The 132,967-nt window shown below is 38.9% G+C and overlaps 2 protein-coding genes and 1 non-coding gene across 26 annotated transcripts in view; 2 read left to right on the top strand and 1 right to left on the bottom strand.

The window, feature by feature from the left end:
- Positions 1-47, top strand: part of LOC148802429 (small nucleolar RNA R71) — a 107-nt gene extending 60 nt beyond the window's left edge. The window contains exon 1 of the small nucleolar RNA XR_016083264.1: positions 1-47. This exon is cut by the window's left edge and continues 60 nt beyond it. This is a non-coding gene — a small nucleolar RNA (small nucleolar RNA R71).
- The window catches only part of LOC104606077 (uncharacterized), a 2,329-nt gene extending 1,746 nt beyond the window's left edge, over positions 1-583 (bottom strand). Inside the window, exons 1-2 of the mRNA XM_088897906.1 lie at positions 230-583; positions 1-155 (exon numbers count right to left, since the gene is read on the bottom strand). The exon at positions 1-155 is cut by the window's left edge and continues 593 nt beyond it. Coding sequence (XP_088754032.1) covers positions 1-155; positions 230-583 — 509 coding nt within the window. The remainder of the gene's footprint in view (positions 156-229) is intronic.
- An 11,775-nt stretch (positions 584-12,358) lies between these two features.
- On the top strand, positions 12,359-128,146 carry LAF3 (Amidohydrolase family). 24 transcript variants are annotated; one of them, XM_088899178.1, is made up of 16 exons: positions 12,377-12,665; positions 12,798-12,885; positions 13,007-13,152; positions 14,762-14,863; positions 24,759-24,831; positions 38,733-38,839; positions 38,929-39,052; positions 73,829-74,023; positions 74,127-74,224; positions 84,125-84,232; positions 87,714-87,809; positions 87,893-87,991; positions 88,796-88,870; positions 96,800-96,931; positions 98,689-98,764; positions 99,866-100,131. In XM_088899178.1, the coding sequence occupies exons 2-16, from the start codon at positions 12,807-12,809 to the stop codon at positions 100,120-100,122; spliced, it is 1,767 nt and encodes a 588-aa protein (XP_088755304.1). In that variant the 5' UTR covers positions 12,377-12,665; positions 12,798-12,806; the 3' UTR covers positions 100,123-100,131. The 24 variants fall into 24 exon arrangements, 21 of the variants coding, with proteins under 21 accessions (XP_088755317.1, XP_088755307.1, XP_088755309.1 ...); XM_088899177.1 differs by having other exon boundaries at positions 12,377-12,677; XM_088899184.1 differs by having other exon boundaries at positions 12,378-12,752; positions 12,856-12,885.
- The last annotated feature ends 4,821 nt before the right edge of the window (positions 128,147-132,967 follow it).

Below are 132,967 nucleotides of genomic sequence, written 5' to 3'. Positions count from 1 at the left end.
GACTCCCCGTTGTATTGCTTTACACTACAAATTTCTTTTCTAATGTTGGCCGCCCTTGAAGCTGGAAAGTACTTCTCCAAAAATAACCTCTTCATCCTGTTCCATGTGGTAATGCTCCCGAAGGGTAGATAATAGAGCCAATCCTTAGTTGAATCCTTCAAAGAAAACAGAAAGGCTCTTAATTTAATTTGTTTTTAGTCACCCCCGTGGGTTTCATACTCGTGCATACTACATGAAGCTCCTTTAGATGCTTGTGAGGATCCTCACCTGCAAGACCATGAAATGTGGGCAAGAGTTGTATCAGTCCAGATTTTAATTCAAAAGTAGCATCAGCATCTAAAGCAGGAAATGTTATGCAGAAGGGTTGTTGATTCAAATCAGGGGCGGCAAGCTCTTTCAGAGTTCGATTTTCTTTCATAATTTCCTCCTCTCTCAAATCAAAACCGCTCACAGATAGGGAATCAAAAGCTAGATCGTTCTCTTCATAATGACTCCAAGGTTCCCTCCTTAACCTACGCAAAGTTCCCTCTATTTTTGGATCGTACTGCAAATCACCTTGCTTAGAAAATCGAGTTACCGGCATAAATCAAGGAAACCCTAATAACCCATGAACGACATACGATAAAAAAATCTAGAATGATGAAAATAAATAAATAAATAAAACAAAAAATATTCTACGCTAAAACACAAAACTATCAAAGTGATCTATATATTTTCGTTTTCAAAAGTTTCAAGAACAAAAACAATGATCACAATAAGCACAAAAACCGATTAGAAAAACTCCCTGGCAACGGCGCCAAAATTTGGCATGTTGTCATAGGCACCCAAAAATAAAACCTATACTCCTAAAACAAATGCAGTAGTGCGAGTAAAGATCGTTCCCACAGAGAGTATCTAACCTAGTTTATGTGTTGTGTGAACAAAGATAGAGGGGGGTGTATGTAACAAACCAGAATTAAAAAGAAAGAAAATCAGAATTAAAAAGAACGAAAATCAAATGAGAAACAATGCAACTCAGCATACTGAAATTAATCAAAAGAATGGTCTAAGTCAACATCCACCATCAAAATTTCACTACTACTCATCGATGCAAAGATAAATCAATTCAGACTTTGAATATTTATCGTATGAATTATTTTCCTGCATCTCCCTAATCTCAGTTAATCGGAAAACAAACGATCCTCTTAACCCTTACTACTGAACAATCCCTAAACAAGCGTTAAAGATTAAATCCAATAGTAGCCTTAAGCATTAGAGATCGATGAAGCTAAACAACACAAGCACAAGCGGTTGCATTTAATTCAGTCGAGTGTTCTTCCTAAGATCTAACAATTTTTGACGTAGCAAATCATTAAACCCTATTTTGCTTCGCAGATTAAAGGGATCAAACAATTACGGATTTGATATGTAACCTAACAGTAGATTGCAATAAATAATAAACTAGTAGGCCTCCTAGCAATCTGACGAAACAATCATAAACATGAACATGAACATAGAAGAACATTCGATATTCAAAACATAAATCAAACAATAAAAATCAAATTAGATCTCACAGTTTTGTTGATTCTGAGGCTTTTGTTTCCTTCAACCAAGTATTAGAATTTAGCCACACATGGTCATGGTGAAAACTCAAGAAAAATCAAAGAAGAGAGAAGAGAAGAGAAGAGAGGTGCGGCAGCCCTAGGTCTGATTTTCTTCCTTCTTGTTTTTCCACTTCTTTTATTTCTCTCTACTCCCCCCAAGAGAAGCATACAAAATCTCCTAAAATTTCTCTCAAGATAACAATCTCCAAGTTGACTTATCAAGAAAAATATCAAAGATAAGATAAAAGAATGTTCTAATGTAAGTGGGAGAGTGATGATTTCACATATGAAAACTTGTAGGCTAAGGAATGTTTTCAGTACGTCAGCAATGCGGTTGCAGCTATTTTGGGCCCGATTGCGACCTCGATGCTGTCAGTATCTATCAAAACTCAAAACATGAAAGTTGTAGAACGTTTCCTCATCATTCTAACACATCTTGAATCATCTCAATCGGAGTTCGGATTAAAGAGTTATGCTCAAATTACTTCGTGGTGCCGAAATTGTCCAGAATTACCCAATTAGCCTTGTTTTTAACTTAACGCCTCAATTTGTGCCATAAATCAAAATATAAGAATAATGAGTGCATATGGGCATCAAATAAGTATAAAAAACTAAATATTAAGGGAGAACAATATGATATTTTTCATTCTCATCACCCGTCAAAGGCACTTTTTGCCCATGAATCTCTAGGCTTTCCTCCTTACCATCCCCCATATTTCACAATTTGAGGAGACATTTTGACCTTTTAATACATTCTCAACTATTCTCGTGGCTTTGACATCACATCATATCCTTTGCTTTGCTAATATATTTTGGTTCTTCTGAACTCTTTTGTTCAAATCATTGCCTCGTTTTCCAAAAATCTCTTTGAGTGTTTTTCTCTCATCTTGGTGTTCCCAAAGGCTTCTTAAGCAATTAACTTGATTAAAGATTTTCAATTAAAATAATTGAATCCCAAGTTCATTGATGATATTCAAGTCAATATGCTTTATTCTTTTTTTTATTATTTTTTGGTTCGTTAAATGCATTATTAATAAGACTTTTGAATGTGTGGTGTTTGTGTCAACTTTACATACCACTATCTGCTTCCGTTAAAACCAACCGAAGTTGTTGAAAAATCATTTTTACCTCTATTGTCGAGCAAACATTATAGATATGGACCGGCCCATATCCGATCCATATCCAATCTATATCTAACTCAGTAATAGTATTTATTAATTCATTAGTTAATAATATTTTAATTAATTTAATTTATTTGTTTAATGATAATTCATTAATTACGATATTTGTTAATTAGCAATGCCTATTACTTAATAGTATTTAATATTGATTAGCAGTATTTATTATTATTTAATAATCATTATTTATTGTTAATTAGTAGTATTTAACATTATTTTAATTAGTAGTATTTATTAATAGCAATATTTTATTAATAACAATATTTTATTAAATAGTGTATTTTATTAGATATTGTATTTTATTAAATATAGTATTCATAAGTATTATAATTAATAAACACCATAGTTAACAATATTTTAACAATGAAAATAAGATATTTATTAAATAAAATTACAATATTTATAAAATAAAAATCCTATAATTAATTAGTAACAATATTAACAGTAATTAATAAATATTGTTAATTAAATACTATTAATTAATAATATATCGATTACTACATACTATTAATTAATAAACATTCTTAATTAATTAACAATAATTAATGAATTACTAATTAATTATATCAAAATACCGTTAATTAAATACTATTAATAAAATAAATATATGATATTTATTAAATAAATATTCGTTTTGAACCCAACATGATAAAACAATATTAAAATAATTAAATAAATACTCTAATTAATTAATTAATAGTATTTTAATTACGAGTATTAAACAGTATTTACTAGTATTTATTAATTAGGTGCCTTGCCCTGTTTAAGTACACGTAGTTTTTCAACAAAGTGCTTCAAATTACTTTCTTTTTACCTCAAGCGAGCTCAAGGGTTGACTCTTCTTTTAGTATATGTTGATGATATCCTTATCACAGGAGATGATGTGGATGACATTAACAACTTGAAACTTCTTCTCAGTAACTCCTTCAAAATGAAAGATCTTGGGCCAGTCACCTATTTTCTAGGGCTTGAAATTTAACGATGTCATCAAGGTTATTTTATCAACCAATAGAAATATGCCTTTGATTTGATGACTCTTGCTCGCTTGACTGATTTTAAACAAGTGGATACACCTCTGGAGCTTAATAGTAAGCTAAGTTAGGATGAGGGTAAATTTCTCCCTGATGCTACTTTATATCAACAACTTGTAGGTAGTCTTATTTACCTAACTATGACTAGACCAAACATTTCCTATGCAGTCCATCTTGTGAATCAGTTTGTATCCGCTCCACGTCAGCCCCACTTCTCTATAGGTCTCCAGATTATTCGTTATGTCAATGGCACTCTATCACATGGATTATTTTTCTCATCTTCTTCCTCCACTCAGCTTTGAGCTTATGCAGATTCTGATTGGGCAAGATGTTCTGACACTTGTCTCTCAACTACATGCTGTTGTATATTCCTTGGTGATTCTCTGATTTCTTGGAAATGTAAGAAATAACAAACTATTTTCAAGTCATCTACTAAAGTAGAGTATAGAGTCATGCCCTCAGTATCTAGTGAAATAGTCTGACTTAAGGCTCTACTTCATGGCATGGACATTGATCACTCATCTGCTATTCCTCAATTTGTTGATAACATGAGTGCAATCAAGATTGCATCTAATCTTGTATTTGATGACCGCACTAAACATATTAAGGTGGATTGCCACTTTATTCGACCTTCTGCACGCGGGTCATATCTCTCTCCCACATGTTTCATTGGGCCTACAGTTTGCAAATCTCTTCACCAAAGCTATGCCCAAAGCCCGACATAATTTTCTTGTAGACAAACTAGTGCTTATACCCCAACATCAATTTAAGGGGGAGTGTAGAGAAGATAAAGAGTAGTTTTGTAATTTTATTGTATCTTTATTCTTCTTTCTTGTACTTTAATAGGTGTGTACATTAGTGTATAGCTCTTTTATTTTCTCTGTAAAGACAATCTTGTCCATTCATATCAGTTTAATAAAAATACTCTATTTTTTGGTTGGTTTGATACGATTGATTAACCCTAATAGATCTGAATTAAAGCTTGATTTGGGTGTTTATTTATAAAGAAACGGACGAGGACATGTTTGAAATTGCCCAATCAGAGAACCTAGGCTTCAAGACAATTATTTCAAGAAACTAGGCAAAGATTTTCAAAAAAAGAGGTATTCAATCAACTTTTCCATTTTTGTGAAAGATTTTCCTCAATTTGGGGTTGATTTTCATGGGTTTTGTGTGTCCAATGGAAGCTTGAGGTGTGTTTGTCGTTGTAGTCTCATAATTGGGGCTATCAGTGGCATAAAAGGTAAATTTAACTTAACCATAAATGACATTTTGTTTTTTCTTGACTTTAAGTAAAGATATCTTTGGGTTTTGGGGCTTTTTAAGTCTACTTGGCTTAATTTCATTAGTCCAGGAATTTTGGCAAGTCAAGTAAGGGGTTGATATTAGCCCACACCCTCTTGAGGTCTCAAGTTGGGACAACAGATGTCACGATATGGCACATCAAAATAGAATCTTCCTAGTTTAACGGTCAAACGGGTGTGCTAGGCTATGAAATTTAACGTACAAGTCTTTCGGGACTTTGAACAAGGTGGTAGAGTATGAACGATCAAATGAAGGTCAAATGGTTTAGATCTATCGCTGATAAGCTTTGATCAATGAGATTTGTCGAAACAGAATCTTGGCTTGATGGAAGGTTAAGCGAGGGAAATTTTGTACGAAATTTGGTGGGTGAACGTTTTTCTAATAGGTAAGATGGAATTCTAATTCTATCTCCATGAAAGCATGTGTTGTTTTGACTATTCAAGCATACAAGAGAGGTAAAAAGATAAAAAGCAACGAACAAGGGGAGAATGTAGCCACATGTTTAAATTTACAAGAAATCCTATTCGTTTCTAGGTGGCCACATTTAGGGATCTAAGAGAATCTAACTTATTTTAATGCTTGTTAAAGTAAACTAAAGATGAAAGGGAAAAAAAAAGCAAATTAAGAAACTAAAGAAATAAACTAAACAACTACAAATTACAACTACTCAAAGAAAAGGCTAAGCACATGCATTTATATAGAAGAAGATAAGCCATTTTTTTTAAGAGGACACCAAATGAAATGAGGAGGGAAAAAAAAAACAAAAAAGAAAGGAAAAAAACATCGAGATCTGCCATTCGGAAAGTGTACTTTTTTCGGGGTACTGAAGGTTAGGTACGATGAAGGCCAAATGCATTGTGATGGAGGCTGTGATGTGATGATGGATGCAATAACAAATGCGATGGAGGGTATGATTGGGGATGATGAGTGCAATAATTGGTGTGATTTTGGATTATAATGGAGGTTTGAGGTGCGATTTCAGGCTATGAATAAGATAAACAAAGGTACAATTTTGATAACTGAGGTGCAATAAGGCTAAACAAAGGTGCAGTTTACAAATTAAGTGAGGTGCGATGAGGCTAAACAAAGGTGCAATTTTACAAATTAAGTGAGGTGCGATGGGATAAACAAAAGTGTGATTTTACAAAGTAAGGTGTGATGGAGTAGAAACAAGGTGTGATTTTAAACCACACTGGAAAGGTTTAACTGTGCTAATCATCGCTAAAATACATTTTTTAACCTATGTTGGTAAGTCCAACTATGCTAGGCCTCACTAAGATGTGATTTCAACCTAGCAATTTTTAAACTTTTTAAGGCATCATAGCACATGCCAACGTAAGGTGCGAAATTGAGCCTAAACAACTCCTTGTAAAAGGTCCTAACTACATCCCCAGTGGAGTCTCCAGCTGTGGGCTCCGAGAAGCTCATGGTTGTCTTAAACAAAAGGTTTCGTCATCCATTTCTTAGAGGAAAAGGACCCTTGTTTTTAGTTTTGAAAAATGAATTTAACTTTAAAATAGTGACTCAATTTCCATGGGGATTAGAGGTGGATTCGAGCCGAGCTTAGCCAACTCGAGCTCGTCTCGCCAAGGTTGTACAAGGTTTGAGCTTGAGCTCGAGTTAGAGCTCGATTTGAGTTAGAACATTGAGCTCGGTTCGAGTTAGAACATTGAGCTCGAACTCGACTCGATTAAAAAAACTCATAAGCTCGAGCTCAATTTGAGAAAAAAAAGTTTTATAAAAATAAAAAATATTTTTTATTTGATATTTAAAAAATTAAGAATTATAATATTTTTATTATATATTATCTAATCCCATCCTGTCCTCGTAGGGAATGATGATCTTTGAATTTGCCCCGCCCCGCATAGGTCATTACTACTTGTATACTTAGAATATTTTTATTTGTTAAACTTACCTAAAAATATCTTATATTATGCAATATAATATATAAAATTATAATATTAATATAATATATTAACAATAATATATACATTATGTTATATAAATATAGGGTGGATAAATACCATCCCCGCCCATCCCGGATCGGTCAAATTGTCATTTCTAGTATTTTGTCATCAATTGAATTGTTAGATTTTTTATTTTCTAAATTTTAAAAATTAAAATAATAAGACTATAAGAATTAACAGGAACCAAATTTGGCATTTAAAACCTTCACAATTGTGCATACAATAGTTGACATGTAGCAGTGTGGTTGGAAATGCACCCTGCATACACAAAAACTAAAGGAGGAGATCCAGACCGTTAATTCGGTAATTTTCCCTTTGCCGTTAATGACATTTAACTTGTTTCGGGGAAGTATCTATAAATTTTGATAGTTTAGGACCTTTTCTTTCTGACAGTTTAGGACCTTAGATTATGTTTGGTTTGATGGAAAAAGTAGGGAAAGAAAGGGAAAAACGGGAAAACCTATATAAGATTTATAAAGATTTTCCTAATTTTCTCTTTCTTTTCCTACCTTTTCCTTTAACTAGTGGAATGGCCCGTGCGATGCACGGGGTATTTGATATTGATGGTGATATTTGACTATGCTTTTATATATTGAGTATAGATTTATAATTTATGTTATTTTCTTCAATTTTTATGATTTTGTATTTTGTTTATAAATTTTCTATGTATTTCTTTGCTTTTTATAATTTATATTATTTTCTTCATTTTATGTGTTTTTTCGTAATTATTTTGCAATAACATATATGTAATGAGAAAAATAGAAAGTTTAGGGTAAAGTTGGAAAGTAAAATTAGAGTGTTTTGACCAAATCGATTGCACCATTCTCATTTTTCAGTATGATATATAAGTTTCTATGATTTTCTACATTTTTTTGTAAATTTTGAATGTATTTCTTTGTTTTTTGTAATTTATATTGTTTTCTTCATTTTATGTTTTTCATAATTATTTTGTAGTGACAATATATATAATGGAAAAAATAGAAAGTTGAGGGTAAAGTTGTAAAGTAAAATCAGGGTGTTTTGACCAAACCAATTGCAACATTCTCATTTTTTAGTATATAAGATATATACATGGTAAAGAAATTTTTATGATTTTCTCTATTTTTTGTAAATTTTTTTGTGTATTTCACATTCTCATTTTTTAGCATGGTATAGAAATTTTTATGATTTTCTATTTTTTTGTAAATGCTTTTGTGCATTTCTTTGTTTCTTTTTTGTATATATTGTTTTCTTTATTTTGAGGAGAAAGGTGCATAGGATAAAGAGACACCATTTCTATTTCCTCCTTCCTATTGTGAAGTAAGGGGAATGGATAAGATATACACTATAAAGAGATGTGTTTAAAGGAGAGAACTAGGGTTTTAGAATTTATTTCTTCGCTTCATGTGTGAATGATAATATTTGGCCTTTCGCCTCATGTCATTATGCTCGTCAATAGTGGGGCTGTTATTTGCATTTCTAACGGCTACCGTTTGGATATAGGTTGATCTTGATTTGTTTAAATTCGGATTTGAATTGAACATCTGTCCGATTTTTGTAGAAGAGTCTGGATCTCTTTCCAACAAAACGCATTCCAAACCCCTACGACCCTACCAAGTACAAAACCCCTACAGTATTACGTTGGTAGGGTGTTAGATTATTGGACTGGCCTAATGATCATCGAGAAAAAAACACCCTAAAACGAATCAATATAATGAATCTGAAAGCATTTCATGATCCAATACAACTCATTATTTTAACGGAGACAATCAAAATAGAGGGGAAATGGGAAAAAATACCTGAAAAAAAATAGGGAGAAAACCAAAAAGGCTTCATTTAATCATCTAAATTGATTGTTCGATGATGAAAATATAGAGGTCGAAAAAATCCATTCCTCCCTTCAATTTGAATTCGTGGGTTTTGGGCAAACCATCTGATACTTGACACATGTTGGCTCTAATCAATGAAGAGGTTCGTCAGGTAGGCCTGACGGGAGAAGGCCTGTCAATGATACTCGAAAATCCGAGGCCCAATTTGACATCCAATCTGATTATCTTGGATTCAAATCACGTATTTATGTAATTGGATTAGATTCGGATGTTACAATCTACATCCAATTAATAATCAAATCGGATTTGGATTTGACCCAATATGATTTGATTAAAATTTGAATATGATTATATTATAATATTTATTAAATTTAATATATAAATTCTATATAATTAGATTAAAATTTATAAAAATATATTTTTAATATTATATTATATATAATAAATTTAGTATGTGATATTTATATTAATTTACTATATATAAAAGTTGAAAAATAAATATTTTTTAATTTTACTAGTATTTTAGAGAATTTAAAGTGGAGTCGGATTAAATCCAAATCCGATATTAGTTTGTTAGGAGTAAAATTTGAATACGAGTCTTTAAATCCAATCGAATTTTGAATCACATTTAAATGTTGTTTCTTAATATTCGGACTGGATGTGGATTTTGCTACATCCAATCAGAATCCGATCCAATTGCAGCCCTATTGGGGGAAGATCAAATAAGGCCTAAGGGGAGAGAGAGGAGTAGGTTCCATAGTGGTTTTGTTATTATTTGATTAGTTAAAAGTGTGAACCGTTAACTAAATAAAATTGGAAAAATAAAAAATTATTATTATTTTATTTGTTTTATCCAATTACAAGTGTTATCCGTTAATTAAATAAAATTAGAAAACTAAAAAGGGTAAAAATGGAAAGCGAAAATCAGGCTTTTTCATGAAACATTGTCACCATCCTCATTTTTATAAATGGTACAGACAACATTCTCATTTTTTAGTATGGTATAGAAATTTTTATGATTTTCTATATTTTTGTAATTTTTTTGCGTATTTCTTTGTTTTTTTTTGTAATTTATATTGTTTTCTTCATTTTGAGGAAAAAGGTGTGTAGGATAAGAGAGATGCCATTTCTACTTCCTCCTTCCTACTGTAAAGTAGGGGGAGTGGATAAGATATACATTATGTAGAGAAGGGTTTAAATGAGGCAATTGGGGTTTTAGGATTTATGTTTTCGCTTCATGTGTGAATGATGACATTTGGCCTTTTGTCTCCTGCCGTTCTGCTCATCAATGGTGGGGCCATTATTTGCATATCTAATGCTTATCATTAGGATATAGGTTAATCCTGATTCATTTATATTCAGATTCGAATCGAACATCCATTCGATTTATATAGAAGGATCCAGATCTCCTGCCAACAAAATGCATTCCAAACCCCTATGGCCCTACCAAGTACAACCCCTATGATATTACATTGGTAGGGTGTTAGATTACCGGATTGGTTCGTTGATCATCGAGAAAAAACACCTAAAATGAATTGATATAGTAAATGTTTGGCATCGATGTTGTAGTTGTAGCACTGATGTGTGGCTTAGAGCACCGTTTTTTTAGAAAACAAAGCCTTTTTTTCGTTTAGAATCGTTGCTGCCATGTAGGATGTTTCCTCGAGCAACAACAACTTTTTTTGTTTGGTACCAGTGCTCAAGGAAACGTTTTATGCACTTCTACCCATTATCCACTACCACATCACTGCCCTGTTGGCAGCAACAAGCTGCAGCTCTAGGAAATGCCAAATTTGGCATTGCTCCAAGCCATGCCTTCTCGATTTCCAAGGCATGGTTTGGAGTACCGTTTTTCCTACATGGCGCTAATATGGCACCGTTTTCTGGAGCAACAACAACGGTTCCAAATAGACGCATAATGAACCTAAGAGCATTTCTTGATCCAATACAATTTATTACGTTAAGAAAGACAATTGAAAAAAAAAATAGGGAGAAAAAGAAAGCTTCACTTAATTATTTGTTTGTTCCCTGATGAAAATAGAGGGGTTGAAAAAATCTATTATTCCCTTCAATTTAAATTTGTGGGTTGGGCAAACCATCCAATACTTGACACGTGTTGGTTCTAATCAATGAAGAGGTTCATTAATTAAGTAGGTGCTTCGGGAGAAGATCAGATAAGGCAAGGAATAGGTTCCACAGTAGTCTTATTGTTATTTTATTTGTTTTATCCAATTACAAGTGTTAACTGTTAATTAAATAAAATTGAAAAATACAAAACATAACAAAGGGTAAAAATGGAAAGTGAAAATCAAGCTTTTAAAATAAAAAAATGATAAAGGGTAAAAATGGAAAATGAAAATTAGGCTTTTTAACAAAACATTGTCACCATCCTCATTTTTATAAATGATGAGATATAGAGATTATCCAATTAAAAGTGTTAATTGTTAATTAAATAAATTGAAAAAATAAAGAATATAATAAATGGTAAAAATGAAAAGTAAAATATTAGTCTTTTTGACGGAACATTGTCACCATCCTTATTTTTATAAATGGTATATATATATATATATATATATATTAAGAGGGAGTAAGATTGGAAATATGAAATCAGAGAATGAGTAAAATTGAAAATATAAAATCAGCATTTTAAGAGAGGATAGAATTAGAAATATGAAATCAGAGAGGGGTAGAATTGAAAATGTAAAATCAGGGTATTGGACGATGAACGCTCATCCATTTCTGTTTTTATGAATGGGTGAGATAATAATCAAATACAACCATAGGTAGTAAAGTGACCCACCCTAACGACGGGGTGATTGGTATATGGCTGATGGCTCTGGACACCATTGTCACTTATCATGAGAATGAGAAAATACTCAATATTCTACTCTGGTCCTTGTGGAGTAATTTTACCCGATGATGTCATAATACACGACAGAGATGTTCTGTGGGACGTTGTAGGGGGCAGTTTTGTGGGGGGCTGATTTGAACTCTCAATTAGCACAAAGCAAATGGGCCCCATACTGAACAGTTGTAGGTTTGTAGCAGGCTAGCGAGTTAGCGACGATGAATCTTCTCATCCTCCTTTTCAGCTTCAACTGCTCTTGTTCTTGCAGTAGTTCTGCTTCTTGTTTTGGACACAAAATGTAAGTAGAACTGCAATATTGTTGGGAAGAAACTAAGTTTATCCACAAACTATTTCTCTCCCAAAATAAAAAAACTTGTAGATATTCAACTAGCACAATTCTAAGCAAGATATCAACAAAAACAATCACAAGCCAAACAAAGAGAGACACATGATATTTAACGTGGAAAACCCCTCCAATGTGGGTAAAAACCACGGGGCCAAAGAGACCCAACCAAAAATCTCTACTAATAATTTAAGGTAACAATTACAGCAACTCAAACACCACAATATTTCACAAACTTAGAGCAAATACAGATTCTCAAATATATACACGAGAATACCAAAAGTTGTAAAAAGAACAGTAGAAAAACTCACAAACGCGGCTACTGTTCAGGACACAACATGGAGACCTCCACCGTTTAGATCGTAGGTCTGTGAGTTTCGAATAAGCCCACCAAATTTCAATCAAATCGGACCAAAAATAACCCTCGACCAGAATAATTGATGAAGATTGTCGCGAGATTTTTCTTTTCGCGACCAACTACGAATTGCTTCTGTTTGATCTCAAATAAATGGCGATTCAGATTTCCGATCAAAGATCCGACCGTTCAGAATGAGGAAAAATGAAACCTTCACTTATTATCCAAATTTCAGCTCGATCGGAGGGTGAATACAAAAGTTCCGGCCGTTTGATGAACTCTTCACACTGAGAAATTGCACATTCGATCTCTCTGTTTCTCTGCGCGCAAAAAGGTCTAACCTAGTTTTTTTTGTTTTTCTTTTTGAAAACAAAAACAGTGGGCGACGATGAATCTTCTCATCCTCCTTTCAGCTTCAACTTCTTTTGTTCTTGCAGTAGTTCTGCTTCCTGTTTTGGATACAAGATGTAAGTAGAACTGCAATATCACTTATTAACCATCTCCACTGCCACCTGAATCTTCTGTTACTTCTAAAGCTGCTAACGCTTCTGAAACGACCCATTTCTGCTTCTTGGAATTCTTGTGAAGGGTGGACTTTGAAATCATCTATAGTGGCGGATTTGGTTGTCACGAATGCGGTCATCTACACCAGTGATTCCTCTCTCCCATATGCCGAAGCCATGGCTGTTCGAAATGGAAGGATTCTCCGCGTCGGGAATTATTCATCTGTTCAGGTCAGCTTTAATTTCACTTTCACCATCATCGTGATTATAATGGTTATTTTGAATGATGGGTCCTTTTTTGGGTTCCAAATGCATTATGTTTCACGATTTAACTGCGAGTAGTTGAATGCTGGGTCCTTTTTTGTAGTTTGTCAAGGACTGTAAAGATTTTGTTGAATGTCTTATTACTTCTATGTTACTGTAGTCTGTAGTTCTTAATTTCTTATTGCATTTTTAGTTATCCCAAGTTCTGTTTGTTTTGCTTTCAGAAATCTTTTTAACATGGATGTTATTTACACTGATGCCTTCTGAAGTTTCTAATGACTTGTGAGATGTTTTTTTTTTTTTTTTCTGTAATTTCATTAAAGGGGAGAGAATTGAGATATGGATGATTTTCTGTAATTTCATTAAAGAGGAGAGAAATGAGGTGTTTTTTTTTTTTTTTTTTTCTGAAGTTTCTAATGAATCAGAGACTTATTAGTGTCTCCGGAAGAATGAGTATCAAATCAAAAAGGTGACCTCAGGTTGTCAATATGATCCATGGGTACTGAGTGCAACTGTAAAATATCACCCTCATGGTTGCGGAAAGCTCCTTGTACTCTGGAGAGCCCTGGATTCCTCAAAAAGCAACTATCAAAGTTATAACTTGACCACTCAAGGGGAAGGGGGCAGGGCAGGGTCGCTGTATAGAACCATAGGGTCTTAATGATGAGATCACTATCAACCATACCTTCACCACATTCTCAAGCAAGATATAACTAAACTTCTCTTTGGGTGAACCAAATGTGGCACCCTGATAACAACAAAGTCTATCACAGTTTCCGGAATTTTCTCTATACATGAGAGGATTCTAGAATTCCTCTCTTCCAACACCATTCATAACATTGTCACTATCAGGCATCTCCACATAATCCTCCCAGTAATGCTTTTCTTTCAAAAAAATTATAAAAAACTAATCTTGTCATCTTAGCTTCGGAGACAATCTAACTCCAAACAAGGCTATGAAATTGTCTAAAAGATCAATAGATGAGGTAAGGACGCTCTACTAGCTAGGCAAAGATAGCACTTAAGAGATGAAAGGGACCAAAGATCTAAGGTAGGTATACGGTGTTTTGGTTGCATATAAAATGAAGGAACATAAATGATTTCCATGGAAGTTTCCATTTATGGTGTGTGTTTGTACATAAAAGGCCATGGAATATAGACAGTTACCAAAAAAAAAGAGTAATAGTTGCTGATAAAAAAAGAGTTTTAATGCTGTTTTTGTTTTGGGCTCATTTGTAATCTTGTTTTTGTTTTGATGCTGCATCTCACACCTCTGTTTGGGAAGCCTCTATTGTGTATTCTCTATTGATCTTTAATAAAATTTGTATTGTTCATAAAAAATGCCCCTAATCTTCCATCAGACATTTCCTGCAAATTCTAAAACTACATCAGTCATTTTAGTTGTAAGAAAATAACATTCCTTCTGATCTTCTTTAATAGCTCCATTTATGAAAAGAGAGTTTAAGATTCTTAATTATTTATCTTTTATCCTCATGTGACTTTCACACCGAGATGTAATTTTATAATTTGCAGATCTTAACAAAGGTTTTCTTGTGACCTATTCATGTGAATTCAGGATTTAATAGGCCATGGGACTGAAGAGTTGAATCTTCGGGGGAAGGTTGTGGTTCCAGGATTTATTGATTCTCACCTACACCTTATTTGGGGAGGTTTGCAGGTATGAAGGCACCCAATCTCTATGTTGATCATGTTTCAAATATAATTGTCATGCACAGATTTGCCTTATTTTTCCTTTTTCACTTTTCTTGTACAGATTTGCCTTTTCTGACATTCTTTTGTATAACTTGCACTTCTACCAGCAGTTTCTGAAAAAATATAACAAGGATTTTTGATTGGAATCTGGCGAAAGATTGATTAAATATGTCATTAGATACCTATATATGACCTTTGTGAAACCTTAGGAGCATCTTTTTGGCATTAAAGCACTTCTACCAGCAATATTTCATGATGATCCAGTAAAAACACTTGGAGAGAGAACTTACAGTTTCCCCTAAAATTTTGTGTCAGCAGATTGTGAGAAGGATAACAGATGAAGTGGCTTAACTGAAAAGCTTATTGTTTTGTCTTTTAGGCTATGTTTGGTTTGAAGGAAAAAATAGGGAAAGGAAAGGAAAGGAAAGGTAGGGAAACCTTTACAAATCTTGTATAAGTTTTTCTGCATTTCCCTTCCTTTCCCTACTCTTTCCTTCAAACCAAACATAGTGTTAGTGAACAAGTTTTTAAGGTGGTTGCGTTCTCTGTAGAGAGGACTCACACTTTCCCCCAAAATTTTGGTTTTGGGTCAGCAGATTGTGGGAAGGATAACAGCTGAAGTGGCTGAACTGCAAAGCTTATTGCTTTGTCTTTTAGTGAGTAAGTTTTCAAGGAGGTTGTGGGCTCCTTGGTGGCTGAAGTTGAAGTTGGATAGATTATTATACCATTAAAAGTTTTATTCTGTAATTATTTTATTGACCAAAATACAAAGCAAAAAGTCATTCAGGTCAGCAATTTCAGCTGTTATCAAACATCCCCTAAGGGAGACTAAATGATAATTATAGAAATTCCTTTATATAACTATGATCTAACAGATACATAATATACACCATAATAGTATAGGGTATCTCTTGTTCCTTTCATAGCCCCCATCAAATTAAATTGGCAAGGCCAACTGGCCGACATCAATTTGTCAACCAGGAATGCATACCTTCCATTCCATGTATCATTGCTTTGATGAAAATGCATGCAAGTTGTAGATTAGAGGGCACATGGGGAAGGGTGATGAGTCGGGCAAGGCATTGGTTACAAATGAGGTGACAATCTACTTCAATGTGCTTTGTATGCATGGAATACTGGATTGAATGCAACGTGGATAGTATTTGTCTTGTTTGCATAAAGAGGCGTAGGCCATAGCTAGATAATACTGCAGAAAACAATATAACATGATATTTTGCTTCTTCTGCAGATTTAAATACAACAAGTTGCTTTTTACACTTCCAAGAGATGAAAAATATCTCATCAGGCTTTGTTTGTTTGCAATGCAAATCTGAACCTGGGTCAGTTTTGCATCTGTCTGTTTGTAATTATGATTTGCACCCTGAACCTGGGTAAAAGCAGTGCGATGAAACATTAAAACAGTGACACTGAGTTCCAGCACATCCATTTCCCATGAATACGCTCACTACCCCTTCCTATATCCCAATGCAAAAAGACCTCATAACAGTATACCATGCTGCGACTCCCTAGCGTAGTCCCTTCATACAGTTTGAACCCAGCGATTATCTTGCAGCGTGGCGCGATGCTCTGATCTCACATCACAGGATCACCATGGTCATGTGATGTGATTCATTTCTTTCCCATCACAAGCTTGTCACTCGGCCTTACACCTGCACGTTAACCTTATATCCTATGCCACATAGCCTTACCCACCACTTAAGGCATTTTTCAGAGTAACTTCTCCTGTTATGCATATGGTCAAGCTTCTAGAAGGGAAGTAGCTACACTCGTGTTCAAATGTGGGCTTTGGGAGAAGAGGGATCTTCAGTGCTGGCATAACCACATGGACATGTGGAGAAACCCCAATCCACCTACCACTTTTAGATCCAACAAACTCATGACTGCCTTCCCAAAGTGGGAAAGTTTCCCTCCTTTACTGAGGCAGCTCTATAAATAAGGGATCTCCGAGGATCCCCATACAACATTCTTTCCTAAATCCTTGTTTAAGATCTACTATTCTGAAACCTCAACCTCTTCTCACCCTTGTTCTTGGCCTCACAAAGAATGCTGCCATCGCCATCTACCATCTTTCATGCAGACATGACACCCCCGGTTGGGTTTAGTGAAACCTAGTTTTGGGTGATTGAAGAAAAGTTTATTTTTTGATCAGTGGTGATTGAAGACAAGTTCCTTGCTTGAAATAGCAAATGTAGCCTAGTAAAACCTTAATTTGATTTTAGAATAATAAAAAAAACTTAATTTGATTTTCATTTGCATCCGTTCACTCAATGGAGGAGAAGCCAAATATCCCACAGATTTCTGATTTGGACATGGGGGCCCTGTGGAGACTTTGCTAAGGGCAGTGACCATTGTGAAGTTGGATGGAACCAATTATTTATCTTTGTCTCAATCAATTAAAATACATGTATGTTGTAGAGGGAAATGTGGGTACATTACCGAGAGCAAGAAGAAATCGGTGGAGGATGATTATGCCCATGAAAGGTGGATGCAGGAAAATTACATAGTAGTGGGCTGGTTAGTGAACTCTATGCAATTACATATTAGTCAGCACTACTTGTGAAAGGAAATTGCAAAATAAGTGTGGGATAGTGTCACGGAGACCTATTCCCAAAAGCTTAATGTTGCCTGGGCCTATAAATTGAAGAATGATGTGGATAATCTAAGACAGGGGGAGAAACCCTTAGCCGTTTACTTCTCCATGCTGAAATCTCTTTGGTAGGAGATTGATTTGATGGAGGTTGTTGTTTGGGGTTGTACAAAGGATGTAGAAACACATAGGAAGTTGGTGGAGAGAAACTAGGTCTTTGAGTTCCTCACCAGACTCAACCTGGAGCATGATATTGTGAGGCAGAATGTTTTAGGTAAGTATGAGGTGATTTTGTCTTAAGCTTATTCTATGGTGTGTAGTGAGGATAATAGAAGACATGTTTAGTCTATAGAGTCACAGGTTGATCACCATGCTAATGTCAGGATGAAGCTGAAGGTCAACACTGGGAAGAAAGATGTTATCTGTGAGTACTGCAAGAAGCCTAAACACATTAAAGACACCTGTTGGAAGCTGCACCCAAAGCTCATTCCTGCTAGACTCAAGAAAGAAAACAGTGGAAAAAGGTTTGAGAATGGAAAAGGTTGAAATGCAAATGTAGCCACCTCCTCATAGAGTGAATAGGGGCAGAATGGTGAGAAGTTAGTGAGAGAGAAAGTTGCAGCTGCTAAGGCTGAGAATGAGAAGTATGGCCGAATAATCAGTCACTTGGAGTATACTGCTACAACACCTACTTCGTCAGAGGCTATTCCTTCCTCGACATATGCACACTTAGGTATTTGTGCCACTGCAAATCATGCTTCTATCTTAGGTACTCATAAAATCCCTTGGATAATTGATTATGGTGCCTCTGACCACATGACTAGTGTTTCACACTTGTTCACCTCTTACTAACTCTTTTTTGGCCGAGACAAAATATCCCTTTCTAATGGCTCTCTTGCCCATATCATAAGAAAGGGAGACATCAAGACATCACATGCCCTGATCTTATCATCTGTTCTTCACGTGCCTAAACTTAATACCAATTTTCTTTTAGATAGTAATTTAACTAAATCCTTGAATTGCAGTGTGACCTTTTGTTCTTCATATTGTGTTTTTTAGGACATGGAATCTCAGAAGGTGATTGGGAGTGGCCATGAGGCAATGGGGTATATCTGTTAGATATGCTTGAGTAGAGCCAAGTACAACCTCAGAGAACTACTTTTGTTTCAAAGTCTATTAGTTGTGTCATGTTATGCTAGTATTGTTTGGGTCATTTATCATTTTTTTCATTGAGTCAATTGTTTCCAGAATTATTTAAAGGAATATGATTGTCAAGTCTACATTGTGAGTCTTGTGAGTTCTCAAAGCATTGTAAGAACACTTATCGTGCAAGCAATAAAAGATCAACTATTCCTTTTAATATTGTTCAATTTAATGTGTGGGGGCCTTACCATTTACCTTGTATGGGTGGCTATAAATATTTCATCATGTTTTTTGATGATTTTTCATGATATATTTGGATCTACCTTATGCGCTCTCGTGTTGAAGTGCCTAAACTTGTGCAATAATTCCATAAATATATCCTCACTCAGTTTGATACCCGCATCAAAATATTTTGATCAGACAATGCTAAGGAATATTTTGAGAAGGACATTACCTTCCATCTTGAAAAGTTTGGGGTTGTTCATCAGAGTTCTTGTGTCTGTACTCCACAACAAAATGGAGTAGCAGAGAAGAAAAATAGATATATTGTGGAAGTTGCAAGTATTCTTTTTGCTATCCTTGTTCCTGTGAAATTTTGGGGTAATGCAGTTTTAATAGCCACTTATCTTATTAACCCTATGCCTTCTCGAGTCTTAGGGTTAAAGTCTCCTTTTGGTGTCTTCTTTCTTAGTGTTGAGGTCTTCTCCATTCCTCAGCATGCATGCCTTTGGTTGCACTTGCTATGTCCACATTCTCAGTTCCAAGAGACATAAGTTTGAACCCAAGGCTTGGAAGTGTATCTTCCTTGGTCATGCCTCCACACAAAATGGGTACTGCTGTTTTGATCCCATTAGTGGCTCCCGATTTGTTTCCATGGATGTCACCTTTGTAGAGTCAAATCCCTTTTATAGTCATCCTTTTGAGGGGGAGAGCCCTCCTGAGCTGTTTTCTTCGTCCCTTCCTTTGCCAGCTCCGGTTGAATCTTGTGTTGAGCCTTCTATAGTTACTCCCATTCCCGTGGAGGGTTCCTCTCCTTCTACATCTCCTATTCCTATTCCACCTCCTCCTCCTGCTAGTCATCTTGTTTTTATCACTTGTCCAATTCTCTAGAGGTGGTACCAGCGACAAAGACTAAAGCAGACACAAGTTGTTCTCACATCTCTAGTTGAGTTTCAGGAACTCCCAATCACTGAAGAGAGGACAGGTTTGATATCTTTATGACCAACACCCCCATTTCTAGACCTTGACCTTCCCATTGCTGTGAGAAAAGGTAAGCAGAAATGTACAACTCATTGTATTTCCAAACATCTTTCTTATAGCCTGATGTCCCTATCCTACTATTCCTTTCTAGACTCCATTTCTTCTCAACCCATCGTAAAGTCATTGATCGAATCCCTAGCCAAATCAGAATGGAGAGATGCTATGAGGGTTCAAATAAAAGCACTTTATAAAAATAATACCTGGGACATTGTTGATTTGCCATATGGAAGGAACCTTTTGCGTGTAAATGGGTTTATATTATCAAGTATCATGCTGATGGGTCGATTGAGAGATATTAGGCACGTCTTGTTGCTAAGGGATATACCTAGATGTATGGGATAAATTACACTGAGACTTTTTCTCCAGTTTCTAAAATGACTTTATCACTTTTATGTTAAGAATGCATTCTTGAATGGTGATCTCACTAAAGAAGTATATATGTCTCCCCCCTTGGTATGTATGGTAAGGAGATGCAAGGCAAGGTGTGCAAATTGAAGGAGTCACTTTATTGTTTGAAGCAATCTCCATGTGCTTGGTTTGACAGATTTAGGGCTGCTCTTATTCAGTTCATAGTTTTCAAGGTGCCAAGGCGAGGCTAGGCGACTGGGGGGCGCCTAGTCACCTAGTCGCCTAGGCGATGGATTTTTTTTTTGTTAAAAAATAGATCATAGGGTAGTTCCCTAGGTACCATAACCATATTTCTTTAATAATTATTCATGGTTTTCATAAGAAAAGTATAGAAAATCAACATATTCATGAGGAGAAAAGGAAGAAGGAAAATAAAATTCAAAAAATATAGGGGCTGAACCCTTATTTTTGTTATAGGAAAAGAAGAAAATAAAAAGTATTGGTAGAAGAAGAAGAAGAAGAAGAAGAAGAAGAAGAAGTGGTAGAAGAACATATGGAAGAGGAAAATGTGCTGATTAGATAAAATTTTTAGTTCTTCCTTACTTATTGGTTCAGGTTTTTAAGTCTTTGAGGGTTCAATACAGCATTTAGCAATGTTTGTGTTGATTAAACCCTAATAAATAAGAAAATAATAAAAAGAAATTAGTATATAAACACATAAAATGATTATTTTAGTTTAATAATGTCTATTTTATAATTATAATCTCAAAAAAGAATGAACAAAAAAGTATTTTATAGTAGGAAGTAGAACAATGTTAGGCGATTGGGCGAGGTGAGCCTCAAAGGGCGCCTTGTCACCTAGGCGTCGCCTTGACAACTATGGTTCAGTTTAAATACACTTAGACTCAATCGGATCATACCCTCTTTGTTATGAGGAGAAATACTTTGGTCACATTTCTTATTATTTATGTTAATGATATTGTTGTTACTAGTAGTGATACACAAGAAATCAATGATCTCAAGAAGTTCCTTAACTTTGAATTTTTGGATCTTCTTATTGAGATTGGGAAACTTGGTGCTAAACCTGCCTCCATCTCTATTGTTGTGAATCCTAAACTCTCAGCTGGTGACAGGGAGTGTTTTAGAGATTGTTGGGGAAGCTGCTTCTTTATATTTGTATGACTTGTCTGGACATTTCATATGCTGTTAGTGTAATAAATGCATGCTCCCAGAGATACACATATGGCTGTGGCAGAAAGGGTACTATGCCTTCCCTTCATTGCATCAAAAGAGTGGTTTGCAGATTTCCTAACCAAGGGAGTTCTAAAGTTAAAGCTTCAACATTATGTAAGCAAGCTAGGCATGATTGACATCTATGCATGCTCAACTTGAAGGGGGATGTAGTGAGAATGGGCTTAATGGGCCTTAATGGTTTTATTTCTTTTAAAGTTATGTTTAAGTTTATGTTCTTTTAGTTATGGGCCTCTTTTTGTTTATTTTATTAGTTCTTTAAGTGTTGGCCTCCCTATTAAGGGCATCTAAGGAATTGTACTGAGTTTTATTTTAGAAATAAAAGACATCTTGAGGGGACTAGAGAAGGGATCAAAACATCTTCTCCTCTCTTGCTTCCTCTTCTTCTTCCACAAGCTTTTGCTAAAACCTTCCGTTCTTCTTTCTTTCTTTTTCTTTTTCTATATTTTTTGATTCACTACAGGTGTGTTTCACAATTCATAGACTGTACCCAATCGGTTACCTTCTACTCTAGCAATGGTGCTTGTATGATGGCCAATTTGGCAGCCCATAGGAACACCTTAGCAAGTTCAATGACTCTCTAGGTCCATTCGCGCTAGATGGGGACCTCAAGTTACGCGAGTTCTCCAAATCGCTTACTAGGCTGACTTACTCTTGGTTCATTAATTTGATAGCAAGTAGCATTGACACCTAGGAGAGTAGGAGGAGCTAGCAGAGAAGTTTGTCACCAAGTGGTTCACCTTGGAACGACGAGTGACGATGGTCGATCTAAGGAATACTGTGCAGAGATTTGAAGAAGAATTTCTTGATTATGTATTGCAATTTTGAAGGGCTACCTATGCCTACATGATGAGCATGTAACAGAGAGACTTGGTTGAGCAGTGCATCAAAGGGTGCAACCATAGTATTGCATGACTATTGAAAACCATGAGCTCCCCAGAACAAATGTCATGAATACTCAAGGATTATCTTTTGACGGAACCCAAGAAAGTCATTAAATATGGATTCAATTTCCTCATCCATTAACCCCCTAAGAAAGCCAAAGTCCTAATTCAGAGCCAAAGGGGTTCCCAAAGGTTAGAGAAAGTTTGAAAGAATCTTTTTCTTATACAAAGAGATAGAGAAAAGCAAAGGGAAAAGGTCCTTTAGAGGGATATCTCCAACCCAAATACCCTTCCAAAACCAGACAAAGTTTCTAGAACAAATGTCATACCCGACATACTTGAGAAATTGAGAAAGAACATTGTGGATGGTTTTCCAAGGTGTTCCCAAAGTAGCCCGCCTTGATATACCAACATCCCACCCGTTCTCTTAACTGCCATGAATACTTCCCACCACTTTCAGCTTGATATTATAAATGCTTTTCTTCATGGTGACTTCCAAGAAGAAGCATATATAGATCAATCTCCTGGATATGTTTCTCAAGGGGAGGTAGGGAAGGTATGTAAACTAAGGAAGTCTATTTATTGGTTGAAGCAATCACCATGAGTTTGGTTTGGTTGATTGAGCAGCATGGTGCAATATTATGGTCTACATCAATTTGGTGTTGACAACTCAGCTTTCAGTAGAGACACGTCTTTTGAGAAGATCATTTTGGCTGTTTATGTTGATGATATAGTTATTATAGAGTGACACAAAGGGAATTGGTGAGTTAAAACAATTTCTACAACACTTTCAAGCCAAAGATTTATGGTCTTTAAAGTATTTCTTGGGAATCGAAGTAGCAAGATCCAAATGGGAATTTCTATGTCACAGTGAAAATATTTTCTTGACTTGTTGGGTGAAACAGGGTTGTTAGGAGCCAAGCCAGTTGAGACTGTCATGGTCCTAATGTGAAGATGGATGATAGTCAAAGGGAGCCATTGACTGACCCTGGAAGACACAAGTGACTGGTGGAAAAACTAATCTATCTCACCATTACCTGATTTGACATTTCTTTCAATGTTGGAGTGTTAAGTCAGTTTATGAAGAACCCTGGGATTATTCACTTGGATGGTGCTATTAGGGTGTTGAGGTATCTCAAAGGTGCTCTAGGCCATGGGCTGTTATCTAAGAAAGGGGGAGAGTTGGTGTTGGAAGGATATTTAGGTGTAGATTGGGCAGGATCCGCATTGGATAGGAGATCTACCATAGGTAATTGCACTTTCCTAGGTAGGAATTTGATCACTTTGAAAAGTAAAAATCAAAGTGTGGTTGCCAGAAGTAGTGCTGAGGTTGAGTACAAGGCAATGGCTCTCTTCCAGGAGATTGGAGTGCCTATGTATAAGCCCATAAAGTTATTCTGTGACAATCAAGTTGCTACACGTATTGATTCCAACCCATTTTTCATGGAAGGACTAAACAGAGAGGTTGATTTCCATTTTGTAAGAGAGTGATGCACGTGGTGAGGCTATTATCCCATATGTTAGGTCAGAGGATTAGTTAGCCAATCTCTTCACCAAAATTCTTAAGCTGCTCAAGGATGGTACATTTGTAACAAGCTGGAACTTTATGATATTTATATTTATTTTCCAGCTTGAGGGGAGTGTTAGAATTATATGTGATGGAACAGTAATGTCTTTATTTTACTTGATCAGGGGAAGAGTTGTAATTTTACCAGTTCTTATATAATAACACAAGTTGGGTGGAACATAGAGGTATTATCTTTTGATGGAACCCAATTCTTTCTTCTCTTCTTCTTCTTCTTCTTCTTCTTCTCATTATTTCTGATCTCTTTTATTTTTCCTTTTGTATTTAGATTGGTTTCAGGTTGTTCTCAAGAAAGATAGACGTTGGCAAGGGACCTAGTTATCAGCTTCAGTTGGATCAAGAGATCAGCTAGTGTGTTCCCTGATGCAATGACAAAAGAGGTGGTTGGGAGAGGATATTTGTAACACAAATTGTATGACATAAGGGTTACGAAGGAAATTAAGAATAGGTGATGATGGTCAGCCTAATTTGGGGGATGCAATAGCATCTCTGTATATAGTAGCCATTCTTTTCTAATCTATGAAGTATCTATTAACAATAAAAAAAACTTAATTATAATGTTTTATTCCCTTGTCTTCATTACATATATTCAGTCACCAGTTAGACAGGATTTAATTAGAATATTAGAGATCTGCCTTTCTTTGTTAATTTATTCTACATTTTCTTTGATTTTATTTCTCATCCTGCATAATTTTTATTCTACTATTATTTGCACCTATTTCCTTTTTCTTTTGAAAAAGAGATGTGCACTGATTGGGTATAGGTTTGACTTTAATATCAGATGGCTCAAGTAGATCTCCATGGTGTGAATAAGAAAGATGAATTTATAAAAAAAATCAAAGAAGCTGTGAGAGGTAAGTTACTAAATTTCTATGATTTATTTGTCATTACTCCATGGACAACAATAAGAAGATAAATGTATTCCTGTGTGTGATGTTTTCTAGAAGAAAGTGTTTATACCTTTAAGTAGATCTTAAAAATAAAGAAAAAGGAAGTAAAAGGTTATCCGTATGGAAATTAGATAGTAGATCTTTGTTACAATTCTTGACATTCGACATCCTTAATTAAGTTTTGCTTATCTCTTGTATGTTCCTAAACATTAAATATTATCTTAGTACTTTATACCAAGTCCATGTTCATATTTTTTTTCCTATCTATTTTAGAAATTAGAATATAAGCTTGATCCAAGTCACTTTTCATTATTGTTCTATATGTGTTATTCTATATACATGGAAAAACAATCATGCTCTACTTTGCTCCATTAGAGCTGAGTAGATTGAAAATTGTAGTTGTTGTAATAGCTAATATTATAGCTACATGGGTGTTATTTTTGATTTACATTACCCTACCCAAAGCGACTTCAACCTGAACCTGACCTGATTAAATAAAGAGGAAATATTGAACCCATCCTGATCCATTCCATCTATAGTACACCTATACTCAACAAAACTATATGCATAGATATTTCAATGCCGCAATGCCAATTGGGTCAGTTTCAGCATTGGCCCACCCAACCTAATCCCTACCTGAAACCCAATCAAGATGACCTGACCCTAACCTGACAGGGTTGGGTTAGTGCGGATTTGCCATTTAATCCAACCCATTGACATCCCTATGTATGGCCCAATTATGAGGTCTGGTTTGTCTCCTACAATCCAGATTATCATGTATGATAGGACTCTTAAAGTTCAAGATGATCTCTCCTCTGCCTCAATTAAACCTTCCCAGAGGTCACTGATCATTTTGAGCATCCCTAGTATCCAGAGATTAAACAACAATTTAAAGTATGTATCATTATTGGTTTTTGGGATCCTGTAAAGATATTCCCATTGGATGCTAGGCACAATTTTGTAATTAGAATGTTCCACTCCATCTGCACTACTCATGTGCCCCTGCCTCAAAGGGTTTTAGACAAGTATTCCCAATGATTTTTAAGTCTTCTTTGGCCGCAGTCTCCACAGTCACCCATTCTTCCTAATTTTCCTGGAATACCATGGTTTCCTCCCATCTCTCGTTACACTCTGTTATGTACTTATGATTACTGCTTCTAATGGGAAGGCCATCATCATCCATCCATGATAACTCTAACAACCTGATGTGTTGTGCATGGACAATAAGTCTTTCTTCCTCTCCACTGTATTGGCTCCTGTCTCCTTTCTAGTAGCAGTTCCTGGAAAGAGCTTGAGAATGGAGACTGCCCCCATGATCATCTGCCCTCTAGAATGCATACAATCTGTTTTATGTTGGGGGCAAAAAAACTGTCAGCATAACGAATATTCTTGTTATTCTCTTTCCTTTCTATTTCAAATCTCTTCATCTCGCAGTTTGCCCTTTCTTCTATGGCTTGCTCATGTTTGTGTAACTTGAATAAATCAGAACTTCTGCTGTGTGATCTGAGAAGAGAACACAGGTTCAAAGAAGAGAGAGAGAGAGAGAAGAGAAAAGAAAGAAGGGTTCGGTGGTTGATGTCTACCGCCCGATACTCTTTATTATTTATAGCCTTTGATTCCTTACAAGAATAGGAGAGAAACACATAAAGTCTTAGTCCTAGTAAAACAAAACATAATATGGATAAACATAATAAGGCCAGCCGGCCCAATCTTAAAAGAAAATAAAAATAATTAGGAAATAAAAATAATTAGGTGTGGGAATGGAGCCATACACACTAGAGCCTGAGTGTGGGTATGGAACCCCACACTCGTGACTTAGTAATTATTTCTTCACTCCCCCTCAAGTTGGGAGTAGATATTTGTCATGCCCAACTTGTGTAAATCTGTCTCTAATTTGATTTTTGTGACTACTTTGGTGAAGAGATCAGCTAACTGCATGTCTAAGGCAATATAAGGAAGGCATACTTCTTAAGATGCAACTCGCTCTCGGATAAAATGTCTATCAACCTCGATAAGTTTAGTCCTGTCATGTTGTATTGGGTTGTGAGCAATATTAGTTGCAGCTTGATTATCACAATACAACATCAGAGGCTTCTCATAATCAATCTCCAACTCATTAAGCAAGGATTTCAACCATTACACTTCTGTAACACCATTGGCCATGAATCTGTATTTTGCTTCTGCATTGGAGCAAGCAACAACATTCTATTTCTTGCTTCTCCAGGAAACAATATTTCCCCCCACAAATGCACAATATCCAGAGTTGGACCTCCTGTCATCAACACATCCAGCCCAATCCGCATCTGTATACACTTCTAGTTTCATATGACCATTATTCTTGAAGATTATACCTCTCCTTGGACATCTCTTTAAGTAGGCAAGAATCCTTTCTATTGCAAGCAGGTGGGTGGTCCTAGGAGAATGCATGTATTGACTGACAACACTAACAACACAAGAAATATCTGGCCGAGTTAGGCAGAGGTAAAGAAGTTTCCCAACCAGCCTTTGGTACATAGCCCTGTCCTTAAGGAGTTCTCCACTTTCTGCACTTATCTTATGGTTAGACTTGTTAGCGTAGGGGTATTTCTGTCTTTATACCTAGATTAATGTTGCTGATCTATAATGTTGTGTTGGAATCAGTGCTCCTCACTTAAATAAGGGCACATATGTTATTTCAATTATTTTTAATAATATAAGTACTGTCTAGCCGACTGGGAGAAGGTTATGTTGAGACTTCCAGTTCGAACCAGATTTTCTCCCTTCTCTCTTTCTCTCTTTCTTCCACCTTTCAACTTCTTTCTACATAACCAATCTCAGACAGATAGAATTCCAAGGCAGGCCGAATCATAACATGGTATCAGAGCACCTTGAATCTGCCTAGATTTCTGTCTGCCTAGATATCTATTCTCTGCGCACCCTATCTAGGGTTTCTCTCTTTTTTTTTTTTTTTTTTTTTTTTTTTTTTTTTTTCTGCATTCGACTGGAGATAAAGGAAAGGGCTGAAAAGGAGTGATCGCCCTCTTCCCTTGGAGGTTTTCATGCCTCCAGTCAGGTCGTGTGTGGTCGGTTGCTGTGGTTTCTAAGATCGCCCTCCCCTAATCGATGAAGAATAGAGGGCCGATCTGTGTGGTGCAGTGGCTGTCTTGTGTAGGACTGATTTCCTGCTCGTGGGGTTGTTACTTCAGTGATAAGGTAAGAGATTTTAGTGCATGATATCTGTTATGGATCAAATAGGAAGTGTGTTTCAGACCATATGCTAGGGTTTCAGACAGTAGTGTTCTAGGGTTTATGCTGGTTTTTGTGTATTTCGAAGGAAGAGTTATGATCATATAGTGGTGATATTTCAGGTAGTCATAGGAGTAGGGTTTGTGGTGTAAAGAGCACACTTTTCAGCAACAACAAGTGCTGAAATCAGTGTGACAGGTGTGATCTAGTTGTGTGCAGTGTGCAGAATTCAATGGTAATAGAATTCAGCAAGTGTGCAGAATCGGTGATAACAGAATGAGAGATAACAATGATTGTAAACCTAATGTGATGGTGCCTACAGACTACTTGAATGTTCAGATGACCTCCATTAAACTAAATGGAGAGAATTATGTGCCTTGGGCTAAATCCGTCGAAGTCTTTCTGAAGGCAAAGAAGAAGGTAAAACACATAAGAGAGGAGAAACCCCCCACTGACTCTCACGAGTATGAAGACTGGGAGCAAGAGGATGCTCAGATCATCACATGGTTGTGGAATAGTATGGAACCCATGATTAGTGTAAACTTCATGTTTCTGGACACTGCCAAAGATGTGTGGGACCATGCGAAGAAATTGTATTCGGGTCAGGACAATACAACTAGAGTGTATCAGCTGTATCAAGAGTACTTTAACCTGCAACAGGGCAATCAAAGTCTTGAGGAGTACTATGCCAACATGAGAAACATACGTAATAAGTTGAATGTCTATCACCCTCTCACTTCTGATGTCAAGATTCAGCAACAACAGAGAGAACAACTTGATGTGACTAGATTTTTGGTGGGACTGAAGTCTGAATATGAACCAGTACGGGCTCAGATATTAGGAGGATCAGCTCTCCCCTCCTTAGAAGAGGTATTTGCTCGACTCCGGAGGATTTTTATCGAATCTATTGAGAACTCTAATATCTCAGGTAGATCTGCCTTTGCTGTATCGAGAGGCCATGGTGCTAGAGGTGGAGCTAGGGGAGCTTAGTCTGGCCGTGGTGGTGGTAGTGGTTCTGTGTATGGCCGAAGTGGCAATGGTGGGCCTACTTATAATCGTGGTGGTGGTCGTACTGGGGGTAGAGATTCAGGGGGAGCCTGTGGTAGAGGACGTGGCTCAAGCCCGAGGAAGTGCACTCATTGTGGTATGGATGGACATACCATTAACTATTGTTATGATCTACATGGTCCACCCTCAACTTGGGCCAATCATGCCGTGACCAGTGACTCAAATTCCAGCTTTAGACAGGAGAATCATTCATCTGATCAGATACCTCCTACATCCACAGATGGTCCCGTGATGGAGATGGTGAGTGTTCCCCGTGATGAATATGAGAGGTTTATCCAATCACAGCAGAACACGGTGACTTTCGCTCACTCAGATATGGCTTGTCTGACATCCACACCCAATCCCTGGATCATTGACTATGGAGCCTCCGATCACATAACTAGAATTCCAGGTGTGTTTTCTTCCTTATCTTATTGCTTAACATCACAATCTGTCACCTTTGCTAATGGTTCCACATCCTCAATTTGTGGTGTTGGTAATGTTGATCTAGACCCTGTATCCCTCTCCTTAGTTTTGTATGTTCCTAAATTGCCTTTTAATCTTATGTCTGTTAGCGAGCTGACCAAATCACTTAACTGCTCCATTACCTTTTTTCCTTCTCTGTGTGTTTTTCAGGATCTCAAGACGGGGATGAAGATTGGTGGAGGGTATGAAGCTGGTGGACTGTATTATCTTGACGGTGGTGGTGGTAGAACTTCAATAGCTCTTCAGTCATCCCTTTCTCCTCTCCAGTGGCACTGCCGATTTGGTCATCCGTCGCTTAAAGTCTTGAAATCTTTGGTCCCGTCTTTGAGTCAGCTTTCTGTTTTGGATTGTGAATCGTGTCAGTTTGGGAAACACCATCGTGTTCCCTTTAGTTCCAGGGTTGATAACCGTGTGTTGAGTCCTTTTTCTTTAATTCATTCAGATGTTTGGGGTCCTTATAAAGTGATGTCATATAATGGATACAAATATTTTGTCATTTTTGTAGATGATTTTTCAAGGATGACGTGGCTCTATCTAATTTAAGAATGAAGTGAATTGTTTACCATTTTTCAGAAATTTTATGCTGAGATTCGTAACCAATTTGGTACCCACATCAAAGTTTTCCGTTCTGATAATGGCCGCGAATATTTATCCTCATCATTTTAGGAATACCTGGACCAACACGGCATTATACATCAGACCTCATGTACCTACACCCCACAGCAAAACGGGGTGGCTGAGAGAAAGAATCGCCATCTGTTGGAAACAACAAGATCCCTCATGCATCACATGCATGTTCCCAAACCCTTTTGGAGTGATGCAGTGCTTATCTCTTGCTTTTTGATTAATCGGATGCCCACGTTCATCCTTGATGGCCATTCTCCATTTCAGGTCTTGTTTCCCTCTGTCTCCGTTTCCTCTTACGCCGAGGGTATTTGGGTGTGTCTGCTTCGTCCATAATCTGGGTCTCGGGAATGACAAGTTTGATGCCCGTTCTCTCCGTTTCCTCTAATCCGGTGTTTCATGAAAGAACCAAGCACATTGAAGTTGACTACCACTTTGTGAGGGAGAAGGTGTTGAATGGAGAGCTAGACACTACACATGTTAATACCGGAAACTAGTGGGCTGACTTATTTACAAAAGGCTTGAGTTGGGGAAGAGTGGACTACATATGTAACAAGCTGGGAGTATATGATATATAATCACCAGCTTGAGGGGGAGTGTTAGCGTAGGGGTATTTCTGTCTTTATACCTAGATTAATGTTGCTGATCTGTAATGTTGTGTTGGAATCAGTGCTCCTCACTTAAATAAGGGCACATATGTCATTTTAATTATTTTTAATAATATAAGTACTGTCTGGCCGACTGGGAGAAGGTTATGTTGAGACTTCCAGTTCGAACCAGATTTTCTCCCTTCTCTCTTTCTCTCTTTCTTCCACCTTTCTACTTCTTTCTGAAAGAATGGTAGGATCCATCGTATGGACGCCATAAAGGTTGCGGAATGGGTGGGCGAATTTCAAAAATTTTCCTACCTTCTTCCAACTAGGAATTATATTCCCTAAATTTAGAATACAATATTCAAGGATCCTACTTGAACCATAATCAAACCAGATCTGAACCAAAAGACAAAGGAGGAATTATACCTGATCCAGAGAAATAGTATCTCCCAAAGTTGGTGTTCATGCCCAAAGAGGACACCAAGATCCGCTCCTGCTGAAGATGACATGGCAATGCGTGGAACGGAACCAACAGAGTGCGTCCTACACACTGAATCCTTCACAAGAATCCTCTGGAAACACTGAGCACCGAATCTTTTCAGTTTCTTCTGCAAAACTGATATCAAGAACTTATTTCTTGATTTCTTTTCTTCAAAGGTTGAATCTTTTCAGAGAATGGCGGCTGGAGGAGAACTCCTGAGATGAAGATGGCGAAGATTGCTTCTCTTCTCTCTGGAGTGTATGAGATCCTATCTCAATTCGCAGTAAGTTTTCTTGCTCAAAATCCTAGGTTCGAATTCTGTTTATCCTCATAGTATTTATCCTCTTTCTTCTTGATTAAGAAATCTCCTAATCTCATTAGGAGTTATCCCAATCCAAATCAGTATTTGGATAGGGGATGATCTTAATCCTATCTTTAGATTAGGTTAGCTTACTCCTGATCTTATCAGGAGATTACCATATTCAAATCTGATTCGAATTTGGTCTCCTGGAGTGGATTAGGTTAAAGGCTCAATCCTTTTGCTAACCTTAATCTCAGATCCGCCCCTTAAGTGGGTGATCATATCAGCCTAGTCTGAAATGGGCTTTTGGCCCATTAAATAATCAGTGCTCAATTGGTTTCCAATCTACTGCCCAATTGGGCTTCTTTGTATGGCGTGGGACCCAAGCATTGATCTACGCACCAGCCACATGGGTTCGACCCAACCTTTATTGCAAGGCCTAGCCGAATTCACTGAGAAGCCCAGTGAACCCCTGAGCCCATCGCATGGACCCTATGGGCCCAACACTTACACTAAGTGGTCCCTGGGCCAAGCCATCTTATAAAAACCCAGGGACTGTGGGCAGGTGCAAGATTAGCCCATCAGGTATTGTCCTAAATGGCCTTACACTTAACCTCTCAGCCCATAATGATCAAGCACTGCCTGACAAGAGAGGACCTCTCCTTCGGCTGCAAGGAACAGTGCTGCACTCTCTACTCACATGGATCCCGGGAATTAAAACCATTTGCAAACATTTTGAAACCATACTTAAATATATATCATATATATAAATTTTGCAAAAACAAAATTCCAACGATTGAAATCAACTGCCGTCAGTTTGGTTTTCATCAGAGAGAGTGCATTCCTGATCATTACCTTTGTCCGACAAAGGGGCTGATCTTGTCACTATGATCACCCACTCAGATGAATTCTCAGATTGCCCCAACATGCCCAGGTTTTGACCCCCGCTAAGGATCTCACTGATTGGCATATCAAAGACAGCCCAATCTGACACCTAGTGAAGTATCATAATCAAGTCTAGGGGTCAGGTGTAACTGTCCAGTTTTGCCCATCTATCTATAAGGTCCAGGGCAATACTGGAAATCTGGTCCGGTTCAAGGATTCGAGTAATCCCATACTGCACGTGCCTTGGGTCTTACCCTGGTGGCCGAGACAGGCCATCCCAACACTTGGCGGCACACCAGTATTAGCCTTGGCAGGATAAATCTCCCCAGACTTATTCAATGGCTGTGAACATTTAAAACTAACACGAGTTTCATTAAGTGTCTAGTTTTAGGGTCTTACACAAAATCATACCATACAACATGAATCAAACATGCACTTTATTTATTTACACTAAATGTCAAAAGTACATCAAATCAGATTGAAGCTAAGGTTATACAAAACTGTCTAACACTTTCTACATAACCACTCTCAAACAGATAGAATTCCAAGGCAGGCCGAATCATAACAAGACTCAATAGGAGTATCAGCAGGTTTCACTCATAACTTTCCAGTTTCTTCCAATAAGTCCAGAACATACTTCCTTTGAGAGATGAAAGTGCCATGCTTAGATCGAGTTACCTCAATTCCTAGGAAGTAGTGTAATTTCCCTAGGTCTTTCACTTCAAATTCCTTGTGAAGATGCTGTTTAAGGGTTTCAATTTCACTAGTGTCATTCCTTGTTATCACAATGTCATCTACATTGACTGCAAGTAGAGTCAGGGAATGACATGTTTTCTTAAAGAAGAGAGTGTGATCTGATTGAGCTTGTATGTATCCGAATTTGTCCAAAGCCAGTCTAAATCTATCAAACCAAGCCCTTGGAGATTGTTTCAGTCCGTACAAGGCCTTCTTCAAAGGGAAAACTTTCTTTCCTTCTTCTGTACTATAAAAGCCAGGGGGCAACTCCATGTAAACTTTCTCTTGCAAGTCTCCATTGAGGAAGGCATTCTTAACATCCAGCTGAAATAGTGGCCAGGAGTAGTTTGCAGCAATGGATAGAAGAATTATGATAGTGTTCATTTTTGCAACAGGTGGAACGGTTTCTGTATAGTCTATGCCATAAGTTTGCGTGAATCCCTTTGCAACCAATCTGGCCTTATACCTCTCTACGGTACCATAAACATTATATTTCACAGTAAACACCCATTTGCATCCAATAGGTTTCTTCCCTTCAGGTTGGTCAACTAGTTCCCATGTATTGTTCTTGACAAGAGCATCCATCTCTACTTGCATTGCTTCCTTCCATTCAGGTATCAAAAGGGCTTGTTGCACTTTTCTGGGTATAGGAATAGCAAAAATAGATGCCAAGTAAGACCTGTAGGATTCTGAGAGACAATTATGGGAAAGGAACTTGGAGATGCAATGGGTAGTGGATGAGGTGCAATGGCGCTTCCCTTTATGAATAGCAATTGAAAGATCAAGGTCATCTGATGGTGGAGGTTGAGCATCTATAATAGTGGGATCAACAGTGGGAGCAGTAGTAGTGTCTGGATCTGGGGCGGTAGTATATGTTGGAACTTGCCTGGATTGCTGTTGAGTACGAGTGTCAACCTGCCTCCACCACTTTCTGTGATACACTCTTAAATCTCTGCATTTTTGACAACCTTCTTCACAACTCCCTCCCTCAGTAACTGGGACAGGTAAATGAACTTTTGGGGCTGAAACTGAAATCCCTTCCTCACTATTCTCCCCCTGAGAAAGCCCTATGATAGTAGGGCATATCCTCAAAAAAAGTGACATTCATGGACACAAAGCGTTTCCCTGAAACCGGCTCATAATAACAATATCCCTTTTGATTTTGTGCATACCCAAGGAAAATACACTTAGTAGCTTTGGGATCAAACTTGGAGCGATGAGATCCAAGGATTTCAACAAAACAAGTACACCCAAAAGTTTTGAGGGGAATAGTGAAAAGATCCTTATCTGGATATAAAAGGCTGAATGGGGTTTGCATGTTTAGAACCCGTGAAGGAACCCTATTAATAAGGTATACGGCTGTACGGATTGCATCCCCCTAGAGGCGTATGGGAACATTAGAGTTGAGCATGATGCTTCTCGCTACCTCTAAGATATGCCTTTTTTTTTTCTCTCAGCAACCTCGTTTTGTTGAGGTGTATGAGGACATGTGCTTTGATGAATGACCCCATGATCAAGGAGATAGGATGCCAAGGGTTTTGCAAAGTATTCCCTGGCATTATCAGATCTAAGAGTTTTGATCTTGGTTTCAAACTGAGCTAGAACCATTTGATGGAAGGCCTAGGTTAGGGAAGGGACCTCATCTCGAGAGTGCATAAGGTAGACCCATGAAAAGTGGGTATAATCATCAGCAAATAATAAGAAATATCTGTACCCCCCCCCCACCATGGTGGGAGTATGATATGGCCCCCAATCATCAGTATGCACAATTTCAAAAGGAAGGTTGCTTCTTTTGTTACTTAAAGGATAGGATGATCTACTGTGTTTTGCAAGCTCACAACTTTTACATTTTAACATAGACACTTCTACTGGCTCAAACGAGTTTAGAAAAAGACTCTTCAAAGACCCAAAAGATAAATGACCTAAACGGTTGTGCTAAAGCATAATCTTACTAAAAGACTGAGAAACAAACAATTTCTCTACTTCACTCTGCTCCCCCTATGAATGTTCAAGCAGGTAGACTCCATTCATCTCACGGCCAGTCCCAATCACCTTCTTTGTATCCAGATCCTGAAAAACACACCGATCAGGGAAAAAGGTTTCCGGACAGTTTTGATTTTTAGTAATACTACTAATTGAAAGTAAGTTAGCACAAAGCTTGGGAACATGCAAAATTGAGGATAGGGTGATTGTATCTGACAATCTGATGTCTCCCTTGCCAGAAATTGGTACAAGAGAGCCTTCAGCAATGGAAACTGTCTCTCCCAGAGGATAGACAATAGGTGCTAAATAAAATAGATAAGCTGGTCATATGGTCTGAAGACCTGAATCTATTACCCAGAAAGGTCTAGTATTTACCTGGGACAGAAGCATGACATGCAGTAGCTCTTCTACCTGTATGAGCAAGGGCTGAAGTAGGATGAGCTGGTGTGGTAGCTGAAGACTGAGATGCAGATCTAGAAATACTAGCTTCTTTTTCTAATGGTGTCAATGTAGCTCGGACAGCTGCCAAGGCATCCAAGGATGTGGTCCTTGTGCTGGAAGAGTATGTACTGTCAGTAGTAGTTGCTGTATTAGTACTTCCCTTCTTGTTTTAAGTCTAGCTGGCATTAGGTGATGATGTAACTTCCAAAGGTGTCCCTAGTGTGTTTAGGCTTCTTGCAATGATCACAAAAAATATTTCTTTTGTCTTCCTTCTTAACTTCCTTTTCCTTTTCTCCTCCAACCTTGAATTTTGTTGCTGCCAAAGCCGCTTCTGTGTGCTGGAAGGATAGCCTTACCTTCCTCCTACTCTCTTCACTGTGGACTAATGAGTATGCCTGAGATAGGGTCACACTCTCCCTAGTGAGAAGTTGCTGTCTTGTAATATCAAAATCTGAGTTTGGGCCGGCTAAGAACTCAAAAACCCTGTTTGTTTCAATCAGTTTTCTATATGTTGCTGGATCTTTCTGGCTTTCCCATTCAATAGTTTCTAAGTGATCATTTTCATGCCAAAGGGATTTTAGAGTAGCAAAATATACTGAGCTTGGCCTCTCTCCTTGCTTGAGGTTTTTCACCTCACATTTTAGTTCATAAGCTCTAGCAACATTGAGGGGTTGGGAATATGTCTCCTTCATGCTGTGCCAAATCTCCTTGGCTGTTTTTGCCTAGAGATAGTTTTGGCTGATGTGGGGCTGTATAGAGTTGCATAGCCAGGTCATCACCAAGTAGTTCTCTTGAACCCATCTTGGGTGAGATATATCCTCCTTGGCTGGTTCTTTTGTGTCTCTGGTTACATACCCTAATTTTCCTTTGCCCCCAATGGCCATCATTGCCGATTGGGCCCATTCCAAGTAATTTGTTCCATCAAATCTAACAGTGGTAATCTGGAACGTATTTTTAGTCATATTACCAGTCTCAAAAACTCCCCCTTTGAGTTTTTACCTCACTTCCAGCCTTTTCCATACTAAGTAGATCTCAAAGTTCCAAGAAAAAGACTAATTTTTTTCAAGAAAAAAAAAAACAGAGAGCAATCTGATCTCAGCAAGAATAAGTACTAGGACTTAGTTTCAGTTGATAGTTTCTCCTTAAAACTATAACTTGACAGTCCAGAAGCTGATTTCGGCGAAGAACAAGAGCCAGATATGTATCTTTTAACAGTCCACAATTTGACCTCAGCCAAGAGTGCAAACAGTCGATTCTTTGAAACAAAAAATGTAATCTCAGTCAAGGATTAATTCCTTGATAGATAATCCTGGACTGTACTCAGTCCAATATTCACAGTTAAAGATCAAGATCAGATCTTTTTTTTTAGCCGATCCCTCCAAGAAAGGTTCACAGTCAAGAAAATCAAAAAGTTGTTTGTAGGGTTAAGAACAAACCCTAGAAAAAATCAGATTTTCTCAGCCGTACCTTCTGAATAAGTTCAACTTATTTCTTACTACTGCTGTTTCAAGAAAGGATGAGATCTTACCCAGAAAAAACTCTGATCGCCTTCTTTAACTTTGATAAAAATCCAATCTTGAATCCTCTAACCTTCTCTGATTCTTCCTGATTACCAAGAATCACTCTCCAATCTTCAGACAGCTACTAAAAATCTCTGGTAACCTCCAAGAATCAGGCAAAAAACAGCTCCTTTCTATTCTTCCAGCCTTAGATGATTCTCATGTGGTAGCTGGGTTAGTCTTCACATGAGAAACCCTAGAATCTGGCTCTGATACCAACTTGAATAAATCAGAACTGCTGCTGTGTGATCTGAGAAGAGAACACAGGTTCGAAGAAGAGAGAGAGAGAGAGAGAGAGAGAGAGAGAGAGAGGGGGTTCAGTGGTTGATGTCTGCCGCCCCATACTCTATTATTAATAGCCTTTGATTCCTTACAAGAATAGGAGAGAAACACATAAAGTCCTAGTCCTAGTAAAATAAAACATAATATGGATGAACATAATAAGGCCAGCTGGCCCAATCTTAAAAGAAAATAAAAAATAACTAGGAAATAAAAATAATTAGGTGTGGGTATGGAGCCACACACACTAGAGCCTGAGTGTGGGTATGGAACCCCACACTCGTGACTTAGTAATTATTTCTTCAGTGTATAATGCTCCATCCAAAAATCCCTTAAACCAGATCACCATGTGCCTGGTCAGTAGTAGCATTCTCCCAACTTCTCTGATCTTCAGAACCCATCTTCCATTGTTACCCACTTCCTCCATGTTTAAGGTTTTTCACTTAATGTGGAGCACCCTTCTCCCCTTCGACGCCTTCACGAACTCTTCCATCTTCTTGACCGGGAATATTTCCAAGGTTCTTCAACTGATGTGGAAGGAAGATAACTAGAGAATGTTTATCATTCTATAATGAATATTCTTGTTATTCTCCTTCCTTTCTATTTCAAACCTCTTCCTCTTGTAGTTTGCCCTTTCTTCTATGGCTTGCTCATGTTTGTGTATAATGCTCCATCCAAAAATCCTTTAAACCAGATCACCATGTGCCTGGTCAGTAGTAGCATTCTCCCAACTTCTCTGATCTTCAGAACCCATCTTCCATTATTACTCACTTCCTCCATGTTCAAGGTTTTTAGCTTAATGTGGAGCACCCTTCTTCCCTTCGACGCCTTCACGAACTCTTCCATCTTCTTGACTGGGATAATTTCCAAGGTTCTTCAACTGATGTGGAAGGAAGATAACTAGAAAATGTTTATCATTCTATAAGGATCTTTATCTGCTTTGGAAAGTGCACAAACTTGTGATGTCCCTCACAGAAGACCCTATTGGTATGGATTTCCTCTCTCTCTCATTGGGGGGGGGGGGTTGAAGCCTTGACTCCTTTCTGATGTCTATACAATAATTTTCATATATGAGCTTTCTCATTGTTGATGAAAAAAGGAAACAAGGTTCATGAAAAATAATAAATAAGAATTAATAAGTTAAAATTGATGCTTTCTGCATTTTCTTTTCACAAAATCTTCTCACCCATTTTGATATAAACATGCTTGTAAATATACTCTGTCAGATAATCATCAAGGTAGCTGGATATTAGGTGGTGGATGGAACAATGATTTATGGGGAGGAGAGTTGCCAGTGGCATCTTGGATTGATGATGTTGCACCTAATAATCCTGTGAGAAGTAACATTATTGGTACAAGCTACCTGTGGAACTTTATTTTTCCTATTACAGTGCAATGAATTTATGATATTTTCATATGTAGGTTTGGTTATCAAGGATGGATGGTCACATGGGTTTGGTCAACTCAGTGGCACTGAAGATAGCTGGGATTACTAACAGCACAGAAGATCCTGTGGGTGGAACTGTCCTGAAAACTCCTAGTGGAGGTAAGGCTAGAGATTATATTAACAGACCTTATGTATGAGAGAAGTATATGTGTGCTGTTTTTTTACTTTTATTGAAATAGAAGGTGAAGTATTTCATTAGTATCTCCTATCAAAAAAAAGTATTTCATTACTATCCAGAATGAAAAGGATAACCCCTGTACAATGAGATTCCTTACCAGGGAAAACCAGAAAGATCCAATTATAACAAGCCCAAAGCCAACAAAAACCTATAATATCCTTATGAAAAGAAAATCTTGATAAAAAAAGAACTTGTGCGTCTGTTTTTGAATAGAGAGTGATTTGCTAACCAAGAAAACACCATTCCCAAAATGAATGTGTGCTTGTTTCTACTGCTTAGGTTTTGATTAATGTTTCAAGAAGCATCAAAACTATCATCTATCCTCTAGTTGTGTTTACATTCAACAGTCTATACTTCTATCAATTTTCCTTGATGTCACATGACACTTCTAATTTGTTAATGGCATCCTATGTTGATGTCAGTAAAACATGTTACCGGGTGCCACAAAAGAATACTAAACCAAAATGAAGCTTCTAGTGATTGCATTTAGAAGGAGCGTCATAGTCATCCAATGTAATTTTGCTTTATCTCGTGTACTGGCTTTTCTCTTCTTGGCTTCTTCTTTCAGTTTCTTTTTTTATCAATAATGAACATGTTATTACTGATAAAAAATAATGAAGATTTTATTGGTGATAAAAAATGGAAGGAGTTACAAATAAGGGCTTTTTGCATAAAAATTAACAAAGTTACGACTATTGACAAAATCAGAGACGTTTGGAAAAAAATTTCAAAAACAGTGAACCGTACAAAAAGCTTGTTATTTTTGACCAAATTGCCCCTTATTAAAATCCCACCCATTAGGCATTAGGCCAAACTTTACTTTCATTTTTTCATTCTTTCGTCTATTTCTCTTTCTCTGTATCTCCCTCTTCACTTTGTTAGGGCATCCATTTATTTCTCTATCATTTTTTTTTGTATTTTTCTTGTATGTTGAAATAAAGTTGGAGGCTTCTATCTTTGCAAAAAACATGGCTCGAGCTCTTTACAATGGGGAGAGAGGATTTGTGTAGCCGACCACAAATATTTGGAATTGTGTCTTGCTTGAGTCTGAAGTTGGTTTATTTCGAAGAAAAAAATGAGCTTGATTTCTTCCAGATTTGTCAATTATTTAAGAATAAAATCTCTTACAAGAATGCCCAATACACTTCCTAGAGAGTAAAAAACCTTAAGAGTTCATCATTGTCTCACAACTTTGCGTTTTGGCGTAGCCATGGAAACTATTAAAACGGTGAAGGATGTTTCGCCTCATGAGTTCGTGAAGGTGTATGCTGCTCATCTCAAACAACCGGGAAAGATGATTGCAACTATAACTGATGACTCAAAATCAAAAATATTATTTTATTGCATACATAATAGATGATTGCAACTATAATTGATGACTCAAAATGCAAGTAATCATTCGGCCTGTGTACTATTGGATGGTTTCTAAATCTGTGAAACACCATCTAGTATCCACTATACTGGATGATCTATGCACTTGTGAGAATCATACAAAACCTTGTGGTTTATTGGGTTGTAGGTGCATTTGATGGTATAACTACAACTAGATCATCTAGGGGATAGATGTTTGCAACTATAAATAATGTTCCAAAATTGCGAGCAATCATCCGGTCTGTAGTACACAATCCAGAATTCTCCATACCAAATGGTCTCCATGTGCATCTATGAGAATCATATAGAACCATGTGGTTTATTTGGTTTTAAAGGAATTTGAATGTTTTAGGTTACTTGAGTAATTGATGATTATAACTATATTTGATGAGCAACCATCTGTCCTGTGTAATGTCAGATGGTTTCTATATTTGTAAAACACCATCCAGTCTCCACTATACCGGATGGTCTGTACACTTGTAAGAATACATATAAAACCTTGTGGTTTGTTGGGTTTTATATGAATTTGAGAATGTAAATACTATTTTGCCACCTGAGAGAGATATTTACAATTGCATTTGATGATTCAAAACTGCAAGCAACCATCTAATCTTTGTAATACGGATGGTTGCCAAGGCTGTAAAACACCATCCGATCTATTTGTTGTCGAATGATGCCTAAATCTGTTGAACACCATCCGGTCTATTATATACTGGATGGTCTGGGCACCTATGAGAATCATAGACAACTTTGTGTTCTATTGGGTTTTAGATGCATTTGAGGGTGTAAAAACTACGAGATCACCTGGTTGATCAATGTTTGCTACTATTTGATAATTGAACATTTTAAACGGATGATCCGGGCTTCCCTGTTGACTTCCTTGTCTCAGATGCAGCGACTTGATACGTTCTGTTTATTTATTTATTCATTAATTTATTAGTAATAACAAAACCATCAATATGATAAAAATCTTTTATCATTTGATTTAATACTACTACAAGTATTTGTTGGATTTTCTTTGAGAAAAATTTAGGCCTACAGATGTAGTCTTGGCTGAAATTGGACCACTTTTGGATAAAAGAATTGATTCTTTATTTTTCTTTTGATTTTGAGGAATAGTAGTGAAGATGTTTGGCAAACCCGATTCAACCCACTCTCTCCAAATTGTTCCCTACCCTGATGTCCCTCTTGTAATTTAGTTCCATGGCAGAGGTTTCATCCTCTTCAGCACTACAACCCTGTCGTTCCATTACTGATGTGCTCACGTGGCCTTTGGTTCAATGACTTGGGGAAAGTGTAGCAGTGGAATTGGTTGCTGGCTTGGTGAAGTCTAGCAATAGAGTTGGGTGATTTAGTGGTATTTATCGTCTTAAATGCATCTAAAAACCAATATGCAAACATGTTTTATATGATTCTCAAGTATGTACTAATCATTCGATATTTAATAGACCTAATGGTTTTTAACAAATTGTCACACCATCCGATACAAGAAAAGATCAGATGGTTTCTTCAACTTTCAAATTACCAACAAAAGTGTTAAACATCTATCACTGGTGATCTAGTGGTATTTGTAGCCTCAAATTCATATGAAACCATTATGTTGGATTGAAGTCTCTTTATGTATGAGTGTTCGGCTGATAAGAGTTCTTATTAGCCTATTACTTAAGTTTAAGTTATCTTGTACTGGGCCTGTGTTAATGGGTCTAAGCCTGTTTAATATTTTAAGTTGTTTGGGTGTCTCATCACTAATCAGGGGCATTCCAGTAATTCCTTGTATCATTGTATTACATTCTAATATAAATAACAATATTGTCGACTGAGCTATTCAGTTCGACATTCACAGTATTTCAGAGGTCTTCTTCTCTTCTCCACTACTTCAGATACAACTCCTAAGCTCACATGGTATCAGAGCATTAGCTTCTCCCTGGTTTCAGCCGGCGCACTCTCTCTTCTCTTTCTGTCTTTTCATCTTCTTTCTTCTTTTCTGGGTTGCTGCAGTGAAAACCTAGGGTTTCCCTTGGTTGTAGGGCTCAAGGGAAGTAAGACCCAGAAGCATATGTCCTACTAGGTTATTTCCAGCAAATAATAGCTATTTGGCTACTAAGAGAGGTCTGTATAGGACAGACCTAGTTGAGGACTGATTTCAACAGTCCTAGCACTAGCCGAAAGGGGGAGAGCTTCTTCTACAGTTGCAGCTTTGAAGCTCCAGCAAGACTTGCACAACATAGTGGTAAAGAGCCCTAATTTCAGGTTGGTTATCAGCCCAGAACCTCTCACTTGCTGCTGTACCCGAACTGCTTCAGCTCAAGTGAAGTCTACCTAGCGAGCTACCAACACCTGATTGTCCAGCACTGTGAACACTTTGGCCAGCTCTAAACAGAGCCATCTACTCTAAGACTGAAGTCAGGATGTCCTCACTATCCAGAGAAGTTTCCTCTAGAGATAACAGACCTGCTGCAAGGTTCTCAAACCTGGAAAACCCTAATCTGCACAGCTTGTAGATTACAAGTGTGCTGCTGGATGAATATAACTTCAGAGAGTGGTCCGTCTCAGCAAGACTTTTCATTACTTCCCGTGATCTCACAGGCTATTTAGATGGGGCCAAGAAGGAACCTGAAGTCGGCAGTCCTGAGCATGCCGTGTGGCACAAGGAAAATGCCACAGTCATGTCTTGGTTGCTGGCCTCCATGACTCCTCGGGTTGCCAGAACTGTTCATCATTTCCCTACAGCTGCTAAGGTTTGAGAAAAGGTATCTAAGACCTACGGCCAGAAGAAGAACAATGCTAGAATCTATAGATTGAACCAAGACATTGCAGCTCTAAGGCAAGGAGATATGACGGTTGCAACATACTTTGCAACTCTGGAAGGCCTTTGGGAAGAGCTTGATCATCACTTGATATTGGATTGGGAAAATGCCAGGGACAAGGAGAGACATGATAAGCAAATTGAAGAGAGCAGAGCCTTCAAGTTTCTGGCTGGCCTAGACCCAGTGTATGAGGGTATAAGGTCACAAATTCTAGGGAGAGATGAATTACTAGAGCTACACCATGTCTATTACCTGGTGAGAAATGAAGAAGTCAGGAGAAGGGAGATGCAAGTTGATTCTCAGACACAATCAACTGAACTATCTGGAGAACATTCAGCCCTAGTCTCCACTAAGGGAAACAGATATCCAGACAAGAAGTCCCTCAAGTGCACCCATTGTGGTGGTGAGAAACATACAAAAGAAAAATGTTGGGTCCTATATCCTCATCTGAAGCCAGGTGCATTGAGAAAGGACAAGAGACAACATAAGGGTCATACGGCAAGTGGGAATCTTGCCACCAACAACAGTGGTGACAACTCACAAAGTACTGCAACAGTGTCTTCTTCCTCCATAGGGCAGGTTGCTGACTCCTTTGGAGCTGGTACTTTGGGCTTCACGGCTAGTGAGGTAGAGGTTCTCAGTCGGGCATTAGCCCTTCTGAAAAACAATTCTTTTGCTTCCACCTCTTTTGCCAGATCATGTACAGTCTCTGCCTTTAGTGCAACTAGCTCCATTGATTCCACTTCTTGGGTGATTGATTCCGAAGCAACTGACCATATGATACATATGTCCTCCTTATTCTCTTCATATCATTTGTTGTCTGGCCAGGATAAGATGAGAGTGGCTGATGGGTCTTTCTCCACCATCTCTGGAAAGGGGATGGTTGGCCTAAGCAAGGACCTCTCTCTTAAATCAGTCCTACATGTTCCTAGTCTTACCTCTAATCTTTTGTCTGTTTCAAAACTTACAAAAAATTTGAAGTGCAGTATAACTTTTTTCCCTACTCATTGTGTCTTCTAGGACAGATTGACGAGGAGAACGATTGGGAGTTGTCATGAGTATGGAGGCCTCTACTATTTTGATGCAGACATCGGCTCAGCCCTATAAGCTTCTGCTGCTACTAGTCCGAAAAGTGTGGAGTCAATAGCTAGGCTACACCTGTGGCATGCTAGGCTAGGTCATGTGTCTTTCTCTTCATTAGCAATGTTGTTTCCCGAATTGTTTAAGGGCATTCCAAGTCAGAGTTTAATTTGTGATGTGTGTCAAATGTCAAAACAATGTAGAACAGTGTATCCAACTTCCAGTAATGAAATTGAGCTCCTTTTGATTTGGTTCATTCTGATGTTTGGGGACTTTCACCCATTGTTTCCATTGATGGCTTCCATTACTTTATCAGTTTTATTGACCATTATTCTCAGAGCACATGGATTTATTTGTTAAAAGGACGAGATGAAGTACCACGGATAACTATGGCTTTTTGCAAGATGATTGAAACACAATTTGATAAGAAGATTAAGCAATTTCGGTCAGACAATGTTGCTGAATTCTTTGAAAAATCCCTGAACTCATTCATGGAAGATGCTGGCATATTACACCAATCATCCTGTGCTAATACCTCTCAGCAAAATGGAGTTGCTGAGCGCAAGAACAAACATCTATTGGAGACAACTCGAGCCCTACTATTCCAGCACAAAGTGCCCAAGCAATACTGGTCTCAAGCTGTACTCACTGCATCATACCTGATAATTCGGATGCCATCTAAGGTATTGGGTATGAAGACCCCTTTCTCTGTTTTGTGTCCCACTCTTCCAGAATTTCCTCTTCTTCCATAGGTTTTTGGCTGTATATGTTTCATACATGTGAAGGATCCAAAGAAAACCAAGCTAGATCCCAAGGCTACAAAGGGAATATTTTTGGGGTACTCTCCTACACAAAAGGGGTACAAGTGTTATGATCCTGTCTCCAAGAAAAAGTATGTCACCAGAGATGTAGTATTTTTTATGTCTCAACCCTATTTAAAGTCTTCTCAGAATCTTCTTTAGGGGGAGACTAGTGGATTGGAAGAGGATTCTCATTCTCCCTCATTTTTTGTTCCCCTATCTGACTAAGGTCTTCCATCATCTTCCACTACTCCTAGCTGTGACATTCTGGGTCAACCTAGTAAGGCTCCAAATGTGCCAGTTACTCCTGATGCAACAGCTGCTTCTGAAGATTTCAATAGGCAACAGAAGGAGATACTTACCTACAACAGAAGGAAAAAGGGCACTAAACCTCATGACTGCAACCAGTTGGACTCAGATCAATCTGTCTCTGCAATTCAAGGTAATTCTAACTCACATACTTCGGATTTGGATCTTCCTATTGCTCTTTGTAAGCCTGTCCGTTCTTGTACCACCCGGCATCCAATAGCTGATTTTGTTTCTTACTCACAATTATCAACATAGCCTATCACTCCTTGATAGAGAGAGATACCAAAAATTGGTAGGAAAGCTGATATACTTATCCCTTACTCGGCCAGATATTGCCTATGCAGTGCATGTTGTTAGTCAATTCATGCACTCACCAAAGATCCCTCACATGAGAGGGATCTATTCAGAAAAAATAGTAAACTTGAAATTGAAGCCTACACTGATGCAGATTGGGCTGGGTCTGTTGGAGATAGAAAATCAACCTCGGGTTATTGTACATTTGTGGGAGGAAACCTGGTCACATGGCGCAGTAAGAAGCAGAATGTAGTGGCTAGATCAAGTGCAGAAGCAGAATATCGAGCTATGGCCCACGGGGTTGCTGAACTCTTATGGCTCAGAACTCTTCTTAATGAGCTTGGCATTAAGACTGAAGGTCCTCTCAGGCTGTATTGTGACAATAAAGCTGCCATCAACATTGCCAACAATCCCGTGTAGCATGACAGGACAAAACATATTGAGATTGATCGATACTTTGTTAGAGAGAGAATTGTCTCGGGAGAACTCTGTGTGCCTTATACTCCATCTGAGATGCAAATTGCAGATATATTGACTAAAGGGCTGGCAGCAGCAAAGTTCAGGGACATACTTGGCAAGCTAAACATGATTGATAACCATGCTTAGCTTGAGGGGGAGTGTTGGATTGAAGTCTCTTTATGTATGAGTGTTCGACTGATAAGAGTTCTTATTAGCCTATACTTAAGTTTAAGTTATCCTGTACTGGGCCTGTGTTAATGGGCCCAAGCCTGCTTAATGTTTTAAGTTGTCTGGGTGTCCCATCACTAATCAAGGGAATTCCTGTAATTCCTTGTATCATTGTACTACATTCTAATATTAATAACAGTATTGTCGACTGAGCTATTCAGTTCAACATTCACAGTATTTCAGAGGTCTTCTTCTCTTCTCCACTACTTCGAATACAGTTCCTAAGCTCACACAATAAACCACATGTTTCTATATGATTATCAAGTATATACAGACCATTCGGTATTTACTTGACCGGGTGGTTTCTTGTACTTCCATATTAGTTAAAGTTGTTAACATTTATCATTCAAATGATATTGTGGCCTTTAGAGAATCAAGGACATCTAACATATAAGCATTTTTATTAACAATCCTAAAATACACAAAACCGATACCATTAGCCAATTTCTTGATGCTACCTCCATTCTGTACTTCAATTACAATCAACTTGGAGTATGCAACTGTCACATATTTTCCTCCTCTCTTTTTCAACTTGTCATAGCCTTCATTGTTGTTGCCTTCTTATTTATGTCCAACACCATAATTCTGAATAAACACACAAAACTGGTTCATGAAAATCCCTAAAGACAGAAGACAATAATATATTGCCTCTAAATCAAAGGAAAAAAATCAGATTTTAAGAAAAATAAAATATTGAGAACCTAGACCAATCAAACATGAGAGGATAATAAAAATAAAATCAGAAAAAAGAAAACAAATCAAGAATGAGATTGGAGATTCATATAAATATAGATGCCTTTAATAGATTTGACGATGTAAATTTTAGGAAATGTAGAGTGGTAGCCAAGAGAGCAATCGTCTAGGGTTTTGCAGCAGCTCTTCACTCTCTTCTTTTTCTTTGAAGGCCTCTACTGTTCTTCATTTTCTGAGAAAAGGAACAGTCACAAGATGAGAAGAAAAAGAGACTAATTATTTGGTATTAGGGGTACATCATTTAATTAAGGGCATTTTTGTCCAGAAAAAAACAAAACCTTGTCCCGCTCACTCTTTTTGCAATTTTTTTTTTTTTTTTTTTTACAAAAGATAACTATTCTTGCCAAATGATCAAACTTGACCATTTATTTTGCAAAAATCCCAATAAATAAATGGCCCACTAAAAAGAAAAAGATACAAGTCTAATGCAACATAAGCTCCTCTAAACAGTAAACAAATAGGAGAATAAAGATTTCTCATTAGTAATCTATGGAAGAATATATAAGAGGACAAAATAACTCTCTACAGCAATCAGCAATGAAGAAGAATTGAATAACTTTAAACATCAAAATTTGTTGCAGAAAACCAGTGTTAGAAATAATATTTTATGTTTTTCTCTTTAGTTTATGGTCGGCAGGGGCACTTTTGTAATTTTTCTGTTATTACTTAAGTTGGGGTCACTAATGTAATTTAACAATCTTTTATGATCCTAATAGAAGTGGGCAGCAGTTGGGTTAGAATTACGACTCGATAATGACTGCTCTTAGCCCTTTCTTCTCAACTCTTCTCTATTCTTTCTTCTTGTTCTCTGTTCTCTAGCATATAGATTGATTACAGCATACCTTTCCTTTCACTTTAATGCTGTTTAAGGCTGTACAAAACCAAATAAGATGAAAGTGCATGTGAACAGTGTTTAGGAGCTTTGCTAGTATCCTGAACTCCCTAAACTACCCTTTTCCAATTGGCAGTAATAATAACACTAAAATCTGCCAAATTTTTTCCTATATGGCACTTAAATTGAAACCACTCATTGAAAAGACAACTGACCTCATTTTTCTCATAAAAGAAGTTCCACCTACCCCACTAACTACTAGACTAAAACTTTAATAGAAATTACTAGACTCATGGGGGACTTAGAAGGTAGTGTCATGTGGTCAAACTTTGACTTGGACCATTGAGTGTCTATTGACAGTCCACAGAATTCAGCAATTGAGAGTCTCCCTGATGAAGGCCATTTCTTTATATGAAAAGTCTGAGATTTTAAGGGTTCCTCTTTTTGGTAGTACATAAAAAAATAAAATTTTATTAATAAAGAAATGGTAAAATATAGTATCTTCATAGGGTTATTTTGTTTTTTTTCCGTATCCTTTTAGTTCTGTTTTATCTTTGTTTCATATTATAGTTTCAGGGGTATTACTGTAATTTTTCATCTCAGTATGAATATAACATATAGGGGTGGTAGTTGGCTCTTTCTCGAGTGAGACTGTTTGCCCTATTCTCTTCGTCTCCCTCTGTTGGAAGGGTTAGGATCCACCATATAGATGGTCAAATCATGCTAGATGGCTGGGCGAAATTTAAAAAATTTTCCAATCCTTTTGGGAATCAAATTCCCTATGTTTTGAAAAACTGCATTTTTTAGGATTGGTCTTGCATTGAACTAGATCAGATTTGAAACCAAACAAAGAGGGAGATTTATACCTGACAGATCCCAAAGTGGAAGTTCACGCCCAAATCAGTCCTAAAACCAGTCTCCACTGAAGATGACACAGTGTAAAGGTGAAGTTGATTCAACAACATAGTTTTCAGTAAAACTGTAACCCAACTGCTTGGATTGAACTGGGGAAGGTGAGCCTGAAATTCCTCTAAATTTTTCTTGCAAAAATAAGAAGAAAACTGATCTCTATTAGTCCTTAAAAGCCTAGGTCAGGATAGGGTTTCTTGGAAGACAAAAGAGAAGAAGAGAGAACAAGAGAGAGTGATCTTCTAGTTTGATTCACCCTCTTCTTCTTTTATCTCCTTATGGAGTACTCTCCTAATCAAATTGGGAGATTATCCAAATTTAATTTGGATCTGGACTCTAATAAGAGATAAGCCTTATCCTCTTAAGAGGATGGGTGTTCCATACCCATTTCTAAACCTAGATTTGACCTAGAGCATGTGACAACTTAATCTTATTAATAATGGGTATTAGGCCCATTTCCTTCAAAGGCTCACAACTCAAGATGTTGCATGGCCAACTTAGGCCTGATTTGTATGGCATGGGACCCCACAATGACCTTACATAAGTTCACATGGGTTCGGCCCAGCCTTTGCAAAAAGGCTTGGCCGGATTCATTGCTAAACGTAGTGAACCCCTGAGCACATCACTATTGGCTCAATATGGGCCCAACATTTACACTTAAATATCCTTGGATTCAGCCATCCTATGAAGATTCATGGATAATCGACTTAAGTAAGATAAAGCCCATCAAGTAATCAACCCTATAATGGTTTCATACACTTAACCTCTTGGCCCATAATGATCACAACACTACCCGACAAGAAATGACCTCTCCCCTGGCTGCAAGGTACAGTGTCACACTTTCTGCTCGGATGGATCCCGGGAATTAAAACCTTTTGTAATCATTTTTCATAAAACATTAATATATATTTTTATATATATATATATCATATAAATATGTTTTACAAAACCAAATCTCAAACACAGTTGAAATCCACTGCTGATAGTTTAGGTTTCCATCAGAGAGTGTAAGCCCTATCATTCATTTTGTCTGACAAAGGGGCCAATCCTATTAGTATGATCACCCACTCAAGTGAATTCTCAGACTACCCCAACATACCCAGGTTTTGACCTTAATGGATCTTATTGATTGGCATATCAAAGATAGCCCAATCCGACACTTAGTGCAATCATGGTTTAAAGTATCGACACGATAAGTCCCATATTGGGCATATCGTATCGTATCTTTTGAAAACGATACGCTCCGAAACGCCTGTTTCCAGGTGTTTCGGAACCCCAACTTTTTTAATAAAAAGACAGTAGCTTCCCAAAAAACCAGAATTTGAAAAAAAACTAAAAAAAAGAGTTTCGGGTGTTTCTAAGTACCGATACGATACTGTCGATACACAAATAAAAGATAAACAATAACATAAACAAATAAAACATCCTATGGGTCATTCGGCCCATTCTCTCTACACTCCCCCTCAAGCTGAGCATAAATGTCAATCATGCCATGCTTGTCAGTTTCATGTTGAAGTTTGGCCTTGGAGATTCCCTTGGTAAGAATGTCAACTAATTGTTCTTCAGATGTAATGAATGGTAGACAAACTTCTCCAAAAGCCACTATTTCTTTGATAAAATGCTTGTCAACTTCAATATGTTTAGTCTTATCATGTTGCACCGGATTGTGAGCAATGTTGATGGCGGCCTGGTTATCACAATATAGTATTAATGGCTTATCATACTCAACACCTAGTTCCTCCATCAAGGATTGAAGCCAAAGTAACTCAGAAACTCCATGATCCATGGGTCTGTACTTGGCATCAGCTGAAGATTTGGCAACAATTGATTTGTTCTTGCTTCTCCAAGAAACAATATTACCTGCCACCATGCTACAGTATCCAGAGGTTGACCTCCTATCATCAATGTTTCCTACCCAGTCAGCGTCTGTGTAAGCCTCCAGTTTCATGTGACCATGCTTAGCAAAAAGAATTCCCTTCCCAGGTGTACTCTTCAAATAACATAAAGTTCGTTCTGCTGCTACCATATGAGTGTTTCCGGAAGCATGCATGAACTGCCTAATGCAACTGACAACATATGCAATGTCAGGTCGAGTCATGCAAAGATATAACAGTTTCCCCAGTAACCTTTGAAACACTCCCTTATCCTTCAACAGTTCTCCATTAGAGGCAGGAAGTTTGTGACTCGTATCAATAGGAGTAGCCACAGGTCTTGCACCCATCCTACATGTTTCAGTAAGCAAGTCTAACACATTTTCGTTGAGAGATAAAAATTCCATCATTAGACCGAGCCACTTCTATGCCAAGGAAATGCCTCAACTCACCCAAATCTTTGATCTCAAACTCTGTATGGAGGAAAGATTTAGAATCATCAATCCCTGTCACATCAGTACTAGTCACTATTATATTATCAACATAGACTATAAGATATACCACCAATGAACCTCTCCCCTTCACAGAGAGGGTATGATCAGACTGAGTCTGTATGTAACCAAAGTTAACAAGGGCAGCCCTAAACCTTCCAAACCATGCCCTAGGTGGTTGTTTGAGTCCATAGAGAGGCTTTTCAACTTACACACTTTTCCCTCCTAATCTGTGCCATACATCCCTGGTGGGAGAGACATATAAACTTCCTCATGTAATTCTCCATTATAGATTGCATTTTTCACATCTAACTGATAAAGTGGCCAATCTAAATGAGCAGCCAAAGATAGTAGAACCCGCACAAATGTCATTTTTGCAATAGGATCAGAGGCCTCCAGATAGTCAATCCCACAAGTTTGTGTATAGCCTTTTGCAACCAGCCGAGATTTGTACGTCTCAATGGATCCATCAACATGGTATTTAATGGTGTAAACCCACTTACAGTCCACTGGCTCCTTCCCTTCAGGCAAATCAACCACTTCCCATGTGTCATTCTTAAGCAGAGCATCTATTTTAGTTCTCATAGCATTCCTCAATTCTGGAAAAGTAAGAGCTTCTGATACAGACCTGGGTATAGGGTTAGAAGCAACAGAAGAAAGAAAGGCATAATATGAAGGAGAAAGCAGACCATAGGCAAGATGTTTGGAAATGCAATGTGTAGTACACTTGCTTTTACCTTTCCTAATAGCAATAGGGACATCAAAATCTGGGAAGGGTGGCTGGAAAGCGATAGTATCAGTACATATTGTCTCTTCAGTAACTGGAAGTGTGGGAGGCTCATGTGATGTTGAGGAAACAATCTGCTCACTTCTGGTCCTTTGTCGCTGGTACCACATGGGATTAAAGAGGGGATGGGGAAGAAATGGAGGAGGAATAGGAATAATGGAAGGAACATGAGATGATTGTTCCTCCATTGACTCATAAAGATTAGAAGGAGACTCAACAAGGACAGGAAGGGGGAGTGCAAACAACTGTGACAAATGCTTCCCCTGTGAACAATGCTTCCCTAGAGAAAAATCATAAAAATGAGTGGATTCATCAAAGGTAACATTTATTGAAACATAACGAGTTTTGGTGTTGGGATCAAAAGAGCAATAACCCTTTTGTGTAGAGGCATAACCAAGGAATATGCACTTATGGGCCTTTAGTTCAAATTTATGTCTCTAGGCACTCAGACTGTGTACATAACAAGTACAACCAAAGACACGAAGGGGAATAGGAAAAAAGGTCTTTACCCAGATGAAGGAGGATAAGAGGAGACTTAAAACCCAACACTATGGATGGCATACGTTTAATTAGATAGGTTGCAGTGAGAACAATATCCCCCCAAAATCTTGTAGGAACATGTGAGTCAAACAGGATACTTCTTGTAACTTCAACTATGTGATAGTTTTTCCTCTTAACAACTCCATTTTGTTTTGGAGTATGAACACACTGGTGAATAACCCCAAAATCAGTGAGATAAGAGGTTAGGTTTTTATCAAAGTATTATTTTGCATTGTCAGATCTGAATATTTTTATTCTAGTATCAAATTGGGTAAGAAAAAATTCATGGAACTGCCTCACAAGTTTGGGGACTTCATCTCAGGATCTCATAAAAAATAACCATCTATATCTTGAGAAATCGTCAATGAATATGATAAAATATCTATAGCCTCCCATAGAGGGTAAGTGGTATGGCCCCACACATCAGAGTGCACAATGTGGAATGGAGAAGATGATCTTTTCTTAATCAAAGGTAACTGTTTCTACAATGTTTTGACAACTCACAGGACTCACAATGAAGACTGGACAAGTTAATTCCCTTAAACAGTTCTGGGAATAGATGACTCAAAGCAGAAAAAGATAAATGGTCCAAACGAAAATGACATGACATGACATGACTAACGGTATCTGAAGAGATAGATCCAAAAACAATTTTCCCAGGTTGTCCTTGGCTTTGTCCTGGAGTATCCTACAGATATATTCCATTCGCCTCATGGCCACTCCCAATCACTTTCTGAGACTTGAGGTCCTAAAAAACACAATAAGAAGGAAAAAATGTTACATTGTAGTTCAAAGATTTTGTTAGTCTAATCACAGACAATAAATTAGTATTCAGTTTAGGGACATGAAGAACAGATGGAAGTGAAAAGGGGTCTGTAGCCTTGATGGTTCCCTTTCCAGAGATAGGAGCAAGAGAGCCATCAGCTAGGGTAATCTTATCACGGCTAGGAAGCAAATCAAAAGAAATAAATAACGTGAAAAGATAGTCATATGATCAGATACACCAGAGTCAATAGTCCAAGGGATCCTACGAAAACTTGAGGTAGTTGCATGATTGGCAGTTGCATGTATACCTGAATGTGCAAATGCTGAAGTAGTTGAATTTCCTTGATGGTTGGAGGAAGTTGCAAACTATTTCCCTTAAATAGTTCAGGGAATAAATGACTCAATGCAGAAAAAGAAAGATGACCCAAACGAAAATGACATAACATAACTCGACTGATAGACTTTGTAGATATAGACCCAAAAGCAGATTTTCCAGGTTGTTCAGGTCACTATCTCGGAGTATCAAGCAGGTATATTCCATTCGCCTCATGGCCACTCCCAATCACCTTGCGAGACTCCCGATCCTGAAAAACACAGTAGGAAGGGAAGAAGGTTACACAATAGTTTAATGACTTAGTTTGACTACTTACAGATAACAAGCTTGTATTTAGTCTAGGTACATGAAGAGCAAAAGGTAGGAACAAGGAATCAGTAGCCTTGATGGTTCCCTTGCCGGAGATAGAGGCAAGATAACCATCGGCTAGGGTGATTTTGTCACGTCCAGGAAGTAAACCATATGAAACAAACAAGGTAGAAAGGTTGGTCATATGATCAGAAGCCCTTGAATCAATAATCCGAGGGATCTTATGATTATCTGAAATGGTTGCATGATTGGCAGAAGCCCGTATACCTGAATGAGCAAATGCATAAGAGGTTGAATTTTCTGAAGGGTTGGAAGAAGTAGTCACACCCTCTAGGTGACTGATCATTCTCCCAAACTTCTCATATTCTGCTTTCATGGCTGCTAACTGCGCACAAACTGTCATCTCTTCAGTATGGTACTTGTCACTATCTGGACCAGCAGCCGCATTAGCACTCCCTGCCCTTTTATTATCATGCTTCTTTTGAAACCGAAGAGATAGAAGCTCAGGATGTAATTTCAGCACTTGTCTTTAGTGTGTTTTGGCCTTTTACAGTACTCACAGACAACCTCTTTCTTCCCTGAGCCACTAGGAGTCTTTGCAACCCCTTTGGGTTTCACTCCCATATTAGCAAAGTGATCATTTAGACCAGCCCCTTGAACTTGGACAATCCTTCTGCTCACTTCACTACTTACCAAGGCATATGCTTGTGATAGTGAGACACTATCCTTGGAGAAAATATTCTGTTTTGTAATATCATACTCTGGGTTTAGTTCGGTTAAGAACTCAAACACCCTGTTTCTCTCAACCAGTTTTCAATCTCTGAAGAGTTCATCTCTTTAACCACTTCAAAAAGATTCAGCCAACTTCAAAAAAGGACACCGAATGAAGATGGAACAAGGACTATGTTAAGCCTACCTCAATGCAACGGAACCACAAATCCGAGTCACACCCAAAAGTTGTGAGAAACAGAAACAGAAGCTGCACCTTGTAGATTACACGATACACCAACCAACTTGGTTCGGTCTTCAAGAAAGAAAATCAGAAAAACTCCTTTTCTAAACAGAAATTCTAGGTACTGTCCAATCAGCATCCAAAGGAAGCAAAAAAAACTTCAGAGACTTTTTCACAAACACAAGGTGGGCAGTAGAGGAGACCACACTATCGAAAGATTAATACAGCCCAGAAAATAGTCCGTACAGGTGCCCTAAACAGTCCAAAAGAAAAGGCCATCCAGCAGTACTGATTCCAGAGATATTTCAGCCACTTGAAAGCCCAAACAATATGAAAACAACCCAAAAATTTCTGGGCTAAAGCAGTCTAAAAGAACAGCCGAATAGCAGTACTGATTTCAGAGAAATTTTGGATACTTTAATAGTCCAAAAAAATTTAAAGAAAACAACCCAGAAATTATTGGGCACCACTCTCAATCTCTGATTTAAGCTCTAAATCAGGAACCAACCTGTTTTCTCCGATTCTTCCTGGTCACCAGACAACTCTCCAAGAGATTTGAATCTTGGGGCACCTTCTTCAATCTCTAATGACCTCCAAGAACCAGGCAACTCAAGTTGAAGCTTCCAGCCCTAGAACAACTCTCATGTAGTCGGCTGGACAACACCTACATGAGAGCCCAAGCCAAGTTTAGGCCTGCTTTAATACCAAGAAGAAAAACAGTCCTTGAGAATAGAGGACTGTTTAGAACAGATGCAAAAATCAAAAGAAAATAGCAGAAATCCTTCTTCTAAGGAAGAGAAGATGAAGAAGAAGATGGCGGCAATAAGGGTTCAGAGGAAGAGAGTTTCGAACCTTAATCTCTCCTCTTACCCTCTAACACTATTTTATTAAGTTAAACTTTAATAATTTACAAAGAGGCCCTTAGTTGGGTAAGAATATAAAAGAACATAACATAGAAAGCATAGGCCCAGAATAAGGCCCATTACTGTAAAGAGCATAAAAAATAAGAAAGGATAAATAGCATATGGTTCATTCGGCCCATCTTCTCTACAGGTTTTAAGTCTCCTCTTAGCCTCATTCATTTGGGTAAGGACCTTTTTCCTATTCCCCTTCGTGTCTGTGGTTGTACTTGTTATGTACACATTCCGAGTGCCTAGAGACATAAATTTGAACCAAAGGCCCATAAGTGCATATTCCTTGGTTATGCCTCCACACAGAAGAGTTATTGCTACTTTGGTCCTAACACCGGAACTCGTTATGTTTCAATGGATATTAACTTTGATGAATCCACTCCTTTCTATGATTCTTCTCTAGGGAAGCATTGTTAACAAGGGGAGCATTTGTCAAGTTGTTTGCACTCCCCCTTCCTGTCCTTGTTGAATCTCCTTCTATTCTTTATGAATCACTGGAGGAACAATCGTCTCATGTTCCTTCCATTATTCCTATTCTTCCTCCATTACCTCCCCATCCCCTCTTTAATCCTAAGTGGTAGCAGCGACAAAGGATTAGAAGTGAGCAGATTGTTTCCTCTACTTCACATGAGCCTCCCGCACTTCCAGTTACTGAAGAGACAACATGTACTGATACTATCGCTTTCCAACCACCCTTCCCAGATTTTGATGTCCCTATTGCTATTAGGAAAGGTAAACGGAAGTATACTGCACAATGCATTTCCAAACATTTTGCTTATGGTCTCTGCTTTCTCCTTCATATTATGCTTTTCATTTCTTTTTTTTTTTTGTTGCTTCTAACCCTATACCAAGTCTGTATCAAAAGCTCTTACTTTTCTAGAATGGAGGGATGCTATGAGAACTAAAATAGATGCTCTACTTAAGAATGACACATGGGAAGTGGTTGATTTGCCTGAAGGGAAGGAGCCAGTGGACTGTAAGTGGGTTTACACCGTTAGATACCATGTTGATGGCTCCATTGTGAGGTACAAATCTCGGCTGGTTGCAAAAGGCTATACACAAACTTATGGGATTGATTATCTGGAGACCTCTGGTCTTGTTGCAAAAATGACATCTGTGCGGGTTCTACTATCTTTGGCTACTCATTCAGATTGGCCACTTTGGTTAGATGTGAAAAAATGCAATTTTTAATGGAGAATTACATGAGGAAGTTTATATGTCTCTCCATCAGGGGTGTATGGCATAGATATGGAGGGAAAAGTGTGCAAGTTGAAGAAGTCTCTCTATGGACTCAAACAACCACCTAGGGCATCGTTTGAAAGGTTTAGGGCTGCTCTTGTTAACTTTGGTTACATACAGACTCAGTCTGATCATACCCTCTCTGCGAAGAGGAGAGGTTCATTGTGGTATATCTTATAGTCTATGTTGATGATATAGTAATGACTAGTACTGATGTGATAGGGATTGATGATTTTAAATCTTTCCTGCATACAAAGTTTGAGATCAAAGATTTGGGTGAGTTGTGGCATTTTCTTGGCATAGAAGTGGCTCGGTCTAAGGATGGAATTTTTATCTCTCAACGAAAGTATGTGTTAGACTTGCTTACTGAAACATGCAGGATGGGTGCAAGATATGGAGGGAAAAGTGTGCAAGTTGAAGAAGTCTCTCTATGGACTCAAACAACCACCTAGGGCATCGTTTGAAAGGTTTAGGGCTGCTCTTGTTAACTTTGGTTACATACAGACTCAGTCTGATCATACCCTCTCTGCGAAGAGGAGAGGTTCATTGTGGTATATCTTATAGTCTATGTTGATGATATAGTAATGACTAGTACTGATGTGATAGGGATTGATGATTTTAAATCTTTCCTGCATACAAAGTTTGAGATCAAAGATTTGGGTGAGTTGTGGCATTTTCTTGGCATAGAAGTGGCTCGGTCTAAGGATGGAATTTTTATCTCTCAACGAAAGTATGTGTTAGACTTGCTTACTGAAACATGCAGGATGGGTGCAAGACCTGTGGCTACTCTTATTGATACGAGTCACAAACTTTCTGCCTCTAACAGAGAACTGTTGAAGGATAAGGGAGTGTTTGAATGGTTACTGAGAAAACTTCTATATCTTTGCTTGTCTCGGCCTGACATTGCATATGCTATCGGTTGCATTAGGCAGTTCATGCATGCTCCCAGGGACACTCATATGACAGCAATAGAACGAATTTTATGTTATTTGAAGAGTACACCTGGGAAGGGAATTCTTTTTGCTAAGCATGGTCATATGAAACTGGAGTTTTACACAGACGCTGACTGGGCAGGAAACATTGATGATAAGAGGTCAACCTCTGGATACTATAGCATGGTGGCAGGTAATATTGTTTCTTAGAGAAACAAGAAACAATCAGTTGTTGCCAGATCTTTAGCTGAAGCCAAGTACAGAGCCATGGCTCAGTGAGTTTCTGAGTTATTTTGACTTCGATCCTTGATGGGGGAACTAGGTTTTGAGTATGATAAGCCATTAATACTTTATTGTGATAATTAGGCTGCCAACAACATTGCTCACAATCTGGTGCAACATGATATGACTAAACATATTGAAGTTGACAGGCATTTTATCAAAGAAAGAGTGGCTTCTGGAGAAGTTTGTCTATCATTCATTACATCTGAAGAACAGTTAGTTGACATTATTACCAAGGGAATCTCCAAGGTCAAACTTCAACATGAAATTGGCAAGCATGACATTATTGACATATATGCTCAGCTTGAGGAGGAGTGTAGAGAGAATGGACCGAATGACGCATAGGGTGTTTTATTTATTTTTGTTTGTGTTTCTTTTGTTAATGGCCTTTTAACTAATGGGCCTTTTATGCTTCTTTATGTTATGCATAATTAAGTTGATGTCGCAATTAAGGGCCTCTCTGTAAATACCAATACTTTGTAAATTATGTTTTAATGAAAAGGATTAGGGAAGGGAGAAACATTTGATTGACAATTCTCCCGAAACCCTATTTCTGCCACCTTCTTCTTCTCTCTTCTTTTCTCTTCATTGCCGATATCTAATACTTTTTCACAACTTTTAAATCAGTCCTCTCATTTCTTTGGACTGTTTTTCTTTTGAGACGGATGGAGTCTACCTATTTGATCATCCACTGGGGAAGGATATTGAAGTCAAGAAGTTATTTGTTTCTCAGTCAGTGAGTCAGATTATGCTTTGGCATTGTTGAAGATTAATTAGTTTTATGATGTTTTTCTGAGTAGATGTTTTATGCTAGTTGTTAGATAGGAGGTGGGGACCACAATAGTTATGTGAGTCCAAATTTTATTATGTTTTTTCAGTGTTATATATGGTGTGTTATGTTTTGCCGCCCTATAAGGGCATAGTTGACTTTGTACTGTTCTATTATTTTAGTATAAATAATAAGTGAAGGGAGCGGCCAGATTTTTGCTCTCTTTTCTTTTCAACTTCTCTTATTTTCTTTTTCTCCTCTCTTCAAGAAACTACTTTCTTTCATATTTTTTTTTTTAATTCAACAGATTCCTACTTGGTATCAGAGCATCGGCTAGGGTTTCTTGAAGCATTCTCATGCAGCCCTAGATCAGTCGACTGCATGAAGTAGTAAAGGGCTGATCAATCTGCTGTAGATTGCCCAGTTCCTGGAATTTTTGGTGGGATCTAGACATCAGGAAGGTGATCTACTGTTCGACATCAAAATCAGGAAGAACTGGAGTACGAGGAAGAGTCCCAGAAAAGTTGGACTCTTTGTTTTTGATCTGATCTTGGGCGCCCAGGTATTGTTAGTTTTCTTTTGATTTTCTGAAGAGGGCGGTTTTATTGGACAGTTTTTTTATGCCCTTAGCTTCAATCAGTTTTGATGTACTTTTGATATTTAATGTAAATAAATGAAGTAAATGTTTGATTCATGTTGTGTGGTATAATTCTTTGTAAGACCCTAAAATTGGACACTTAATGAGACTTGTGTTGGTTTTAAATGTTCACAGCCGTTGGATAAGTCTGGGGAGATTTATCTTGCCAAGGCTGACACTGGTGTGCTGCCAACTGTTGGGGTGGCTTTGTCTCAGCCGCCAGGGTGAGACCCAAAGCACATGTAGTGTAGGATTAATTGAACCCTTGAACCGAACCAAATTTCTAGTATTGCCCTGGACCTTGGAGATTGATGGGCAAAATTGGAAAGTTACACCTGGCCCCTAGACCCGATTGTGGTACTACACTCGGTGTCAGATTGTGCTGCCTTTGATATGCCAATCAATGAGATCCTTAGCGGGGGTCAAAACCTGGGTATGTTGGGACAGTCTGAGAATTCATTTGAGTGGGTGATCATAGTGACGAGATTAGCCCCTTTGTCGGACAAAGGTAATGATCGGGGATGCACTCTCTCTGATGGAAACCAAACTACCGGCAGTTGATTTCAATCGTTGGAATTTTGTTTTGCAAAATTTATATATATGATATATATTTAAGTATGGTTTCAAAATGTTTGCAAACGGTTTTAATTCCTGGGATCCATGTAAGTAGAGAGTGCAACACTATTCCTTGCAGCCGAGGGAGAGGTCATCTCTTGTCGGGCAGTGCTTGATCATTATGGGCTGAGAGGTTAAGTGTAAGGCCATTTGGGATGATACCTGATGGGCTAATCTTGCACCTGCCCACAGTCCTTGGGTTTTTACATGATGGCTTGGCCTAGGGACCAGTTAGTGTAAGTGTTGGGCCCATATGGTCCATGTGATGGGCTCAAGGGGTTCACTGGGTTCTCCAGTGAATTCGGCCAGGCTTTGTAACAAAGGCTGGGCCGAACCCATGTGGCTGGTGTGTAGATCAATGCTTGGGTCCCACGCCATACAAAGAAGGCCAACTGGGCAGCAGTTTGGAAGAATTTTGAGCACATAACTTTATTGGGCCTATAGCCCATTTCGAACTGGGCTGATTTGATCAGTCATTATTAAGGGGCGGATCTGAGATTAGGATGAGCCCAAAAGTTTATCTAATCTGCATATAGGATTAAGAAGAGTCCTAATCCTAATACAGATTTGGATAAGGGCAACTCCTGATATGATCAGGAAACCCTTTCTTAATTATTAAGCAACTGGAGGAAACCCTAATCGATTTACAAGAATTCGAACCCTAGGGAGATAACACACCCTACAGTTTTGTGAGATAGGATCTCAAAAACCCTAGAGAAAAGAAAAGTAGTTTGCCATCTATTTCTCTAGCTCCCTCCTGTTGCAGCCGCCACCACTTGTCACAGTTCGTTTTCTCTGTCAGAGAAAGATCAAGAAAAATTCTTGATATTAGTCTTTTTGAAAGGCTGATTCAGTTTGGTGCTCATTGTCATTCAAAGGATTCTTGTGAAGGATTCAGTGTAGGACGCACCCTGCTGGTTTTGTTCCACAATTGCTGTGTCATCTTCAACAGGAGCAGATCTTGGTTCCTTCTTTGGGCGTGAACACCAACTTTGGGAGATATTACTTCTTTGGATCAGATATAATTACTCCCTTCCCTTTTGGTTCATATCTGGTTCGCTTCTGGTTCAAGTAGTATCCTTGAATCTTGATTCTAAAATTAGGGAATGCGATTCCCAGTTGAAAGGTAGGTAGAAAATTTTTGAAATTCGCCCACCCATTCTGCAATTGTTTTGGCGTCCATATGATGGATTCTACCATCCCTTTCAGTGGTATCAGAGCCAGGTTCGAATCTTGAACTAAGAATTCAGATCTGAACCTGCGCAATTCGGTAGAAGCTGTTCTATCCGGGTGTTGCGCAGTTTGCTGTTTTATTTCAAGAAACTGTTTCTTGTTGAGGGCGATTGATCTGAAATTAATTTTATTTAAATTTGAAATTTATTTAGAATGGTTCTTGTTTTGTTTCTTGTTTTAATGGACTGTTCGTACATGGAGATCGAAGTGCAGAGTTGGCGCATATTGTTTGCACATTCCTTTTGTAATTTCTATTCATTTCGGTCTGTAAAATAATTAATTTTTTATTTTATTTTTCTAGACTGAATGTATAGGATTCAATCAAGGATGTTATTAATTAATAGACGGCGGTGCTGGAGATTTGCAGATGGAGGGATTGCACATTCCTTTTGTAATTTCTATTCAATTCGGTTTGCACATTCCTTTTGTAATTTCTATTTTATTTTATTTTCTTGGTTGAAGAAGACGGCGGCGCTGGAGATTTGCAGATGGAGGGATTGCATTCTGCGTTTTGTAGTTTAAGAAACTGCAACCCTTGTGACTAACCTCTGTTTTGCAGGTGGTGCGAACAATCCATATCTGATTTATGATTGTCTAAAAATCAGAAATATTAATTTCAGATCTTTCCTTAATTAATTCTTGAATTGAAAATCAGTTTCGGACCATCTCGTACCAGATTGGACCAAATCTGTTTGGACCGAATCTAGGGTTCGAAAGGGGACTGTTTTCGGTCAAGTTTTCTCATACTATCAGGCCCAAATCTGATGTTCAATTGCAGGGATTAATTTGGCCCAACCCGTGGTGTCCCATAAGTCATTGGATGACCCCTTTTTGCTTGGTGGGCCCCACAACCCTGAAAAGGGAAGCGTGCGGAAACCCTAGCCAATTTAGGCCCATCCCAAATCTAACTTTATGAAAGTCAGTGTGAGCCACTTTGGTTTGACTTAAATTAGAACTAGGGAGATCCATATGATGGACTCTCTAAAGGCCTTCCATCATTAGCACGATGATGGGTCCTTCAGTAATGAGGAAACGCACCATAAAATTGGGCTATCCATTTGCTGTTGGGTCTGTCAGAGTGTTTCATAAGACGATAGGGGCGTCATAGACCGATGTGGGAGGGGCTTCACCAGAAAATGGGAACTCTCTCACGGTACCTTTGCGTAACTTGAATATGATGGGTGAGCACTCATTGGACAGAAAGGTTTACCTGAAAACGACTCTGAACCTTGTCTGACAGAGGCCAAAGGGAAACTCCTATGATGAGTGGATGTGATCTGTCGTAGAAAGGTGGTGGGGTTATGCAGCTGAAACAGTTGGCGCCATGCACCCTATGTGATTTCCCACATTTTCAGAGACTTCTCGCCGTCTCCGTCACTAAGATAGGAGGGAAATCTTAGAGATGAACAAATGGAAATGGAACATAGATTAAAAGCCATATCTATGTAGGTAACATGAATCAAACTAAAGGTTGTGGACTAACGTTTTGCTGTTTTACCAGAAAATGACAAATGGACAATTTGCTAAGTTGCTTGATGACCACAAGCTTAAAGGACCCAATTATGCCAACTGGTACAGAAACCTTATGCTAGTCCTGGCTTCAGAAAAACTGGATAAGGTGGCTAAAAATCCTGCTCCGGATCGTTTGGGGGACCGGGCTTATGAGGCCCAAAGGGGAGAATACCAGGAGTGGGAGGATAAAATCTCCCTGGCCCGCTGCTATATCATAGCCTCTTTGGACAATCCGATACAGAGGCAGTTCGATCAGATCGAATTCGCCAAAGACATTGGATAGTCTGAAGACTATATACGAAGAGTAGAATCGTTCTATTCGACAAAAGGTCCTGAAACAGTTCATGACCGCGCAGATGACTAAGGGGCAGCAAGTGCATGACCATTGTCTTCGGATGATGGGCAACATAAACGAGCTGGAGGCCCTTGGTTCCGGGCTAGATCTGGTCACACAGATCGATGCTATTCTCAACTTTCTGCCTCCATCCTCAAACCCGGTCATTATGAATTATAATATGAATAAGCTGAATGTCAACGTCCAAGAGCTCAACAATATGTTGCAAAGAGCTGAGGAATTAATAAGGAAGGATGAGCCGTTAGCCATGGTTGTTAAAGCTGGCAAATCTGGCAAGAAGAGGAAGGCAAAGAGAAAGCCTCAAAAGAAAACCACCAAGTCTAAGAAGCAAAAGAAAGACAAGGCATCCAATGCCTGTCACTTTTGCAAGCAGGTCGGCCACTGGAAGAGGTATTGTCCCGCCTACCTGGAATCTAAGAAAGGTACTTTCGAAACTTGTGTCATGGAAACTAATTTATTAGTAACTTCTGTGTCCTGGTGTGTTGACTCCGGGGCTTCAACTCACGCGTGTAATTCATTGCAGGGGTTCAAAGTAAGCAGAAGGCTGAGTGAAGGAGATGTGATACTTTACTTGGGGACTTCTGCAAGTGTTGCAGCTACGGCGATAGGAACCGTAGAATTGAATTTTAGAGAAGGGATTCTTGTACTGAAAGATTGTCTTTATGTACAAAATCTAAGAAGAAATTTGATTTCTGTTTCTAAATTGTGTGTGAATGGATATACTGTCTCTTTTAGTAATATGATTACTATCAAAAGGAACAACAAATTCATCGCATGCGGGGAACTGGAGAACGGTCTTTATGTTTTACATCCTTCTCTAGAAACTAATTTAATCGAAACTACGTCGGTCGAAATCCCCAAGAAAAGGACTCGTGACATGGATAGTCCCACGTGCCTGTGGCATTACCGACTTGGCCACATCGGTATTGACCGAATCACAAGATTGGTAAAGGATGGTCCTTTGGGACATCTCAGGCCTATGCTTTTGTCTCTAGAGAGGAGAGTAGGAGGAATGTAATGCTGAGACAGCCTGGGATTGACCAGTCGGTTATAATTGGTACTACAAAACCTAAGCCGAATGGAGACAGGGGAGTAGTGAGACTAGAAGGGAAGATAAGAAGGACTTGGTGTGTGATTATTGCAAGAAGTCTAAGCACACCAGGGACACTTGTTGGAAGCTTCATCCAAATCTTATGCCTGTTCGAATAAGAAACAAGAAGGGAAATTCAAATGTAGCCACTACAGGAGACTCTTCAGCCCCTCTTTCCCAAACTGATTGGGAATCCATTGCAGTAGCAGCAGTGAGAACAGAATTGGAGAGGTTTGGACAGCATATGAGTAAGAAAGATTCACCCAGCTCTAGCCTTCTAGATGGACAACATAATGAAGGAGCCAACTACACCACTTCCTTTGCACATACAGGTAATTCATATGCAACTGCGAATCTTGCATCCACTTCAGGTAAGGAGGGACCTCCATGGATTATAGACTCAGAAGCATTTGAGCATATGACTAATGCCCCTACCATTTTCAGTTCCTATCAGTTTTGCTTTGGTAGAGACGGAGTCTCTACAGTAGATGGTTCACATATGCCCATTGCTGGGAAGGGGACTGTTAGAGTGACTAAAGATGTAACTCTGTCTTCTGTTTTACATGCCCCTGGACTTCATACCAACTTACTGTCTGTTAGTTCTTTGACAAAAAAATTGAATTGTTCTATGACCTTTCTTCCTGATAATTGTGTTTTGCAGGATCTGGAGTCAAAGAAGATGATTGGGAGTGGTCGTGAGGTGAATGAAGTCTACCTTCTGGATGGGATTCCGAGACATCAGGGCCATCATGTTAGCAGCAGCAGTAGTAGTGGGTCAGAGTCAGTGAACCAGATTATGCTTTGGCACAATCGCTTGGGACATCTTTCTTTTAGTTATTTGAAATGTCTTTTCCCAAAGTTGTTTGAGTCTGTTCAATTATCTACTTTGGAGTGTGAGAGTTGTCAGTTAGGAAAGAATTGTAGACAATATTTTAAACGAAGTAATAAAAGAGGTACTTTTGCTTTTAATATTGTTCACACTGATGTATGGGGGCCATATCAAATCGCTTCCATTGGAGGATTCTGTTACTTTCTCTTGTTCTCACACAATTTGGAATGAGAACTAAGGCTTTTAGATAAGATAATGCCAGAGACTACTTTGAGAAGGACCTAACCACGTATCTCTTAGAACATGGTGTAGTTCATCAAAGCAGTTGTGCATATACACCGCAACAGAATGGAGTTGCTGAGCGGAAAAACAGACGCATTGTGGACGTGGCAAGGAGTCTTATGGTGTGTACTTCAGTTCCTGTGCAGTTCTGGGGAGATGCAGTTCTTACAGCCGTACATGTGATTAACCGTGTTCCTTCATGGACTTTGGTTGTGTTTCTTTTGTTCACATTCTTGGCCCTCATCGCAAGGAATTGGATCCTAAGGACAAGAAATGTGTTTATCTTGGGTATGCTCAGAACCAAAAGGGGTATTGCTGTTATTACCTAGTGTCGAGGAGCAGATTTGTCACTATGTATGTTACCTTTTGTGAATCCACATTCTTCTTCTCGAGTGGTTCTCCTTAGGGGGAGAGTTTTGGGGAGGGGAACTCACAATTTGTTCCTTTTCCTGTTTCTGTGGTGCCTCCATCAGTTCAGCCAACATCTACATCAGTTCATCCACCACCTGCACCATCAGTTCAGCCAGCACCTGCACCTCCAGTTTCATTACCTAAGCCTCTACAGGCAGCCTCACAGCAATATCAGCGCTGGCAGATGATGGTTGACTCCACACATCCACGACCCACACCACTCTCTGTCAGTCCTTTTGAAACTCTAGATTTGGCAGATACAATTCCAGGTATTCCTCTTCAGCCTGAGCCTGTTATGTTTTCTGATGATAATGTTTCTGTCCCTAACACCATTGCTACAACTGATCCCACTGACCTTGATCTTCCCATTGCACTTCGTAAGGGGAAGAGAAAGTGTACACCCTCTGCATTTCACACCATCTTTCCTACAGTGCCTTATCACCCTCCTACTGTGTTTTTCTTTCTTTCCACGATTTTGTGTCTATACCCAGGAATGTTACTGAGGCTCTCTCCAAACCTGAGTTGAAAACAACCATGCAAGATGAGATGGATGCTTTGGTAAAAAACCAAACTTGGGAAATAGTTGATCTCCCCCCAGACAAGGAGACAGTCGAATGTCGATGGGTCTTCACAGTGAAGTATAAGGCCGATGGCAAGATAGAGAGGTACAAGGCAAGGTTGGTAGCAAAAGGGTATACTCAAACTTATGGTGTTAATTATCTGGAAACCTTTGCACCGGTAGCTAAGATGAGTTCTGTCTGTATCCTTTTATCTTTAGCAGCCATCTATTCATGGCCCTTGTTCCAATTTGATGTCAAAAATGGTTTCCTCAATGGTGACTTATAGGAGAAGGTATATATGGACATTCCAACATGATTTTTTGAAAATGTTGGTAAAGGAAAGGTGTGCAGACTTAGAAAATCTCTGTATGGACTGAAACAGTCACCTAGGGCTTGGTTTGACAAGTTCAGAGGGGTACTCATCCGTTTTGGATGCACACAGACATATTCGGATCACACCCTCTTTGTGAAGAGGAGAGATGCTTTGGTGTCAATTCTGATTGTGTATGTGGATGATATAGTGGTGACAGGAAATGATATGGAGGAGATTGATGATCTCAAAAAATCATTGCATGAAGAATTTGAGATCAAATATCTTGGTGAGCTCAAATACTTCTTAGGGATTGAAGTTGTAAGATCCAAGCATGGGATCTTCATTTCACAAAGAAAGTATGTACTTGACCTACTGCGAGAGACTGGGAAGCTGGGGACCAAACCAGTAGACACTCGTATTGATCCAAATCACAAAATTAATGGTGTGGATGGTGAATTGGTAAAGGATGTGGGGAGATATCAAAGAATGGTGGGCTGACTGCTGTATTTGTGTATGACACGATCAGATATTTCATATGCTGTCAGTGTTGTGAGTCAGTACATGCATGCACCTCGGGTTCAGCTCTGGGAAGCTTTTGAGAGAATACTTGCATATCTGAAAAAGCACCCTGGCAGAGGCATTCTTTTCTCAAATTATGAGAATCTGAAACTAGAATTCTATACAGATGCAGATTGGGCAAGATGCTTAGATGACAGGAGGTCTACATCACGAGTGTGTACCTTTGTAGGTGGAAACTTGATCTCCTGGAAGAGTAAGAAGCAAGCGGTTGTGGCAAGGCCATGTTTAGAAGTTGAGTATAGATCCATGGCTCATGGTGTCTCAGAACTTCTTTGGGTTAGATCTCATTTTAGTGAGATTGGGGTGAAAGAAGAGGAACCTATGATGTTATACTGTGATAATCAGGCTGCAATCAATATTGCCCACAATCCAATTCAGCATGATAGGACAAAACACATTGAAGTTGATAGACACTTAATAATAGAAAGGGTAACAACCGGAGAAGTTTGTTTGCCTTGTCTCTTCTGAGTTGTAGCTGGCTGATGTTCTCACTAAAGGGGTGGCAAGGAACAAGCTTGAGCATGATCTACGCAAGTTGAGAATGTGTGACATTTACTCCCAACTTGAGGGGGAGTGTTGAAGACTAATTAGTTTTATAATGTTTTTCTGTGTAGATGTTTTATGTTAGTTGTTAGATAGGAGGTGGGGACCACAGTTGTTATGCGAGTCCAAATTTTTTTATGGTTTTTGAGTGTTATATATTCTGTTTTATGTTTTGCCGCCCTATAAGGGCATTGTTGTCTTTGTACTATTCTATTATTTTAGTATAAATAATAAGTGAAGGGGGCAACCAGATTATTGCTCTCTTTTCTTTTCAACTTCTCTTCTTCTCTTCTCCTTTTCTCTTCCTTTTCTCTTCAAGAAACTACATTCTTTCATATATATGTATTTTTTAATTCTGCAGATTCCTACTTGCATAATAGGTTGGGTCATTTGTCTTTGTTAGTGGTGTTAGTGAAGGGGTATTTCGGTCTTTGTACTTGTTGAGAATGTTGATGTGTACTGTTATGTTAGTTTGAGTGCCTCTTACTTAAATAAGGGCACTTAAGTCTTTTCCAATAAGTTAATAATATAATAACAGGTCTGGCCGAATCTAGGGATAACTTTTTCTCTAATTCGAACCAGACCTTCTCTCTTTTCTTTCTTCTTCTTTCCTCTCCTACTTCTTGCTATCTACTTTACTTTACAGTCAACGAACAAGACAAAATTCTAGGGCAAGTCGAACTTCAATAGTCTTTTGGGTCTTTGAAGAGTCTTTTTCCTAATTTGTTTGAGTTAGTTCAAGTGTCAACTTTGAGGTGTTAGAGTTGTGAATTTGCAATGCATTGTAGATCAATTTATTCTTTGAGCAATAAAAGAAGCAATGTTCATTTTGAGTTGTGGATATAGATGTTTGGGGACCATATCATACTACTATTGAGGGGGGGGGTACAAATACTTCTTGTTGTTTGTTGATGATTGTACTTGTTTCTCGTGGATTTACCTTATTCTCTCTCGAGATGAGGTCCCTACTCTGACTCGGGCCTTCCATCAGATGGTGTTGCCCCAATTTGTAGTTAGGACCAAAATCCTCAGATCTGATAATGCCAATGAGTATTTTGCAAAACCCTTGGCTTCATATCTCCTTGATTTTGGGGTCATCCATCAGAGCACTTATTCTCATACACCTCAGCAAAATGGGATTGCTGAGAGAAAAAATCAACATATCTTGGAGGTAGTTAGAAGCATCATGCTGAATTATTATGTTTCCATACGGTTTTGGGGTATGCCATCCGTATAGATGCATATCTCATTAACAGAATTCATTCACAGGTTTTAGAGATGAGAACACCATTTAACCTCTTATCTCCAAACAAGGATTTGTTTACTATCTCTTAAAACCTTTGGATGTACTTGTTTTGTTCAAATTCTTTGTCCTCATCGCTCCAAATTTGATCCCAAATCTGCTAAGTGTATCTTCCTTGGGTATGCACAAAATCAAAAGGGGTACTGCTGTTATGACCCTGTTTCTAGTAGACGGTTTGTTTCTATGGATGTGCCATTTTTTGAGGATGTACCCTACTATCATAAGCTTGCTTCTCAGGGGGAGAGTGGTGAGTTGGGTAATTCAGCCCCATAAGTTCCATTACCTATTCTAGTCACTGAAGGGGAGAGTGGTGAAGAGGGTTTTCAAAAGTGAAGGGAATTGAGGGTGTTTCATATACGATGGAGGCGGGTCGATTTTAGTTCTCAACAGTCTAGGCTGGGCTCGGTTCAGCTCTAGTTTACAGGTACTACCTCCACTACTGAGCCCACTATTGAAGATGATATACCTAGCACTGCTGAGCCTCAACCCCTACCATCAGATGACCTTGACCTCCCATTTGCAGTTCGTAAGGGCAAGCATCGTTGTACTTAATTCACTACTCTCCCAGATTCTCTCTTATGATGGACTTTCACATCCCTATAGTGAAGGGATGGGAGATTCATCATATGGATGGCTGAACCCTACGAGAAGGTTGGGCGAAATTTCAAAAATTTCTCTCTCCCACCCAGGAATTGTATTCCCTGATTTAAAAAACCGTATTTTCAAGGTTCGTTCTTGAATCCAAACCGGACCAGATCTGAAACCAATAGGAAGTGAGGGATATACCTAATACGAAGTAGTAGTAACTCCCAACGTAGGTGTTCACGCCCAAAGGAAAGACCAAAACCCACTTCCACTAAAGATGATACAATGTGTAGTGATGCAGGATCAACAGGATGGTTTTCAGCAAGAACCTGAATTCTTTAGCAAGAATCGAGCAAGGGCTGGTTTACACTCCTTTTGATTGTTTCTTTTGCCAAGAAACAATGTCAAGAACTCTTCTTGATCAGATCCACAAGTAGAGATTGAACTGGGTAGGGCAGCAATAACTGGGAATAATTCTACAGATTGCTGTTGTGTTTGAGAGTGTGTTTTAACTGAAGAATTCGCCCTCTATTTATAGCCCTTTTTGGATCAGCCTTCTAATCTAATTAGGAGAAGTTTCCTAATCCGAATATGATATTTGGATCTGGACTCTTAAATGGATAAGACTTATCTTATCCTTCAGCTAATCCTAATCAGTTTAAAACTGAATTCGCCCCTTTTTTAATTAACTAACTTAAGCCCAGTTTGAATTGGGCCTTAGGCCCATTAAGGTTATGTGCTCACTTACTCTTTAACCTACTGCCTAGTTGGCTCTCTTTGTATGGCGTGGGACCCTACCATTGATCTACACATCAGCCACATGGGTTCGGCCCAGCCTTTATTACAAGGCCTAGCCGAATTCACTGTAGGAGACAGTGAACCCATGAGTCCATCACCATGGGCTCTTAATGGGCCCAACATTTACACTAAATGGTTCTTGGATCCAGCCACCTTATGAAAACCCAAGAACTGTGGGTAGATGCAAGATTAGCCCATCAGGTATTATCCTCAATGGTCTTACACTTAACCTCTCAGCCCTTAATGGTCAAACATTGCTCGACAAGAGAGGACCTCTCCCTCGGCTGCAAGGTACAATGCTGCACTCTCTACTCACATGGATCCTGGGAATTAAAACCTTTTGCAAAAATTTTGAAACCATAATATATATATATATATATATATATGTAAATATATTTTGCAAAAACAAATTTCAACATTTGAAATCAACTGCCAGTAGTTTAGGTTTCCATCAGAGAGAGTGCATTCCCCGATCATTCACTTTGTCCGACAAAGGGGCTGATTCTGTCACTATGATCACCCACTCAGGTGAATTCTTGGATTGTCCCAACATACCCAGGTTTTGACCCCATCTAAGGATCTCACTGATTGGCATATCAAAGACAGCCCAATCCGACACCTAGTGTAGTACCATAATCTAGTCTAGGGGTCAGGTGTAACATTCCAATTTTGCCCATTTATCTCCAAGGTCCAGGGCAATACTGGAATTTGGTCTGGTTCAAGGTTTCAAGAAAACCCACACAGCATGTACCTTAGGTCTCACCCTGGCAGTTGAGACAAGCCACTCCAACCAACTTGGCGGCACATCAGTGTCAGCCTTGGTAGGATAAATCTCCCCAGATCTATCCAATGGTTGTGAAGATTCTAAACTAACACGAGTCTCATTAAGTGTCCAGTTTAAGGGTATTACACAGAAACACACCACAATGACATGAATCAATTTGCTTATGAGAGTAGATTTCAATTTTTCTCCTTGTTTCATAGTTATCACCTTATTTCTTAACTTATAGGCTTTGACTCATTTTGCTTATGAGAGTAGATTTCAGTTACTGCATCCCAAATCTCCTTAGCAGTATTAGCCCATAGGAAATTTTTTGAAATATGAGGTAACATAGAATTACACAGCTAGGACATTACCATGTAATTCTCCTACACCCATCGGGAAGAGTCTGGATCAGGTTTCTTCTCCTCCCCAGTGAGATACCCTAATTTTCCACAGACACCAATAGCCATCTTAGCTGATTGTGCCCACTCCAAATAATTTGTACCACCAAGTTTTTCTGTAGTAATGATCCCAGACCCAAAAATATCACTACTACCTCCAACACCTAGTCCCACAGTACCGGTAGATTTCATCTCGGTATTCCAACTCTCCATTTTACTTCAAACAGTTTCAATAGTATGAAAAAATAGATTGGAGACCTTGAAAAAATAATTTAATATTACACATACAGAAACCAACCCTTCTGGAAGAAGAAAACCCTAGTTGGAGTGAAATCTCTCTCCTCCCCACGCCTCCCAACTGAGGGAGAGTAAATCGATCACTCCGGGAGGCTCAGAAAATTCTAGAAACCAAACCGCCCTCTTCAGAAAATTAAAAGAAAACTAACAATTCCTGGGCACCCAAGATTAGATAAAAAACAAAGAGTCCAACTCTTCAAGAAACCTTAGCCGATGCTCTGATACCAAGTAAAAGAGAAGAAGAGAAGTTAAAAAGAAAAGAGAGCAATTATCTGGCCGCCCCTTTCACTTATTATTTATTCTAAAAATAATAGAACAATACAAAGACAACTATGCCCTTATAGGGTGGCAAAACATAAAACAGCATATATAACACTCAAAAACATAATAAAATTTGGACTCACATAACTACTGTTGTCCCCACCTCCTATCTAACAACTAACATAAACCATCTAATCAGAAAAACATCATAAAACTGATTAATCTTCAACAGTACCAATTGGTGGATCAATCTTAATCTGTAGACAGTGTGACTGCACCCAACATCCATATATGACCCCACCTGCAGATTCCAAAGCAGATTGCTACCTGATTGTATTTTGTAATCTGAAGATTCAGAAACAAGACAAAGAATTCCACGCAAGTTGAATCATATTAGGAGGTTTTCCTTTATTTATTTAATTAAATACAGGCCTGATAACAAGAAAGAAAAAGGAGTACAACAGCTAGGGTGATGATAAGTCACCACAAACTAAAACTTCAAACTCAAAACGCCTGTGAATAAGAAAAACTAACAAAAAAGTTGAACTATCAACTTGATTCCAAACGGAGAAGTGCCCAAAATCCATGGCCAAGATCCTCATCTCTTGAAACTCCTTCAAACTCTGGAAGAATGGTATCTCAATTCATTATCGTTTTTGCACACCTGAGTGATTTGATCTCTTCTTGAAAATTCTTTTGGTTCTTTCCTTCCACACCTCCCAATAGATAATAAAAGGGACACAGTTCCAAACTATCTTTGCCTTGATGATTTCCTCTCATAGTTTGCCATTGATAAAAAATGTCTCCTGAAGATCTCAGTTCCACCCAGCTAGCATTAAGTAGGCCAAAGAAGAAGCCCGATAAAAATTTCGTGTGGGGACAACCAACAAACAAATGAAGGACATTCTCTTCTGCAGCCTCACATAAATTGCATCTTCTGGCTAAGTGAATACCCTACTCTGAAGGATATTTTCTTGGTTTCTTCTTCCAGCCTTTTTCTGGTTTCTTATTATGTATGTTTGTATAATATTGATCTTTAATACATATTTTCTTGGTTCCATTTTGTTCTAATTTAAATCCCTGAAAGCACAAAATATCCTACTGTCCTAGGAACTTAAGAGAATGAAGTTTTGTTCTGGATAAGTGATGCATAATCCAGAATAGCTCATTGGCATATATCACCCATATTTGTCCATATCTCTGGTACTTTTTAATAAAATTTCAGTTTCAGATATATTTGCTTTCATGTTAATGGTTCTATTAAGAAATGTGAATAAAGCTTTTTGATCATCACTTTATTTTGCAGAGCCCACAGGGTTGCTAGTTGACTCTGCAATGAGCATTGTGAAATCCTTGATTCCTGAGGTCTCTGTAGATGAGAGGAGAGATGCTTTACTAAGAGCAAGCAAATTTGCATTGATGAAGGGAGTGACAACAGTTGTTGATTTTGGGAGATATTTGCCTGGTGTATCACCAGAACTTGTTTGGGAAGATTTTTCAGGTTTTCTTAGTTACAAAATATCTCTAGTAATTCATTTTGTAATATACATGGGATTTGTCTTTTACTTCTTTACTGATCAGGATTCCCTTCTAACAAATGACAGATGTTCACAGATGGGCTGATTCTAGTGGGAAAATGCTGATTAGAGTTTGCTTATTCTTCCCAGTGGAGACATGGTCACGTTTAGTTGTAAGATGTTTTGTAAGATATCACATTGTAATATTATCAATTTTTTACTTATGTCATTGTCTTGTATTTTAACTACAATGGCTATTGTAGAGATGTAGACAAGAACACTTAGTTGCTTCTCCATTTTTATTTAGTACTGTTTCTGTTGCTGTTTTGTGTTTTTTTTTTCTTGTCACAGTCAACAGGAGTATTTTTGTCATTGTACCATTTTTTTGTCAAGTCATATAAAAGCCAATGAGGGGACCGGCAGAAAGGATTCGATTCTGCTCTCTCTTTCTCTCATCTTCTCTTCTCCTCTTCTTCTTCTTCTTCTTCTTCTTCTTCTTCTTCTTCTTCTTCTTCTTTTCTTCTCTTCTTTTCTTCTCTTGAACATATTTCAAACTAAACCTAGGACTGCTACAGCTGTATTTCAAGCTGGTATCAGAGAAGGTTTAGGTTTAGTTTTTTGGTCTCATGTATGCTTATCCCAGCCAGCTACATGAGACTCTATTAGGGCTGGAGTTTCAAACCATTTTTTCCTGATTCTTGGAGGTCAGTGGAGTTTGGTGCACTGTTATTGCACTTCTCTGCTTTCTGCTTTGCCCAGTGATCCGGAAGAATCAGAGATACTTGTTTGGTTGAGGTTTAGGGGTTAAACCTCAAGTTGAAGGTGGCCCTCAGTATTTTCTGGGTAGTTTTTTGACCTGTTTAGAGATCGAATGCTAGTGGAGAGTATTCAGAGGCCTCTGGAAGTTGTGGCTGGAACTTCTCTTGTGTTCTCTTCTGTTTCCTAGGGTTTCTCCTTGCTGGAATAACCAGTTTTGTTCTGCAGCCGATTGGTTACAGTTTGACTGCTGATTTTTTAAAGGGGAAATCATTTCTTTTATCAGAAAAGGGTTGGGACGAGTGATACCTTGTTCAGTTCAGCATGGAGAATATTGGAAATGAGTTTAAATCAATCGGGGAAGGACTTGTAGGGGCTGGTAGTGTGACAGACAGCGATTCCTTCCAGATTACAACCACTAAGTTTGATGGAGCAAACTATCTTGAGTGGGCTCAATCTGCAATGATGCCCATTGGAGGAAGGGGTAAGTTAGGCTATGTAAATGGTGACACTAAGATGCCAGCCAAGGAAGACCCTTCCTATGCAAAGTGGGTTGAAGAAACTTAGTCATGACTTGGCTTTGCAACTCAATGTAGCCTCATATCAGCAGAAATTATTGTAGAGATAGTTGTTAGTTGTTAGTGTGTATGTGGTCCCACTAATATTTTTTATATATTTATTGCATGGTAGTTATGGTTGTTAGGCCAGATATATTGCTTAATATTTATTTCTGTTTCAGCAAGGGTATTTATGTAACCCCACTACAGTTAAGATACAATATATAAATACTAATCTGGTGGGGCGGCAGAATCAATTGAACCACACCCTTTTTTTCTCTCTTCCTTCTCTTCTTCTCTTCTCTCTTTTCTTCTTTTTGTGACCTTCCTTTCTTTTTTTTTTTCTACTGAATCTATACCAGAAAACAAGTAGTTTCTGGTCTAATTTATCCAAGTTGGTATCAGAGCCAAACTAGGACAGATTAGGGTTCTCATGTGAGCCTAATCTTGTCGGTTGCATGAGAATTTTCTAAGACCGGAAGTTCTGCATCATTGCCTGATTCTTGAGTTGCTGCCCAAGGGATTGCATGACCTTTGGAGAGTGCCCGGTGACCAGGAAGGATCAGAGAAATCAGGTAAGTCCAAGTTTAGGGTTTAAACTGGGATTAAAGGTGGCGGTCAATTTCTTTTGAGAAAAGAACTTCTCTTTATTAAGACCAACCTTAAATAAGAGCAGTTTAAACCACTCTGGAAGCAGTGGTTAACAGAGTTCAGTCTCCCTTGCTAGTTTATTTAGGGTTTTTGACAGATCTCTATTTTTCTTGTTCTATTCTCTAGGGTTTCTCAAAACCCCATGATCAGTTCTTGCTCCCAGACTTGTTCTTTGACTATGGTTGACTCCTGGACAATTATAGTAACCTGTAAATGGTTTTTGGGTGGCTGATTTCAAATAAAAGGAGTTCAGAGGTTTTCTTCTTGAAGTAGTGACTGTTAGTATCTCATATAAAATGGAGAAGGCTGGAAGTTAATTAATGATTCAAGGGGAAGATTTTTTTGGGGCTGGAAGCATGACTTAAAGTTCTTTTCAGATTACTATTGTTAGGTTCGATGGAACCAATTACTTGGAATGGGCCCAGTCAACCATGATGTCCATTGGGGGTAAAGGGAAATTAGGTTATGTGATTGGGGATATAAAGAAGCGAACAAAGGAAGACACATCACAAACCATTTGGTGATGATATGGCTGTGCAATTCAATGCAGCCTCACATTAGCCGAAATTATTTATGGGCAAAAACAATGAAGGAAATTTGGGATAATATGAAAGAGACCTACTCCCAGCCCCTTAATGTTGCTAGGGCTTATGAACTGAAGTGTGAAGTGAATAATCTCAAGCAAGGGGAGAAGCCAGTCTCCATTTACTTTGCTACTTTGAAATCTCTATGGCATGAAATTGACCATTTGGAGACAATTGAGTGGGAAAGTCAGAGAGATGCAACAACTTATAGCAAGTTGATTGAAACAAACAAAGTATTTGAGTTCCTAGTTGGTCTGAATTCAGAATTTGACATTGTAAGACAACAACTACTTACTAGGGAGAGTGTGACATTATCTCAGGCCTATTCACTTGCGCACAGTGAAGAGAGTAGGAGAAAGGTGATGTTACAGTTTCAGCCCATGGAATCATCCTTAGCAGCAATGAAAACAAAATTTGGGGGAGTTAAGGAAAAGGAAATGAAAAAGGAACATACAAGGGAGATATTTTGTGATCATTGTAAGAAGTCGAAACATACTAGGGACACTTGTTGGAAGTTGTACCCTTGTCTTGTTTGGTTAGACTTAGAAATAAGAAGGGAAATGCTACTGTGGCAGTCACCACTGATAGTGCATCATCTTCCAACACAAGGACCACATCCCTAGATGCCCTAGCTATTGTCCGAGCTGCCTTGACATAGTTAGAAAGTGAAGCTTTTACTTCTGGACTTTCATTTCATCTACCAGCTACATTTGTCACTCCCACTTCAGTGTTTGCTCACTCAGGTACAAGAGATACACCATATCATGCAGCAGTCCTAGGTAACACTAGACCTTTCTAGATAATAGATTCCGGTGCTTCTGATTATATGACTAGTTTATCTACCTTGTTTACTACCTACTGTCTATCCTCTGGAAAAGACAAAGTATCTATTGCTGATGGTTCTCTTGTGCCTATCTCTAGCAAGGGAAACATTGGATTGTCTGATGCCATCTCCTTGTCTTTAGTCCTGCATGTTCCTAAGCTTAGTACTAATCTGCTTTCAGTTAGTTGTATTATTAAGAATCAGAACTGTTTAGTGACCTTTTTCCCTGATCTGTGTGTTTTTCCGAATATGAAAACAAGGAAGGTGATTGGGATTGTCCGTGAGACGAATGGAGTCTACCTGTTTGAGCATCCACAGGGGAAGGATATTGAAGTTGGGGAGTTATTTGTTTCTCATTCAGTGAGTCAAATTATGCTTTGGTTTAATAGGTTGGGTCATTTGTCTTTCGGGTCTTTGAAGAGTTTGTTTCCCAATTTGTTTTGAGTCAGTCCAAGTGTGTTTGAGGTGTGAGAGTTGTAAACTTGCAAAGTGTTGTAGATCAACTTATTCTTTGAGCAATAAAAGAAGCAATGTTCCTTTTGAAATTGTGCATACAGATATTTGGGAACCATATCGTATTACTACTGGGGGGTACAAATACTTCTTGTTGTTTGTTGATGATTGTACTTGTTTCTCGTGGGTTTACCTTATGCACTCTCAAGATGAGGTCCCTGCTCTGACTTGGGCCTTCCATTAGATGGTGTTGACCCAATTTGTAGTCAGGATCAAAATCCTCAATCTGAACATGCCAAGTAGTATTTTGCAAAACGCTTGGCTTCATATCTCCTTGATTATGGAGTCATCCATTAGAGCACTTGTTCTCATACACCTCAGCAAAATGGGGTTGCTGAGAGAAAAAATCGACATATCTTGGAGGTAGCCAGAAGCATCATGCTAAACTCTAATGTTACCATACAGTTTTGGGGGGATGCCATCTGTACAGCTATATACCTCATTAACAGAATTCCTTCATGGGTTTTATACATGAGAACACCGTTTAACCTGTTGTCTCCATACAAGGATTTGTTTGCTATCCCTCTTAAAACGATGTACTTGTTTTGTTCAAATTCTTGGACCTCATCGCTCCAAATTTGATCCCAAAGTTGCTAAGTGTATCTTCTTTGGGTATGCACAAAATCAAAAGGGGTACTGCTGTTATGATCTTGTTTCTAGTAGACAGTTTGTTTCTATTGGATGTGACATTCTTTGAGAACGTACCCTACTATCACAAGGTTTCTTCTCAGGGGGAGAGTGGTGAGTTGGTTAATTCAGCCTTAGAAGTTCCTTTACCTATTCCAGTAATTGAAGGGGAGAGTGGTGAAGAGGGTTGTCAAAAGTATAGGGAATTGAGGGTGTTTCCCAAACAATGGAGGCATGTTGATTTTGGTTCTCAACAGTCCAAGCCAATCCTGGTTCCTAAGGGTCCTATTTTCAGTTTGCCTCTTAGAGTCTTTGGTTGTTGTTACTTTGTTCATGGCATGAGTCCTTCTCATTTGAAACTTGACTCTAAATCTATTAAATGCATATAATTGGCTACTCTCTAGTCCAAAAGGGGTACAAGTGCTTTGATCCCCATATTGGCCAAAGGTATGTTTTTAAGGATGTTACATTCCTTGAGTCTATTCCATATTTTCAGTCCACTTGTCCTTCTCTTCAGGGGGAGAGTGTTTGTGAAGATCAAACTTTATCTTGTTCATTGATGATTTCTCTCGGTACACTTGGTTATTTTTGATGAGGTCTTGTGATGAAGTTCTCAAGCTTGTGAGGCAATTCCATGAATTTGTTTTTACCCAGTTTGATACAAGAATCAAAATATTCAGACCCGATAATGCAAAAGAATACTTTGAGAAAAACCTAACCTCTTATCTCACTGACTTTGGGTCATCCACTAGAACTCTTGTGTTTGTACTCCAGAACAAAATGGAGTCGCTAAGAGGAAGAACCGTCACATAGTTGAAGTTGCAAGAAGCATTTTGTTTGCCTCACATGTTCCTACAAGATTCTGGGGGGATGCTGTTCTCACTATAACCTACCTAATCAATCGTATGCCATTTAGAGTTTTGGGCTTTAAGTCTCCTTTTAACCTTCTTTAACCAGATAAGGACCTTTTTTCTATTCCCCCTCGTGTCTTTGGTTGCACTTGTTATGTACACATATCTAGTACCCGAGACACATTTGAACCAAAGGCCCATAAGTGTATCTTTCTTGGTTATGCCTCCACATAGAAGGGTTTTTGTTGTTTTGATCCTAGCACTGGGACTCGTTATGTTTCAATGGATGTTACTTTTCTGAGTCCACTCCTTTCTATGGTTCATCTCAGGGAGAGTATTGTTCACAAGGGAGTATTTGTCACAGTTGTTTGCACTCCCCTTTCCTGTTCCTATTGAGCCTTCACTTGAGTTTTCTTCTATTCCTGTTGAGTACAAGGGGAACAATCATCTCTGGATCCCTCCACTATTCCTATTCCTCCTCCATTGCCTCCTCGTCATCTTTCTACTCATAGGTGGTACTAACGGTAAAAATCAGGAGTGAGCAGATTGTTTTCTCTACATCACATGAGCCTCCTACACTTCTAGTTGTTGAAGAGACAATAGGTACTGATACCACACCCTTGCAACCTCCCTTCCCAAACCTTGATGTCTCTTTTGCCATTAGGAAAGGTAAACGGAAGTGTATTGCACATTGCATTTCCAAACATCTTTCCTATGGCCTTCTTTCTCCTTCATATTATTTCTTTCTTTCCTCTATTGCTTCTAACCCTATACCCAGGTCTGTATTAGAAGCTCTTTCTATTCTAGAATGGAGGGATGCTATGAGAACTGAAATAGAGGCTTTGCACAAGAATGACACATGGGAAATGGGTTGTAAATGGGTGTATACCATCAAATATCATGCTGATGGCTCTATGGAGAGGAACAAAGCTTGATTGGTTGCAAAAGGCTATACACAAACTTATGGGATTGACTATCTGGAGACCTTTGCTCCTGATGCAAAGATGACATTTGTGCGGGTCCTGCTATCTTTGGCAGCTCATTTAGATTGGCCCTTTTATCAATTGGATGTGAAAAATGCCTTCTTGAATGGAGAATTACATGAGGAGGTTTATATGTCCCTCCCACCAGGGATGTATGGCACAGATAGGGAGGGAAAAGTGTCCAAGCTGAAGAAGTCTCTCTATGGGCTCAAACAGTCACCTAGAGCCTTGTTTGAAAGGTTTAGGGCTACTCTTGTTAACTTTGGGTACACACAGACTCAGTTTGACCATACCTTCTTTGTGAAGAGGGGAGGTTCATTGGTGGTATATCTTATAGTCTATGTGGATGATATTGTAGTGACTGACATTGATTTGAGTCCGAAATCTTTATTGAAGTGGCTTGGTCTAAGGATGGAATTTGTATTTCTCAGTGCAAATATGTGCTAGACTTGTTCACTGAAACAGGCAAAATGGGTGCAAGACTAGTGGCTACTCCTATTGATATGAGTCACAAACTTTTTTCCTCTGATGGAAAACTGTTGAAGGATAAGGGAGTGTTTCAAAGATTACTAGGGAAATTGCCATATCTTTGTATGACTCGCCCTGACATTGCATATGCTGTTAGCTGCATTAGCCAATTCATGCATACTCCTAGAGATACACATATGGCGGAAATAGAGCGGATTTTATGTTACTTGAAGAGTACTCTAGGGAAGGGGATTCTTTTTGCTAAACCTAGTAATATGAAACTGGAGGCCTATACAGATGCTGATTGGGTAGGCAACATTGATGATAGGAGGTCAACTTCGGGATACTGTAGTATGGTGGCAGGTTATTATTTCTTGGAGAAGCAGGAAACAATTTGTTGTTGCTAGATCTTCAGCTCAGGCTGAGTACAAGGCTATGGCTCATGGAGTTTTTGAGTTACTTTGTCTCCGATCCCTGATGGAGGAACTAGGTGTTGAGTATGATAAACCATTGATGCTATATTGTGATAATCAAGCCGCCATTAACATTTCCACAATCCGGTGCAACATGATAGAACTAAAAAATATTGAAGTTGACAGGCATTTCATCAGAGAAAGAGTGGTTTCTGGAGAAGTTTGTCTACCATTCATTACATCTAAAGAAGAGTTAGCTGACATTCTTACCAAGGGAATCTCCAAGGACAAGCTACAACATGACATTGGCAAGCTGGGCATGATTGACATCTATGCTCAGTTTGAGGGGGAGTGTAGAGAGGATGGGCTGAATGGCCCATAGCCCATAGACCACACCTGTTTTATTTCTTTATGTTTCTATTCTTTTTTTAATGGGCCTGTTAAACCTTTTTTTTTCTTGTTTAATTAGTTGGCCACCCAATTAAGGGCCTACTTGTAATTTCAGAAAATTAGTAATTATTTCTTAATGAAAAGATTAGGAAGGAGGAGCTGTATGAACAACTCTTCTCTGCAACCCTCTCACAGCCGAACTCTTCTTCTTCTTCTTCTTCTTCTTCTTCTTGCTGCTGATATCTACTTTGTATTTCACACCTTTTAAATCAGTTCTCTCATTCTTTTGGGACTGTTTTTCTTCTATACTTGCATCCCCTTGGCTGCCAAAGCAATTTATATTGGCCTTCTTTTGAGAAACAATATTGGCCTAAGGTATTATCTGCTTTATTGAAGAGTGGCAAAGAAATCTGTTGTTTCAACTTATGGATTTTCTTATATTTTGTTCAAGTATGTTTCATTTTTGGAGATTTAACTCATTGACAATATTCAGTTGTCTAGTAGGACTGCAATCAGTCCTAGTTATAATGTACAATAAACAAGAAAAAGGTTTGATGAGAGGAGAAGAAGAAAGAGAAGAAAAGAAGGAGAAGATGAAGGGAGGAAGTCAAAAAGAGTGTGGGTTATGACATGAATTGTTGCTCCACTTAGCTATTTATATTAATAGTTAAAATAGGGGAAAAACCAGAATTACCCCTACTGTTTACATAAACACAAATAAATGGTTTAAAATGTCCCTAATTTCCCTATAATTTCCACGACATATTTCCATTTCCATGTGCAGTGACACGAAATTTTACTGGAATCGACATTTCCCCAATGAACACTACCAACACTATGTGGAGTATAAGAATATTTCCATTTTCACTTCCATGGGTAATGATACGGAATTTTATTGGAATTGACATTTACCCAAAGAACACTACCAATACTATGTGGAGTACAAGAGAGAGTATTATAACATAAGTTGGTGACAATATTGTAGTTATGTGAATTAGCAAGTTATTGCCCACCTAACTTATATGATTACCACTTTGAGCTAACTCAATATTCATTTCAAATATGAAGTTAAGTATTAGTTTTTGTTTGTGTAATAGACTATTTGGTTGATCTATTACAACCATTTACATTTTCTATGAGTTTAAATTTTGCTTTAACTCATTCTATCGTGAAGCTCTGAATCTTGAGGTTTACAGGGCAACTTCAAAACACATTCTTTCGTCTATAACCTTAGTTTCTTAGCTTCGTTTAATGATTTGGAATAAGATAATAATTTTAAAAGGTGTGCCTATTCTTCTTTTATCATTTCAAAAAATACCATTCTATATTTTGCATATGTTACAATATTTCCACCATATCTATAACTTTTACAATATTTCCATATGATATTTCTGACATTTCTGATATGTTTCTTATATTTGGATGACCAACATTTCCACTGACACCGACATTTCAAACCATGGAAATAAGAAATATAGAAAACTGGAAAATAAGTACAAACTACCACTAACATAAATAAACAAACAGTAGTGGGGACCACATTAATGTTCTCTACATATTCTTTCTCAAACTTCCATAAGATTTGTGGCTGTCCATATTTTCATGGAGTTGCAAGAACTATTGACACATCCCCTGATCTGCTTGATTTATTCAATAGACTAGTTTCCTGGTTCAACATTGTATTTGAAATTCTTGGGAATTTACTAACAGTAGCCTTGGTTCCAGTCGCCACACAAGCCAGACTATGAATTCCCATTGTAAATGCTTTTAATCCACTCCCCATCATTCCGTGTGCAATAAACATATATTTGCCTTGTGCTTTTCTGTAAAACCTGATTTACAAAATGTAATTTCCATTGTTGTTAGATCTCCTTAATGAATAGTGATGTACCAGCTACTGTGTATTTGCTCCATTTGTGATTACTTCCACTTCGAGTAGGAAGTGAGACAATCAAGCTCTGATATCTTGAGAACTTCAAATCTTGATTTTAAGGACTGGTAAAATCTGTATCTTCTGGCTTCAAAGGACGGTGAGAAGACATGTAGTAAAGTGTAAGGAGAATTTTAGATATTCATATGGTTGCTTGATGTTGGTAAAAGGTTTTGATAGGTGGAGAATGAAACATTGTTGACATGCATGAAATATGGCTTCTTTGAAACCTTGTGGAACCAAAGCTCAAACCTTTAGAAGTAAGTATCCTAAAAAATTCTTCATAGGGGTTTCAATGAGCCTTAAAAAATACTCCTTCATTCAAAATTTCTCACAAAACCATAAAACATGTTGCCCTCTATAACATTCGTCCCTAGGCATTGTCTCATTTGGATCACTTTCTGTTGGCTTATTTGCCCTCTACTAGGGTTTCTATTCCTGTTTTGGTGGGAATTCTTACTTGCCAATTGCCATTTTTAAGTAAAATGTTTTTCACCTACTACTCTTTTCTAAACTTTTATCCTTGTTTACTCTTTTAGGATCTGTTTCATAAGACTGGTCGAGTCATTAGCCAATGGATCTATTTGGGTGGTGTTAAGGCTTTTGCTGATGGCTCCTTGGGTTCCAACAGTGCACTTCTCTATCAGGTAAAAATTCAAGTTTACAATATGATCAAACAATGACAAAGATGAAATATAGAATGGAGTTCCCTGGTCAGAATTAAAAGAATTGCATTTTGACTGGTTTGAAAATTCCATGCTATTCCACATCAATGACATAGTATGAAAGTTCTTTGTTGCAGTGTAATTTTATGGTTTCTACATGGTTATTCAATGTAAAGGTTACTCTAATTCTGCCTTGGTGTCTAAAAAGGTCTTTAATTGGACCCTTGGGATTTTCTTTTTTCTGGTATTAAGACTTGAACTTATCTCATTTTTTTTTTTTATTTTAAGTTACTATTTGGTTACAGTCTGAAACGTTAAAAAAAGAACTAAAGAGTGGGACAATTAGAAACATTATCTCTTTTAAAATTATTTGTTGTTACCATATATGCATTCCCATATACTTTAATATTTAATACTTCATTCAAATATCAAACAAGGACAATTAATCTTTTTATGTATCACATAACATTTTCCACTGAAACATCTTTGAATCAAAATTTGTTCACAACAAGGTACTATTGTTTATGATTGTCGTGAATGGTATGAAAAAAGAGAGAAAAGGAGAATGATGGAAAAGAAAGAAAAATTAGCGCTTTAAACCAAAGTAAATCTCTCTCTCAACTGAGAGATTCTTTATATTAAGACTGGAATATCCAATTTGCAAAACAGTTCCCCATGGGAAAATATTACAATTAAATTTCTGATTATAATTTTTTTCCTAAGTTTAACCCTTTCTCTGTACAAAATACAGTTAGAGCACTCCGACATTTGCCTGTGTGGTTATCAATTTCTGCTGCTTCTCTAGCACTTTTATTACACTCTATGAACCTGAAATCAAAACTACCCTAAAATTCTGATCTCTCTTTCCAAGCATACAGTCCCTTCTTTAAAATATGGTATCCCTGTTTACAGCCTGTACTCCACTCTGATATATATTAATCCCATAATCTGCATTTATAAAAATTCTATATCACCATATATAGAATTGTAGATTAGTTTCCTCTTTTTGTAATCTTTAATATTTTCAGGATCTTTATCAGTTTTTTTTAGGATCAGTAGTTGTGAATTTCATAGATGGAGAAAAATAGCGAGTACAGATTGATAATGCAGTCATAGAGAGAGAAACCCTCTTATCTCTTCCCCATTAACTCTTGTTTTTTTTTGTGTGATTGAAGGGATGAGAGATCCATCATATCGATGGCCGAACCCTACAGGAAGGTTGGGCGAATTTCAAAAATTTATCTCTCCCATGTGGGAATCGCATTCCCTATTTTAGAAAACTGCATTTTCAAAGATCAATCTTGAAACCAAAACGGACCAGATTTGAAACCAAAAGGGAGGAGAGGGATATATCTGATATGGAGTAGTGGTAAACCCCCAATGAAGGTGTTCACGCCCAAGGAGAAGTCCAAAGACTGCTTCCACCGAAGATGACATGGTGCAGGATGAAGCAGAATCAGTAGGACGGTTCTTCTGCAAGAACCAAATTCTTTAGCTAGAATGTAATGGAGGGCTGGTGAGCACGACTTCAGATTATCTTTTCTACCAAAAGATAATATCAAGAACCTTTCTTGATCATTCCCACTAGTGGAGATCGAACTGGCAGGGGCGGCAAGAGCAGGAAAGAGCAGAAGGCAGGAGCAGTCAAACTGCAGATCCTTCTCTCTGTGATTTGCGAACCAAGAATTCTTGATCTGATTTCTTGTTGTGTCTTTTGGAGGTTCGCCCTTCTCCTCTATTTATAGCCTTTAAAGAGAGGATCTCCTAATCCTATTAGGAGTTTTCTAATCCAAATCTTGTATTTAGATCTGGACTCTCTTTAAGAGATAAGGATAATCCCTTATCTTATCTGCAGATAAAGTTTAGCCTTCCTAATCAAATTAGGTGTTTCCTGATCCAAATCTTTATTTAGATCTGGACTCTCCGAGTGGATAGGGATAATCCCTTATTCTATCTGCTGATCTAAATCCCAGAACCGCCCCTAATTAATTAATCTTATTAAGCCAGTTCGAATTGGGCTTTAGGCCCATTAAGTCTATGTGCTCACTTAACCTCCTAACTGCTGCCCAGTTGGTTATCCTTGTATGGCGTGGGACCCAAACATTGATCTACACATCAGTCACATGGGTTCAGCCCAGCCTTTGTTACAAGGCCTGGCCGAATTCACTGTACGAGGCAGTGAACCCCTGAGTCCATTACCATGGACTCTTAATGGGCCCAACATTTACACTAAATGGTCATTGGGTCAAGCCACCTTATAAAAACCCAAGGACTATGGGCAGATGCAAGATTAGCCCATCAGGTATTACCCTCAATGGTCTTACACTTAACATTTCAGCCCATAATGATTAAACACTGCTCGACAAGAGAGGACCTCTCCCTTGGCTGCAAGGTACAGTGCTGCACTCTCTACTCACATGGATCCCGAGAATTAAAACCTTTTTGCAAAACAAATTTCAACGGTTGAAATCAACTGCCGACAGTTTAGGTTTCCATCAGAGAGAGTGCATCCCCGATCATTCACGTTGTTTGACAAAGGGGCTGATCCTGTCACTATGATCACCCACTCAGATGAATTCTCAGACTGTCCCAACATACCCAGGTTTTGACCCCCTCTAAGGATCTCATTGATTGACATATCAAAGACAACCCAATCCGACACCTAGTGTAGTATCATAATCGAGTCTAGGGGTCAGGTGTAACATTCCAGTTTTCCCCATCTATCTCCAAGGTCCAGGGCAATACTGGAATTCTGGTCTGGTTTAGGGTTTCAAAAAAAGTCACACTGCATGTACCTCAGGTCTCACCCTGGCACCTGAGACAAGCCACCCCAACCAACTTGGCGGCACATCAATGTCAGCCTTGGCAGGATAAATCTCCCCAGATCTATCCAACGGCTGTGAAGATTCTAAACTAACACGAGTCTCATTAAGTGTCCAGTTTAAGGGTATTACACAGAAACACACCACAATGACATGAATCAATTAAGTACTTTATTCATTTACAATAAATGTCAAAAGGTACATCAATCTGATTGGAGCTAAAGGGCATAGCTGTCTAATAGTATTACAACTGTGCCCAAAAAAGTTGATCTCTCTCCCCACTCCTTGAAGTTCAGCTTATTCAGATGATGGAATTGGAAACTTGAAAGTTGCATTGGAAATTAACATATAAAAAGCTTTCAGGATTGGAAAATTACCGATTTCTTTAAGCAATTATGTATTGAGCCAAACATCATACTTTTTTATCTGTTATTTCTGAAGAACAGAATTATGAAACTGGTTCATGTAGCAACAATCCCAAAAAAAAAGCAGACTCATGTAACATCAATGTGTAGTGCACTCACATACATGCGTGCACTTATTATGCTTTTTATCTTTGAATTTCAATTTCATGGTCATTTTCCTTATATTTTAGATACATTATTCATCGCGTCTAATATAGTGATGATGAGTTTTTGTAGCCTTATGTCGATGAACCCTTCAATTATGGCCTTCAAGCGACGGATTTAGATAGTCTTTTCAACATGACGGTGGAAGCGGACAAATCAGGACTTCAGGTGTTCTTATACCATGAATTTTATATTTAACCTTTGAAATATGAATTCATTGATCAAATAACTATTAGCTTGAATTATCTCAGGTTGCTATTCATGCCATAGGTGATAGAGCAAATGACTTGATACTGGGTTTATATGATTCTGTAGCATCTGCAAATGGGAATAGAGACCGAAGATTCAGGGTATGTTCATTTGTTAAATTTGATAAGTCTACTTATAAGAAGTTATCTGGTAGTCTGAAATTTATGCTGGTGGTTTTCGACAACTAGTTCACTTTTCTGTTTTATAACTGTAACTGGATCTGTAATTTCTGATCATCACTTTTCTGCGACAATACCTGGATAAATATGGATGACTAGAAAACCAGTATTTATGGGATAAAATACAGATAGATGAATTGGATACGGTCTAATTAATCCATGGAATCAATTTATCTTCACTTTTATATGAAAATGGAGGCATTTAAGTTGTGAAGCATATGCTTCAACCTATCTATCACTTCACTTCATTCTATTTAGAAAGATAAACCAAAAACTATAATAATAAAAATTAGGGAAATTTGATAATTCACACACAGATAATTATAGGTTTTTGAATATAAAAGACTTTCACAAAAGAAAAAAAAAGAAAATGAGGGAAAGCTATGTTTTTTGGAAATGGATATCTCATTCATATCCTTACTCTTCTCCTGACTTTTTAAAATGATGTATCATATCCCTGTTTCATGTGTCTGTTTCTATGTCTATATCCATATCTGGGCATGATAGCTTTCCAGTTTTCCCATATGAATTCCTTCTTCCTTTAAAAGGAAATTTTTAGAAATGATTTACCAGTTTAAAGCCCTAATGCTTCAAATTTAGTTTTCCGAAACAGCCCTAAATGTAATATCTAATTTGCTACTAGTTTTGGTTGGTAATGGACATTGTTTCACATATTAAAGAGTATTTTAAAGTCTTTCATTGCTAATAAGCACAATAACTTTTCAGATTGAACATGCTCAGCATTTGGCTCCTGGAGCAGCAGATCGGTTTGGTCGACAAAGTGTCATTGCTTCGGTGCAGGTTCAAGTTCTTATCTTCTGTAACACAACAATTATTTGTTCCAGTTGAAAAACAGTCCTAGAAGTATGGGACTGTGCTAGAAAACCAGAAAAACTAACAAGAGAAGATTAGAGAAAAAGAGAGAGAGAGCTGCGGCAAGGAGAATTAGAGGATGAGGAGTTCGAACTTAACCTCCCTCTAACACTCTAATACTCTTTTATTAAGTTAATCTTTTAGTAATTACAAGAGAGGTCCTTAGTTGGATAAGAAATTACAAAAAAGGAACATAGAAGAGTATGGGCCCAGAATAAGGCCCATTATAGAGAAGAACATAAAGATAATATACAGTAACAGCCTATGGGCCTTTCGGCCCATCTTCTCTACACTCCCCCTCAAGCTGAGCATGGATGTCAATCATGGCCAGCTTGCCAGTGTCATGCTGAAGCCTTGCCTTGTGAAGTCCTTTGGTGAGGAAATCGGCCAATTGTCCTTCAGAGGTAATGAATGGAAGACACACTTCACCTGAAGAGACTCTTTCTCGAATAAAGTGTCTATCAACCTCAATATGTTTAGTTCTATCATGTTGTACGGGGTTGTGGGCAATGTTGATGGTAGCCTGATTATCACAGTACAACATCATTGGTTTGTCATAATCAATCCCAAGTTCTTCCATCAATGACCTTAGCCACAACAGTTCAGAGACTCCAAGTGCCATGGCCCTGTATTCTGCTTTTGCTGAGGATCGGGCCACAACTGATTGTTTCTTGCTCCTACAAGAGACAACATTACCAGCCACCAGACTGCAATACCCTGAAGTGGATCTTCTGTCATCAATATTTCCAGCCCAGTCAGCATCAGTATAGGCTTTGAGTTTCAGATGTCCATGCTTGGTAAACAGAATCCCTTTTCCCGGAGAGCCTTTCAAATAACACAGAACTCGTTCTGCAGCTGCCATATGAGTATCTCTAGGTGCATGCATGTACTGGCTAATACAGCTAACAGCATATGCAATATTTGGCCGAGTCATGCACAGGTACAGAAGCTTCCCAAGAAGTCTCTGAAAAAACCCTTTGTCTTCCAACAATGTCCCATCTGAAGCAGACAGTTTGTGACTCATATCAATAGTAGTTGCAGCTGGTCTAGCACCCATCTTCCCAGTTTCAGAGAGCAAGTCAAGGACATACTTCCTTTGGGAGATAAGAATCCCATTCTTGGATCTAGCAACTTCTATGCCAAGGAAGTATATCAATTCCCCCAGATCCTTAATCTCAAATTCTGTACGAAGGAAAGACTTAAGAGCACGAATTCCTGAGGCATCATTACCAGTCACAACAATGTCATCAACATACGCAATGAGATAGACTGCCAGAGAATCACTTCTCTTCACAAAGAGAGTATGGTCTGATTGTGTCCGAGTGTAGCCAAATTTAACAAGTGCTGTTCTAAATTTCTCAAACCATGCTCTAGGAGACTGTTTGAGGCCATAAAGAGATTTCTTCAATTTGCATACCTTTCCTTGCATCTCATTTCCATACATTCCTGGAGGGAGAGACATATAGACTTCCTCATGTAAGTCACTATTCAGAAATGCATTCTTTACATCCAACTGATAAAGGGGCCAATCAAAGTGAGCTGCCAGAGATAAGAGAACTCTCACAGATGTCATATTCGCAACTGGAGCAAAGGTCTCCAAGTAATCAATCCCATACGTCTGTGTGTACCCTTTGGCAACCAGTCTGGCCTTATACCTCTCAATAGTTCCATCAGCCCGGTATTTAATGGTAAAGACCCACTTGCAACCAACCGGATCCTTCCCTTCAAGCAAATCCACCACTTCCCAAGTATCATTTTTGTGTAGGGCATCCATCTCAGATTGCATGGCATCTCTCCATTCTGGAATCTCAAGAGCATCTGACACAGATCTAGGAATAGGGTTAGAAGCAACTGAAGAGAGATAGGCAAAGTATGAAGGAGAAAGTAGGTCATAAGAAAGGTGTTTGTAAAAAGGCCTCTTAAGTACTGTGGATTATATTTTTTGTTCTCTTTGGGAAAATATTGTTGGAAACCAAAAATACATAGTGTTTGGAGGTCGGCTAATTGTTCCTTGAAGGCTGAATCAGGCTTCCTTCTTCTTGAAAGTGCTGCCATCGAACTTGGTTCTCACGGCTGTTAGGCTTGAACTGAGTTTGTGAGTTGCTGTGTTTGTTGTTTGATTCAACTCAATCTGAGTTCTTTAAAATCAGTATACTATTGGTAGCTTGCCGAAACCCTAATTGGAGTTGTTACATAATGGACTTCTCAAAAATTGAGAACAAGAGTACTGCTGAATATGGACATACTTCGGGAACTACAACTGATTCCTTGTTGGCTGTAACTACAGTTAAATTGGATGGAACCAATTATTTGTTTTGGTCACAATCCGTAAAAATTCATATTTGCAGCAGAGGGAAGTGGGGGTTTATCTCTGGGAGCAAGGAAGCTCGCCCAGTGGATTATCCCTCTTATGAGAAATGGGTGCAAAAGAATTACACAGTGATTGGGTGGCTTGTGAATTCAATGCAGCCACAGATTAGTCAGCATTATCTCTGGATGAATTTGGCTAAGGAAATTTGGGATAGTGTTGCAGAAATGTACTCCCAGAAACTGAATGTAGCCAGAGCCTATCAACTAAGGAGTGATGTGAAGAATCTGAGACAGGGGGAGAAATCCCTTGCAACATATTTCTCCACCTTGAAATCTTTGTGGCAAGAAATTGATCTAATAGAGGTAGTGACATGGGATACTCCCAATGATGCAGAGACCTACCGGAAATTAGTTGAAAGGAACAGGGTTTTTGAGTTCCTAACTGGGCTAAACCCTGAATATGACATCACAAAACAAAATATTCTGTCCAAGGAAAGAGTCTCACTATCACAAGCATATGCTTTAGTCAGTAGTGAAGAAAGCAAAAGACAGGTACAGGTACAAGGAGTTGGCACTAATGCATTTGCAAATATGGGGGTTAAACCCAAAGGAGTTATAGGGGCTCCCAGTGGAACTGGAAAGAAAGAGGTTGTCTGTGAGTATTGCAAAAAGCCAAAGAACACCAAGGACAAGTGCTGGAAATTACATCCCGAACTTGTTCCTGCTCGATTTCAGAAGAAAAATGATGGTAGGAAGACAGGGAGTGCAAATGCAGCCACGGGTACAAATGCTGAAATTGAGTCTGCCTATGCACAATTGGCAGCCATGAAGGCTGAGTATGAAAAGTTTGGAAAGATGATCAGCCATCTTGAAGGAGTGACCTCATCATCCAACCCTTCAGAAAATTCAGTCACCACTGTATTTTCTCACTCAGGTATAAGGGCTTTTGCTAACCATGCAACCACCTCAGGTAATCCTAAGATCCCTTGGATCATAGACTCAGGTGCTTCTGATCACATGACCAATCTTTCCACTTTGTTTGTTTCATATGATTTGCTTCCTGGCTGTGAAAAAATCACCTTAGCTGATGCCTCTCTTGCCCCTATTTCTGGCAAGGAAACTGTCAAGACTACGGACTCCTTACTCCTATCCTCCACCCTTCATGTACCTAGATTGAATACTATATTGTTATCTGTAAGTAGCTTAAACAAATCATTGAATTGTTGTGTAACCTTTTTTCCTTCTCATAGTGTTTTTTAGGATCTGGAGTCTCGGAAGGTGATTGGGAGTGGCCATGAAGCGAATGGAATATACCTGCTTGACACTCCTGGACAATGCATTGATCATCCTAAGAATGCTGCCTTTGGATCTACCTTGTCAGAGTCTGTCAGTCAAATCATGTTGAGTCATTGTCGTTTGGGTCATTTGTCTTTTTCTGCTTTAAGTCATCTATTTCCTGAACTGTTTAAGGGAGTCAGTGTGTCCAGTCTTAATTGTGAGTCTTGTCAGTTATCAAAGCATTGTAGAAACAATTACCCTTTGGGCAATAAAAGATCCTCTTCTCCTTTTAATATTGTGCACTCTGATGTGTGGGGGCCTTACCACTTATCTTCTATGGGGGGCTACAGATATTTCATTCTGTTTATTGATGACTTTTCTAGATTCACTTGGATATACCTAATGAAATCTCGTGAAGAAGTACCAAGACTTGTGAGGCAATTTCATGAATTTGTTTTAACTCGGTTTGATACCAGAATCAAGATTTTCAGATCTGACAATGCAAAAAGGTATTTTGAGAAGAGTTTATCCTTGTATCTCTCTGACATGGGAGTTGTTAATCAAAGTTCCTGTGTTAGAACCCCTGAACAGAATGGAGTTGCTGAATGAAAAAATAGGCATATTGTTGAAGTTGCAAGGAGCCTTTTATTTGCCTCACATGTACCCACAAGATTTTGGGGTGATGCTGTTCTCACTGCTACCTATCTCATAAACCGTATGCCATCCAGTGTTCTAGGGTTTAAATCCCCCTTCAGTCTTCTTCATCCAGACAAGGATCTCTTCCCTATTCCTCTCCGTGTGTTTGGCTGCACCTGTTATGTTCACATTGCAACTGTCCGGAGACATAAGTTTGAACCAAAAGCCCACAAATGCATCTTTTTTGGTTATTCCCCCACACAAAAGGGGTACTATTGTTTTGATCCAAAGACTGGCACTCGATATGTCTCCATGGATGTTACCTTTGATGAACTTTCTCATTTTTATGGGTCCTCTCAGGAAGGACATTGTCAACAGGGGGAGAGTTTGTCACAAGTGTTTGGTTTTCCTCTCCCTGTCCCAGTTGAGTCTCTTGATGGGCCCGTGTCCTCACAAAATGAATCAGGGGGGAACCAGTCACTTCGGTGGCAGCACTTTCAAGAAGAAGGAAGCCTGATTCAGCCTTCAAGAAACAATCAGTTGTGGCCCGATCCTCAGCAGAAGCAGAATACAGGGCCATGGCACTTGGAGTCTCTGAACTGTTGTGGCTAAGGTCATTGATGGAAGAACTTGGGATTGATTATGACAAGCCAATGATGTTGTACTGTGATAATCAGGCTACCATCAACATTGCCCACAACCCCATACAACATGATAGAACTAAACATATTGAGGTTGATAGACACTTTATTCGAGAAAGAGTCTCTTTAGGTGAAGTGTGTCTTCCATTCATTACCTCTGAAGGACAATTGGCCGATTTCCTCACCAAAGGACTTCACAAGGCAAGGCTTCAGCATGACACTGGCAAGCTGGGCATGATTGACATCTATGCTCAGCTTGAGGGGGAGTGTAGAGAAGATGGGTCGAATGGCCCATAGGCTGTTACTGTATATTATCTTTATGTTCTTTTCTGTAATGGGCCTTATTTTGGGCCCATACTCTTCTATGTTCCTTTTTCTCTTTTTTCAAATCAGGCTGAAAACTTGCTCTCTGATTCTGCCTGGTCACCGAACCTTTCTCCAAGTGTATAGAAACTTGGGCACCCTCCAATGACCTCCAAGAACCAGGCGAATGACTGTAAACATTCAGCCCTAGAACCTCCTCATGTAGTTGGCTGAACTAGAACCACATGAGGGACACGCCAAGCAGTGACCCGCTTTGATACCAAGTTGAAAAACAGTCCTAGAAGTCTGGGACTGTGCTAGAAAACCAGAAAAACTAACAAGAGAAGATTAGAGAAGATTAGAGAAGAAGAGAGAGAGAGAGAGCTGCGGCAAGGAGAGTTAGAGGATGAGGAGTTCGAACTTAACCTCCCTCTAACACTCTAATACTCTTTTATTAAGTTAATCTTTTAGTAATTACAAGAGAGGTCCTTAGTTGGACAAGAAATTACAAAAAAGGAACATAGTAGAGTATGGGCCCAGAATAAGGCCCATTACAGAGAAGAACATAAAGATAATATACAGTAACAGCCTATGGGCCATTTGGCCCATCTTCTCTACAGTTCCATATGTTCCTCATTTGAGCTTCTCCCCTCTCTGTTGATATCTTAATGTTTTTCCCTTTTCTTTTTTATTTTTAATCTCTTTTTGTTTGAGGGGTCATTTCTTAGTGTGTGGTAAAATCTTGGGCTTATTTTTTGGTAAATATAGGAGGAGCTACACAAGACGTTCCAAACTATTTGGGTTCTTGGGAGTGGTAGTGTGGTACACAGGATATGGACCTAACCTCAGGCATTTTTTTCAGTGGCCACTCACAGACTCAAACCCATATTCTCACATGTTTAAGCCCAAGAATTTTTTCTGAAAGAATGCTTAAAGCTAAAATCTTGGGCTTAAACATGTGAGAATATGGATTTGAGTCTGAGAGTGACCACTATGTAATGCCTAAGGTTAGGTCCATATCCTGTGTACCACTCCCAAGAACCCAAATAGTTTGGACCATCATTTGGCAATGATCCTTGTGTAAGTGTTGGTCCTGTGGGATCCAAGTATTGGTTCAGTTTTTCCCAACTGTTATGAGCTTGGTAAACCAATACTGCTCTCATGGGTCACATCTGTCATGGAGTTCCTAAAACACAGACAAAACTAAACACCACGTAACTCTGGGCATTTTAACAGAAGTCCCTTTTTTTTGTTGGGAACAAAAGACCTGTTTATGTATTTCATTTTTGTAATTTAAAGGTGTCTGGATGTATATTTCCATGATATAATTTCTCCTAGTTGGTAACTGCTCACTGATACTTTCTTTAATGTCTGCACTTCCTCCTAATCTCGATCATTTCCCTTTCGGTTCCTGGTTGTTAGCTCTTTTAGTTTTTCTTTTCCTTGAAGTTGTTATTGCCAGCATCAAGCAATGAACTTTTTTGCAAGTTTTCTACAAAGCTGGTGAACCCCAGGTCCCCAGTGTTATGAAAACTGCACCAGTGACCAACCCAGTTTTCTTTTCGGGTGATGGGTCACTGGTTTGACCATTTGGGTTGAACGGGTCAAACAATAAAAAGCAGGAGGGAAGGAGGAAAGGAGAGCCCACTGCCCACCATCATTATGTTGCTATCTCCAATAAGTCATCCCCCTCCTCTCTCTCCTACTTCTGTTGTTCGATCAAGGCACTGATCTTAGAGGGAAATGGGGTAAAATGGACCTGTCAGTTCTAACCTGTGAGTGGTTTGAATGATTCACCGGATTAACCGTTAGTGTTTATAGGTTTTTGACCAAATCAATGGGTTTTTCATGCTTACTAGCTTTGGGGTAAAATGGACCTGTCATTGTCTCCAGGTGATGGGTCAAACTGTCAGACCATCCTAGTCAACATTGGGTGCAAGCATTACCACCTGGGTCATTGGCCTATCATTCGTCATTTACCTTGTTTACTTTTGTCTTAAGACTTTATTATTTACTTTTACACCCCTTTTATGCAGTGTTTAGGAAATTGGACCAGACTGGCCAGTTGGACTAGTTGAACTATGACCCAGGCATATATCCAGTTTGGTCCTACTCTAGAAACTGGAATTGTAGAAAACCGCCCAAACTGGCTGATTGGCCGGTTTAACTGGTAAACCGATGAACTGGTCCTGGTTTGCTAAAGCCACCCATGTCTCAAATATGTGGAATTTTCAATATGCAAATGACATGATTCGAAGAACAATTAATCCACTTCATTATATGTGTGCATTTATGAATCTATAATTTATATATTGCATTAATACACATGTATTTCAAAGAAAATGTGAGTTAGAAGGTTTGAACCCTGGTCAATTACTTTAAAAATTAAAGAACTAGCCATCTATCTACCACATTCAAGTATAACATTATTTGTACAATATATTATTTACAGTACTTATGTGACTCATTGTATATATATGTATATGCCACATCATCACGGTTTGACTGTGGTTGAACCTCTAACCCGTAAACCTCTCCCCTTTCCAGTTCTATGTCCAGTTCGATTTTCATAACATTGCTTTTATGTGCTACTATATTATGTTTGGCTTACTTTGTAGCTGCATTTCACTCAAGGGTGATTTAAATCTCTTATTGACATGAATGCATGCAACTTTTGTCTCTCCAACAGCCAGATCACCTACTATATGATGTTGATTCTGGAGAAAAGAAACTTGGGAAGATCCGGGCTCAAACAGAATCATATCTGTTTCGCTCACTCTTAACTGGAAATGCACTATTAGCATTTGGTTCTGATTGGCCAGTGAGTATTTTCTTTGTTTTTTCATTTTTACTAGTTGAGTTGCATGTGCGAGAGGAGAGAAATATATATTATGAGTGAAGTGGGGAGAGAGGATGGAAGAGGACTAAAATTTGGGGATGTCATATTGGCATGGTGATATAGGCAAGTTGTTGGAAGATTTCGGTAATTATGTATTATATTATGTGCTATTTTAGGTAGTTGAGAGATTTGTGAGCTGTACAAATATTTTTAGAAATCAGTTTTGTTTTTTCCTTTATTTAGGGAGATTTGTTACCTAGTTTGTATCCTAGAGAGAGCTATAAATTTTGATGTACAGAAGCATAAAAAATCATCCCATTCTTAATATCTTTTTGTCTCTTCTTTATTGTATCAGAGCAGAAAAGACCTAGGGTTTGTTTCTGCATTTCTGTCCCTAAAACATGTCCGAAGTCACGTCCAGTTCTCAGCCTCCTCAGCCTTCTCAGCCTGAGCCCCAGATTGTCTGGAATCTGCCTGAAAATCACCCTATTCAGATCACTACAATCCGACTAAATGGTGACAACTTTCGGCGGTGGTCACAATCTGTTTGCATGTATCTTAAAGGGAGAGGGAAAATTGGCTATATCACAGGAGACACGAAGAAGCCTGATGTGAAGGGTCTAGCCTATGCTGTTTGGGATGCTGAAAATTCCATGGTGATGACGTGGTTGGTTAACTCCATGACTGAAGAGATAGGGGCAAATTATCTCTGCTATTCTACAACCAAGGAATTATGGGACAATGTCTCACAGATGTACTCTGATTTAGGGAACCAATCCCAAGTGTACGAGTTAACTCTACAACTTGGAGATATTCGCCAAGGTGAGAACTCTGTGACTAAGTATTTTAATTCTCTTAAGAGAATTTGGCAGGACTTGGACTTATTCAACGATTACGAGTGGAAGTCACCCGATGACTACAATTATTCCAAGAAGATGGTGAATGTTGGCTAGTTTCTTGCAGGTTTAAATGTTGAATTTGATGAGGTTCGTGGCGGAATTATTGGAAGAAATCCTCTGCCCCCAATTGGTGAGGTATTTGCAGAAGTACGTAGAGAAGAAAGCCGGAGACAAGTGATGCTTGGAAAGAAGGCTGCAGGTACAACCAGACCTGTGGAAGGGTCAGCCCTGATTATTTTCGAGGCCCAAGTCAGTTGAAGGTCATCCCAAAATCAACGGGTTGGAGACAAGAATAACCTGCGCTATGATTACTGTGGGAAACCTCGCCATACTCGAGAGAATTGCTACAAACTGCACGGGAGACCATCCAATGACAAGGCGAACAAACCTAGTGAACAAAATATACCTACAACAAATGAGGCTGAATCATCTCCATTCAGTAAAGAGCAAATAGATCACCTTCTTAAACTACTAAAATCCTATTCGTCACCTAATACTCCTGTCGGGTCTATGGCACAAACAGGTAGCAATTCTTTGGCACTCTCAATTCTATGAAAATCCGGTCCTTGGATCATAGATTTAGGGGCCTCCGATCATATGACAAGCTGCTCTAATTTATTTAGTTCCTATTATCCTTGTTTTGGTATTGAAAAAGTGAGAATAGCTGATGGTAGTCTTTCATCTATTGCAGGCAAAGGAAACATTAAAATTTCAGAAAAAAATACTCTGAAATCTGTTTTACATGTTCCAAAACTTGCCTGCAATCTTCTTTCTGTCAGCAGATTGTCTAAAGATACTAATTGCTCCATTCTTTTTCTTCCTTCCACTTGTGTTTTTCAGGACCAGAACTCGGGGAAGACGATTGGAATTGCTAGAGAGATAAATGGACTCTTCTACTTTGATGAAACCGCTATTGGTAATAAAAAAGTTCATGGTTTAAGTAGTACGAGTTCAATCTGTGTTTGTGATCAAGTTATATTATGGCATAGAAGATTAGGGCATCCTAGTTTTCCACATCTCAAACATTTGTTTCCTAAATTGTTTAAAGGAAATGATTGGTCAAAACTTCATTGTGAGGCTTGTCATTTGGCTAAAGATCATCGTGTTTTATTTCCAATAAAACCTTATTTTGCTTCAAAACCATTTTATTTGTTACATAGTGATGTTTGGGGCCCATCTAAGGTTAACACACTTTCTGGAAAAAATGGTTTGTGACTTTTATTGATGAATACAAGGGTATGTTGGGTTTACTTGTTGGAAAGGAAATCAGAGGTTGAACAAAGATTTAAAGAATTTTTCCTAATGATTGAAAATCAATTTCAAACCAAAATTGGTATTCTAAGATCAGATAATGGGACTGGATACTTTAACAAATACTTAGGAGCATTTCTGATTGAAAAAGGTATTATCCATCAATCAACTTGTCGTGACACACCACAACAGAATGGGATTGCTGAAAGAAAAAATAGGCACCTTCTTGAGGTAGCTAGAGCCATCATGTTTTCTATGAATGTACGTAAATATCTCTGGGGAAATGCTCTCCTAACTGCATGTTACCTGATAAATAGAATGCCATCTCAAGTTATAAAATATGAAACTCCTTTACAGAATCTGAAAAATTGTTTTCCCACATCTCGAATAACCATGGATCTTCCTTTAAAAGTGTTTGGTTGTGTTTGTTATGTGTATATACCAAATGTTTTTCGATCAAAACTGGATCCAAAAGCTAAAAAATGTGTGTTTCTTGGGTATGCATCTAATAAAAAAGGGTACAAATGCTTTAATCTAGTTACAAAGAAATTTTTTGAAAGTATGGATGTACACTTTGTTGAGGACCAACCTTTCTTTCAAAAAAATTCTCTTCAGGGGGAGAACATAAGTAAGGAAGATAATTTTTGGGAAACTTTACCTATTCTAGAAGAATTTATACCTTTGATTAATTCTGATAAGCAAGTTTCGGAAACAATTATTGAAAGAATGGAACTTAGTGATAGTACTCTTAATCTAAATTTGCCAGATACTACGTTATCAGAGACAGGGGGAGAAGTACTTCAAACGGATCACAATCCTCATCCTGAGCTTCAGTTTTATACCAGGAAGAGGTTTCACAAAAGTACTACTGTTCCAGTTGTTCCTACAGCAGAAGTCCAATCCAATTTACCGAGTGAAGGTCCTACAACTCAGAGTAATCCTTCTTCTACTCCTATTCCGTCTTTGCCTAATCTGTCCTCTTCAGATCTTAACATTCCAATTGCATTAAGAAAAGGTACCTGAGCTTGCACAAAACATCCTATTGCAAAATACTTGTCATATGAGAAATTATCACATACTCATAAAGCATTTGTGTCTAGGATTTCTAATCTGTACGTGCCAAGAACTGTTCAGGAAGCATTAGATGATCCGAAGTGGAGGTTAGCTGTGATGGAAGAGATGAATGCTCTTAGGAAAAGTAATACGTGGAGTATTATTGATCTACCCCATGACAAGAAGATAGTCGGGTGCAAATGGGTGCTTACAGTGAAGTGCAAGGCTGACGGAAGTGTGGAGAGATACAAAGCAAGACTCGTAGAAAAAGGATTTACCCAAACTCATGGTATAGACTACCAAGAGACTTTTGCTCCCGTTGCTAAAATTAACTCTATCAGAATACTTCTCTCTTTTGCAGTTAATTTGAACTGGCCACTTTGTCAGTTTGATGTCAAGAATGCCTTCTTGAATGAAGACCTAAAGGAAGAAGTATATATGGACCTACCACCAGGATTTGAAGAAAGTCTTGGAAGAGGCAAAGTTTGCAGGTTAAAAAAATCCCTATATGGGCTAAAGCAATCACCAAGAGCTTGGTTTGAACGATTTGGGGATGTAGTAAGGTGGCACGACTTCTCACAAAGTCAAGCTGATCATACTTTATATTTCAAGCACTCCACCGAAGGTAAAATAGCTATTTTGATAGTGTATGTAGACAATATTATCATGACTGGAGATGATTTATTTGAAATCAACAAGTTGAAGAATAAGCTTGAGGCTGAATTTGGCATTAAAGACCTGGGAAAACTTAAATATTTTCTCGGAATGGAGTTTGCAAGGTCCAAGGAGGGAATCTTTATCAACCAACGCAAATACATTCTTGATTTGCTCAAGGAGACAGGGATGACAAGTTGTAAAGCCGTAGAAACTCCAATGGACCCAAATATGAAGTTAATAGCAGCAACAACAAATGAGGTGGTTAATCGAGAACGTTATCAAAGATTAGTTGGAAGACTAATCTATTTGTCGCACACAAGACCTGACATAGCCTTTTCAGTAAGTGTAGTAAGTCTGTTTATGCATTCACCTGGACCTACTCACTTTGAAGCTATGTTCAGGATTTTGAGATACCTGAAAGGAACTCCGGGGAAAGGACTCTTGTTCAAAAATAGGGGTCATCTCCAAGTCGAAGCCTACACAGATGCAGATTGGGCAGGTAATATAAATGATAGAAAATCTACTTCAGGTTACTGCACTTTGGTAGGAGGGAATTTGGTCACCTGGAGGAGCAAAAAACAAAGTGTTGTAGCAAGGAGTAGTGCAGAGGCAGAATTCTGCTCTGTTGCACATGGCTTTTGTGAAGTGTTATGGATCAAAAGGCTCCTAGAAGAGTTGAAGGTTCCTACACCAACACCTATTAAAGTCTATTGTGATAACAAGGCAGCTATTTTCATAGCTCATAATCCAGTTCTACATGACAGAACAAAACATGTAGAAGTGGATAAACATTTCATCAAGGAGAAGATAGACAGTGGTGTGATATGCATGTCCTACATACCCACCACGAGCCAAGTAGCAGACATTCTCACCAAAGGGCTTCCTAGGGTGTAGTATGAGAACTTAGTTAGCAAGCTTGCCATGAGTGATATATTCATGCTAGGTTGAGGGGGAGTGTTGGAAGATTTCGGTAATTATGTATTCTATTATGTGCTATTTTAGGTAGTTGAGAGATTTGTGAGCTGTACAAATATTTTTAGAAATCAGTTTTATTTTTTCCTTTATTTGGGGAGATTTGTTACCTAGTTTGTATCCTAGAGAGAGCTATAAATTTTGATGTACAGAAGCATTAAAAATCATCCCATTCTTATTATCTTTCTGTCTCTTCTTTACAAGTATTGGCATTATATATAGTAATGATTATATTAACTCAGTGTTCTTTACTTTTCATTCAAAATAACACCTCCTGATTATCAGTATTGTACAAGTATCCTGGATGTTCCCTGTTAGTGTTAGTTGTCTTTTCCAGGTTGTGAGCATTAACCCTTTGGGTTCGATCAAGACTGCAATGAAGAGAATACCTCTTGGATGGAAAGATGCTTGGGTTCCTTCTGAGTGTGTTACAATGACTGATGCTTTGAATGCGTAAGGAATATTATATGTTTCATCTTTTGAATGCTGCTTTTATTTGATTAAAACAACTATTATTTTCTCCATTTTTCCCTTGGATAGTTTATATTCAGTACACTGCTTGACTGAAGCATGTCAAACTATTTCCATTTAAAGGAGGATAACATGGTGGGATGAATGCAATTATTATAATTCAATCTGCCTTAGAATTCTGTTAGAGTAGTGAATGTAGAAATAAGAGAAGAAGAAGAAGAAGAAGAAGAAGAAGAAGAAGAAGAAGAAGAAGAAGAAGAGAAGGAAATAAAGGAGAGAAATCTGGTTCGAACAAGAGAGAAAATCCGTCTCTCTATTTGGACAGATCTATTTATATGTTTCTATTAAATCATAAAAGTACATCTTTGCCCCTACTTAAGTGAGGGACACAAGAACTAATAGAACATTACACATCAGCAACTTAAACATAATCATAATGACTAAAATATCCCTATACAGTCGATATTAACACTTCCCCTCAAGTTGGTGAGTATATATCATTATAGTCCCAGCTTGTTACATATGTAGTCCACTCTTCCCCGACTCAACCCTTCAGTAAACAAGTCTGCCCATTGGTTTCCTGTTTTAACATATGCAGTATCTATCACTCCACTCAACACCTTCTCTCTCACAAAGTGACAGTCAACCTCTATATACTTGGTTCTCTCATGAAACACCGGATTAGAAGAAATGGACTACAACCTGATTATCATAGTAGAGTTTCATTGGAGTGTCAATAGTGTATCCCATTTCCTGTAGAAGATTTCTCAGCCACACTAATTCACAAGTAGCATGTGCCATAGCTCTATATTCTGCCTCTGCACTGCTTCTTGCCACAACTGTCTGTTTCTTACTTTTTCATGTCACACCAGGTTACCCCCAAGGAAAGTACAATAGCCTATAGTGGATCTCCTATCAGATATAGAACTAGCCCAACCAGCATCAGTATACCCCTCTATTTCAAGTTTTCCTCCACTTGTATATATCAAGCCATGACTAGGAGCTCCCTTTAAATACCTCACAATCCTTAGAACTGCATCCCAATGTGGAACTCGAGGTTTTTGCATGAACCGACTTACCACACTAGCCGTTAAGGAAATATTTAGCCGAGTAATGGTTAGGTAGTTTAGTTTACCTACCAACCGCTGGTACCTTCCAGGATCTTCAAACTCTTCACCCATATCACTGCCCAGCTTAGTATTTGCTTCCATAGGTGTTTCAGCTGGTTTGGCACCTAACAATCCTGTTTCTTCCAACAAATCAAAAACATATTTCCTTTGACACAAATTAATACCATGCTTAGACCTTGCTACTTCTATCCCCAAGAAATACTTTAGTTTACCAAGGTCCTTTGTTTGAAAGTGTTCCTGCAGAAAGATCTTCAACCTATCAATTCCCACTTTATCATTCCCGGTAATAACAATATCATCTACATATACCACGAATTGGATCTTTCTAGCTTGAGAGTCATGACTAAAGACTGAGTGGTCAACCTAGCACTATTTCATACCAAACTTCTTTACCACCTCACTGAACCTACCAAACCATGCACGAGGAGACTGTTTAAGTCCATAAATGGCTTTCTTTAGTCGGCACGCCTTACCATCCTTCCCTTGAGCAACAAACCCGGTGGTTGCTCCGTATAGACCTCCTCAAGTAGATCACCATGTAGGAAAGCATTATTGATATCAAGTTGAAAGAGATGCCAATCATACATAGCAGCTAGGGATATCACAATGCGAATTGAACCAATCTTAGCAACCGGGGAGAAGTCTTCGTATAGTCAATACCATATGTTTGGGAGTACCCTTTGGCAACCAGTCTAGCTTTCAACCACTCTACACTACCATCAGGTAAGTACTTAACAGTGTATACCCACTTACAACCGACAGCCTGCTTACCAGGAAGAAGTGTGGTGAGGTCCCATGTATGATTATGAGATAGAGCTAAGAGTTCTTCTTCCATTGCATGGCACCACCCTAGAGAGGCAAGAGCTTCTTGGACATCCGTAGTGACAACAACAGAGGATAACAAGGAGATAAACTGGCGATGGGAAGCAGAAAGGTTAGTGAGAGAAACATAATTAGAAATAGGATGAAGGGTGCAACTACGTTAACCTTTCCGCAAGGCAATGGGAAGATCAAGTTTAGAAATCGGGGGTGGGGCTGGTGTGGGAACAACTGCTGGATCTGTTGATGAGGATGGAGCTAGTACATGTTGGCGATGTGTATACACTTGACGAATAGGTGACCGCTCAACAAGTGGTGGCACTGGAGGCAAAGATTTGGTCACAGTTGGAACAAGTGGAATGGGATCCATGTTGACAGTTGTTTATGTATTCAGGTTTAGTACCATAAGGGTACTGTTGTAATTTCTCCTTTGTTTATATTGTTTGACTGTACTAGTATAAATAATAAAATTATTCTTTCGCCCCCAAAGTTCTGGAGGGCTTTCAGTCACTCGACTCACCTCTCTTCTCTCTTCTCCTCTTCTCTCTTCACTTGCTCTTGCTCAACATGGTATCAGAGCAAGTCGTCCAGGCCTGAAGGGTGATGTCAAGCTAACTACTGTTGCATCCAGTGCCGTCTCCAATTGAACTCCTAATCTGGTGAAATCAGTTCGACCCAGAAGTTACAGAGTCTTTTCGTCTTCCAGCCCATAAATTGCTCCTCCTGTCTGCTCGACTGTAGAGAGACTATTGTTTGCAGTTTGTAGAGGGTGTTCTGTCTTCAGAAAGGCTATCATCTGAAACAAAAAGAAGTATTGCTCATCTTTTGTTCGGCTGCCTATTGTTTGAGGATTCGTAGAAGGAGTTCTGGTTTACCATAAGGGGGACTATCATCTGAAACTAAAAGAGGTACTATCATCCTTGTCTGTTCGGCTACCCTACTATTGTCTGTTCGACTGCCCTACTATTAAGTGACTGTATTCCTTAAGTCAGTAACTGTATTCAAACCTTTTTTTTTTGTTGGTATTGTGGATTGTTGATGGTCTGTTTAGCCGATTGATTGTCTGCTTAATATTAATCTTATTGATTGACTGTTCGGCTACCCTATTGATCTACTTGACTGGTTAGCTATCATGCCTACAGCAGTGTGCAACAACAGTGTGCAGACTTGTTTCAGTGTGCAACAGCACTGTCAGGTCATTCAGACCTGTTCTTGTACTGCAACAGCAGTGTGCAGACTTGTTTCAGTGAAACCGTAGGTCAGAAGGACCTGTTTCAGTACTGCAACAGCAGTGTTCAGTTTGTTGTTTGTTCCTAGTGAAACTGTAGGTCAGAAGGACTTGTTCTTGTACTGCAACAGCAGTGTTCAGTTTGTTGTTTGTTCTCAGTGAAACTGTAGGTCAGAAGGACCTGTTCTTGTACTGCAACAGCAGTGCTCTTTTTTTGCTCTCAGTGAAACCGGTGGTCAGAAGGACCTATCTCTGAAATAGCCTTGTATGGCTGTACTCTTTTGGTTGCTGTTTCAATTTTTATTCAGATATCATGGGCAGTGAAGATTCAGCCACATTTGGAGTTTCCTCAATGTTGAATGGAATGGGTGGGGGTGACCTATCCTTTCCAATGGCTGTTGTCCCTCTTGATGGTTTAAATTACTTGGAGTGGTCAAGAGGGATCAAATTATACATCACTGCAAGGGGGAAGATAGGCTATATTAATGGGAGGATAAAAGAACCATCCTCCGGGAGTGCTGAATATGATAGATGGAATCAGGAGAACAGTATTGTTATGTTTGGGCTCTTGGTTTCCATGCAACCTCAAATCAGGAAGAATTTCATGTGGGCTGAAACTGCGAATGAAATCTGGGAACAAGCAAAGTCTACATATTCAGAATTGCGACACTATGCCAAAATTTATCAACTGCATGCAGCATCTTCTACTTGTAGACAGGGGGAGAGGTGTTTATCGGTCTATTACTCTGACTTAACATCTGTCTGGAAGGAGTTGGATCACTACCAGAGTGTGGATTGGAAGTGTGATGAGGATGCTAAGAACTACAAACAGCTTGTCTCCCAGCAAAAGGTGTTTGCATTCTTACATGGTTTGAATCCTATGTATGAATCTATCAGGAAGTCTATGCTCTTGTACAGTCTGAAGAAAGCAGGAGAAATTTGATGAACAACCCTGGTGGGGATGCTGTTGTGTTGGTTGCGAAAGGGGGTGTATCTACTGGTGTGGGATCTTCTTCCCGGAAAGGAGATCTACAGAAAAGAACAGAAGATAAGGAAAATTTGCGGTGCACTCATTGCCAGAAACCCCGACACACCAAAGATACCTGTTGGGATCTTCATGGGAAACCAATTTGGCTCAAGATCTGACTAAGAAGCAAGGTTCAGAGGTGAATAAGAAGTACGGACAGCAAAATACAAAGAAACATCACATGGTCAACATGGCTACTCGGGAGAATCAGCCCCCCATTTCTACTGTGACTCAGACACATCTCACTGGACCTGACCCGAGGGAGGACATTATGAATTCCTTCTGTGACCATTTAGAGCTCTATGGTAGAGCAATTCGTTAGATGGATGCTCCTCCCTCAACCTCATTTGCATCCACGTCAGGTAATCCTGCCACTGCTTTTCGTGTTGCTTCTCACATCCCTGACTCTCCATGGATCATTGATTTTGGAGCATCAAAACATATGACTGAGTAGAAAACCTTATGTGCTGATTTCGGCCAAGCTTCTTGTGAAGGAAGAGTAGGAAGTTGGGGATTTCAGCAAGAGACAGAGGAAAGGGAAGAAAAGAGAAGAAGGTCGACTAGGATAGATTAACTTAACCCTAGCCGCCAGCCCCTCATTCTATTTATAATTAACTTAAGTATGAGATATTACAAAGATGCCCTTAGTAGGGTGGCAACTCAACCTAAGTAATTACAACTCTTTAAAAGATAAAAGCTAATGGACCCAAGGCCCAACAACATCTTAATTTAAAAGGAAATAAACTAAACACAAGTCGACCCACTCAACACTCCCCCTCTAGTTGGGAGTAGATGTATTACATCCCCAACTTGCGTAGATCATGCTCCAGCTAATTCTTTGCAACACCTTTTGTGAGGACATCAGCAAGCTACAGATCAAAAGAAATGTATGGAAGACAAACTTCTCCAGAAGTTACCCTTTCTCTGATAAAATGTCTATGTACTTCAATGTGCTTAGTTCGGTCATGCTGAACTGGATTATGAGCAATATTAATTGCTGCTTGGTTATCGTAGTATAGCATCATAGGTTCTTCTGCCTGAACACCGATTTCTTCCAATAGAGAACGAATCCAAAGAAGTTCTGAAACTTCATGTGCCATGGCCCTATATTCGGCTTCTGCACTTGATCTTGCCACAATTGTTTGCTTTTTACTCTTCCATGAGACTAGGTTGCCCCCAACTAGGGTGCACACTCCTGAAGTTGATCTTCTGTCATCGAGGCATCCTGCCCAGTCCGCATCTGTATAGGTCTCTAGCTTGAGCTGTCCATGATCAGTAAACAATATGCCTCTGCCTGAATGTCCCTTCAGATAAGCAAGGATCCTGTCAACTGCCTTCTAGTGCTGGTCTCGTGGAGCATGCATGTATTGGCTCACTACTCTTACTGCATAGGAGATGTCCGGTCTTGTCATGCACAAGTATAGTAGCCGACCCACAAGTCTTTGGTACCTCCCAAGGTCCTTTACTGGTTCACCTTCTGATGCACTGATTCTATGGTTCTGATCAATGGGGGTGCTAGCTGCCTTTGTTCCAAGTTTCCCTGTTTCTTGGAGAAAGTCCAAGACATACTTCCTTTGAGAGATAAAAATTCCATGTTTCGATCTTGCAACTTCAATGCCTAAGAAGTATCTCAGTTCTCCAAGGTCCTTAATCTCAAATTCCTTATGCAGGTTCCTCTTCAGATTATCAATCTCACTCAGATCATTCCCAATGACAACAATATCATCCACATAAACAATTAGGATTGACGCCAAGGATCCCCTGCGCTTCACAAATAAGGTGTGATCAGATTGAGTTTGAGTGTAGCCAAAAACAATCAGGGCCTTTCTGAATCTGTCGAACCATGCTCTAGGGAACTGTTTCAAGCCATATAGTGACTTCTTCAGCTTGCATACCTTTCCCTCTTTAGCATTATCATAAAACCAGCTGGAAGATCCATATACACCTCTTCTTGCAGATCCCCATTTAGGAAAGCATTCTTCACATCCAGTTGAAACAAGGGCCAAGAGTATGAGGCAGCAAGAGAAAGGAGTATCCGAACAGAGGTCATCTTTGCAACTGGTGCAAAGGTCTCTAGATAATCAATGCCATAGGTTTGTGTGTATCCTTTTGCAACAAGTCTTGCCTTGTACCTCTCTATGCTTCCATCTGCCTTATACTTTACTGTGTAAACCCATCTGCATCCAACTGTCTCATTGCCTTCTAGTAGGTCCACAATCTCCCATGTCTAATTCTTAATCAAAGCCTCCATCTCTTCTTGCATAGCTGCCTTCCACTCAGGTTTGGAGAGAGCCTCACTAACACCCTTGGGTATAGACATGGAATCAAGAGAAGAGAGAAAAGCACGGTAGGAAGGAGAAAGTTCACTGTAGGATAAGTACTGTGATATGCAATGAGCAGTGCACTTTCTCTTCCCTTTTCTAAGAGCAATAGGGAGATCAAGGTTATCTGTAACAGTGTTAGTGGGACCAATGGGAACTGAAATAGTAGAGGGATCAAGAGGAATACCTAGATCTGTATCAACCGAATCTGGAGTCTCCAAGGGATCGACAGGAAGTGGTGTGAGTTCTGCTGTAGTGGAATCAACCTCCTTATGAAGTCTCTGTCGTGAGTAATACTGTGAGACGGAACGCAAAGGGGGGGCAAGGTAGGTGACATCGGATGGTTGTCAAGCACAGTAGTAGGCACAAGAACTGGAACTGGGAGAGGGATAGACTGCTGACTTACTTCCCCAAAACACTCCCCCTGAGAAGGATTCCTTGAGAAGAAGTATGTAGATTCGAAAAAGGTGATGTCCATAGTAACAAACCGGTTTCTAGAGACTGGATCATAGCAGCGGTACCCTTTCTGATTCTCTGCATATCTAAGGAAGACACATTTCTTTGCCTTGGGATCAAGCTTCGAACGGTAAGGACCAAGAATATGTGCAAAGCAGACACACCCAAACACCCTTAGAGGAATATGAAACATCTCCCTCTAAGGAAAAAGAAGGGGGAGAGGTGTTTATCGGTCTATTACTCTGACTTAACATCTGTCTGGAAGGAGTTGGATCACTACCAGAGTGTGGATTGGAAGTGTGATGAGGATGCTAAGAAGTACAAACAGCTTGTCTCCCAGCAAAAGGTGTTTGCATTCTTACATGGTCTGAATCCTATGTATGAATCTATCAGGAAGTCTATGCTCTTGTACAGTCTGAAGAAAGCAGGAGAAATTTGATGAACAACCCTGGTGGGGATGCTGTTGTGTTGGTTGCGAAAGGGGGTGTATCTACTGGTGTGGGATCTTCTTCCCGGAAAGGAGATCTACAGAAAAGAACAGAAGATAAGGAAAATTTGCAGTGCACTCATTGCCAGAAACCCCGACACACCAAAGATACCTGTTGGGATCTTCATGGGAAACCAATTTGGCTCAAGATCTGACTAAGAAGCAAGGTTCAGAGGTGAATAAGAAGTACGGACAGCAAAATACAAAGAAACATCACATGGCCAACATGGCTACTCGGGAGAATCAGCCCCCCATTTCTACTGTGACTCAGACACATCTCACTGGACCTGACCCGAGGGAGGACATTATGAATTCCTTCTGTGACCATTTAGAGCTCTATGGTAGAGCAATTCGTTAGATGGATGCTCCTCCCTCAACCTCATTTGCATCCACGTCAGGTAACCCTGCCACTGCTTTTCGTGTTGCTTCTCACATCCCTGACTCTCCATGGATCATTGATTTTGGAGCATCAAAACATATGACTGAGTAGAAAACCTTATGTGCTGATTTCGGCCAAGTTTCTTGTGAAGGAAGAGTAGAAAGTTGGGGATTTCAGCAAGAGACAGAGGAAAGGGAAGAAAAGAGAAGAAGGTCGACTAGGATAGATTAACTTAATCCTAGCCGCTAGCCCCTCATTCTATTTATAATTAACTTAAGTATGAGATATTACAATGATGCCCTTAGTAGGGTGGCAACTCAACCTAAGTAATTACAACTCTTTAAAAAATAAAAGCTAATGGGCCCAAGGCCCAACAACATCTTAATTTAAAAGGAAATAAACTAAACACAAGTCGGCCCACTCAATAGGTATGTTCTCTTACTTTCAAACCTATCACCCTCTTTCTGGAAGAGACAATGTGAGACTAGCCGATGGATCATACTCTTCCATAGCTGGTCAAGGAACTCTCTCTCTTCCTCTTGGCCTTACCCTTTCTGATGTTCATGTTCCAAATTTTCCCATTAATTTGTTCTCTGTCAGTAGTGTTACTAATTCCTTGAATTGCTCAGTGACTTTTTTCCCTTCTCATTGTGTGATTCAGGATCTGGCCTCGGGGAGGACGATTGGTAGGGGTCGTATGGCTGATGGACTTTACATGCTGGAGAATAAGGCTGGTTTTCATGTTACAGAGTCTATGAGTCAGTCCTGTAAGAAAAAAGTCTATTTATGGCATTGTCGTTTTGGTCATTTGTCTTTTGAGTCTTTGAAAGTTGTATTCCCAGAACTGTTTAAGTCAATGTCTGTTTCTGATTTTTCTTGTCAAACGTGTCAGTTGAGTAAGCATTGCAGAACTCATTTTCTTCAAAGAAATAGTAAATCTGAATCTCCATTTCACATTGTTCATTCTGATGTATGGGGCCCTGTTACTTTACCATCTGAGAGTGGCTACAAGTATTTCATTACCCTCATTGATGATTATTCTAGATATACTTGGGTATACCCGATGCGAATCAGGGAAAAAGTCCCAAAAATCATTCAAGATTTCCAGCGGATGGTCTTCACTCAATTTCAAACTGAAATCCAAATTTTTCAATTAGACAATGCAAAAGAATTTTGTCATAGTGACCTCATGGAATTTTTTGCTTCGCATGGTTACCTTCACCGTAACTCTTGTGCCCGCACACCACAACAAAATGGTGTGGCTGAACGGAAGAACCGTCATCTCCTTGAAGTGGCTCGGGGTTTACTACTTCATATGAATGTTCCCAAACGGTTTTGGCTTGAAGCTGTTCTTTGTTCCACATACCTTATAAACCATATGCCCTCTCGTCGGTTTGAGTACAAAGCCCCACATCAACTTCTCTTTCCTAAGGCTCCCCTTCTTTCTATTCCTCCTCGTGTCTTTGGTTGCCAGTGTTTTGTCCAAAATCTGTCTCCCACCCGTGGGAAATTGGATTCTCGTTCTATCCCTTGCATATTTCTTGGTTACTCCTTCAGTCAAAAGGGATACCGTTGTTTTGATCCTGTTTCTCGTAAATTCTATGTCTCCATGGATGTTTCTTTCTTTGAAGATGAGCCTTTCTATCCTGTTTCTCCTTAGGGGGAGTGTAGGCATGAGGAGAAACTGGTTCAGCTTCCCTCTCTCCCTGACCCTCCACCTTTTTGTGTTTTTTCTCGTCGTCACAAAGGCCAACCAAATTCAAGAGCTGTAGAGAATCCGGAAGCTGTACCTCCAGTGCCACCAGACTCCTCGGGGGAGGATCATACTCACTCAGGTATTTTGGCTCCCAATGATGTTCTTGAATCTATTGAAAATGATTCCTCTACTGCTAATGATCTTGGCCGTCCTATTGCTCACAGGAAGGGTGTTAGAGAGTGCACCACTAAACATTCCATTTCCAACTTTGTCTCCTATGAGAACATTTCACCCTCATTCCGTGCTTTCCTTACCTCTATTGACAGTGTCCCTATCCCTAAGAATGTGGCAGAAGCTCTTTCAGTTCCTGAATGGACAAATGCCATGAGGGAAGAAATTAATGCCCTTCACAAAAATGGCACATGGGAACTTGTTGATCTTCTTAAGGGAAAGGTTCCAGTTGGATGTAAATGGGTGTTCACAGTCAAGCATAAGGCTGATGGAACAGTGGAAAGGTATAAAGCTCGCTTAGTGGCAAAGGGATTTACTCAAGTGTATGGAGTTGATTATGTAGAAACTTTTGCCCCCGTTGCGAAGATGAATTCCATTAGAGTCCTTTTCTCTCTTATAGCTAATATGGATTGGGTTTTACATCAGCTGGACATCAAGAATGCATTCTTGAATGGTGACCTTGAAGAGGAGGTGTACATGATTCAACCTTCTGGTTTTCTAGCCCAAGGCAATGAACAAAAAGTGTGCAAGTTGAAGAAGTCCTTATACGGGATGAAACAATCACCAAGAGCTTGGTTCAGCAGATTCCATGTGGCAGTTCAGCAGAAAGGATACAGGCAATGCCAATCAGATCACACACTGTTTGTGAAAAAAGGGGAAGGTAAAATTGCTGCTCTAATTGTATATGTGGATGACATAATTGTTACTGGTGATTGGGATGATGAAATTCAGAAATTGAAACTTTTTCTTGCCACTCAGTTTGAAGTGAAGGATCTAGGACCTGCCAGATACTTCATTGGAATTGAAGTCGCCCGATCAAAGAAGGGTATCTTCATTTCTCAAAGGAAATATGTCCTAGATTTACTTCAGGACACTGGGAAGATGGGGGTGAAGCCAGTTGATCTCTCCCATTGACCCCAACCATAAATTAGGTGACAACTGTGGTGAATCTCTTAAGGATGTGAAACAGTTTCAAAGGCTTGTAGGGAGATTGTTATACCTTTCTATGACTCGCCCAGACATTGCATATGCTGTTGGTGTCCTCAGTCAGTTCATGCATGCTCCTAGGTCTTCTCATCTTGAAGCAGCAGAGAGAATCCTCCGATATCTAAAGAAGTATCCGGGTACTGGTTTGTTATTTCAAAAGCACGGACATTTGAAAGTTGAAGTTTATACAAATGCAGATTGGGTTGGATCCCAAAGTCACAGAAAGTCTACCAGTGGCTACTTCACCTTTATAGGAGGGAATCTTGTTACATGGAGGAGTAAAAAGCAAAATGTGGTGGCTAGATCCAGTGCTGAAGCTGAATATCGTGCTATGGCCCATGGGGTCGCTGAAGGCATGTGGATAAAGAATTTGTTGGGGGAGTTGGGTTTCCCAGTGACCAAACTTATAACTCTATTTTGTGATAACAAAGCAACTATAAGCATTGCTGCCAATCCGGTGCTACATGATAGAACAAAGCACATCGAAGTTGACAAGCATTTTATCAAAGAGAAAGTTATCACAGGCGAAGTGTGTACCCCCTATGTCACTTCTGAGAACTAGCTTGCAAACATCTTTACAAAGGGTTTAAACCTTTCCAGACATCATGATCTTTGTGACAAGTTGGGCATGATTGATATCTATGCTCCAACTTGAGGGGGAGTGTTGACAGTTGTTTATGTATTCAGGTTTAGTACCATAAGGGCACTGTTGTAATTTCTCCTCTGTTTATATTGTTCGACTGTACTAGTATAAATAATAAAATTATTCTTTCGCCCTGGAGGACTTTCAGTCACTCGACTCACCTCTCTTCTCTCTTCTCCTCTCCTCTCTTCACTTGCTCTTGCTCAACAATCCACAACTGGAAGTGGAAGGGGAGGAGGTGGTGGGGAGGAAGGAACATCACCTGAACCCGAGAAAAACGGAGTGGACTCAAAGAAAGTAACATCAACACACACAAAGGAACGCCAAGAACTATGATTATAACACTTATATCCTTTCTAGGTCCGGGAGTAGCCAAGAAAGATGCACTTAATGGATTGTGCATCTAACTTGTCCCTTCCCGGTCCCAGATTATGAACAAAACAGACACACCCAAAAACCTGAGGAGAAAGGGGAAATAGAGACAATGCAGGAAACAAAGTGGTGAAGGGAGAATGACCATCAAGGATGGACGTGGGCATACATTCATATGGTGCATGAGGGATCGAGCAGTTTCCAAAAGGTGACGATTCTTTCTCTCAATCACCCCATTTTGTTGTTGGGTGTAAGTACATGAAGTCTGATGGATAATGCCATGTTGTTCTAAATATTTCTGAAATGGTGTAGAAAAATATTCACGGCCATTATCGGACAAAGAATTTTAATGTGGACACCAAATTGGTTGCGAATTTCAGCATAAAATTTTTGAAAAATGGTGAACAATTCACTCATTTCTTTCATTAAATAAAGCCACGTCATCCTTGAATAATCATCAACAAAAATAACAAAGTATCTATAACCATTGTATGACATTACTTTATTAGGACCCCAAACTCGACATATGCTTATCAACCCTAGGACTAAAGGGAACACGATGATGTTTCCCCAACTGACATGACTCACAATCCAAAACAGAAAGATGACTCAACGAAGGAACAAGAGACTTCAAAACTTTCAGCGACGGATGACCAAACCGACAGTGCCACTAGAGAAGAGAAAGGGATGTCTGGAGAGCTGTTGATGTACTTCCACCACCATCAAGGTAATACAATCCATCAGCTTCATGCCCTCCACCAATCTTCATCCCCGTCTTGAGATCTTGAAAAACACCCGAAGAAGGGTAAAAAGTGATAGAGCAATCAAGAGACTTGGTCAATTTACTAGCAGACATAAGGTTAAAAGGAAATTTGGGGACATACAAAACTGAGGATAAAGATAAAGGGTCCATGTTAATATTACCAACACCACAAATGGAGGATGTGGAACCATTAGCAAGGTAACAGATTGTGATGTTGGGCAGTGGGAGAGGGAAGAAAACACACCTGGAGTTCCAGTCATGTGATCGGAGGCTCCAGAGTCAATAATCCAGGGATTGGGTGTAGATGCCCGACAAGCCATACCTGAGTGTGCAAGAGTGGTTGTATTCTGTTGAGATGTGGCCTGAACAAACCTCTCATACTCATCACGGGGAACACTCATCATCTCCTTCCTGGGAACATCTGTGGAAGTAGGGGGTATCTGATTAGCTGAATGGTTCTCCTGTCTGAAGCTGCTATCACTGGTCATGGCATGATTGGCCCAAGTTGAAGGTGGACCATGCAAATCATAGCAAAAATTGATGGTATGTCCATCCATACCACAGTGTGTACATCTTCTCGGACCTGAACTACGTCCTTTGCCACGGACTCCCCTTGAATCTCGACCTCCAGTACGACCAGCACCACGGTTATACATAGATCCACTACCACCACTACGGCCATATACCAGTCCACTATTACCACTGCAGCCAGATTGAGCTCCTTGAGCTCCACTTCTAACACCACGGCCCCTTGATACTGCAAAGACTGATCTATCGAAAACACTAGAATTCTCGATAGAGCCAATAGAGATCCTCCTAAGTCGAGCAAACACCTCTTCTAAGGAAGGGAGAGCTGATCCTCCTATTATTTGTGCCTGCACTGGTTCATATTCAGACTTCAGCCCCACAAAAAATCTGGTCACATCTAGTTCTTTCTGCTGTTGCTGAATTCTAACATCAGAGGTAAGGGGGTGATACACATTCAGCTAATTACGAAGGTTTCTCATGCTAGCATAGTATTCTTCAAGACTCTGATTACCCTATTGCAAATTGAAGTATTCCCGATACATCTGATATACTCTAGTTGTGTTGTCTTGACCTGAATACAGCTTCTTAGCATGGTCCCACACTTCCTTGGCAGTATCAAGAAACATGAAATTCATGCTAATCTTGGATTCCATACTGTTCCACAACCATGTAATAATCTGTGCATCTTCTTGTTCCCAATCACCATACTCATGAGAATCAGTAGAGGGTTTTTCCTCCCTTATGTGCTTCACTTTCTTCTTTGCTTTAAGAAAGACTTCTACAGATTTCGCCCAAGGTACATAATTTTTTCCATTTAACTTGATAGAGGTCATCTGAACATTCAGGTAGTCTGTAGGAACCATCATACTAGTTTTACTGTTGTTGAGTTGGGCCTAGTTGTTTTTATTCTTATTTTAAGTTATTTAGTTAGGAAGTTGTTGGGCTTTAGGCCCATTAGTTTATGATTGTTTAGCTACATTAGTAGCCGCCCTACTAAGGGCATCCTTGTAATATCTCATCCTTTCAGTTAAGTATAAATTATAATGAGGGGACGACAGCTAGGGTTTATCTAAGAATCCTGGTTGACTTCCTACTCTTTTCTCCTCCTCTTTTCTTCTCTACTGCTGAAATCTTCATCTTCCTCCTCTTTTCCTTCACAAGAAATTCAGCTAAATATGCAATCAGTGATTTCTACTTGGTATAAGAGCATGCTGAAGGTTCCTTGAGTTGTTTTCTCATGTAGCCCTAGATCGGCCGACTACATGGTGATTTAAGAGGCTGATCGAAGATCTCATGTAAGCCCAGTTTTTGGATATTTTGGTGGATCTGTTTGCCCTATAGTTGGTCTAGGGTTTCTCATCAAAATCAGGAAAAATTAGAGAATGGGGAAGAGTCCTGTTTCTGTTGAACTCTTCAATTTTGACCTAGGAAGTGGTGCCCTAATTTTTTAGGGTTCCTTGGAGTTTTCTGTAAGGGGCGGTTCAAGTCCTGCCTGATTTGGAGGCTTCTAGAGAGAGCGACTGCCTCTTCTCTCTCTTCTCCCGTTCCTCAGAAAATGAATCTTTTGTGGGATGACGGTCTAGGACACCAGAAAGGTGTTGTTGGTTCTAGAAGTGTTTCGTTTGATCTTCTTACATATTTCAGTTATTTTCTTTACACTTTTTGAGAAGCATGGAGGGTCACGGAATTAAAAATAAGCCCGAGAGTGAAATGGGACCAGTGAGAGGAGGTGTTGGAGACCTTTTCGGGACTAGGACCATTACTACAGTTAGTTTAGATGGTGCAAACTACTTAGAATGGTCACAATCTACAAAGATGACCATTGGTGCTCGTGGGAAATTAGGGTATATCACTGGTGAAGAAATGAAACCCGAAACTAGCAACTCCCGGTGGGTACAGGAGAATTATATGGTGATGACTTGGTTGTGTAATTCCATGTTGCCCCATATAAGTAAAAATTTTTTATGGGCAAATACAACTAAGGAAATATGGGATGGGGTTGCAGAAACCTATTCACAGAGGGAGAATGTTGCTAGGGCTTATCAGTTGAGAAATCAGATTATTCCTACAAGGCAGGGAGATAGACCTGTTGCAGCCTATTTTTCAGCCCTTAAAACCCTATGGCAGGAGATTGACCATTTAGAGACATTTGCTTGGGAAACCACTAAGGATGCAGCTACCTATTAGAAACATCTAGAGAAGTATAGGGTGTTTGAATTTCTTGTTGGCCTTAATCCTGAGTATGATATTGCAAGACAATATCTTCTTTTCAGGGACAGTGTTACCCTCTCCCAGGCATATGCCTTTGTGTTAGGGGAGGAGAGCAGGAGAGATGTGATGATGAAAAATCCTGTTTCTGATCAGTCTGCCATGGTGAGTACTGTGAAACCTAAAAAAAGTGGAGATCGGGGTGGTAGTGAAATCAAGAAGTAAGATAAAAGAGATTTGATCTGTGACTACTGTAAGAAGCCTAAACACACAAGAGATACTTGTTGGAAGCTTTACCTACATCTTGTGCCGACTAGACTGAAAAGTAACAAGGGAAATGCTCACACGGCAGTTACTGGTGACATTCTGGCCCCTCCTACTACAACTGCTATGGAGTCCGTTGTAGCTACTGCACTAAGGGCCAAACTTGAAAGGTATGGCCAACTTCTGAACCAGCAGGATATAGCCAGTTCCAGTTCAGCAGCAAGCGGACAGCAAGGTATAGGTGGTACTGGTGGAGTCCATTCTACTTCCTATGCTCACACAGGTAGTTCACACGTCACTGCAAATTATGTTTCTACTTCAGGTAAGGAAGGAGGGACATCCTTGGATTATAGATTCTGGAGCCTCAGAGCACATGACCCATAGCTCCACTATTTTTTTTTTTACCAGCTCTGTTCTGGCAGAGATAGGGTCTCCACAGCTTATGGATCCCATGTTCCCATTGCTGGGAAGGGATCTGTCAAGATTAGTGATTCTATTTCTCTACCCTCTGTCCTTCATGTTCTCAGATTGAGCACTAATTTGTTATCTGTTAGTAGTTAGTTTGATTAAGAACCTGAACTGCTTAGTAATTTCTTCTCCTGGTCATTGTATTTTGCATGATCTGGATTCAAAGAGGACGATTGGGAGTGGTCGTGAAGTGAATGGGATCTACCTCCTGGATGTGCTTCCTCCTCATCGGTCATCATGTTAGCAGGGATAGTGAGTCAGGGTTTGTGGGTCAAATTATGCTTTGGCATAATCGTTTGGGTCATTTACCTTTTTCTTCTTTGATTCTTTTGTTTCCAAAACTTTTTGAGTCTGTCAGTTTGTCAAGTCTGGAGTGTGAAGGTTGTCAACTTGGAAAGCATTGTAGACATTCATTTAAACCTAGTAATAAAAGGTGTTTTTCTTTTGATGTTATTCATTCTGATTTGTGGGGACCTTACCATGTTCCTTCTATGGGACGCTATCGATATTTTCTCTTATTTGTGGATGATTTCTCACGATACTCTTGGATTTACTTGATGAGATCCCGCATGAAGTACCATCCTTGGTGAGGCAATTTCATTAGATGGTGCTAACACAGTTTGGAACAAGAATAAAGGTGTTTAGATCAGACAATGCTAGGGAATATTTTGAAAAACACCTTGCCTCATATCTGTTAGAATATGGTGTTGTTCATCAGAGCAGTTGTCCCTACAGTCCACAACAGAATGGTGTTGCAGAAAGGAAGAACAGACACATTGTTGAGATTGCAAGAAGCATGATGATCACATCTACAGTTCTAGCTCAATTTTGGGGTGATGCAGTTCTTACAGTAGTATATCTGATTAACAGGGTGCCCTCTCGTATACTTGGATTCAGCACCCCATTCAGTCTCCTTTTTCCTAAGGGGGAGATGTTTCATATTCTTCTCAGGGTGTTTGGTTGTGTCTGCTTTGCACATATCCTTGGTTCTCACCACTTGAAGCTTGATCCCAAGGCAAAGAAATGTGTCTTCCTTGGATATGCAGAAAATTAGAAAGGGTACTGCTGCTATGATCCAGTCTTTGGGAGTCGATATGTTACCATGGATGTCACCTTTTTTTGAATCCATATACTTCTTCTCAAAGAATCCTTCTCAAGGGGAGTGTTTTGGGGAAGTGAGTCAACAACCTATTCCTCTCCCAATTCCAGTCCCTGTGTCTACTCTTGTGCTTGACCATCTTGTGTCACCTACCTTACCACCTCCTTTGTGTCTTGCTTCTCAGCATTACTTACGACAGAGACTTTACAAGGAGGTTGACTCCACTACAGCAGAACTTACATCACTTCCTGTTAGTTCCTTGGAGACTCTAGATTCAACTGACATGGATTCAGGTATTCCTCTTGGTCCCGCTACTATTTCAGTTCCCATTGATTCTACTAACCCTGTTATAGATAACCTCGATCTTCCTATTGCTCTCAGAAAAGGGAAGAGAAAGTGTACTGCTCATTCTATTTCACAGTACTTATCCTATAGTGGACTTTCTCCTTCCTATCGTGCTTTTCTTTCTTCTCTTGACTCTGTGTCTATACCCAAGGGTGTTAATGAGGCTCTCTCCAAACCTGAGTGGAAGACAGTTATGCAGGAAGAGATGGCAGCTTTGATTAAGAATCAGACATGGGACATTGTGGATCTACCAGAGGGCAAGGAGATAGTTGGATGCAGATGGGTTTAAACAGTAAAATATAAGGCAGATGGAAGTATAGAAAGGTACAAGGCAAGACTTGTTGCAAAAGGGTACACACTGACCTATGGCATTGATTACTTAGAGACCTTTGCACCAGTTGCAAAGATGACCTCTGTTCGGATACTTCTTTCTCTTGTTGCCGCATACTCTTGGCCCTTGTTTCAACTTGATGTGAAGAATGCATTCCTAAATGGGGATCTGCAAGAGGAAGTGTATATGGATCTTCCTGCTAGCTTCTACAGTGATGCTGAAAAGGGAAAGGTATGCAGGCTTAATAAGTCACTTTATGGCTTGAAACAATCTCCCAGAGCATGGTTTGACAGATTCAGAAAGGCCTTGATTGTTTTTGGTTACACTCAGACTCAATCTGATCATACCTTGTTTGTGAAGCGAAGGGGATCTTTGGTGTCAGTCCTAATTGTTAATGTGGATGATATTGTTGTCACGGGGAATGACCTAAGTGAAATTGATTGTCTGAAAAGGAATCTACATAAAGAATTTGAAATTAAGGATCTTGGAGAACTAAGATACTTCTTAGGCATTAAAGTTGCAAGATCAAAACATGGAATTTTTATCTCTCAAAGGAAGTATGTCTTGGATCTTATTCAAGAGACAGGGAAGCTTGGAACGAAGGCAATCAGTACCCCTATTGATCAGAACCATAGAATCAATGCATCAGAAGGTGAGCCAGTAAAGGACATTGGGAGATATCAGAGACTTGTGGATCGGCTACTATACTTGTGTATGACAAGACCAGACATTTCCTATGTAGTAAGAGTGGTAAATCAATACATGCATGCTCCACGAGTACAGCATTGGGAGGCAATTGACAGGATTCTTGCTTATCTGAAGGGACACCTGGGCAGAGGCATATTGTTTACTAATCATGGACAGTTGAAACTAGAGGCTTATACAGATGCTGATTGGGTAGGATGCCTTAATGACAGGAGATCAACTTCAGGAGTGTGCACCCTTGTTGGGGGTAACCTTGTCTCGTGGAAGAGTAAGAAACAAACAGTGGTGCCAAGATCAAGTGCTGAAGCTGAATACAGGGCCATGGCACATGGAGTTTCAGAACTTCTCTGGATCCGTTCCCTATTAGAAGAAATTGGCATACAGGAAGAAGAACCTATGATGTTGTATTGTGATAACCAGGCAGCAATTAACATTGCTCATAACCCAGTCCAGCATGACCGAATTAAGCACATTGAAGTGGATAGACATTTTATCAGAAAAAGAGTGACTTCTGGAGAAGTTTGTCTTCCATACATTGCTTTTGATCTGCAACTTGCTGATGTTCTCACAAAAGGTGTTGCAAAGAACAATTTGGAGCATGATCTACGCAAGTTGGGAATGTGTGACATTTACTCCCAACTTGAGGGGGAGTGTTTAGTTGGGCCTAGTTTTTATTCTTATTTTAAGTTATTTAGTTAGGAAGTTGTTGGGCTTTAGGCCCATTAGTTTATGATTTTAAGTTGCGATTGTTCAGCTACATTAGTAGCCGCACTACTAAGGGCATCCTTGTAATATCTCATCCTTTAAGTTAAGTATAAATTATAATGAGGGGTTGGCGGCTAGGGTTTATCTAAGAATCCTGGTTGACTTCCTACTCTTTTCTCCTCCTCTTTTCTTCTCTACTGCTGAAATCTTCATCTTCCTCTTCTTTCCCTTCACAAGAAATTCAACTAAATCTGCAACCAGTGATTTCTACTACTGTCATTGTTGTCTCCCATTGCTGAATTCTGCACACTGCACACTAAATCACACTGTTCTCAGCACCTGTTATTGCTGAACTCTGCACTCTCTACACCACAACCCTACCACACGACTACCTAAAAAGCTCACCATACTGCTTGATGATCATTCCCCTTCAAACCACACTGGAATCTGCATAAACCCTAACCCACTACAACCCGAATTTCCACTATACGATCTGGAACATATTCACCATTTAATTCACAATAAAAAATTGCCTAAAAAACCACTTACCTAATCACCAAAAAATCAAACTATACTTGACACCCACTGCATCACTCGAATCAGCCCTCTTCTCTTCATCGATTAGGGGAGGGCTTCCTACAAACCACAGCAACCACCCACGAACTGCATGACTGGAGGCATACTAACCTCCAAGGGAAGAGGGTGATCACTCCTTTTCAGCCTCTCCCCTTATCTCCAACTGATGGCGAAGAAAAAAGAAGAAAACCCTAGACTGGATACGTGAAGGCCAGAATTCTGGGCAGATTTGATTTGCTCAACCTGTCTCTGATACCTTATTATAATCCAATCTGCCTTAGAATTCTGTTAGAGTAGTGACTGTAGAAATAAGAGAAGAAGAAGAAGAAGAAGAGAAGGAAATAAAGGAGAGATGTCTAGTTCGAACAAGAGAGAAAATCTGTCTCTCTATTCGGCCAGATCTATTTCTATGTTTCTATTAAATCATAAAAGTACATCTTTGCCCCTACTTAAGTGATGGACACAAGAACTAATAGAACATTACACATCAGCAACTTAAACATAATCATAATGACTAAAATACCCCTACACAGTCGACATTAACAGCAGTAAACAGTTTAGCTTGTCCATGTTTGATAGCCTAAATAATGTTCTTTAAGGGGTGTGTTTGTATAGTAATAGAAAGTTAAATCATGGCTTTTCATTTTCCAAAGTAGAGAAGAAATTGTGGTTGATGTGACATTGAAGATCTAGTACTTCCCTTCTTGAATCTATAAATTCCTTGTTCTATGTAAAAGTAAGACAGTTTGTTAAGTGTGATTTTACCTTCCACTCTTTATATTCAACCACATATTCTTATGCAGCCAACTTCTGCTAATATTATTCATTGCAATCTGCACTCAAACAAGTTTTTCGTGTGACCCAATCTTTCTTTTATGGAAAGCAACTTGGTTCCTGGTTAATGCTGTGGTTTCCTTGAAGAAAATCAAAGAAGAAACCTCTTGCAAGGGGTTTTTGATAACAACTGAAGTGGTTGGACTGAATGACTTTTTGCTTGGTCTTTACACACCTCTCAGTACCCTAGATAGATAGGACCAGCAATGGGTAATGGATTCCTGTTTTTAAATATGTTTTTGATAAATGGTGAAGATTTTATTAGATATAATAAAGGTGTTACAATAACAACATTTAAGCAGAGGCACGAGATGCAGCCCTCATTACATAATCTGAATTACAGTTGAGCCACAAATAGTTCAACTTATGCTCCCCCTGTTTTGCAAAAAAAAAAAAAAAAAAAATCTGCTAACCCATTTGCTGACCACCTTTCCTATTGAACAAAGTTTATAACATCTCTACTTAGTCATTTAAACCTTTTTATAGAATCCCTATATTTCCAAACCACTGTTTCTGGTTCCTTCAGCCATCCTATTACCAACTTGGAGTCACCTTCAATTACCAATCTGTCATAGTTGAAGTCTCTAGCAATTTGTACTCCTTGCAAGACTGCTTTAATACAGCATACACCAGATCCCCTTCTCCAACAGGGCCTGAGAATACAGCAAGAATGTGTCCATCAGGATTTCGAAAAACTCCTCCAATGCCAGCCGGCCTGGTTTCCAAGACCACTGCCATCAAAATTTATCCTTCTTAATTGAACTTTTTTATACAGCTTCCCAATTTCGCCAAATATCACCAAAGGAGAAGTCTGAGAAGAGGTTTACCAATTTAGTCCAATGAGTTGCCCTACTTACAACACATTCCCACACTGCCTCCTCATTCCTTTCTGTACAATTGAAAATTTTGTTGTTTCTTTCCTCCCAAACTATCCAGATCAATGCAGCTCGAGCACATCTCCACGTAACCCTAGCTCTTCTCTTTGGCAAGCTGAAGGTCGTAGGGTCAAAGAGACTACCAACCTGAGTGGCCACACTCCACCTAATACCAAAAAGATCAAAAATCTTTTCCCAGATACCTACAACAAAGGGGCAGGAGATTAAAAGGTTGTAGCAACTTTCTCCACTTGCTTTACAAAGGAAACACCAATGCAGGGAAGCACACAAATTAGGTCTTTTTTTTTGTAGGACATCCAATGTATTAAGTTTTCCTTGATAGACTTCCCAACACAAAGCCCCTACTTGGGAGGAATGTGTTTGGACCAAATTTCTTTCACATGACAAGGCTGAGGGGTAGGGGAAGAGCATAAGGAATAGGAAAAAAAAGAGGAACATGAGAAGAAAAACAGAATCAAGGATTTGTAGGAGCGATGTTGCACTAACAAGCTCATGGCCTCTCAAACCTCTCCTTAGACCCAATTTCCAACTGACCCCAATCAATGAGGATGCGGACACAAACCGATGGACAAGTTCTGTTTTGAACAAAGAAAGAGAGTACAAGGAAGGAAAGAGATCTTTAAGGGTTGAGTTGATTATCCAAAGGTCCTCACGAAAGGGAACCTTGTCTCCAGAGAAAACATCATACCTGATAACCTCTTGCCAAATTGACTTTCATAGGGAAGCCAAGGTAGCCCTCGAAGAGACCCCAACGTCCCAACCATTGTCTGCACTTCAATGAATACTACCAATAACCTCTTGCCAAAGTCTCCCCCTCTCCAAAAGCCATCTCCATAGCCATTTACCAAACAAGGATAAATTCTTCCTTAAATTATCAATCCCTATGCCCTCCTGCTCTTTGCTTTTGCACACCATCTCCCATTTAATTAGGTGGTCCTTACTTTACCAGGCTCCCATAAAAAATCTCTCATCAGTTTTTCTACATTTTGGACTTCGTTTTGCGGCATTTTAAAGACCAACAAGTAATAAATTGGCAAGTTTGCTAAGGTGGATTTTATTAATGTAATTCTACCCCAAAAAAGAAATGCAATTTCTCTTCCAAGCTGTCAATCTCATAGGGTAGTTCTCTATTATTAGACTCCAAAACATGCTTTCTTCTAGATTGTCTCCTAAGGTCATACGCGTATACGCAAATATCTCATAGACCAACAAGTAGTAGGATAGCCTAGGACCTCCACTACAACAGTCAAATCTTCCTGCTCTAGATTTATCCAAGCCTCACAACTCTTCTCAAAATTGATTTTGAGCTTAGAAATATATTCAAATAGCTTAATCACCCTCTTTAATTGCCTAGCTTCTCTAGGATCCTCACCCTCATAGAAATTATTGTATCATTTGCAAACTGCAAGTATGTTACTTGCGCATTATTCTTGCCCACCCTCCAACCTCTAAATAAATTAGTACTATCTTCCCTCAAGAGAAGCCTACTGAACACATCGACAATTAGAATAATGAGGAAAGGGGAAAGAGGGTCCCCTTGTCTTAAACCCCTAGTAGCTGGGAAAAAATCCCTCACCACCCCATTCACCAAAACCAAGTAATGGCAAGTTTTCAATCAACCCTCAGTCCAGTCACACCATCTTTCTTCCAAACTATAGCACTTCAAAATATCCAAAAGAAAGACCTAATCCACCATATCATAGGCTTTCTCCAGGTCTAGTTTACACACAACCTTTCCTCCTCTTAAAATCATCCACACATTCACTAGCTATTGTAAAACCATCTTGTCCTAACACTTTTGATCTATCCATTGAGAAAATAGCCTTTTCATCCAATTGCTCAATTTGAGAGGTTACAATATTTTTCCTTTGCTTAATTCTTCCAAAATGTTCTATTCCACTTCTTTATCTAGCCTTTGAGTTGTATCTTTCTGTGCAATCTCATTTCGTTCCACTCTACACCCCTAACCTCTTCATTCCCCCACTCTTCCACTCCATGAATAAAATCTGGATGACCGAACCACATGTTTTCAAATCTAAAGGGAGGTGAGGCCATTCTGGAAATCCTCCATTCCAATTCTTATTAGGCAATGATCTAAAGTAACTCTTGGCAATTCCCTAGTCATCAGTCCTCCCCAGTGATCCTCTGAAAATGTATTAAAAATAAACCTATCCAACTTTGAGCAAATAGGTAAGTCTTGTAAATTCAAGTAAAAATGGGGTCTGGTGAATCAGGATCTCCTTTAAATTGTCTTCTACCTCCAAATTTTAGCATTGGCTAGTGGAGACCACCTCAAAATGGTAGCAGCACCACACTCCAGATGATAGGATACAGATTCTAAATCCATCTCACCCCTAGCACCTCCAGTAATGCTTTGCATTCTTCAAAAGGGATTAAAATAATTGTGGTCTTCAATTTCAGGTTTCTCAATAACTCCTCTGCCACTTTTCTCCATTCTCTTGGTGATTTATTTGTTTCCACTACTATTTTTCTGCTTCCAATCCTCCCTCGAAGCAGTGCAGACCATCTACCTTCACTTGGAAGCAGCACCTGCAACTACCAATCCAACAGTCTCCATTGAGGCCGTTAACTCCATCTGCTCAGACTGCCTGGTTCTTGGGGTTTGTAATCTTTTCCCTAGATTCAGTAAGTCTTTTATGGTCTTCAATATCTCCTTCCAGCCATCCCCCTCCCTTCAGGAAAGCAAACCAGCTGTTTTTTTCCTTCACCAAAAAATTCATACAGCACCAGGAACCTTCCTTTGGAATTTTTCCTCCTTTCTGCCATATACCTTCTGTTACCTTCTCCAAAGACCCCTTGCAATCCATCTTCTAGTTCAGCTGAGATGATTTCTCCACAAAATCTACAAACCATTCCACATCCTTTTCTCCTTCCAAGTACACCATTGCTAGCTTCATTTCTCTTATCTTCAAAGCTACCACCCACGGCACCTTGGAGCTTTCAAAAAGAAATTACTTTTCCTCAGACTTGAGCACTCTTCTCCATTTAGTTTCACTCATGAACTCACCTTCCCCAGTGCCCATTCTATGATCACCATTCACAATTCCTGTTTTTAAATAATTTTACCATTTAAGAAAAACATCAAGGAATCAATATTGAACCAAGAATGACCAAAGTGTCTAATTTCTTGTGCCTTGTTTAGTTGCAAGTTTCTTTAACTTTATAGAGTACCTAACTTTTATTTTGCAAAATAATAATAATGATATACTACCTAACTTTTAGGAATTTCTAGTGATCTTAGAGTTCATTCTATATAAGAAAGAATACTTACAGAAAGGGAAAGATGTATATCAGATTCTATGAAAATTTGCCTTCACGCATTTGAATTTACTTCGTAACTGTTGGATTGCTCAATGGCCACCTGTTAATGGCCAACGTGGCTGAACTGAAAGACATTGGTTTGTCTTTAAGTGGATAAAATAATTATATAATAAAACATTCGAGGTTATAGTAATCAACCCAATTTCAGCTTGAGCCATTAAGTTCACAAGCTCCATAATTTCTTATTCACTAATTATTTTTTGCACAAAGTGGCCGCTGCTAGAATGGTAAAAATACTTACATTAGATAAATAAATGTAATTGCAAATACATGTAAGAAACTTCCAAGGACTATGGAAGTTGTCTTGTTTCTCCTGAACGAACCTAAGTGAATATTTAATAGCAACTTTAAAAGGTTATTAGCCAATGTTATCCCAGATATCTGCGGTGCTAGGAAGGTTGGACTGGAAACAGACCTAACTTTTTGCATTTTTTTTCACACAGAGTGGCTGCTATCATATTCAAACCCTTGTTCTCATGTTTGTCAGCCTATGATTTTACCATTAAACCAAGCAATGGCCCCTTCTAATGACAAATTTATAGAATAAATATTCTTGTCTTATAAGCCGACTGTATTATGATCTATTTCGTTAGTGCCTTTTTAACTCTTTTGTCTTCTGTTTAAATTGGATTTTTCCATGGCAGGTATACCATTTCAGCTTCTCATGCAATTTCCCTTGATAATGAATTGGGATCCCTATCTCCTGGCAAATTGGCAGATTTTGTTGTATTGTCCACTGTTTCATGGGATAACTTTGCTGCTGAGGCATCTGCATCTGTTGAGGCCACTTATGTTGGTGGTGTTCAGGCTTATCCCTGAGACAGTGATTCTAGTGTGGTGAGGTGTGAGAAATACTTTTTTGAAGCGAAGATTAACAGACTGAGGATCAAGGATTTAGGTTGTAAATTATGTTGGTAGTCGGTACTTGGTGCTATCATGTGACAATACTCTGCAACCATAACTGGTTTATTTGAAATTTTGAATAAGCGCAAACATGGGGAAGTGCAGCATGTATTATCACATGAATGATATTATTGGTTTGTTGTGCGTCTCAGTGTAGATCTTCTGGAAGAAAGACTTGGGATGGGAAGCTGGAGAAAGAGTACAACATAAACTGACCCGAAAACCCATTCGGCAATCCGATCCTAAGCCAATAGGGTCGGGTCAATGTGGATTTACCACATAACCCGGCCCATTGACATCCCTTCTTGACAATTGACATTGCTATGTCCCGAGTCCCCACATCCTACTGGAGTGTCCAATGGTTAAAAGCAGACCTAACAGTAATTGTGCGGAAAGTTTTTAGAAATGAGAATTATCAGAAACGTATAATTTTTATGTGAATGGGGATCCACAACAGGGGGTGATTTGTCCATCAATGATCAAATCAAACCGAGGGATGCAAACGGGCTGGGTTGGCCAACCCGAATCCGAACCGAAGCTACTCTAACCCAAATCTCTCCGACCTCACTAAATAAAAGGGTTGCCAAACTCAACCCACCTACCCCATGCCATGATTTCAATCCATCAGGATCAGCACGATCTGGGCCCAAACTGAACCCAACTCTAGCCCAATAGGGTCGGGTCAATATAGGCTTACCACTTAACCGGAACCCATTGACATCCCTAATCAAACCCCATTTGTCCCAAGCCTCTGTTACAACCAGATAGAGAACTTGCCAATTGAACAAGTTGGAATCTTCAGTTGAGTCAAAAACTAAAGTTAATGTCCAATTGTAAACAGTTTGTGTCCATTATTGTCCAAGGGTTCTGCTCAGTTTAATTCTTGAAGACAATGGACAGATAAAGTCAAGGCCATTTCAAAACTTAACTGGACAAATGGGATCTCATAATGATAGAGAACTAGCAATTTGAAATCACTTTTCTCATTAGTTCCACCCATCTTTCTGAAAAGCCAAACTTGAGGACCACCTTATACAGGAAGCTCCATTCAAGCCTATCATAGGCTTTAGCCATATCCAAATTCTGCAATACATTGAGCCCATGTCTTCTGTTAATTTCCTAGGTCATCTCCTGAACTAGGTAGGTGGAATGGAAAGTACTACATTTCATAAAAGCCCCTTGTTCTTCTGAAATGAATTTAGGCATTAAGATGCTCAACCCGTTGGTCATAATTTTTGCAAGAATTTTGTAATGGGCCAAAATTTTGCAAAAGTTTGTGGGCTATCAATTTTTGGAGTCAAGGTAACAATAAAACAAGTGAATCCCCTTGGAATTTCACATCCTGTAAATATAAACTGAATTGCATCACATATGTCATCAGTTGTAATGTTCCAGCAAAACTTGAAGAATTTGCCAGAAAAACCCATCAGGCCCCAGGACTGCCTCTTGTTTTAATTAAAAGAAATTGCATATTTAACTTCCTCAAGAGTTGGTGTTTGCATCAAAACTGTGTTATCCTCATCAGTAACTAAGGGATTACTGAGAGCAGATTATTATTCTCATCCTACCTTCAAAAGTGGCTTTTACCAGATGCTGAGAGTCCACAAAAATTTGAAAATCATTCATAAAACCCAAGTCCAAGGACCTACTAATCCTCTCTATAGGGTTTAAGACTTAATTAAAATCACCAACTATTAACCCAAGGGGTAGAGTTATTTAAATTCCAAGAGGATAAATCATGTCAAAGCCTTCCACCATCAACTCTAGAACATTTAGCTTATACCACCAAGACTAGGCAATGATAGTTATTGGGTAAATTGATCACATCCCAATGGATAAATTGGTTTGCATCTACCACTATGTTCACTGAAAAACCAGTGGACCAAAATAGCCAAATCTTATCATTTGAAGTTTCCTAGCAACGCCAGTTATGCGGCTTTGCCCAACCTTGGGCTTGGCAATGGCAAGACTACCATTCTTATGCATTTTCACCAATTTCTTTAGCCTACAAATTGATTTGGAGTTAATAATATTAATACCACTAATGTTCCAAAAAAATACCATTTATCATATATAAAATGAGGGGAACCTTGGGTCAGTTGAGACCTTGTCAATCTCTTTGGTTTTGGGTTTCTTCTTTCTAACAAGCTAGGGGTTTTACACTAAACCATGAAAGTGACCATTGCTTTTTGAAAATATTGATGGGTGGAAGAGTGTAAAATTTTACATCAATAAAATCAATGTAGTTTTTACATCGATTATTGATGTAAAACTTTAGAGCTGATGAGATTTTACATCGATTATCGACGTAAAACTCCACTCCATCCAAATGCACGCAAAACTGAAGTGGAGTGAAATTTTACATCGATAATAATTACATGCTCTTTCCAAATGCCTGTACATCGGTTCTTGATTTACATCGCATCCAAATGCAGTCTAAAGAAGATCAATTTCAATACAAACCCTAGCTTCTGTCGTTCGAGTGAAATTTCTAGTAGATGTACTTACTTTAACCACCTATCCAGCTGCAACCTGGGCAATAGCTCAAATGAAAGCATCATTGTAAAAATTCACCAATGGCTTAAGGAAAGAGATCCATATCGGTACTATGGTAAGTTTCAAACCTAAATCAAATGCTGGCATCCACTTGAAGAGAAGAGATGGAAATAGAAATCCTTGATTCTAAAGAACTCATGCAACCACACTCTCGAAAATTCTTCTTCATCAGTGAACCTAATGAGAATGTTGCGTGAAACCAATGAAGGAATCATTGGGTTTTTCTTTAGGCTATGTTTGGTTTGAAGGAAAAGGTAGGGAAAGGAAAGGAAAGGTAAGGAAACATTTACAAATCTTGTATTAGTTTTCCTGTCGTTCCCTTCCTTTTCCTTTAAACCAAACATAGCCTTAGATGGAACGCTCGGATCAAGAAATCCTTGATCTCATGAAGGGGGGTGGTCTTCCATGAACACATTTGCTGATCAACGCAAATTTCAGGGGATCTCTCCTCCCCAGAAAAGAGAATCCCTAGTTCTCCCCATCGTAGAGTGGGTGCCTTCTCACCGATCTCACTCCTTTCTAGAATCATAGGCGTCAACACTATAGCAGATCGTAACAGAGAAACATACGAAAGTGGATGAGGACCCCAGGGGGATCCGGTGCATTCTCTAGGGTTCCTTCTTCAATTGAATTCCACATTGTTAGTATTCTCAATGAATCCGGATCTCCTGCACTTGATCTTCTGGTAACCAATCAAATTGAAACACGTTATAGTTTGCACGGGCACTCCAGTCATATGTGCGAAAAAGTTAAACAGGAAGTTTGCGTCATTGTTTCCAAAAATATATTTTTTTGGAACTTAAAAAAAGTAAAAAACTATTTATCTTCTTCCCTAACTCGCCCCAGCTCAACAATCAGAGAGTCTTTAGTCTTCATCAACATCCCTATTCCTCTCCTTCTCTTTCATTTTTCAACAGCAAAAAAACACATGTAGTACGTGTCTGAAATGAAGAGTGCCACGAAACTCAACTAAACTCCAGGATGATATTAATGGATGTATATCTAATGGGATTTGCCTGGTAATTAGATCCGTTGAAACTGTAGGTACAACTACATTTCAACGAAACTGTGGAAGGCCTTTGGATATTAAGTATTAACAGAAAGGATTGAGTTGAGATTATTAGATCTGTTCGTATACTCCACTGCTATTGTTCTTTTGGTTTGGAATTGATGAAAATGCAGAAAAATTGGTGTTTTAAGTGTTTTGGATGGAAAGATTTCAGTTCAAGAAAGCAATAAAACAGAGTTGAATGATCATCAATCTGGAAGCTATTAGGGTTTTTTGTATATTCAGGTGGTTATTTTGGAGATTTTGTTTGAGAAATGCTATCATACATGCTGAAAATTCTAATCGGAAGGCATAGTGCCATACCCAAAGCTCATATTGTTAACAATAGCTGTAACCCAATAGAGGTGACCATCTAAAGAATAAAGAAGGCGGTCTTCTGAGTTATGATTTCTGAGAAAGAGAGGAATAGGGGTGCCGGTGACGAAGATGAACAATTCTTCCCTTTTTTATCTTTTTTTCGGTCTAAATTATATTTTATAAATACATGATGGGGCAAACTTCCCGTTTGATTTTCTCGCACATGGCTCAGTGACAATTACCCCCTTAGACTTTCATCTATGACAGAGACCACCCTGTACTATGGGATTAATGACAATTACCACTCTAAACTTTCATTTGGGACAATGACTCCCTGAACTTTCACTTTGAGACAAACACCCTCTTGGCTATTAAGTCAGATGATAGAATGTCTTAAAATACTAAAATATTCACATGAACTTATTTTCTTTTCCTCATCTTTTTCTTTCAAACCCTAATTGATACAAAAATATTTCCACCTTCTCCAAACAAAACTAGCTAAAATAACAAGAATAATTTTACTGATATAGAAAACCATATAATTTCTTTAAATTCTTGTTCCATTTCACTGATATGAATGTCTCTCTTTATCTTAAAATATAAAAATTATCCATTCCTTTGTCTAATAAATTAAGAAAAACCAAACAAAACCTTAATTTATATCTATGAAAAAAGAAACCAACACCTTTTCATTTGAATATTAAATTTAGTTAGGAATCTGCAAGGATCTATTGGAGCAACCAAGATGGGATCATAAAATGTTCAAATAAATAAATAAGGGTAGTTTGGAAAAAAAAAAAAAAAAAAAACAGGGGGTCTTTATAATTCCAAATTGTTATGTAAGGAAAGAAACAATGACATTCCATAATTCAAAGAAATAAGCACATTTCAATGTTGGGAAAAAACATGGTATCGGAAGAGTTTTGAATGAAGACAATGTGGATTTGATATGGCCATATTGAAGCCACAGCGATTTAATTGAAAACAATTTCTTTTGAGGGAAATTTAATTGAAAACAAATGCTATATTGTATATTAAAGTGAATTTATT

Source organism: Nelumbo nucifera, chromosome 2, assembly GCF_055504915.1.
Source record: "Nelumbo nucifera cultivar China Antique chromosome 2, China Antique-T2T, whole genome shotgun sequence".
NCBI lineage: Eukaryota > Viridiplantae > Streptophyta > Magnoliopsida > Proteales > Nelumbonaceae > Nelumbo > Nelumbo nucifera.
The sequence above is the reverse complement of the archived record's forward strand: the minus strand, read 5'-3'. Positions and strand labels throughout refer to the sequence as shown.

Coding starts and splice junctions, on each gene's coding strand:
- LAF3 (XM_088899178.1), top strand. CDS start 12,807: ATGAATCTTCTCATCCTCCTTTCAGCTTCAACTTCTTTTGTTCTTGCA. Junction 14,864..24,758: donor TTATTTGGGGAGGTTTGCAG/GTATGAAGGCAC, acceptor CTTTAATATCAG/ATGGCTCAAGTAGATCTCCA. Junction 74,225..84,124: donor GTTTAGTTGTAAGATGTTTT/GTAAGATATCAC, acceptor TTACTCTTTTAG/GATCTGTTTCATAAGACTGG.